The sequence below is a fragment of the Rhamphochromis longiceps genome, linkage group LG15 (genome assembly GCF_057381845.1).
Source record: "Rhamphochromis longiceps isolate RC_006_pf linkage group LG15, R_longiceps_female_GT1.1, whole genome shotgun sequence".
NCBI lineage: Eukaryota > Metazoa > Chordata > Actinopteri > Cichliformes > Cichlidae > Rhamphochromis > Rhamphochromis longiceps.
The window spans coordinates 32,984,492-33,128,670 of record NC_140571.1 but is presented as its reverse complement, the minus strand read 5'-3'; the positions used below and the strand labels follow the sequence as shown (position 1 = coordinate 33,128,670).

General features: G+C 40.6%; 4 protein-coding genes across 9 annotated transcripts; 3 read left to right on the top strand and 1 right to left on the bottom strand.

Annotated features, from left to right (window-relative positions):
• Positions 1-60,405: 60,405 nt before the first annotated feature.
• Positions 60,406-93,332, top strand: lama4 (laminin, alpha 4). Of its 2 annotated transcripts, none has more exons than XM_085381762.1 (40): positions 60,406-60,949; positions 66,602-66,703; positions 66,781-66,908; positions 66,989-67,069; positions 68,133-68,347; positions 68,825-68,925; positions 69,800-69,980; positions 70,988-71,032; positions 71,136-71,287; positions 71,897-72,007; positions 72,259-72,370; positions 72,503-72,667; positions 73,229-73,422; positions 76,720-76,836; positions 77,455-77,603; positions 78,030-78,171; positions 78,264-78,357; positions 78,460-78,576; positions 79,625-79,810; positions 79,974-80,113; positions 81,990-82,154; positions 82,732-82,877; positions 83,712-83,874; positions 83,965-84,098; positions 84,367-84,538; positions 84,741-84,872; positions 84,968-85,110; positions 85,511-85,640; positions 85,809-85,946; positions 86,074-86,207; positions 87,163-87,327; positions 88,821-88,968; positions 89,075-89,268; positions 89,370-89,559; positions 89,653-89,808; positions 91,212-91,371; positions 91,812-91,939; positions 92,047-92,140; positions 92,606-92,725; positions 92,805-93,332. In XM_085381762.1, exons 1-40 carry the CDS (start codon positions 60,857-60,859, stop codon positions 92,948-92,950), a joined length of 5,583 nt encoding a protein of 1,860 aa, XP_085237888.1. In that variant the 5' UTR covers positions 60,406-60,856; the 3' UTR covers positions 92,951-93,332. The 2 variants fall into 2 exon arrangements, with proteins under 2 accessions (XP_085237888.1, XP_085237887.1); XM_085381761.1 differs by having other exon boundaries at positions 70,949-71,032.
• A 1,025-nt stretch (positions 93,333-94,357) lies between these two features.
• On the top strand, positions 94,358-108,801 carry tube1 (tubulin, epsilon 1). Of its 3 annotated transcripts, XM_085381961.1 has the most exons (13): positions 94,407-94,523; positions 94,696-94,769; positions 95,803-95,961; positions 99,552-99,604; positions 99,721-99,778; positions 100,454-100,569; positions 102,015-102,136; positions 103,457-103,644; positions 103,762-103,934; positions 104,452-104,592; positions 106,874-107,014; positions 107,680-107,854; positions 108,272-108,801. In XM_085381961.1, the coding sequence occupies exons 3-13, from the start codon at positions 95,830-95,832 to the stop codon at positions 108,428-108,430; spliced, it is 1,458 nt and encodes a 485-aa protein (XP_085238087.1). In that variant the 5' UTR covers positions 94,407-94,523; positions 94,696-94,769; positions 95,803-95,829; the 3' UTR covers positions 108,431-108,801. The 3 variants fall into 3 exon arrangements, with proteins under 3 accessions (XP_085238088.1, XP_085238089.1, XP_085238087.1); XM_085381962.1 differs by lacking the exon at positions 95,803-95,961 and having other exon boundaries at positions 94,358-94,523; XM_085381963.1 differs by lacking the exons at positions 94,696-94,769; positions 95,803-95,961 and having other exon boundaries at positions 94,372-94,523.
• On the bottom strand, positions 108,791-115,474 carry ccn6 (cellular communication network factor 6). Its single transcript, XM_085381964.1, has 5 exons — positions 115,337-115,474; positions 113,101-113,380; positions 111,163-111,399; positions 109,255-109,448; positions 108,791-109,141 (listed from the first exon to the last, which is right to left on the bottom strand). The coding sequence occupies exons 1-5, from the start codon at positions 115,382-115,384 to the stop codon at positions 108,860-108,862; spliced, it is 1,041 nt and encodes a 346-aa protein (XP_085238090.1). The 5' UTR covers positions 115,385-115,474; the 3' UTR covers positions 108,791-108,859.
• Positions 115,475-120,247: 4,773 nt separating this feature from the next.
• LOC146652966 (solute carrier family 22 member 6) lies at positions 120,248-142,313 on the top strand. 3 transcript variants are annotated; one of them, XM_085382001.1, is made up of 10 exons: positions 120,248-120,897; positions 122,378-122,481; positions 122,622-122,776; positions 123,443-123,611; positions 124,006-124,129; positions 127,704-127,810; positions 130,995-131,206; positions 131,322-131,430; positions 135,657-135,869; positions 139,981-142,313. In XM_085382001.1, exons 1-10 carry the CDS (start codon positions 120,544-120,546, stop codon positions 140,060-140,062), a joined length of 1,629 nt encoding a protein of 542 aa, XP_085238127.1. In that variant the 5' UTR covers positions 120,248-120,543; the 3' UTR covers positions 140,063-142,313. The 3 variants fall into 3 exon arrangements, with proteins under 3 accessions (XP_085238127.1, XP_085238126.1, XP_085238128.1); XM_085382000.1 differs by having other exon boundaries at positions 127,701-127,810; XM_085382002.1 differs by having other exon boundaries at positions 127,701-127,810; positions 139,875-140,011.
• Positions 142,314-144,179: the final 1,866 nt, after the last annotated feature.

Genomic DNA, 144,179 nt, shown 5'->3' with positions numbered 1-144,179 from the left:
GTATGTTTACATTCATGTATTTTTTTTTTTTACATTTATGTTCATTAACATGCACTGTCCTAAATAAATAAATAAATAAATGTCACCAGATAAAATGCTTTGAGCTGAAAAAAAAATTAAAGCAGAATGGGAATGAGCATGTGAGGACTCATAGTTGTAGTGAAAGGAGGGTCACCTACCTCCTTGGAAGAAATTAGGTAAAGTATTCAGTGGCTACTAAAAACAACCACAGTCCCAGAGTCTCTTTAAAAATGTATTTTTAAGTCTTGTATATTATACAATAAATATTTAATCAGCAGCTCCAGTGCACTTGCTCTCTGCTGCTTTTAAGTTTCTGACTTTTTGCCTGCTACTGTTGTAAAATTGGTACTGATGCTGTGTGAGAGAGCTACCCTCAGCTTTTTAGCTAAGACATTTTAAATGGTATTAATTTCAATATTTGTGGTTTTACAATAGTATCATATATTCAGGATGTCTTTAACATGTGTGGTTTCACAAATGACAGTACTGAGAAAGCTTCACCAACTTGGCAGAGGTTAATCTTAATATTTACTAAACTGAGACTGACTGGAGCAGGTTGCACCATGGAAACAATTCTTTTGGGTAAATTAACTGTTATGGTGCTAAATTATATCAACCAAGTTGCTTCCTGAGTCCCACAAGCTAACCAAGCCCAAACCTGTGCAGCCACCTCAATAATGGAGGTGTTCTGCTCTGGGAGGGATTTAAAGAGGTCTACTAAACAGGGCCTCTGCTAGATCCTCCACAGCATAGCTTTACTATATATTTGGGTATGCTAGTCCTGTCAAGCACCACCTGATCCAACCAATGGATGAGTTGAGAGCTCAGCTCCTTCCTTCACCTGCATGTCCAGAGTGTACTGCCACACATCTAATGATGCAAATACAAACTCTATCATCACTGAGTAGTGATCTAAGGTGTCCTGGTGCCATGTGCACTTATGAACACCTTTATGGTCATTATGAACCAACCATCCAAAAATAGAACCCCACTCGTTTTCAGATCAGGCAGGTCATTCTTCCCAATCACATTACTCCAGGTATCACTTTCATTGCCTAGGTCAGTGCTGAATTCTCAGGTAGGGCATTCTCCAGCACCACATCCAGCAACTCAAAGACACCTGGGTATTTTGAACTGTCATTCAGTGCTTAAGCACAAATGATAGTAAGGACCCATTTCCCAGCCCAAAGGCAAAGGGAATAGGTCCTAGGAAATACTCCAATCTACACATAACAAACCAACGGGATACAAGATTACCTACCTCTCTCTCACCTAGGGCAATTCCAGATTGGGACAGTCCAGTATAAACTTCAGCTAAAAAACTGAGTTGATGCTTGTCATTGCAGACTTTTGCAACAATAGTAAAGGTACAAGTTCCTTTTAAAATATTCATACAGATGGTCAGGAGCAATTAAGAAGCAGACCACTGTATTGTAGTACAGCTGTCACAAAAAACTAAACTAAACAGGAAAACACACAGAAGAATAAGCTCAACAGAGGAAACAACACAGGAGGTAGAAACAGAAAACACCCACAGATCAAAATAACTCTTAATATGAACAAGGACTGAACTAATAACTAAAGACTCAAAAATATAAAAGACTATACATTATGATGAAAATGTAACAAATAAACCAATTAAAATCCAAATGACAAATATCAAATAAACAATCACATATATGTCCAAACCTCAAAACTCTAGATCCAAGATCCAGGACCATACAGCACACTTTTTAGCTATTTCTGCAGAATATGGCAAATAGGAAAGAAAATACTTGGTGTGCTATATTATCTTCATTAAATATTGATAGAAAAGAAAATACATTCTGTATTCATCCACACCCTCAAAGTCTCTACCATCTTCCAAGGCATGAGCTTCTGAAAGCCTGTGAGATGGTATTCACTGCCAGCCATCTGTATAGGGAAAGAAGTGGGTTATATTTAGATCTGGCTTGGATTCATGTGTAGATGCCCACCGAGGCAATCACAGTTACTATCAATAAACATCCTGTCTGTTTCATTTGCAGGCTGAGTTACAGGCGGCTTCCTTGGGGAGCTAATAATACAAAAAGCCAAGGGGTGAGTTAGTCTTCCAAAGCTATATCAGAGAAACATATTGCAATTTATCTTACTAGTTTACATTTTGAAAGATCATAGCTTTAAAGGTGCATGATTGTCGTGCGTGCCTTCAATGTTTATACATTGTTTTAAGGATTTTAAATTTTACAAACCTGTGGTTGTATAATGATAAAAAGTTAAACTTCTTAAATTTGTCCAGTCCTAGGCCCACTGCTTAAGAACATTGTTGAATCAAAGGAGCTTGCAAAGAAAAGCGTCTGGACTTCTTTAAGTTACTTGAAGACGTTTCACCTCTCATCCGAGAAGCTTCTTCAGTTCTAAGGTCAAATGGTGGAGAGTCCCAGATATAAACCTAGTGGGAGTATCCCCCCACAGAGGGACAAAAGGACCCCCTGATGATCCTCTAATAATCGCCTGAGCCAAGGTGTGAAACTGGGTGTGGGTCCCAATCAGCCAGAGTTTCGGGTGAGTTCATTGTGAAACCTGGCCCCACCTTATCATGCGAATTCCTGAGATCAGATGGCCCAGGATGTGAGTGGGCGTTAAGGCGTCTGGGAAGGGATCTCAAAACTGGATTATAGATGGCAGAGAGTTGGTGTCGTAATATATATATATATATATATATATATACGCTGGATAGCGTAGTGGTTAGACTACACGCCTTTGGAACAGAGGATCGCAAGTTCGATTCCTGCCTGGGGCGTCTGTATCCAGTAAGGGTCCTAAGGCTAGACCCCCTATGCTAAGCAAGCCTACCGCAGACATGAGCGAGACAGATAAATATGAAGGCATGCCGGCTCGGACGTCGCCCGGATCAACAAGGTCCGCGTCAGGTGTTGAGGAACCAGGGCACCCTGACGAAAAGTGGGCTACTGGAACAAGAAGGCATCGGTGGGCAAGAGACGAAAACAGGGCGTTGTTGGAATGCTACTATGCAAGTAACCCCGGCGGAAGGGGCTACATGAATAGGATGAGGGACCTATGGATTCTTCGATACCCAACATCCACAATGACGGCGAAACAACTAGTAGCTCAGTGTTCCAACATTCGAAAGAAGGGACTGCTCTCACAGCTAGAGATTGACGAGGTACAACACAAATGCTACGGCAAGGAGGAGTCAGGACGCCAGGTCAGGGGGGAGATATCATCACCCCCACCCGAGATTGGGTACATAGCCCCAAGTGCGATAGGAGAAGGATCGTTGAATGCGAGAGGAACTGACCTGAAAAATAGGATCATGGCCAAGCTTGAAACCTGGATCCCGCGTAGCCGGTTACCAAGATTACGTGAAGTTCCCTCAGAAGGTCTGCTAGATGATGTTAATGCAGCACTACGGACAATACCTACAACCACGATTACCGACACTAACAAGCTGATCTACAATACGGCAACAGTGATCAGTGAGATGCTTGGCTACAAGTTGAACAGCGACAAGGGGCAGTACCCTCCATGGAGAAGGAGGCTAGAGGGCAAGATCAAAGTAGCACGGAGGGAGGTTAGCCAACTAACGGAGTTGCAGAAAGGTGCGACAAATAAGGTGCCTAAGAAATACAGCAAGCTGTCCATACCTGAGGCCTTGGAAACTGCCAAGCAAAGACTCACAGCCTTGGCCAGCCGCTTGAGGAGGTACACCAGAGAGATAGAAGGCAGGAGAATAAACCAGCTGTTCTCCACAGAACCAGCAAAGGTGTACTCTCAGTGGCAAGGGAACAATAAGAGAACAGCACCACCAAGGCTGGAGACGGAGCAATACTGGAAGAGCATATGGGAGAAGGATGCAACCCATAACGACAATGCTCAGTGGCTAGAGGATCTGAGGGCTGACCACAGCGACCTCCCTGAACAGGGTCCAGTAACCATCACAGTGGCAGATATCCAAGAAAGGGTCTCCAGTATGAAGAGTTGGACAGCACCAGGGCCCGACATGGTTCACGCCTACTGGCTGAAGAAGCTGACTGCACTCCACGAGCGTCTGGCAGCACAAATGAACCAGCTGCTAGTTAACGAGAGACACCCGGAATGGCTAACTGAAGGCCGGACGGTCCTGATCCCCAAGGACCCCAAGAAGGGACCGGTCCCCTCCAACTACCGACCAATAACCTGCCTCAGTACTACATGGAAGCTCCTGTCAGGCATCATATCGGCTAAGATGAACAGGCACATGGGTCAATACATGAGCGGGACACAGAAAGGAATTGGCAAGAATACCAGAGGCGCAAAACACCAGCTACTGGTAGACAGAACAATCAGCCGAGACTGCAAGACCAGACTGACCAACCTGTGCACTGCCTGGATTGATTACAAGAAGGCCTATGACTCAATGCCCCACAGCTGGATACTGGAATGCCTAGAATTGTACAAGATCAATGGGACCCTAAGAGCCTTCATCAGGAACTCAATGGGGATGTGGCGTACAACACTAGAGGCCAACTCCAAGCCCATAGCACAAGTCACCATCAAGTGCGGGATCTACCAAGGAGATGCTCTGTCCCCACTGCTGTTCTGCATAGGCCTGAACCCCCTCAGTGAGATCATTAACAAGACTGGCTACGGATACCGACTACAGAACGGAGCAGTTGTCAGCCACCTCCTGTACATGGATGACATCAAGCTGTATGCCAAGAGTGAACGAGACATCGATTCACTGATCCACACTACCAGGCTATACAGCAATGACATTGGAATGTCGTTCGGACTGGAGAAGTGTAGTCGGATGGTAACAAAGAGAGGGAAGGTAGTCAGAACTGAGGGGATTGAACTACCAGAAGGCAACATTGCAGACATAGAGGACAGTTACAAGTACTTGGGGATCCCACAGGCGAATGGGAACCATGAAGAGGCCGCTAGAAAAGCTGCAACCACCAAGTACCTGCAGAGGGTCAGGCAAGTCCTGAGGAGTCAGCTGAATGGTAAGAACAAGATCCGGGCCATCAACACGTACGCCCTGCCCGTGATCAGGTACCCTGCTGGGGTAATAGGCTGGCCAAAGGAGGAGATAGAAGCCACTGACATAAAGACAAGAAAGCTCCTTACCATGCATGGAGGGTTTCACCCCAAATCCAGCACCCTGAGGCTGTACGCTAAGCGGAAGGAAGGGGGCCGGGGACTGGTGAGTGTCAGCACCACAGTCCAGGATGAGACAACGAACATCCAAGAATACATTAGGAAGATGGCCCCAACTGACCGAGTGCTCAGTGAATACCTCAGGCAGCAGAAACCCAAGAAAGAGGAGGGAGACGAGGAACCATCATGGAAGGACAGGCCCCTGCACGGTATGTACCACCGGCAGATAGAGGAGGTGGCTGATATCCAGAAATCCTACCAGTGGCTGGACAAAGCTGGACTGAAAGACAGCACAGAGGCACTAATCATGGCAGCACAAGAACAAGCTCTGAGCACAAGATCCATAGAGGCTGGGGTCTATCACACCAGGCAAGACCCCAGGTGCAGGCTGTGTAAAGATGCCCCAGAGACAATCCAGCACATAACAGCAGGGTGCAAGATGCTAGCAGGCAAGGCATACATGGAACGCCATAACCAAGTGGCCGGCATAGTGTACAGGAACATCTGTGCCGAGTATAACCTGGAAGTCCCGAGGTCAAAATGGGAGATGCCCCCAAGGGTGGTGGAGAATGACCGAGCTAAGATCCTGTGGGACTTCCAGATACAGACGGACAAAATGGTGGTGGCTAACCAACCGGACATAGTGGTGGTAGACAAACAGAAGAAGATGGCCGTAGTGATCGATGTAGCGGTTCCGAATGACAGCAATATCAGGAAGAAGGAACACGAGAAGCTGGAGAAATACCAAGGGCTCAGAGAAGAGCTCGAGAGGATGTGGAGGGTGAAGGTAACGGTGGTCCCCGTGGTAATCGGAGCACTAGGTGCGGTGACTCCCAAGCTAGGCGAGTGGCTCCAGCAGATCCCAGGAACAACATCGGAGATCTCTGTCCAGAAGAGCGCAGTCCTGGGAACAGCTAAGATACTGCGCAGGACCCTCAAGCTCCCAGGCCTCTGGTAGAGGACCCGAGCTTGAAGGATAAACCGCCCGCAGGGGCGTGCTGGGTGTTTTTTTTTTTTTTTTGTGTGTGTAATAGATAGATAGATAGATAGATAGATAGATAGATAGATAGATAGATAGATAGATAGATAGATAGTAGGGGTGCAACGATATTCGTATCGATATTGAACCGTTCGATACAGTGCTTTCGGTTCGGTACGCATATGTATCGAACAATACAACATTTGTAATTTATTTTATCAATTTTCCTTCTGACGATGCTGTCTGTGTTGAGCGCTCAGTGAATCTGCGTTCGACTACTCCGCCTAGGCTGCACTGTCCAGCGCAGATCCACTGAGCGCTCAACACAGACAGCATCGTCAGAAGGAAGAGGGCAGGGCACCTCCCCCACCCTCATTCAGATCTGGCGTTTGGAATTATTTTGGTTTTCATGTGACGTATGACCCTGAAGGTAAGCGAGTCATGGACTAAAGTAAAACAGTATGTTGGATGTGCCACGCAATGCTCAATTACATGGGTGGGAGCTAGTGTGTTAGCGCAGTTAGCTCGTTAACGTGTTGGCCGTCTAGCCCCATGCACGGAGCTATCGGCGGTAGCTCGTTAACGGAGATTTGCCGTGTTGTGGCGTTAAGGTCATTTCAACGAGATTAACCTGAAAGCACTAGTGGGAACACAACGAATATGACTGCACATTTACGCCGACATCATCCTAGTACAAAGACAAAAACAACAAGCATGCTACTAACTTTAGCCGAGTCATTTAGACAGCTGTTAGCACATGATTCTCCTTATGCTGCTGAGAATATAGCCCAGAAGAAGCGGATAGTATAGCTTTTATTTTGGAAAGAGCCATTTCTCTGTAATAAACTCTCTTTTCCAAAGATGAGTGATTCCTCAATCAGATACAGGGCTTGCAATATCGCTAGCCCGACGTCCCGGAGCTAGCGATTTTTTCAGTCGGGCTACCAAAATCTATCTCTTCCCTGCCTGTCGGGCTATTGTAGGAAAAATATATGTCAATGCTTTTGCATTCTTTGAGAAATGTAGCTGGGTAATTATGTCTTTGGCATCGGTGAGCCACTGTCAATATGTGACATATTGAAGTCGCGTTTGAATTTGCGCTTGTTTTTTTGCTTTCACTTTGCAATCGTGCGAACTGTGTATAGAGAGCGACAGCACTGATCTGTGAGTGATGATAATTTGTGCACCAATTCCTCTGACATCGTCTTATTAATCGTTAGCTTACTATGCAAACATGACAAGTGAAATCTCCCGCAGCTTACACATGTGAGAGGTTGATCGCGCAGAGAATCGCTGAGCTTATGTGAGTGCGTGTGTAAAAGCATTTCAGTTCTGCTGAGCCAAATAAGACAGGTCAGGGTGAAGAAGTGACAGCCAAAGAAAAGCTTACCACAAAACGGAGAAGTTATAACAAATCAGACTATAAGGCAAAAAGAAAGTGCAGCTTTATGGTTTCATGGACAAAAGAATTTCTGTGGCTGCAATATGATGAGCTAAATAACCAGGGCTGCACATAAGTGGTCCGCAGGTGCGCATTCGCTGTCAAAATAAAAAACACGCACAAGGGTTAGGGTTAAATTTAAAAACTGTACTTTTGAGTTAAAATATATATTTATAATTTTAATAAATGACAAATTAAAAATGCATGAACATTTTTTGTATCGAAAAAATATCGAACCGTGACACCAAAGTATCGAACCGAACCGAACCGTGAATTTTGTGTATCGTTGCACCCCTAATAGATAGATATGTCAAGATGTTTCTGTATTTGTAGTTCATGGACATCAGGACTCAAATCTGTCAAATGAACCACTGGTACATTCTTTAACTATGACCATTATGTTGTAAGGCAATGAATTGCTTTTTACCAGGTGTATCAATGCTGTTGAGCATCAGCATTTTGACAGATATACAATGCACAGGAAGCTTCCATGTTACTCAAATCATATTCTTGTATTGGACTGTTCACTTTTATGTAACCCTGTAGTTACATAAGTAGTGCTTGTCACAGTAATGGCTTTCCAACCAAGCATTTCAAGTTCTGACACTTATGTTTGATCTGTAATATGTTTCTGTATAGTTTGCTGCTCATTTTGGGTTTTGTATTCTAGCATAGTCTCCTGGTTTGATTGCAATTATACCATTCTCAAACTTTCCCTGTCTCAGTGTTTTGATTAGTTTCAGCTGTGTATCCTGGTGTTTCATTTCTTTGAATTGAATTGAATTGAATTGAATGAATGCTTTATTGGCCATATGCAGGTTGCCCCGCAGAGGAATACATGTGATTACATTGTGTGGAAGCAGCCTGTGTCTCCCCTCAGTTCTGTTGTTATGTACTGTGTGCTTGTTGGTTTCCTGTGGGTTTCCAGGTAGCAAATTTCCATTTATTTAATATTTTTTTAATAATTTTTAATAATTTTTTAATAATTTTTTCACCCTCCATTAAGTTAGTTTTTTACAATGCTGGAAGTCCTTCAACAGTGATGACCAGATGAAGCCTCATGAAGCCTTGAAGCTTTCCATCCAGTTGGTTCAGAGAAGGTTTCATTTGTCTAGACTTCATGTGCACGCAAACCCCCTGCTGGTCAAAACCTGTATTTCCATTTCAACTATTTGTCATTCCTCTTGCTGTCTAACAACAGTGTCAGCATGGGAAACACTACCAAGAAAAACAATAAAAAACACCTTCATCTGATTTTTGTTGCTGTTGTTGTTTGTGTTGAATTAGTGTTAAATTAATGTGTTCGTATTGGGAATAGAAGTCAATATAAAAAAACATGATTTCAGTCAGTCTTTCAATAAATCCAACAGTCTGGTACAAAATGTAGCTAAACAGCCAAAACACTCTAGAAATATTAAATCACTGAAATCCTAAACCTGACCAAGTAGCCAGTGAAATGTAACTAAAGATAATCTAAAATCAACGATCTTGGTATTCCAAGATGGGTGTCGTTTACTGCCATGTGAACAGTGCTTCAAGGACATGATGTGCAGCCGCTGTTAATCATGGACCACAGCTAAACTCTTGGTTGAACTACAGGACAGGTGGACTTTTAAAGTGTCTCTAACTGATTCTCCAGGGTCCAGAATACACTGCTTAAACTCTACACTAGTGCATGCTCAAGCTGCATTGATTTTCTTTTTTGCCCTGTATAAATACAATACCAGAATGAAACATTTATCAAAGTGCTTGTCTTGTAAAACCAAATCAGGAGACCGAATCTGAGTAATGATTTGCAGCTCCTCTCTTTCCAAATTTATTTGTGTAATTTTTCAGATGGATAAACAGTTGTTTAAAGCAGTCTCATTTTGTTATTTGGATTTGTGCTAAACCTACTTGGCAGAATACTGACATGTGTCCCCAGTTCATGAACATCCCCTCTTTTAGTCTATAAGAATTTACGTAGCGGAACATAATAAAACTGAATATTTATTAGGTCTTATAATTAGGTAAATAATCATGCAGTGTACTTAGTTTTTCACAAATCTTTCACACATATTTTATCATTTTTATAATTTTAAAACCAAGTGTTATAAACATTATGTCTAGACATGTCTGGTCAATTTAGATCTGGAAGACAGTCCATTTTTTTACCCCCACCCAGACAGGTCGCCAGTCTGTCACAGCGCTAACACAGACAATCATTCGAATTCACATTCACACCCATGGGCAATTTAGAGTTACGAATGACCTAACCTAACTACAGTTGGACTGTGGGAGGAAGCCAAATACCCAGAGAGAACTCACGCAGACACTGGGAGAACATACAAACTCCACAGACAAAGGCCCCAGCCAGGTGGTGAAATGTAATTCAGGCCAGAACGGTGGGACTGTGGTTTGCACTGTTGCCTCACAGCAAGAAGGTCCTATTTGTATAAATTTGTCAAAATTTCAGTCTGCACCAAGTTGTTTTAAATCCTCATGTACATGTCACACAGTGGAAATTTGTATTTGTCTTTTATAATCGATTTTATTCTGAGTGGTTTTGTGAGTGTAGATGTTATTTGCATGATTTTATTCTGATGCTTGTAGACTGAAGGTGATTATTTGGTGCTTTGGTGGGACTTGAGTTGGAAGTTGCTCCAGAGAATAATAAATTAATCAGAGCTCCTCATTACTGGTTCCTGAGGAGCAGCTGGTAATATCATCAAAACAGGGCTCAGAGGGGCTCACAATGTTTCTACCTGATCATCAGGAGGGAGAAAATGGAGAGAAAACTGACAAATTGTAACAGCCTTTACTAATGGATGGTTCTGTGAACACCCCACCCCAAATTACTCCTCAGAGGAGTTCATGTGCAATTTGTGAGCATTTTTTAAAAATCCTGCTTAGTGGAGCACTGGTTTCTGCTTGTAATTCGTGTTTGGTCTGAGCATAGACCCACTGATGGGATGGAAACTAATCTTCTGTCAGATATAGCATCTGAGTAGAAATGATGTTTTAATGCCTATATCACTTATAGGAAGATATTACAGAGGCGTCCGAGGGCTGCAGTCTAATAGCAATAAAAATGGGTGTAATTAGAAAAGTAACATATAATGTCCTGTTAGTGTCTCCACAGCTATGACTAGTGTAAACAGAGTAAGGCATATTGTAAACCAATAAAAAGGCTTTTGTTAAATTACATATTCTGATTAAAGTTACTCTAGCTTCTTGCATACTTCTTCTGACACACATTTGGTGATATAAACATTCCATCCTAAGCGCAGAAACACGCATGTTATCTGAACACCAGAATAAACCAAGGTTTATAGCACATCTTGCCAGTTCACATCCTCCATTCTTGGCAGTTAGAATTAAAGAAAGACAAAACTGCATTTTAAACGCACAAAAAATCTCAAAGCATAGGATAAATTATCCTCAGTAATTAGAGATACCGAGTGTATACTCATTTCACTCTGCTCATTATTTATCAGCATCAAATATTGATGTGTGAATCTACTGCCTCCCCATTAGCAACCGTGTGGGATTTGACAGCAGGAGTTTTCCAGTGAGGCTTAAGGAAACAAATACAGCTGATTGATTAGTCTGTGTAACATGTTTATCTTTGCTCCAGGGTAACAATTTAATACTACATGTAATGCTGCCAGCATAATTTACCTTAATCTCCATTTGAACCATTTGTCATAGAGAACAAGATCAGTCAATCATGTGACAGCAGAGCAGTAGTTAAACTCTTGCAAATATCTGTCAAAAGCTTCAGTAAATGTTCAGGCAACATCAGGATGGAAAAAAACATCCCTACTATTGTGGTGATTTAAAAAAAAAAAAAAAAGCTTGATATTTCCATCTGCAGTAATTTATTATTGGCTCTGTTCTGGAATTTCCGCACACTTCGAAGTGCATATGTGGAATACATACTTCGATGAAATGGAAAGCTAGAGGCATCAGCAGCAATACCTTACCAAAGAAAAGAGCAGGATAGAGTGACAACACGGTGTGACTGTCAAGTGCAGACTATGTAGAAAAAATTAATAAACAACAGACAAACCTTCAGTCAGCTGGAGCAGCAGTTTAAATGGCAGCTGAAAACAAAGACCATGGGAATACAAACAGAAGCAGAAGAAATACAGAAGTAAAGCCAGACAGTAATACAGTACAATGAAATGAGAAACAAACAGACTGAGGCATTGAATAGATTGGTAGTCAAAGGAGACGGGAAACACCAGTGTAAAAGAGACCACTAAAACAAATCCATGATGTCAAGACAGGAAATCAAACTAAATACTGGACAAAAAAGACACAAACTAAAACAGTTCTTTAATCAGAAATGTGATAGTGGCATTGATTAAGACCATGAATGATTGATCCTGCCCATCATAAATATCTGCGGTCCAAGCTGCTGGGGGTATAATGTTATAATGCTTCGTCATTGTTCACCATGTCTAGCTCTTTAAGATCACAGCTTACCATCCCCTTATAGTAAAATAACAGAAAATGAGTCCAATAGATTTCATTCACAAATTCCAATGTGTGAGTCAGTGACTGACATAATGAATGTGCACTTGACAAATTTGCTGAAATTATGTGACATAATCATGTGGATATGCAGTATAGTCTCTGTTGAATGTTTCAAATTGTGTGTGAAATCACGAATACAACAAATGACGACTAACTGAGAGACAAGGGAGGCTTGTTCCAGTACTAGTGGCAGCAGCATATGTTAGTGTGCATTTACACCTAGAAGCATTAGCAATAAACACTCTAAAACTGTAATGCCCACTTGTGTCACCAAAATGGTTTTTGGTGCATCAGTGCACCTACATGGAACTCCTCAGGACATTCAGTGGTGTTTGGAACCAAGATGTGATTTACACTCATCCTGGCACATCGGTTGCTCAGTCAGAAAGGTCGTGGTACTTTGGAAGTGTTGTTAAAGACTTAGGCTCTTTGTCGCATTCCTTGAGCTATTGAAAAAGGCCACTGCTCTTTAAGTGCGATGTATCATGTGTCGAAGTAACATCCGTATAAATGCCAGCACACACGATTTTTCCAGCAGAATATTTTTAGTTAATTGATGCTAGCCATTTCACCTGTTGCTTTTAAAATATAAAAAAAATCAAAATTTAGAAGCATGTGGTCGCCAAGTGGTGGGAGGCTTTTACCTTTGCAGCATCAGAATCTTATCTCTGTTTTTTGCAGATGACATGATTTTGTTGGCTTGGTTAGGCTTACACTGGAGCGGTTGTGAACCAAGAGTCTGAGGCCATGGTTCTCAGCTGGTAAAGCATGTAGTGCAAAATCCTGGTCCAAATGGAAGACTTTAAGTATGTCAGGGTCTTGTTCACAAGTGAGGCAAATTGGATTGGTTCAGCATCTAGCAGTGATGTACTGGTCTGGTGTGATGAAGAGAGAGCTGAACGTTAAACCAAAACTGTGAGTTTACCAGTTGATCTATGTCTCTACCCCCTTCTATGGTCATGAGTTCTGGGTAATAGCAACAAGAATGAGGCCACGAATACAAATGGTTGAAATTAGCGTTCCCTAAAATGTGGTTGGGTTCACCCTTAGAGATAGGGTGAAGTTCCGTTAATCGAGAGGGACTTCATAAGGAGCCAGTTGAGGTGAATCGGGCATTTGATCGGGATGTCTCCTAGGGTCTTCACAGGATCGTAGGTTATATCATACCAGATGTTGTTGTTGATGTGAGTACGGCTGGCAGCGGGATTCACTACAGTCCTAAACTGTGTATATTAAACAAATATATCAGACTGCTTTTTCCATTTTTTTTTTCAAAATCTCTCAAATTAGAAAAGCTGGTTTATGGATTTATTACTTCTGGGTGGCAGAGCCTTCAGTTTTCAGGACCCTTTTCTGTGGAACCAGCTTCCAGTTTGAATTCGAGAGACAGATACCCTGTCTATGTTTAATATTAGGCTTAAAACTTTACTTTTTGACAAAGTATAATGTTAAGGCTGGATCAGGTGACCCTGAATCCTTCTTTGGTTATGTTGCAATAGGTCAAGACTGATGGGGTCTCATCACGATGAGTGCTTTTTCATTCACATTTTTTCACTCAGTATGTGTTCACACACCACTTTGCATTTAAACATCAGTTAATATTAATCTCTGTCTCTCTTCCATAATATGTCTTTTGTTCTGTCTTCCTCCCCTCACCCGACCTCAAACGGCCAGTCAGGGACAACCAATCGTGTTCACATCCAGTCCTCGGGTCTCATTTGTTTCTGTGGAGCCATTAGAGACTCCCCTGAGAGTCTCTCAGGACCATATGGCAGATGACATTAGACCTCTGGGAGTACGTAGTACACAGCCCTTCTCATTATCTGAAGCCTTGATAAGAATACTTTAATATTCTCCTCCCATACTGGAGATCACGCAGTGCTGAAGCAGAGAATGTGGCTAGGGAATAGTTGTGGTGGAGAATGGGGAAGGAGAGGGTTACCAAGGCAACTGGTTACTCAGCGACAAGCTCACCATAGAAATACGCTCAATGTTACATCAGTTTTATTACTTGATCACTCCCCTCCCCCATCATATCAAACTGAGAGCTATTTTAGAGAGACAGAAAAAAGGTCACTGAATAAAACCGTCAACAAGTCATGACTCCACCATTAAACTTAAAGGATTCCCCTTGTATCCAACCTTTAAATTAGCTGGCAGAATTACGCACACAAAATCATCGAATTCTGATCAGCCCTTGCTCGAGCAAGCGGCATTCTTTGCTTTAAAGAAAAGGCACCTACAAGGACTCTTTTTCTTGCAAGTGCTGAATAGTATTTAGGTTACCATGGAAACATCAGGAGCAAAACTAAAATAAAGGCAGTGAGTGCAGTGGGCCTTTCCTGGGTGACAAGGGAGTGATAGTCTCTTTGTAGTGGAGAGGAATGTGAAAGGCACCCTCATCTGTATGCTGGTGCATGAACCAAGCCAAAGATATCATATGCATAATGGCTGTCACCGAAGGCTACTTCCTTTCCTTCTGATCCATTTAAGATTTCAGAGATGTTATTTTTCCAATAGTGCTTCCTGGACAATTAGCAGATAGATTAACAGCAGCACTCGTGAACCTGAAACTTATCACAGTGAAAAACAGCTTCTCCAGACATCCTGGATTCAAGCTAGTGAGTGGGATAATGAACTGTCTCCGTCCCTGTGCGGCATCTTCTCTACAAAATGTAGTTACCTCTCTGAACTGTGCTAAATGGCACCGGAGTGGCTAATTTGAACAATTTTTGGGCCAGTGCCATTCTAAGTTGGACCTGAGCCACTTTCGTTGGAAGGCTATAGAAACCTGAATCCCTACACAAGTGATCCAATTGGATAATGAATTGGATGACTTGGATTCCACTGTTGGATGATTTGTACAACACTCAAGTGTCAAAACATTTGCCATGCCAAGAAGCCCTGCTTGTGGATGTAATTAACACCACAGCAACAGCAAAAAAAAAAAAAACAGTGCAGAATATGCAGATGGAAAACAGTAATACTTTTCAGAAGTTTTAATTATTTTAGCAGTATAATAATAAATAATACTCAGTGCATTATAGGTTTTTCTTTTTGTTTATTTGCTTCGTATTACCTAAAAATGCTGTTTCAGAGAAAAAGAAAGTTATTTCACTTACGTCTTATAATTTTGAGTCATCTGTGTGGTTTCTGCTTTTATGAACCTACAATCGATGTGAATGGAATACCACCTATGGTTCAACAGGGCAAGTGGTACTTGTTGGCTGAGGGTTGGTTAACAGGTAATCACGAGGAGTTATTGGCACATGGGAGGGATTCACTGAAAGGCAGGAGAACTGGATTAATCCACTTGTTCTGTATTGGTGAATATGGACGATGTTTTTTGAAGAACGGGAAAGGTTGAATGTCTTTTATGTGGCATCTTTCACCACAGACTGAATAAAAACAATGAACGTAGCCAAAAGGACATTTATGGAAAAAGCCCGATGCTAAAATTTAAGTGTGCTTCAACTTTAGCATTGGACTGTTTCTAAGTTTGCGTTTTTTGGAGCCAGAAGTGACATTTGGATGAGAGGTAGAAGTGCTATTTATTTTTAAGTAACAGAGAAAATATTACAATTTAATTGATCAAAGCTGGAGAAAAGACATCATGGATGGGCTGTTAGTACAATTAACCACACACATTAGTGTGATTCTCTTATGGTATGAGTTATGAACCTGAAATTTTCATTTTCTTTCATTGTATTGGCATTGAAAGCTTAAAAACCAACACTGAAAGCAGTTTATAATGCTAGGTAAATAGACACAGAAAACTTCAACATTTTAATATATCTCAAAAGACAAAAGCATGACAGTATTTTTCTTTCAACAGCTCCTTACAGGTAGAAACACACATCTGTGTTATTTCTGGACCAAGCGTCAGTGAACCAAAAACATGACAAACATGAGTCAATTGTCCGCAGTCTACTGTAGTCATACTGCTGATCTTAACTGATGCTTCTGTGGAAGCTGTTCATTATCATATTTCATTCCTGCACTTATGTCACTTGTCAAACATGAACAAAGTAGGGCATTAACCTTTCTCTGCACATTTGTTAGCTAGTAATAAGCCAAAGTACATGGGCAAGAGCTGGAGCCAGCATGTGTCCAGATGACGAGGTGAGTCATGTGAACTCTGCCTGGCATTTAAGTTGCATGTTGCTGAAAATTCACCAGTGTATAAGGCCTTGAGTTTGCCTTGAATGTTTTATTTTTTTTAAAAAAAACAAACCAGCCATAGGGGGCCGCAAGCCAGTGTCAATCCCACACACTGAAAAATTGTAAAGGTTGTGTGAAAAAGGGGTCCGGCATATGTAGAAAACCAGGTGGAAGGGAATCATGACCAATAGCGCAGGGGGTAGATTCAAGCTATTCTACCATGCTTTAGATTAGAAGAGAAATAGAGTAGGGATAATGTAGAAGGAAGAGCATGTGAACAGTGTTGTGGAGGTGAAGACACTGTCAGGCAGGCTCATGAGTTTGAAGCTGGAAAGTGAAGTTATGTTCCCCTGTCATCCTGCCAGAATCCCATCCCCAAAGACTGTCTGTTCCCAGACCACTAAAAGAAAAACCAGCAAAAAACAAGGATTTTCAGGATATTTTGGCTGAAGGTTAACATTATACTTTTATTAACATCCAACAGGTCACTAGTGAATCAGTTAGTGGTAGGGTTGGGATTCACTTTAAGTACATGCTGAACATGGACAATTTTGAGAACTACAAGATATTAACTTTTAAATCTAGATTTTTGCGTGCTTTTAGTTTTATGTTCTTGTGGTGTAAAGTATAGTTGCAAATTCTGTGTAAAGGTAAAGAAAAGAATAAAAAGCAAGAGGTTAAGAGGCTGTTACGAGGTTTAAATCTAGTAGAAACTGTGCACATATGTAACTTTTATTCATTGGAAACATATGTATCTATTTGGTTCTTGCAAAAGTGATACAAAAAATTATATGGAAACGCAATGCGTGTGCATTCCCCAAGTGCATGCAATGCGACAAGCCCAGGCAGTACCTAAAAAGAGATCTATTTTAACTACCTCAACCTACAGGTTTTTGCAAAGCATGCCATTCCTACTAAAGGGGGAAACAAAAATTTGTTTTGCCACTTACAAAAGAGACACCATTAAGTGCAAACAGGTTAGGAAGGACAGAAAGATAGTGCTAATGTTTGATTTGTGCTGCGTCACTGGATAAAATGCTGTGTCACTAATGTGAGCGCTTTGTGATTGCCTGTCTGCGAAAAGCGCTTAATAAATAAAGTTTACTTACTTACTTACTTATACTGTAGTTCACCTGGCACCTTGTTTCAGTAGCTTCAGCATTCAGCAGATGGGGTGTACTTCAATTCCAAATATTTTGAGTTCTCTACTTTAAATGACTCCACTGACATCAGGGCCACACACAGAAACACTTCTGTACAGATAAATGCCGCATCAGTACAAAGAGCCTCTTCCTCACCACTCTTTCACTTTCCCGTCAGTCCCAGCTCGTGGTTCAACTACAGGGGGTGAACGGGCGACCCTTCCTCTTTCTCAGGTCACAATAGCCTTTGATAGCCAATGGTGGGAAAGACAGCAAAAGGGTCCACATTGCACATTCAGCTGAATCTGGGCAGTTGTGGCCAGAGCAGCCACAGCACTTAAATAGATGCAGCCATTGACGGTTAAATCAATTTGGGATGGTGACGGCGTAGCAAGGCTCCAGACTTTAACAATTGCAGATTACAAGAGTACTACACCCCTCCCCCAACATACCCCACTCCGCCAATCCAATCTCACACTTGCTTCTTGGATAAAGTGTGGGGACTTCAGAAGGGTTTAGAACGGGTGGGGTTTGAGGGTGAAGGGGGACTTAAGAGAGGCGGGGAGGGTTTAGGGTGACAAAAGAGAAAGATCTCCGATGAAAGAGAAAAGGGCGAGAAGAGAAGGCACATTCAGTACAGCTAAATACACAATACTGTTTCACTTGCTTCTGAAAGAGAAAATAAAAAGACAGAGCTAAACAGAGCTGCTTCACTCAGCTGCTCCTCCGTCAGTCTTTCATTCTTCTTCTTGCTGCTAAATATGCATGCATATGAACAGACACACATACAGATAGATAGATAGATAGATAGATAGATAGATAGATAGATAGATAGATAGATAGATAGATAGATAGATAGATAGATAGATAGATAGATAGATAGATAGATAGATAGATAGATAGATAGATACTGCTGAATAGTTTGACACAGTGACACAGCAAGTTTGCATGGATTGTCATAAAAATTTTTAGAATTTTGTTATCTTGCTTTTGGGGTTCTTTTGTTTGTGTGTGTGTGTGTGTGTGTGTGTGTGTGTGTGTGTGTGTGTGTGTGTGTGTGTGTGTGTGTGTGTGTGTGTGTGTGTGTGTGTGTGTGTGTGTGGTAAGAAAACAGGGCTGCCTGAGAAAAGGATCAAGGGTGCCCTCTTCAGATAGAAACTGTAAAAAAAAAAACAAAAAAACCAAAAACCAAAGGGCAGTTTTGCTTTGCCGTCTCAGCATTCTTGCCTCCACTCTGCTACATGTGCAGGGAATGGCGTCAGAATGGTGGAGTAAAACTCAAAATGCAAGATATGATAATTTTATTGGCGTGTCAATTTGTATTCTTATTAAACATCTCGCATTTCGGTTCATGTTATGAAGGAGCAAGACAGTAGCATGTTTGTGTGTTGGTGGAGGGGAGGAGTGGGGTACTAGCTGACAGATGCACTAGAAGCCAGAGGTGGTCCATGGTCACCATGGCAACGGTGTGGGCTGAAGGAGCTGTGAGCATATTGAGTTTGCAAAAAAAACTGACCCCAGAGATCTCTGAGTGGATTTAAGATGGCTGTCAGAGGGAGATCTGACTGGATTTTCATTTGCTTTGATGGCAGCGTAAGAAGGCACACTACAGAAGAATAATCAATCACTTCATTTAGGCTTCTAGTGCATTCTTTAAACAATGGGCAATAGATGAAGCGCAGTTTCCTTTTTAGAAAAAGATCTATTGATGACTTCAGTCTGAACACGACTTCCTTTAGTCTAGATCCAACTGTTATTTCAGTGCCTCTCAGCTTATGCAGAGCTGAACTCCTGTTGAACGCTGCCTTTGCACAGACCCCTGTTGCCATGGTCACAGCAACTACATGACAAAGCAAAGGAAATGGCTGATGCCTTTTCCAGATGTTGTCTTTCCAGATGTAGTCTTTTTTCTTAACAGGCAGGAAAGAAAAAGAAAATGTGCCAACTTCAAAATATAGCAAAGAAATGTCATAACTCTATAGTTGTGATTCAGAGCTTACAGTTACAAAAACGGGCTGCAAACTCTGACTATTTTTATTGCATGTAATTTAGAAAGAAGCATTTAGCAAAAAGAGCCAATGTAAAATTCTAAAGGATCATTAAAAAAATAAATGTTAGCGGAGAACCCAGATAATCAGAAACAAAAATAGAGATATGTATGCTAAAACTGAAGTGAATGTGAATTTAATCTGCTTGCCTAATACAAAGTTCTCCAATTCCACCACTTTAAAACCTGCTAAGGTATCTCCAGAGATTAGTCAAAATGGACATAATCCAAAGATAACTGCAAAAACAAAATCATTGCTAACACCTGCTAATGCTAAGTCAAGCGCTATCAGCATGCTGATGCTTGTTTTAACACGTAGCTTGTGCTTGCAAGCTAGTATTGACCAGAGCAGTGAGACATATACTGTCATGCTTTTTCATCACACATATCAGATCACACACTGAGATAGGTTTTAAGTGATCTGCAACATTTTATTAAAAGTAAGTCAATTTCATGAGGTGAGAGTGGAAAAAAGAGATAGATAATACACTACAAAATTAATGAAACCCATCTGGCCCAGTCTGGCTCTATGGATGAGAATCTTAGCATCTAAAGTACTTGAAAGTAATTGTGTGGTTCTGTATATAATTAAATTAATAAGCAAAATTACAAACATCACTGTTTTTATTGGGGGGGTTTATGTATCACTGATGATTGAGCAGATAAGCATATCTGTTTAGGGGACACAAAGAGCTTTTAAACATTACTGACAATAGATGTAAAAGAAAAATAATAAACAGAAAAAAGTTAAATGAGTTGCAACATGAAAAGGAAGATGTCTGACTATAGTCAAACTATAACATAAAGCCTATATGTGAGCGTGCTTCTCTAACAGCAGCAGCAGCAGCAGCTGCCACAGAAACACCTCCAGCATTCCACCAACCTCTGTGTGGGCAAAGGCCACCTATTACAGTGGCACATCAAACAGCGTCGTCTCCCATTCATCTCACTCCATACTGTTATACTTATGGATTCATTAAGCCTCCTTATAGACTTCCACATGACTTCACATGCTATCCAGAACTGTTTCCATCAGATGCAACCAATAAATGCATGTGTTTGTGTGGGGGTGTGTTCTTTCAGACTGAACAGATGTAGTTTAGATGGATACGTGTGCCAAATAGCACTGATGAATCAACACTGGAGTCCTGCTTTTTTTTTTTTTCTTTGAAAATCTCAGCGGTTGAAATCACGCCTGTTAGGCTTTAGCATGTCATAAACAAGGTCCCTTGTGGCAGTAATGTAAGTCTGGAGCAGAGTTGGAGTCTAGCGCAGTGCTGCTGTCTGACAACAGTGTGCCACCTTCCTGGTGCTGTCCCTTCTTTTATTTTGTTTCAAACACTTGAAACCACGTGAGAAAATATTCCTAATTGAGAAGGGAACATCAAATTCTGCAAGCTCTGCTTGGAGCTTGCTTTCACTTGGGCAGAACTTCTGAGACTTTTAAGCAACTGCAATTAATTTATGAACGTTTCCACTCTTTGTAGCACAAGTCCAGAACACCTAGTTACTCCCTTACATTGTATGCCAACAGAAGCCACCTGGACTTACCTCCCCTGAGTTCCAGTCTACTGCAAGTGGCTACTTTTATTGCTCACAAGGCTCATGAAAAGAACCTTTGATCTGGAGGACCTGTCTTGAACATGAAAAAGTTGCATTCACACTTCTGTACATTGCTGAAACAGCTGTGAAGTTATGCCTTTGTGAGGAGCCTCTTTTTATCGTCTCAAAGCTCCTGGACACAAAACCACATTTCCCTTTTATGGCAGAAAGGAACTTGTTGAGCTGAATCCCTTTCTTCCTCCTGTTTGTTCGTCCTGTGTTCCTGCTTATAGAATACGCTTTAGAAAATAGCTTAAAAGCTTTATGGAAACAGAACATTATCATTCCAGTGTAGGTTCTCGCATTCTTCATCTTTCAATGGACCTTTTGGTGGTTAAATGAGAGATTGCTCCCACTCATGTGTTTTTTCCTCCAGAACAAAGACCCTGCTTCCACTCTTTATCCTAAATGAAGTTAACCCCTGGTTTCCATTCAACTCACCATGGGTTGGAACCACAGGGCATAGCTAACATCACCAAAGTTCTTTTTAAAGATGTATGCATTACATTTACGAAGGCAGTGTTCATGGATTGTATGTCACAGTAAGTGCCATGGGCAATGTCTGACTTCAGTTCAAGTATTGCAATTCAATCTGCCAGATGATGGACACACATCAGCTACACAAACACTAAATCTTTTGTATATCAAGTGACAAAAATATGAAAAAAAGATCTATTGAAAACCGTGTGTTTGAGTTCCAAAGTCTAGGATTGCAAAAGGTACAGTATAAGGTGAAGATGAACATAAATGGACTGGAATGGTTTTCTACTCTGAGTGCACAAAGACTTTTGTAACTGTCACACATGCTGTACTTCACAAAACTGACCAGAAGGGAAAATACTGAGATATTAGCATTACTTTGTGTGTTCAGGTGAGTGCAAAAATATTAAATAAAATAAAGTTATCTGCTATTGACTCAACTCAACATTCTCTAGGATGACAGTCTTTTCAACCTGTCATTAATGGCCACTCAAGGCGGGCCCCAAAAGCAGCAAAGTTAATCCTCATAGTTAAAATGAGCCATGGCAGTGACATGTTCGTAATCTTTACAAAACACTTTTTGTCCATCTTGGTTATTTACATTTTTTTTTTAATAAATTATACATTTGAATAGTGTTAGGGGTTGAAGTTTGGAGGTTGGCCAAAACAGGCCTTTCAAAATTAGTTCAATTTCCACTGATTTAAATGAATAAACTGGAGGAATGCTATAATAAATGTCAGACTGTAGTTTTCTCTGGTCCCTTCCCCAATCAGACCAGGAGTGACATGTTTAGCTGCATGTTCTCCTTAAATTGCTGGCTGTCTGAGTGGTGTCCCAGAAACGATGTGGGCTTCATAGATAATTGGCAAACTTTCTGGAGGAAACCTGGTCTTGTTAGGAGAGACGGCATGCATCCCACTTTGGATGGAGCAGCTCTCATTTCTAGAAATATGGACAAATTTATTAAACCCCCCAAAATATGACTATCCAGAGTTGGGACCAGGAAGCAGCTCTGCTTCCTGGTCCCAACTCCGGATCCCGCCCCCCGCCCCCAAATCTCCATTGAGACTGTGTCAGCTCTCAAACAGACAAAAAAACAAACTAAAAACCAGCAACAAACAACTTAAACATAAAAAAAAATCACAAAGAAAGAACAATACAGTATCCACATTTGAACCAAAGAGTAAAACAGTGAAATGTGCATTATTAAATATTAGGTCTCTCTCCTCCAAGTCTCTGTTAGTACATGACTTAATAATTGATCAACAAATTGATTTACTCTGCCTTACAGAAACCTGGTTGCAGCAGGATGATTCTGTTAGTTTAAATGAATCAACACCCCCGAGTCATTCTAACTACCAGAAACCTCAAAGCACAGCTGTGTGGCTGTGTGGCAGCAATTTTTCACACCAGCCTATTAATCAATGAAAGACGAAGACAGACTTTTAATTCATTTGAAAGCCTGATGCTTAGCCTCGTCCACCCCAGCTGTGAAACTCAGAAACCAGTCTTACCTGCTACCATCTATCGTCCACCTGGGCCTTACACAGAGTTTCTGTCTGATTTCTCAGACTTTTTATCTGATGTAGTGCTCAGCTCAGATAAAATAATTATTGTGGGTGATTTTAACATTCATGTAGATGCTAAAAATGACAGCCTATAGAAACTGAACATTTAACAGTGTTTCCTGAAAACCCTCTCCTGTCTAATCATTTCCTGATTCCCATTTACATTTACAATAATTGATTACACAGTAGTGGGGAGCGGACTTCATCACAATAGATGTCTTTCTGAAAGTGCTGCAACTAAGTTTGAGAATATGATCCACCCACTGTTATCATCTTCAATGTCCTGTACCAACACAGAGCAGAGCAGCTACCTGAACGCTACTCAACACTTCAATTTGTTAATAATTTCACCTCCTCACTACGTACAACTCTGGATACTGTAGCTCCTGTGAAAACTAAGGCCTCAAATCAGAAGTACTTGACTCCGTGGTATAATTCTCAAACACGTAGCCTAAAACAGATGACTCATAAGCTGGAGAGGAAATGGCGTGTCACAAATTTAGAAGATCATCATTTAGCCTGGAGAAATAGTTTGTTGCTTTATAAGAAAGCCAGAACATCTTACTACTCATCACTGATTGAAGAATATAAGAACAACCCTAGGTTTCTCTTCAGCACTGTTTGTTTTCCATCTGAAAATATCTCCATGATGAAGAGTATAGAAAGTCACAACGGTCAATCTTCTACACACATTTGCTGATATACAGAAGTAAAGAGCAGTGATAGAAACTACTGTAGTTCAATTTGTTGTGGAAACACTGGTTTGTACGCTGAATGCTGCCCAAATAGTCTCAATTTCTTTGGTATATTAGGCTGAAGAAGACACTGTGATAGATGGAAATTATTATACATATATTACATATATTACATATATATATATATATGTATAATAATTGTCATTGTTCATTACGTCTAAGTAATGTGAAAATGTGTGAATACTTACAGAAGAAACCATCTAATTCTGTTTTCACCCTGACAAAGAAGCATTTCAATTTAATTTTTCACAAAAGTTAGTGGATCTAAGTCCCACTAACAGTTACATGAGGCATTCCCAAATATTCAAGCTGTAAGGTTGGCCAGGATTTAATTAAGCAAAGAAACAGCTCTCTCCTCTGCATTTGGCAGTACTTGATAGTTCACCGATTCAGCTCATTAGCAAAGAAATCTCCATGACAGCAGAGAAAAATGTGCTTTCAAAGGCCAAAGGGCAACGTTCCTTTTGACTGCTCTCACACAGGCAGTTCCTCTGTCAACCCTTTTCAGTTCCTTGCTGCAGACAGCACGAATGGTCATGACAAATATCGCATCTGCATGTCCAAGGTTCCTGGTTGCTGCTTTCATTGTGTGTAAATGAAAATGGTTGCTGGTCCATGACATTTGCAAAATGCACTTTTCCTTAGTAATCAAACCCAAATCCAAGTCTTGGATATTTAGCATTAAAATAAAAATATACCTCAAATAAGTTTATTAAATCAACCAAGAAGAAGAGAAGAGAAAATAATATATATATTTTTTCTTTCGGCACGGTGGTTTGCATTGTTGCTGCACAGCAAGAAGGTCTGGAGTTCAATTCCACCATCAGGCCCGGGTCTTTCTGTGTGGAGTTTGCATGTTCTCCCCATGTTTGCGTGGGTTCTCCCTGGGTACTCCGCCTCCTCCCACAGTCCAAAGACATGCAGTTAGTGGGGATAGCTAACTGGTCAATCTAAATTGCCCATAGGTGTGAATGTGAGTGCTAATGGTTGTCTGTCTCTATATGTTAGCCCTGCGACAGACTGGAGACCTGTCCAGGGTGTACCCCGCCTCTCACCCTATGGGATAGGCTACAGCACCCCACGTGACCCTGAAAAGGAGAAGTGGAAGCAGATGGATGGATGAATATTTTCTTTCAAAAACAGGAATCTGAGGAAGAACTCCAAACTGGCAGAAATGGTCCAGTCCAATCAAAGAGATCAGAGACCCACTACAGTGACATTTGTAGTAGCTACAATGATCTGAAGTGTGGAAAACTGAACTATTCCTTAAATACACAGGAGCTTGAGGGAATGATAAGCAAATGCGTCCAGGTGGAGTGGCCAACAGCTGACTGGAAAGCCCTTACCTGTCAAAAGACAGATTGAGAGAGAGCAAGAAACAAAGGAGGTGGAAGGCGGGCTGTGCCAGGCCATATCAGTGACATAATACTGATATGCACATGTGTCAGTCTATGACTCTCACCAAGCATTAGACATTTGGAGCAGGTTAGTGTACATTTGTTTCATAGAGCAACATCAAACATGTGCCTTGCCTTCTTCAGACATTACATGTATTTATCAAATATTCAAATATGTTGGTCACACCAGAGCCACGCTAGGGAAGATACACCAATTCTTATGAATCTCATTGTACAGAAAAGTGCTGCAATTCAAGCAGGCACACTCCTCAAGGAATGCAGATAAATGACCAAAGTAAATATTTTGTTCTCTTCCTGGCGGATGTTAATTTAAATAATGCTGAATATCTGAAACTTTCAAGATTAATGAACTATAATTAAAGATGATGCTGTTATACAATTAAAGTAACATTAAGGTTTAGCGGGGAGACGTTCTTTTTGTCAAGAAACTCTACAACAAAGATTTCACAGATGTCTTTTTATTTCTCAGACAGAAAGGAAATGAGTGTTTACAATCTCCTTAAAGACTTCTCCAAACATGGTAGAGACACAAATGGTGACCAAGGAACACAGGTCATTGACTTCCTCTTCCCCCACAGCTGTAGCTGAGCTTCTGTAGGCTAGTCAGTCTCAGGGCCTCCCTGCTTCCTGACCCTGGAAGCCAGGGAACTCTGGGCTTCCTTGTCTAAAAGAAAGTAGTCATGAACTGTGAAATATCTGCAAGGTATTAGTATTGCTCAGCCACAATGGCAGAGCCCAGCACACAATGCATGGAAGTTCTGCACAGTAGTGCAGGATGACATATCCGGTGTGGGCCAAAAAGAACACATCATCCTATTGTATACTATCATTGTGTGGATGGGTGGGCGCTCTCATTGGAAGAGAGGCAATGTGTGCTCTTTGGCTTTTTCTCCAACTGTCTTAATCCCTACGTTTTCATAGGGGCACTCTGGTTCAGACTTGGCCCATAGAACAGTTACAAAAAAAAAAACATCTGACAAAAGCTGGCAAGAAACTTCCTCCCACTCGAGTCAGGCCATCATGGCAGCAACTTTTATGTATTTGTGTTTTGACAGTGAGCTCACCTGAATTTCATCTTATCTGCTCTTCTTCAAATATACCGTAAAGCAGATTCTTCCTATCTCTAGAGGAATGCTCTAATACAATTTCTTTTCCTTGGCACTGTGACAGTTTGGCCTTGGGTCAGGTGAAGATTCTCCTTAAGCAAATGCATAAGTAAACATTATTATACCACTAATTATTGTACTCTAAAGCTATCATAGCGCATGTTGGTCTGCAAGTCAGGGCCAATAGACAGGAAGCACAAAATTAAGTTATTAATGCTCTCTTTATACCATAAAGCTGTACTCGGGACAAAGGTTTGTAAACAGCTTGGATCTCGTTCAACAGGTACACTGATGTGTCAAATGAAAAGTGTGGGAAAGTCACACAAATGGTTTTCATGAAATGTTAGACATGCAATAACCTGCATGTGTAAACATGCACGCTGGTGTTGTTTTGAGCTTCCTGGATGGTTTTGTTTATGTTGTAATCTCCTTAGTGGAACTGGAAGTACATTATAAACTTCTCTTTCTAACAACACAGTAGCTGTCGCCCACATGAAATCAACAACCTTGAGCAAGATGTTAAACAAGCTCAGGCTTGACTGAGGGGTCACTGGAGTTTGTTTTAAGCCAAATCCTGGCAAGAAGAAAAATACACAGTATTGCTTAGTGTGGCCTTTGCAGAATGCCTTCTACCATAATAAATGAGGAAATGCTTGTATTTGAAAGGCACAATGCTACTATTACAGTACTAATGTATGTAGCAGCATTAAAATGTGTTAGAATGAAACTGCAACATAGATATATAGATATATAGATATAGATGTTATTGGCCATAGTTCTGACCTTTGTTTTCTGACCTGAGGGGTGGCAGGCTTGTGTTCACAGGGTCAGAACACTGTGCTGCTCCTCTAGTCAGTGTGGACAGACTGAGTGGGAGCCAAGCCAGAAGAGCAGCCGTGGTAGCCGGGACCTAAGCCAAACAACGTGGGCACGTATTTCAGCCGGATGCAGCAGGAAGCTCATTCACACCTTTTGACTCACATCTAAAGTGGGCAAAGTTCCCTTGTTACCTGACAAGTAGTCTGTTCAAAGTCATTGTAATGACACAGATGAATAGTTTTGTTGTCCATAGACAAGCAGTAATACTGTAACCAAAGACTGGACAGAGAGGTTTGATGAGCTGATGAGATTTCACATTTCATTTACTTTTATTTTTCAAAAACATCATTTTATCACTGCTTTAATGAGGTTAAATCTAATAAAGCTTAAGGGGTGCAGTAAGTGTTTTGAAAATAACCTTATTAGTCTTTCTAACAAGATGAAAGTTTATGCAGTTTTACAGGTTTCATCCATACTTACTGTTCATTCTTGACTTTGGAAAAAAGCAAAACCTTTGTCAGCATATTCAATTACTTCTTACAGTCTTTGAGTTTCTGCCTTTATATTCTTCCAACATGTGTAATGAATCTTGGCAATTCATCAATAACAGTATATTGATTTTTTGGCTCATTTTGATCTCACCTGAAGTTCTCTTTCAGGTGGCCTGTGACTGACAGGGACCGGCAAGCCCTGGACCAGCTGTACTAACAGGAGGGATATTGATCCTCTCCCATCCCATGTTTTCCTTCCACTAAGACAATCTTCAAACAATGACCTCACTACTGTGGCAACACAAAAACAATCAAGAAGAGAGTCCAGGCTGAGGTAGGGACAGTGTAAGCTGAAGTCAAGGGCATCACAGAGCAAAGGGAGACTGCCATCACACGGGAAGCAATCATCAAACATTTATTGAAATATTTCAAGAGTTTTATGAAAACAAACTCTGGTTTGTGCTTTGCAAGGAGAGAAGAATCATGAAGCAGCCTCTGGTGACTGCACAATATTAAACAACTGTTTGTCTGTCTTGAAATGTGGCAGCTCATGAAGTGAATTTGAGTTGTGCCACTTCTCACTTTGCCAGATTGACCCCCTGAAAAACTGAGAAGTGAAAGTGCCCTGCTTCTTGTCTTTAACACTTTGGGCACTGTTAGCAGTTCTGATTTTTGTTCTGTTTTTTGGGGTTGTTTTTTAGGTTCTGCTGTTTGCATTTGTGGTCAGTCTTTGGCTTCGAATTGTACTATACTTACTACATATTTAGTCTTTTTCTCTTTTGTTTTGTTTTTTGTGTTTTTAATGCATAACCAAGCAGCTTATTGTAATACACTTTGGTAGGTTCACAGGTACAGCTATTATCATCCACAACATCATCATTATCGCTCACTTCTCTTTCTAGTGTGTTGCTGATGGATAACAGCTGTTGTTGAGATGTATTAATCATTAAAAGCTCACATTCTTTTGACTGAATGATTTATTGGAGTTGTTATCACCAACACAAGGACATAAAACCATGGAAATTGGGGAAGTTTGTGGAAGGGTAGACAGCAACTGAACATCCATATCTAGCCACTAAAGACATACTGTCAAAAAAACCAAAATCAGTTTCTGCCACCTCCAGCGTGATATATTATAAAACATATTTTCCCTCCCTTCCCTCTCCAGCTGTGAAAATATTTTCCCTGTCAAACATCTGTTGGAGGAATGTGAGGACAGAAAGGGGGCCCACTTCCTGTCAGTAAAGCTACAGAGTGGTAGACTCTCCTAGCCCCCCAGTGCATACACAGTTGCTGCCAACAGCTTCTCACAGTAGTTTCACGACCATCCAACCCCACAGGTGTCCTATCATCCTTATACTCATTTACAAACATAGTTTTCTGTGTGTAATAATACTGTACTGAACAGCAGTTTAAACCAGCTGGACCACAGTATAAGCGATGAAAATGAAGAACTCTTTGACCTGTAGGAGAAGAAGAAAAGTTTCCTAGTTCAGTGAGTTCGATTTTAACTTCTGTCAAAGTTGAACCGATGAACTGTTTTGTGAAAAAAGGTTCCCATAAAAAGTGAGGCAACCCAACTCTTCCCTTTCGTTCTATGGAGCTTGATAGACTTTTTTTAATTAACTGTTTTGATTTCCACAAACTCCTAGATCAATCTTATTTCAAGCTGCAGCTGTTTCGTGGAAGAAAAACGACTCAATGCCAAACTCTGCTCTTTCAGATAGGATGATGATATTTATGATACTTAATGTAAATTCCTGAGTTAAAAATAGTTTACAACTTTCCACAATTAACAAATGCTTTCAACAGTTTGGAGTATTCATTTTTCTTGCATTACATTTCATCGGCGAGTCTGTGGCTCAGGAGGTACAGCAGGTCATGCAGTAATCAGAAGGTTGGTTGTAAATGGCCTGTATTTGTATAGCGCTTTACCTGGTCCATATGTACCCTAAAGCACTTTACACTACATTCAGTCAGCCACCCACAAGTTACATTGTAGCCACAGCTGCCCTGGGGCACACTGACAGAGGCGAGGCTGCTGGACACTGGCACCACTGGGCCCTCTGACCCCACCAGTAGGCAACAGGTGAAGTGTCTTGCCCAAGGACACAACGACCGAGACTGTCCGAGCCGGGGCTCGAACCAGCAACCTTCCGATTACAAGACGAACGGCCAACTTTTGAGCCACGATCACCTACGGTTGCTTGAGTCTGCATGCCAAAGTATCCTTGGGCAAGATATTTAACACTGAGTTGCTTCATGTGTTTACTCGAGTCTGAATGGTAGATAGAAATAGATGTTAGATGAGGTGAAGTGCTTCCTTTCTTCTATATCAATTCTGTATATTGTTGTTGTTATCAGTGATATGGCCTTGTTTTCCAGCTTATACGTATTTAGTTTGCTCCATGCACGTTTTGCATTTATTTTGCCTTTATCTGAGTGCAGTTCAGATAAGGCTCTGCAGAAGTCCATCATTCACTCAGAAGTCTTGCACTCAAGGCTTTTTGACCTTCCATCCGTTGTCTGGGTAACCTCCAAGGTCAGACAGGCCAGGAAGCAGATGGGCAGCAGACTGAGATATCACCACGGGCTGTGGTTAGTTGTGATTGGCCACGTTCCTGTGTGGCTGGGATGATGAGATCGTGTTAGGAGGACAGAGAGTGAGGGGCCTGCTGTTTGGTTTTGGCTACACCGGGGCCTGACTGGAGCAGCTGGGCTGCTGCACAGCGTTCCCATTATTCATGTGAGGACCTGACTCGCAATCCTACATGGAACTGCCCTGTGTGTGCTGCACCAACTGCTTCTTACTGTTGCCTGTCAAGGGTACAGCAATGAAGAGGGTATGCAGAGTGGATAGGCAGGTTTCATGCTGGGAATCCTGAAAGACAACAGCAACACAGTGTGTATCTCTGAGTGTAGATCTGACACAACAGATACTTTTCATGTCAGGGCATTCAGTATGGAAACTGGCTGTAAAATTTTGTAGCTATGTGCAGGAGCTTCATCAATTACGACATCAGCACCTTAACAATTTCATCCAACGCAAGAAATGTCATTGACTAAGTGTCCAGAGCAACCCTGGCCCTAGCTGTGGATGTTGTTTGATAATCCTGTAACACCTATATTTTTCATCTTTTGTGAATTTGAAGGTTTTTGTCTTTATCAGAGGATCAGCTCTTTTATATTTTCAGACTTTTAAAGTTTTCTATTGTCGTGAGCTATATTAATGAAAAGCATGAAATTAGATCCATGTCCCAAGTATAAATACCAGCGCAGCTATTCACTGCATTTCAGACAATGTAAGTCCTTGCCCTAACCCAGGACATAAAGCAATTACCACGGATTTTAGTTTCTCCTTGGCAGTCACTTCAGTGCATACATACTCTCACAGTTACTTTCTACTTAATTTTGTCAATGAACAATCAAAAGAGCAATGAACTCCTTGACTTACGGCATCAAGTAGCTGTTTTACTGATTTACACTTTGGCAGGGACATACATGTCTATAACCTATTTGTTTCTAGGTATAATTCCATTGATTTGTAAAGTAAGGTATATTTCTGTATTGCCCCTGATACACAACAGTGCAGATCACAAAGCACAGACCCAGCTGCATCATTATATATTCCACAGACACTGATTACAGTTTTTGCCTCCTACACTTCCTTTCTGTGGAGCACCAGGACACTTAAGCCTCATTTGGTTGAAAAGCTTGTCCTGTCTTTGCCTTTCTTTTAATGAGAAAGTACCATTCAAATGTGGACAGTGAGCATATGGCATTAGATCTGGGCTAGTCATCACTGTCTGTTTCCTCTGCCCTCCTCTCAGGGTAATAACCTCCTTCCTTGCACGAGTTATGTGGGGGTGCAGTTTACCAGAGTACAGTTCTAAAATATTGTTATTACAAGACCACTCACTACAAGAACCGCTGGACCAAAAGGCTCGAATCTAATCTTAAGTGCAGTGTGATGATGATCTTCTGCGTTTCATCCATAGACTGCTATCATATTTGGAGGAGAGGAGTTCTAAATGATCAACTATAGCTCACAACTTTGAATGGCAACCTGCATCCGTAAACGTGTAGACACAAATTTAAATTCGATTCACAACAACAGTCGCCTCAAGGCACTTTATATTGTAAGGTAGACTCTACAATAATACATACAGAGAAAAACCCAACAATTATATGACCCCCTATGAGCACTTTGGTCACAGTGGGAAAGAAAAACTCCCTTTTAACAGGAAGAAACCTCCAGCATAACCAGGTTGGGGTGCTACAAACTTTGATCTAATCCAAAGTTTGTAGCACAAACTTCTTTGACAGTATGTAAGATGAAGCAAGTCGTGTTATTCGTCAGAGAATTCTATTAAATGCTTGAAAAGTCCCTACAATTGTCTGAGAGGTTGATTTCACAACTCAAATTAGCAGAAGTAAGTTCTGCCAGAGAACTACCAGCAATAGTGCCATTGTCAACATGCCTGATTTGGCATCCTTAACAAACTCAGGTAGAGGAACCAGCTTAAAGTGGTCAAAAGAAGAACCTCATTTTTTCACCCCAACGTTTGAACATGATGTCTAGTACCTCAAAGATACAGTGGTGTGAATATGTGTTGTCCTCTTCCTGATTTTCTTTATTTTTTGTCTGCTTGTCACACTTAAATGTTTTAGATCATGAAACGACTTTAAATGTTAGACAAAGATAACACAAGTAAAGACAAAGTGCAGTTTCTGATCTCTCAGTCTGAAAGGTTATAAAGCAATTTCTAAAGCTGAGGGACTCCAACGAACCACAGTGAGAGCCATTATCCACAAATGGCAAAAACGCAGAACAGTGGTGAAGCTTCCCAGGAGTGGCTGGCCGACCAAAATTACCCCAAGGGCGCAGCGGCAACTCATTCAAGAGGTCACAAAAACAAAACCCAGAAAAACATTGAAAGAACGGCAGGTCTCACTTGTCTCACTAAAGTCATTTTCATAAGTCCACCATAAGAAAGAAATTGGACAAAAATATCTTGCATGAGCAAGTTTCTAGACGAAAACTACTGCTGAGCAAATGGAACATAAAGGCTCATCTCAGTTTCCTAGAAAACATCTTGATGATCTCCAAGACTTTTGGCAAAATTCTCTGTGAACTGAAGAGATAAAACTCTAACTTTTTGGAAGCATTTCAGAAAACATCATACCAACATTAAAATATGGTGTTGGCAGTGTGATGGTCCGGGGTTGCTTTGCTGCCTCAGCACCTGGAAGACTTGCTGTGGTAAATTTGAATTCTGCTGTCTACCAAGATATCCTGAAGGAGAATGTCTGGCCATCTGTTCATGACCTCAAGCTGAAGCCGACTTGGGTTCTGCAGCAAGACAATGAGCCAGTCCACTTCTGATTTGCTTAAGAAGAACAAAATGAAGACTTTGGAGTCGTCCTGACCTGAATCCAATTTAGATGCTGTGGCATGACCTTAAAAAGATAGTTCATGTTCAAAAACCCTCCACTGTGGCTAAATTACTATCCATCCATCCATCCATCCATCCATCTTCATCCGCTTTATCCAAGGCCGGGTCGCGGGGCAGCAGCCTAAGGCCCAGACCTCCCTCTCCCCAGCCACCTCATCCAGCTTATCCGGGGGAATACCAAGGCGTTCCCAGGCCAGCCGAGAGATATAATCTCTCCAGCGTGTCCTGGGTCTGCCCCGGGACCTCCTCCCGGTGGGACATGCCCGGAACACCTCACCCAGGAGGTTTCCAGGAGGCATGCTTGTCAGATGCCCGAACCACCTCAGCTGGCTCCTTTCGATGTGGAGCAGCAGTGGCTCTACTCTGAGCCCCTCTCGGATGGCCGAACTTCTCACCCTATCTCTAAGGGAGAGGCCAGCCACCCTTCGGAGGAAGCTCATTTCTGCTGCTTGTATCCGCGATCTCATTCTTTCGGTCACTACCCACAACTCGTGGCCATAGGTGAGGGTAGGGACGTAGATCGACCGGTAAATTGAGAGCTTTGCTTTTATACTCAGCTCCCTCTTCACCACGACAGACCGGTGCAGCGTCCGCATTACTGCAGCTGCAGCCCCAATCCGTCTGTCGATCTCCGGCTCCCTTCTTCCATCACTCGTGAACAAGACCCCAAGATACTTGAACTCCACTTGGGGCAGGAACTCATCCCCGACCCAGAGTGAGCACTCCACCCTTTTTCGGCTGAGAACCATAGCCTCAGATTTGGAGGTGCTGATCCTCATTCCCGCTGCTTCACACTCGGCTGCGAACCGTTCCAGTGCGAGCTGGAGGCCCTCACCCGATGAAGCCAACAGGACCACATCATCCATGAAAAGCAGAGATGAGATTCTGAGGCCACCGAAGTGAAAGCCCTCCGCCACTTGGCTGCACCTAGAAATCCTGTCCATAAAAATTATGAACAGAACCGGAGACAAAGGGCAGCCCTGGCGGAGCCCATCACCCACCGGGAACAAGTCCGACTTATTGCCGGCAATGCGAACCAAGCTCTTGCAACGGTTGTATAGGGATTGAATGGCCCGTAGCAATGGGCCAGACACCCCATACTCCCACAACACCTCCCACAGGACACCCCGAGGGACACGGTCGAGTCCACAAAACACATGTAGACTGGTTGGGCAAACTCCCATGCACCCTCAAGTGTCCTTGAGAGGATAAAGAGCTGGTCCAGTGTTCCGCGACCAGGACAAAAACCGCATTGTTCCTCCTGTATCCGAGGTTCGACTAGCGGACGAACTCTCCTTTCCAGCACCCTGGCATAGACTTTCCCAGGGAGGCTGAGGAGTGTGATCCCCCTGTAGTTGGAACACACCCTCCGGTCTCCCTTCTTAAAGATGGGGACCACCACCCTGGTCTGCCAGTCCACAGGTACTGCCCCTGATCTCCACGCAACATTGCAGAGGCGTGTCAACCAGGACAGCCCTACAACGTCCAGAGCCTTCAGGAACTCGGGACGGACCTCATCAACACCAGGGGCTCTGCCACCAAGGAGTTGTTTAACTGCCTCAGTGACCTCGCCCCTGGAAATTGGCGGGTCATTCCCCTCATCCCCAGACTCTGCTTCCTCCTCGGAAGACGTGTCAGTGGGATTAAGGAGGTCCTCGAAGTATTCCTTCCACCGCCTGACAATTTTCTCAGTCGACGTCAGCAAAAGACTTTCAGACTGCCTCGAAGAGATTCTGGCAAACCGTCAGGCTAAATTACTACAATTCTGCAAAGATGAGTAGACCAGAATTCTTCCACGGAGCTGTGAGAGACGCATTGCCAGTTGTTGAAAACATTCGATTGCACTTGTTGCTGCTAAGGGTGGTCCAACCAGTTATTAGGTTTAAGGGGCAATCGTGTTTTCACAAAGCACCATGTAGGTTTGGATTTTTTACTTTTTTCTTTTTTTTTACCTTGAAGATGTTTAATAAACACGTTCATTTAAAAACTGCATTTTGTGTTTACTTGTGTTATCTTTGTCTAATATTTTAATTTGTTTGATAATCTGAAACTTTTAAGTGTGACAAACATACTAAAAAATATAGGAAGTCAGGAAGGGGGCAAACACTTTTTCACACCACTGTAGGTTAATATTCTTGTGCTTCAAAATAACAGAATAGCCTGGGATGGAGTTCATTTCTAGGCCAGAATTAATCTTTCAGTCAATCCATGAAGGGAGAACTTTTCTTTTAACATTAAATAATGATGCAATGTGCTATCAATAGATGTGGTCACTTAAGGATTTAGTTCAGCAGCGACCTCAGCTGAACTAAAAACTTGTTAGTGTGTGAATGCAGGTGGTAGTGTTTTCAAAGCAAGGGTGCCTTACTTTGGAATGAAACTCTTTGTTTCCTTAGTATGAGTCACATTACAATGCAGATTTAATATTTGTTCAGAGACTGAGGGGTTATAACCAGAAACACCTGTGTATATGCTGATCATGTCCCAGTGGATAGAAAACAGCCTGTACATCAGCTACTTTTACAGCACATTGTTTTCCAAAGTGTACAAAGAGAAACATTGGGAAGCTACCAAAAATGTCTTGGATGAATCACATCATTAATAATAGCAAATAAACCCCTTTTTTGTTCCTTAAAGATCTGCTCCATGATCAAACCTTTTACTTTTGAGTTTGCTGGACTGTTTCACTGTTGAGGCTCTTTCTTAACTTCATTTTTTAACATTGAAAAAAATGCAGGAGTACAAAATGTACCCGGTTCACTTAATCATTAAAATGTTAACCCACATTGGAATTTATCACACATGACCTTTTCTGTCAAATGGCTTATTACATGAATATGAATTAAATATATGATGGAGGGATTGATGTGTATGGATTTTCCAATTGGACCAGCAGAAAATGGAAAAATATGTCCAGTTTATGTTGAATTATAGTGTTATTGCAGTACTATTGTTGTACTCTGGTTCAAAATCAGCATTACATAGTTTGTCTAATCCAGCAAGCTTGTTTTTAATACTTCATCGAATAATAATTCCATAAATCCCTTTTCTGTGGGAAATTCTGAAAAGCATGTTACAGCATGTTTCCTCTTGATATCAGCACAGTGAAGTAAACTGTTTTATTCAGTTAGTATGAGTAGTGAAATTTTTTCCTAATTTAATATATGGCAGATATGTAATTTTGTTGCAGGTACTGTAGGCACCCACTGCAACTGCTGTAATTTTGTTAAATACAAATACAGCAAATACATGGATTGGACTCTGTTTTCTTTGTTAACTGCCATGATTTAACCACAGACAAGTGAAGTGATTGTTATCTAACGACAATGGTACATTTCAGCAGTATTTAAGTTGCCGTGTTGAAAGCAGGTAGCATAACAACCAAAGCTCCTTTGCGAAAGGATATGTTTTGATGTATCATAAGCAGATGCCTTCATTGCTGACACCCTGCCCTAACCAAACATCTGAATTACCTCACACCAACTGTACATATGCCACACTGAATTCCACTTAGTTGTATAAGCACAGTTAGAACATATTGCTAAACACAAAAGCAAAGTTTGTTATGTCACAGTTTAATCTAATAGTGTGTTCAAACTTAATGAGCTGTAAATGTTCCATTTGCTAGTATTATTACTAGCACTGATTCAAGTACTCAAAGAAGCTCAACACAGTATAGTAATATCTAGCTTTCAGGGAATGCCAAGCACTGAAAAAGTTGTCGATAAAGTGGAACTTTTCTTTCAGCTGGATTTTATTTGTGCAAAAAAAAAATCAGTGAGACAATATGGAACCTTTTATTTGGAGATTTGTTTAGTAGACACGAAACACTGCCTGTATTAAGGATAACTTACACAATAAAGCCCTGCTTTGAAAAAAACTGTCACAGATTTAACTCTGACAACTGTGAAGCTGGATTTAAAAGATAACAGCTTGTAGTGCAGGTCTTTAGAGCATGTTCAGTGCCATCTTGCACAAGTGCAGAATGTGACATCACTGGGTTGGTTAGTTGGTTAGTGCTACTAGACTTACATTAGTTGATCCTAGCTAACTACTGAAAGAAGCGATAACTCATTGGAAAACAAGAAACCTAATACTGAAAAGCAATCTAAAGGGTCACTTTTGTATTGTCCCTGACTGTAGAAATGAGTTTTATGTTTAAAAAAAAACTGAGGCTATACTGTGCATTTTCACTCTCTTTTTCTTTAGCAGTAAGTGGTTCTTCAATGTTAGCTAACTGTGTGTAAGAAAATTCACTTGTTAGCTGAAATGTTAGGGTCTGTAGCACTTTATAAATGAAGACTGTGTGGAGGAGACCCTTTTTGAGTCAGGTGGTTCACCGGACCAACATGCGCTAGGCGAGTGGCTCCAGCAGATCCCAGGAACAACATCGGAGATCTCTCTCCAGAAGAGTGCAGTCCTGGGAACAGCTAAGATACTGCGCAGGACCCTCAAGCTCCCAGGCCTCTGGTAGAGGACCCGAGCTTGAAGGATAAAACCGCCCGCAGGGGCGTGCTGGGTGTATACACACACACACACACACACACACACACACACACACACACACACACACACATATATATATATATATATATATATATATATATATATATATATATATATATATATATATATATATATATATATATATATATATATATATATATATATGGCATAGTGGCAGTATGACAGTTATTATTTTACCTCCAGAGAGTAAAGCTGTTTCTCTGGTAGTTATTATAGCAAATATTGAAATATGGTGCTGCTTCAGGCGTAGTTTCAGGGCCTGTGTTTTGCAGTTTTTACACAAATTTGTAATATGTTTTTTAAACTCTGAATGTGGAGAATGAGAGCTGGATAGCTATTATTCATTTTGTATTCTGATCTAGGAATGCGTGTAACAATCAGCCCTCCTCTCCCATGTGAAATGCAGGAAACATAAACATCAGCAGTTTATCAGTTTGTTGCTTTTTGCGCACATAGTCTTTATTTTGCATGACTTATTCACATGTGTGCAGTTATATTGACGCATCTTTAGTTGCAAAGCTGGGGCTCATCATCATGATGTTTTTGAGTCTTTTAAACATCACTCTGTGATGACCTCCAGGCACAAGGTGTCTCTGTTTTGGATTTGGTGTGGTGGTTTGTAATGTGCTTTGTTCTTCAGGAGCTGATTGTGGTAATGGGCTGCATGAGCTTCACCTTGGCGCAGTGAGCCTGGCTATAAAATGTCCCTCTTTTCTGCAGTGGGCCTCTGGCTTCTCTCCGGTTCTCTAATTTGCTCTCCATCCTGATTTGGACACCAGTTTCCCAGACTACACCAACTCAGCTATAATATGTGCTTTTGAGCCATTCTGCTTTCTAACAACTTTGCCACACACCCATGCATGCTTTGCACTATTGATTTGCTGACAAACATTCACTTTAATTATATCCTGCAAAATAAATCATTCTTTACTCGTTACTACCTCATCCAGTCTCCCTCTGTTTTGTTGCAGCCTATGAGCTGTGTTGTAACACCTCTTTCAGGCAATCCAGATTAGGTTGATCAAAGCTGAGCTTGTGCACTGGTAGCACACTCCCACAGATCTGTTCTCTTTATACAGAGCTACCTGCTGCCTTTATGCTATTAGAGCTGGCCCTTCTTTGCATTTCACCTGTGGTGCCAAGTGCAGTAACAGTCTCTGCAGCAGCACCTTGCCTTCCAGCCTTCTCTGTAGCAGTCACTGACTAGTTCTTGGTACCTCTCCCTATTCTGCTCAAAGGTCTTCTCCATTCACTCTTCCCACAGCACAGTGAAAACATTCTTTGTTGCCTCTAACACCGTCATCATGTCAAGTGTGAGGGTGGTCTTGATGGCATGCTAGGGAGACTTGGGAATTGTCTGCCAAGGTCCACTGACAGCTGGCAGTCCTGTGCAGTGTTGAGAAACCCCAAAGGTGCCTGAGATGTTATTATTGGCTTCTCTCCTTCTCTGATGAAGCTGGTGGCTTTCTTTTTGTGTTTGACCTTTGGCAGTTGGTTATCATATTACAGATGCTCTCGGTGATGGTCTTAAACCACTGATAGCAGCCTTCTCCCAGGGCAACAGCTCAGAATATGCTTGAGGGTCCCTGTCTTCTGGCAAAGGGACAATGTAAGCCAAGCCTCAGCAGTGCTGGTAAGATGGCCCAGAAAGAGCATCATAGAGAATCTGAACCAAGACCCTGATGCAGTGTGGGTCTGTCTGCCATCAGGACTCCATGGCACAGTAATGCTGTCTCTGCTCTCTGATTCCTGCTGGTCATGACTGGCACTCCTGCCCTAGAAACTTTAGGGTTCAAATGCTTTTACCAGCATATACAGCCAAAGAAAACGGGATGACTAATATAGTGGTACCTGGCATGATTTCGACCTCCAATTTGTGTTGCTCTGATGTTATTGACCCTGCTGAAAGTCTCAATCTGAACTGACTGTAAAAAAAAAAGATGGCTCTTACTGTGTCTGGAACATGGTGCCTCTAACATCAGCTTGTGAGATATGCATTACTTTGCTAAGGTCCTGACCTATTTTGATTCTACAAGCAGTGCATTTGAATACAGATTAGGCAGGAGTGGCATTGAGGGATGTAGTTGTCATTAATCTCAGACAAGAGCTTGACAGGAGCTGAACACTGCAAATGGAAATGTCCATCTCTCTGAGTGAGCACTCCGTTTAAGACAAGCAGGTTAAATCATTCGCTCAGAACTTTGAAATGGACACTTTCTCCTGTGTGGGTTCAGTTTAAGTGGGTGGATATTAATTTACAACACAAGGAATGTTGGAATGCACTGTGATGAATCACATACAGAATTGTACTTGAAGATTGTCCATCTGGTTTCAACAGTCTAAATTTGTATTAAATGGATCCATGATTCTTTTTATACTCTGTCAATATCCAAGCAAGTAAGGATGAAGCAAGCTACTGCCAAAGTTGCAGTTCCCACTTGAGACTGGATCCAAAAGCAACTCTTCCCTATGTTAAAATGCCAAAGTTTACAGCAAAAATGGTATGAAAACTGTCACTGTGGACAATTTCATTCTTCTTGACAGCTGTAGAGGAATAAAAAAGGCACATGATATGTTTGCCAGCACAGTTGGCTACACCTCCTCCATTGTGATTGTGGTGTTGTTGCCATTTTAATTGCTTTTAATACAATTATCTGAAACACCATATGGCCTGCTGTCAGATGCAGACTGTCTTGGACACAAATAATTTTAGTTTGAATAGACTTTTATTCAGCACTCTAATTACTCTAATATACAGTCACGACAAACAGTTTAAGACCACTTGAGAAATGGCAAAAAATCATATTTTGCATGGTTGGAACTTAACAAGTTACCAAGTAGAGCTTCCACATGCAACAAGAAGAAATGAGCATGAAATTTATTGAAAACAATGCTTAAACTGAAACAGGCTGTTTTAAAGCTGATCAAAAGTTTAGCATCATGTGCCTTTAAAAGGCCAAATCTATGCAAAAATGTGGATTCATTGTCATTTTCTGTCAGGTAGTCACACTAACATTGACCTTCTGATGGCCAAGGAAAAAAAACTTTCCCTTTTTTGCATAAGCAGGGTGTCACGCAATGCGCCATCGCTGCTGAGGTGGGACGCAGTAAGACGGTCATTTGGAATTTCTTAAATGATCCTGAGGATTATGGAACAAAAAAGTCAAGTGGAAGACCAAAAAAAATTTCAAAAAAATTTCACCATCCAATTGGCTGTCCGTCAAGACACTGGATGATCCTTCAATCAAATTAAGACCGTTACTGGTGCCGACTGCAGCATCAGACGGCATCAAAGACTGAAAGGCTTCAAAAACAAAAAATGTCTGCAAAGCTCTTGTCTCCTTGAACGGCACAGAACTGACCATTTGGACTTTGCAAGAGAGCACCAAACATGGGACATTGAAAGTTTTAAGAAAGTTTTGTTCTCTGATGAGAAAAAACTGATTCTTGATGGTCCTGATGGTTTCCAATGTTACTGGTATTTCATGATACTAGACAGAGCACCCAGATATATTAATATACATTATCACAGATAGAAAAAAGGAGATTAATATCTGGATCAATCTGCTTACATATTTTCAAGGATTAAGAAAAATTCCCTTGTGATTTGATCACATGGGAATTTTTGTATTGTTGAATCATCCAAAATCTCATCTAAACACTGATAATTTCTCTTTCTCTGTAGCACACCATCTTTCCAACCTTTCCCCTTTTCTTGAATTGTAAAGAACCCTCCTCCACATATCCAGAGTCGAAGGCCCAGATGAAAGTGTGGAGGAATACATTTGTTGTGAACCGACATAGATAAGGTTATCCATCTTTGTGCTTTAACAAAATCAGGTATCTTGTAGGGATCAGACATTTGAAAGCAAATACAATACATAGTTCATCACTTTCAGCTGACACTTTTCCTTCTTTTGAGGAAGGTTTTCTTTTTTGTCTAAGGATCTATTTACCCTGTTCGAAACCCTGGGGGAAAATACAGTGCTTCTCTATTGACTGGCCTGGGCCATAATTGCTGTATAGCTACCGCTATAACACTCAATAAGGGAGCTTGGCCAGTACTACTGATTTGTGATCTGCCAGCTCTGCCACACAGGTCTTTCTTCTGTCTTAATTTTTTCAAGGGGAGGTTGGCAGGAGTCCTATCCGAGAGCAACTGGGAAACAAAAGAGGAAGACAGCCTCCTTCCTACATTCCAGGAGCACCCTGAGGACACGCAGCAGCTGGTTCCTGTGCTAAAATCTGAGAGCAACACTGCCCTCTAGAGTGTCTGTTGCTGAACCGGCAGCTTAACAGAAAAGTTCGGGAGACACAGTGGTAAACAAGGGGCCCGCTCTGTGTTGTGAGTTTGGTGATAGTGTTGGGCGATGAGAGCAGTGGGCCTGATGACAAATTAGACTGTTTATCTCAACCAGGGTCTGAGTCAGTGCTTTGTTTTCCCATCCCATCATCCCATTTCCCATGCTGTCAACCAACTGCATCTTTGTGTCTCTCTGTGGGCATAGAGGGCATGTGTATGTGTTTGCATGTCTGGCCAAAATCATTAGCATAGATCTTAGTGCTCTGAGGTTAATGATGACACCCAGGGAAATCATTTCAAACACAGTTCAGGGTTTCAAGCTCAGCTCTTTAGCTGATTATCTCAGACTGGGTGAAACCCAGTCTTCTTCCTGCTCTACATGTGTATTCTTGCTTCATCTTGTTTATCCCAGCTGTCGTAGGGTAGGAGGCAGGGTATACCCTGGACAAGTTCCCAGCCTTTTACATGGCTAACACAGAGAGATACACATAACCTTTCATAACCTATGTAAAATATAGAATCACCAATTAACCTAACTCCACCACCTGCAAGAGTACCACCGCACCGCGATGCTGCCCATGTTCTTGCCATATGACATTTAAGGTTTTATGTCTGGTTCTTGAGTAATGGGTTGCTGTTTTCAGAGCAGAAAGATGACTCTCAGAGCACTCTTGTTTTCTGGTTTTGACATGGACCTAGAGCACCGAGGTATTTTTCCACAGATGTAAGAAAAAAGAAATAAGAAAGCCATGTTGACCAGTCAGAACCAACATTCTGAATAAGACACAGGTTTTGTTTTCAGTGACCAAAAGCTGCATTTTCATGTGGACAAAGACCAATATCCAGTATGTATATACTAAATCCTATTATAGTTAGTGTCCATGCTGATAGCAGTAGATTCAACTCAGAAGTAGCTGTATATGATGCAAAGGGGAAAAAACATCTCAGAAATCATTCTGACTTGTGCAGGCATATGTTTGATCAGAGCATCAGTTGTCTTCCATTAGAAAAACAGACTTAACAATTTGAGTTTAAACAGATGTTTATGAAACAGAGTATATGTTTATTTTGAACACACATTACTTTATAAAAGTTACTGTGGTGAACCTGCTAGCAAATAGTTGACAGGTTGCACAACAAGCTAGTACAGAGTTCAGTTGAAGTTTAGCTTCAGCTCTCCTGATGAGTAAAGCTTTTTCAGCATTTCTAACTTACTGCAAATGCTTTACTTTTTTGAAGTCTGGTGTGACCAGGATTACTTGGTGAATATGAATATGAAACAAAGTCGCACTTCAGTCTCACATGTTAGCATTTTTTCAAAAACAGAGCTGGCCCACCATACATGCTTTATTGTTCTTTTCAACTCTAATTGAGACCACTAAATACCTTTCATATTCTATTCAATAAGAGTTGAAACCATTAATAGATCTCATAAACTAATGAGGACACTGTTTACTGAGGGAATGGATCAAGACAGCCAAGGGTTACTTTCCTATAGATGTCATGTATCCAGACTTCTGCTGCCATTTCTACACTGGCTTAATGTCCATCTTTTCTATACACTATATCAGTGGTACTGGTATCAGGTACATTGCGCCTGCGAGCACGTGGTAGCCCAACAAGATATCTTCTAAAAATACCACTAGTCACCATGGCGATCCCTCTAAAAATTGTAACTGTGTACAACAGCCATACATCACAGCTGACACTGTTTATCCAGGTAGCGTTTTGATGATTTTGTCCACAAAATAAAAGCTCCTGACACTACTGCCCATGTATACAACAATGAAGGGAGTTGAAATCTATCACATGGTAAAGAAGTTCTTTGTGGAGAAAAAGTGGGTGGGGCTGCTCGAGGATACTGAAATCAAATCACTTCATGCAAGTGGACATGAGAGCGTTGGTGAGAGTGCAACATTCAATTTGCATGCTGGACAGATTAAAATCCTAATGTTGCAAAATGACCTCCACCTCAAAGCCCATCACGGTGTACCACACTTTTGTTGCCTTATGGACACAGAATGAACAAAGGTGTATGCACAGCGGCTATGAATGTTGTCTACGTGTTTTGGTTCAACCTACCTCTGTGTATCATCCTTTTCTGACATAAATTTGATCAAGAGCAAACACAGGATATGCTTGTGAGTTAAAATGAAACCAGCATCTTTCTTTAACCCTACATGTAACCTATCGTGCCATTCAATTGTTTGTCCTACAAATGTAATAAAGTACAAAAGTGACATGAATTTAAGATTTAATAATGTTCTAAGAAATGTTACAGCAGTCATTTCTACAACATTATAATAGGTGTGATATCAAGCACAAGGCTACAAATCAATAACAGAGAGAAAAACACTGAAAAAGATAAAACTACAAAGGTTGAAAGCAATTGGTGTACTTTTTTTAGAACAACACTAAACAGAGAGAAGAAACAACTTGGTAACATGAACAATGACATAACATGGATAACAAATAGAGGGAAACAGGACAGAAGACAGGACAAAGCAAGATTCAGGAAACAGGATATAAGTGGAAATAAAACAACAGAAAAAGTAAAAGGTAAAAAAGTGTAAATAAAAATAATAACAATAAAATCACAATAACAATAAACAAACAAATTACAAAAAGTAAAAACTAGCAGAGACTAACCTTTTTTAAAAACCGGGGAAACTTATGGAATTATGGATTAGACAAAGAGGAAACAGCACACACGGGAGAAATAATTAGACATGAAAACAAAAAACAAGAACAACATGAAAAAAGAAGAAAAGAAGAAAACTTCCGTGACACCACGAATAGAGGTCAAAAGACAAAAAGTAAAGCATAAAACAAACAAAAACTAAAGAGGCAGGATACATACAGAGACAAACCATAATGACCTGGGTAAAAAGATGAGGAAACACGAACTAGACAATGGGAAAACAAAAAAAAAGTGACTGCTTCAGTCTCAGCTGACTACAGGTTTCCCCAGTCTTAGAAATAGTACATTTGCATAATGACTAAAACTAGCTATTAGTACTATTAGCTGGTACTATTAGTACCATTCACAGAGTTGGGGAATGGCTGCTATCACAGGATTGTAAGATGGCGAAAGATGTACCCTTAGGCTCCCTTCCCAATTCAGAGATGTTCTTTCTCTTTTCACATAAAAAGCCTCTTTGACTCCCCACTCAAACCAGCGTTCCTCCCTGTTCAGGATGTGTACATCCTCATCATTGAAAGAGTGTCCACTGGCCTGTAGGTGTAAATAGACTCTAGAGTCCTGGCCTGACAAGGTAGATCTTCAGTGTTGTGCCATCTGCTTAGAGGTTCTTTGGTTTTCCCGATGTATAAATCATGGCAATCCTCCCGGCACATAACGGTGTACGCTATATTACTCTGTTTGTGCCAGGGACCCGATCCTTGTTCACAAAGTGACGACCAACCCATTGTTCATTCACTGGACTAGTTTCAGTCATTGTGCAAATGTACTGTTTCTAAGGTTGGAGAAACCTGCAGTCAGCTGAGACTGAAGAAGTCACTTGGATGAGTGACGAAACGTTTCTCCCACTGAAAACACTAAGTCCAGATGAACAGAATCAACTTTTTGGGATTTGCTGAACTGGATAATTGAGCATGCATCAAGACATATAAAATCACTTGAAAATGTATAGTTATCATTTTCATTTGAAAAAGTTTGAAATATTTAAAGCACTGTCAGATTTTTAAGTTGTGTTAAGAAAAGCACAATAAACAGACAAAGTGTACAAATGTGTTTGCAGTTGATGAAAAGCAGCTGACTCACCTGTGTTTCTTTCAGAAGCTCCAGGATGAAGGATGTTTATCGTCTCATACACCAGGTTCTTTGGAAACTTGTTAAGTGCAGCAGTTTGAGAAAAACTATATAGCAAATATTCAGAAGCTGTCTCAGTGTCACAGATGAGTGTGTAAGTGAAGTGTTTGATGATTCTGCTGTGTTCTGCAAACGTGGAACAGGCTCGACAAACCAAAGCAGCTGAAATCTGAACAGAGTCTGAGAGCGAATGAAACGGGAAAGGTTAAAAAGTTTCATGCGATGGAGTCTATATTTGTTCCCATGGAATAGAGTTTATGTGACACATCGCTTCTGTGCTTCCTTTCCAAGCTGTTAGACTACAATTACCTGGATGATTGAGAACCTACGGGGAAAAAATGAAGAAAAATAAACATGACGTAGATAAAAACATGAGGAAACAGGGTGTGCACAAGGATATTTGGCATGAGGACTGGACTTGGGGATCAAACAACCAACCTTGGTAGATGACCTGCTCTACCTGCTGAGCTACACCCATCCCCAAGAAGAAAAGTGCATATAAAAACCACTCCATTTTACCTTCCACACCTACTATAACTACAGTAGTTTGTAGTATTATGACAAAGATTACACTGATACGCTTCTTTGGACTGCTACAGAACAGGTAGGTTTTTGTGTTAGGTTACATTAATGGTTAAATCCAGCTAAATCGTTGGCTAAATTCTGGCTGATCGGAGCTGGCTTGGCCCTGACTTATCGAAGAATTAAGAAAGCGGAACTGGCTGTTCAAACGCCCACAAGGCTGCCTGCTGGGATTGAAACGATGGAAAGAGGCGTGAGTTTCTCAAAATGGGCTCATTGAGTCAGCACGGATAAGATCTTGGAAAGGTTTACGGCTGCCGTGAATACGAATAAGATCTCTGAGTGCAGACTTGATTACATCTCGGAATGGCTCGCTCGGAATAACATCTCTGGGTGCAAATTGGATGGCATCTCGGGGAGGCACACTGTCGTGAGTTCTCAGAATCGGCTCTTTGAGCACAAGAATGACAACATCACAGAACGCAAGTATGGCGAAGCTCGCGGCTCTCCAACGGGAGATTGAGAGACCAGTGTTGGACTGTAGAACTGCTTTGAAATTCATATGAGCTGTTCGCACTAAAGTAAAAAGCACCATCACTTCATGCGGATACCCTTTCGGCGCCAGCTGCGGTCGCAAGGCTGGAGCCGAACAAAAACACCCTGATAACGACTGTGTTTAGTCTGTTCCTTCTCATTCCATGCAAGGCCACCTGGGTTGGCTGGAAGACTGTTTACTTAGCCTAGCAGGGCGAAGGACACTGTCTCAGCTGAACGCTGGACACGCACACACATACTTATACACTGATATGCACACACTCATCCCCCCTCCCTTTCCAAACGCCTTCGATGCTTGTTCCCTCCTGGGAACACAGCGGGTCTGAGCCCGCGCTGGAATGGTAGCGCTGGGCAGGATGGCTGTTGTGTTTGCTTCGGATTACTCCTCACCCCCCACCCGACCCTGTGGGTTGTCACGTGTTCCACAATGTTGTACTGTGGACATTTATGTGCTTTTTTGTGCAGAGTTTATTTGTTTCCTGTTCTCATGCTGTCCTCCCAGGAGCCCAGCATGAGTAGAGGTCTTTTTTTTCCCTCTTATACTTTCCCATTGTAGTGTATATTTCAGTTTTTTTGGGGGGAGTTTTCTGTAGCGCTACCGATCTCCAACCTGTATCCCCATGTGATGTCTGTGTTGTGTGTGTAAGGTCGGGGGGGTATTATTTCACTGCAGGGCACCCTGCACGTGGCGAATAAAGCCTTGATTGATTGATTGATTGATTGATTGATTGATTGATTGATTGATTGATTGATTGATTAAATCCACAAACACCAATGAATACAGGAATTATGTGCCTTTTTTCTAAGTGTTTTCCCCATGCTATACTCCTACATCTGATCGCAGGGCTTCCCCACCTGACAATTCTTACATTAATTCATGAGTATACTGTATATACAGTGGGGCAAAAAAGTATTTAGTCAGCCACCGATTGTGCAAGTTCCCCCACCTAAAATGATGACAGAGGTCAGTAATTTGCACCAGAGGTACACTTCAACTGTGAGAGACAGAATGTGAAAAAAAAATCCATGAATCCACATGGTAGGATTTGTAAAGAATTTATTCGTAAATCAGGGTGGAAAATAAGTATTTGGTCAATAACAAAAATACAACTCAATACTTTGTAACATAACCTTTGTTGGCAATAACAGAGGTCAAACGTTTACTATAGGTCTTTACCAGGTTTGCACACACAGTAGCTGGTATTTTGGCCCAGTCCTCCATGCAGATCTTCTCGAGAGCAGTGATGTTTTGGGGCTGTCGCCGAGCAACACGGACTTTCAACTCCCGCCACAGATTTTCTATGGGGTTGAGGTCTGGAGACTGGCTAGGCCACTCCAGGACTTTCAAATGCTTCTTACGGAGCCACTCCTTTGTTGCCCGGGCGGTGTGTTTTGGATCATTGTCATGTTGGAAGACCCAGCCTCGTTTCATCTTCAAAGTTCTCACTGATGGAAGGAGGTTTTGGCTCAAAATCTCACGATACATGGCCCCATTCATTCTGTCCTTAACACGGATCAGTCGTCCTGTCCCCTTGGCAGAAAAACAGCCCCATAGCATGATGTTTCCACCCCCATGCTTCACAGTAGGTATGGTGTTCTTGGGATGCAACTCAGTATTCTTCTTCCTCCAAACACGACGAGTTGAGTTTATACCAAAAAGTTCTACTTTGGTTTCATCTGACCACATGACATTCTCCCAATCCTCTGCTGTATCATCCATGTGCTCTCTGGCAAACTTCAGACGGGCCTGGACATGCACTGGCTTCAGCAGCGGAACACGTCTGGCACTGCGGGATTTGATTCCCTGCCGTTGTAGTGTGTTACTGATGGTGACCTTTGTTACTTTGGTCCCAGCTCTCTGCAGGTCATTCACCAGGTCCCCCCCGTGTGGTTCTGGGATCTTTGCTCACCGTTCTCATGATCATTGTGACCCCACGGGATGAGATCTTGCGTGGAGCCCCAGATCGAGGGAGATTATCAGTGGTCTTGTATGTCTTCCATTTTCTGATGATTGCTCCCACAGTTGATTTTTTCACACCAAGCTGCTTGCCTATTGTAGATTCACTCTTCCCAGTCTGGTGCAGGTCTACAATACTTTTCCTGGTGTCCTTCGAAAGCTCTTTGGTCTTGGCCATGGCGGAGTTTGGAGTCTGACTGTTTGAGGCTGTGGACAGGTGTCTTTTATACAGATGATGAGTTCAAACAGGTGCCATTCATACAGGTAACAAGTGGGGGACAGAAAAGCTTCTTACAGAAGACGTTACAGGTCTGTGAGAGCCAGAGATTTTCCTTGTTTGAGGTGACCAAATACTTATTTTCCACCCTAATTTACGTATAAATTCTTTACAAATCCTACCATGTGAATTCATGGATTTTTTTTTCACATTCTGTCTCTCACAGTTGAAGTGTACCTCTGGTGCAAATTACTGACCTCTGTCATCATTTTAAGTGGGGGAACTTGCACAATCGGTGGCTGACTAAATACTTTTTTGCCCCACTGTATTATGGAAAGCAACGGAAAACATAAGTTCCAAGGTAAAGGTAAGACATAAATTCAGGAAGGATTTAATTCAGGAAGTTTGTATCAAAATAGGAGCCCACCTTATTACTCAGTACCCTTAAAGTTGCTCTCAGTTTGTAAAATGTTGGTGACCCCGGCACTAAAGGTTTAGTTATTGTAATTAATGTATTGATTTGGTGATGCTCATGTGATTTGACTGAAGGTGAGAGATGTTAGTCAGGTGAGAATCAGCTGAGAGTCAACATCTCTGTGCTATGTTAAGGAAAGTCTAAGGCACCTCAAAGCAGGCTGTGCAAACATGCATAACACTTGAATGCTTGACTGATCGAATAAGTCTTCTTTACAACATCGGCCACTTTCTTTTTTACTTGACCATATCCAGAGCAGAGGTACAAAGAGAACAACCAACAAGCCTTGGGTCTGTTATTTATGAATGTTAAAACATATAGTGTATTATTTAGTATTGTTATTGGGCTTACTGTATTCTTGGTTATAACTCTTACACGCATTTCAGACAACTAAAATCAGCTTAAGTGAAGTCTGACTGTGTCAAACAGTAATGAAGATGTCAGAGAGACTCAGCTCAGACTGCAGGTGTTTTCACTTGGCAGATCGAGCGGCCGGCTGGACTCACTGTGAGGCTCCCTTCTAAAGATAAATGAAAAGCAATTTGTTACTCCTGCCAGACTAGACACTGACAGCATCTGGTCAGTGTGTGAAACCATTTAGATAAAAATGAATTTGGTGACCCAGAATTTCTGCAGGCCTGGTTTTCCATGACGGGAGAGATGGATTAAGTTTGTGGTGCAGATACGGAGCAGGAAGGTGGAAATAAAATGAAGTCAATTTGAGTTTGTGCAGTGGCAGACAGGTTGATGGAGAGCTCGGTCTGTCTTAGGTGGAGATTGGTTTGTCTTTTAGGGCAATGTGTGATGCTGGACCCACTCAGAGACTGTGTTGTGTTCACAGCAGTAGAGCAGTGGACAGTACGTAGATAGACTGAAGTGGAGTCTGCAGCTCTTTGATGTGTGGGGTCAGAGAGGTTAAGATAAAGAGGTTAGTGGAACCAGCTGTGAATGGGTTTTTTGGCCAGTCTTGTCTGAATGCATATAGAGTAAGCCAAACACATTCTACTATGTGATGGAAAAATCAGTATGCACAGGTCATTAGAAAAATATTAAAGAGCAAATCAATTGTCAATTTGTTGAGCAGTAAAAAAAATTTCAGTACAAATTTCAAAGTCACCTGATTGTTAGCTGGACGCACAGTTTTTAAAGAAAATAATGAAATGTGGCCCTTCCATCCATCCATCCATCTTCATCCGCTTTATCCGAGGCCGGGTCGCGGGGCAGCAGCCTAAGCAAAGAGGCCCAGACCTCCCTCTCCCCAGCCACCTCCTCCAGCTTATCCGGGGGAATACCAAGGCGTTCCCAGGCCAGCCGAGAGATATAATCTCTCCAGCCCGGGGCCTCCTCCCAGTGGGACATGCCTGGAACACCTCACCCAGGAGGCGCCCAGGGGGCATCCTTGTCAGATGCCCGAACCACCTCAGCTGGCTTTCGATGTGGAGCAGCAGCTGATGGCCGAACTTCTCACCCTATCTCTAAGGGAGAGGCCAGCCACCCTTCGGAGGAAGCTCATTTCTGCCGCTTGTATCCGCGATCTCATTCTTTCGGTCACTACCCACAGCTCGTGGCCATAGGTGAGGGTAGGGACGTAGATCGACCGGTAAATTGAGAGCTTCGCTTTTACACTCAGCTCCCTCTTCACCACGACGGACCGGTGCAGCGTCCGCATTACTGCAGCTGCAGCCCCAATCCGTCTGTCGATCTCCGGCTCCCTTCTCCCATCACTTCGCGAGCAAGACCCCGAGATACTTGAACTCCTCCACTTGGGGCAGGAAATGTGGCCCTGTGCAATTCAAACTTTTATTTCCCTGCTGTGTTTTACACGTTTTATTTATCTGAGTTTATTTGACCAGGTGGCTGTTTTTAGAATAAGTAGACCTGAGCATCTTTGGGCTTGAAACTAAGGGGCTTAAAACTCTTCTTTAAAAGTCCTGTGTTTAAAAAAAGATCAGATTTGTGGTTAAAACAAACAACTATAGTTTTCATAGCTTTAATAATTAATTTGTCAGTTAAAATGATTAAAATGTAATGGCTCAAAGAAACAGTACTTCTGGTAGTCTGATGATAATGTCCTTTGCCATCTCATCAGGTTGTGTGTTTGGTGGTGTTTGGATGTGTGCATTGTTAAGTGAGGATGTATGATTCCTGCTTCTGGGTCTAAACTACTCTGAGTTTATTAAGGCTGTTGTGTTTTTAACATGTTTTGTATCTTGTTCTATTTAATCTGAACAAGCCCCTGTCTCGGTTTTTATTATCACTATTCATTTTAAAGCTCGGTTTTTAAAACCTTAAGATGTAACTACAGCCCACCACGTGTAGCAGTATATTGATGACTAACCTCAAATTGTGGATGGATGATCTTAGTTGTTCTCTTGACTGAAGTTTGGTCCATTTACAGCATTGTGCCATGCGATTGCATTTGTCCCTAACTTTTGGGAACCCTCACATTAACTTTTATTGAGTGGAAAAAAGTTAGCGTTCATCCTCTAGCTTCACTGTTTTTATATTATGCTAACCATAGCTGTGTAACTCTGTTAAACTTCATAAATTCTGTTTTCATGGATGCCTGCATGTTAAACTTTATTGTTACACGTGTAGAGCAGCCACACTGATCATTTTATTAAAGATGAAAGAATTTAGACAGTTTGTAACTCTCGGTGATGCCGCAGTATTCGTTTGACTTTGACTTTTGGGACCAAAGGCGGAGTTTGGCCAGTTGCTTAAAGACTTGAAAAGTTTTGAATGAATTCTCATAAAACTTCATAGGGGTGGAGAGTGCGGACATGTTAGAAATTTACTTACATCCACTAAGGTCTCCAAGGTTAACTTAATGATTTATCAGTTGAAAATTGACAGAAAGCTATATTCAGTTAAATTCAGTTCAATTGTATTTTTATATAGCACCGAATCACAATAACAGTTGCCTCAAGGCACTTTATATTATAAGGTAAAGACTCTACTGTATAAATATTCAAAATATGACACATTTTATTTTTAACATATATCCTAATTTCATGTAGAGCTTTTTGATACTATGTTTCCTACTGCCATTGTTAGTACTGACAACATATAAGCATATAGGAAGTGGTAAATAGGGATTCTAAATATATATATAGATATTGTAACTTTATGACTGTTATGTACATTAGAGCAACAGATTATAATTGTTTAAATATATAACTATTTTAATAGATGTACAATTTTTCTGATTTTTTTGTAAACAAAAGAAAAACCCTTCTGATCATAAAACTAACATTTAAATAAATTTACTAAACAGTAAAATGAATGCTTCACATGTACCATTTCCACATAAATACAAAATAATTGTGTTCAAAATTATGTCAAATTATGTACTTAATTAGTTGCCCAAGTGTATTTGTATAAAATAAAGACTTTTGTTCAGTCATGGATAAAAGATTTTAAAGGATAACAAGCACTAATATTACATTCATGATTTCCAAAAAGAATTTCTAATTTGGATTGGTGAGTCCACAGTTTTCCACTTCACAAAAGCGTCTTCGGGATAGTGGAGGCACCTGTGGTTCTGGTTTAGGTATCTTTTAACTTGCAGTGGCATTTTACATGCTAAGAGTTAAGATTTAACTAAGAGTTAAGATAATATATTATACTGGCCTGAGCTTCACTCAGCAAATCACTATGGCACTGCCAGTATTTTCACATGTGGTTTGCAGCAATCTTATCTGTCGGGTAGTTTCAGTTTTACATGAGTGAAGATTAAATCATTCAGTTTTCCCATTAAGTCAGACCTCTGCTCTACATTTTGGAAATCACTCTCTCACACCCCCTCCTCCTTCCATCTGTTTCTAATCAACGCTCTCTGCCAAAACTAAGATACACTTCCCTGAAGAGGCAACTCACACACAGGAAAGTCATGAAAGCAGTCTGCAAGCTAGACCTTGACTGCAGGATCCCACAGGAGTATTCTTTATCATAGTATATCAACACCTAGGTCCAGAATTTCAGAGAAATTAACATCTGTGGTTGTGTTCCAACTGAGTGTTCAAGGGAATCATGTCAGGCTGTTTGGCACTGACAAATACGTAACTAAAGATTTCAGTCATTGGTTGTACACTCAACAAAAATATAAACGCACCACCTTTGTTACTGCTCCCATTCCCCATGGGATGGACGTAGAGACCTAAAATTCATTCCAGATACACAATATAACCATCCCTCCCAAACAGTGGTCACAAATCAGTCCAAATGTGTAGTAGTGGGCACATCTGCTATATTGAGATAATCCATCCCACCTCACAGGTGTGCCACATCAGGATGCTGATCTGACATCATGAGTAGTGCACAGGTGTACCTCAGACTGCCCACAACAAAAGGCCACCCTGGAATGTGCAGTTTTGTCTCACAGCAATGAGGGAGCGTGCATTGGCATGCTGACAGCAGGAATGTCAACCAGATCTGTCGCCCGTGCATTGAATGTTCATTTCTCAACCATAAGCCGTCTCCACAGGCGTTTCAGAGAATATGGCAGCACATCCAACCGGCCTCACAACCGCAGACCTCGTGTAACCACACCAGCCCAGGACCTTCACATCCAGCAGGTTCACCTCCAAGATCGTCTGAGACCAGCCACCCAGACAGCTGCTGGAACAATTGGTTTGCACAACCAAACAATTTCTGCACAAACTGTCAGAAACCGTCTCAGGGACGCTCAACTGCATGCCCGTCGTCCTCATCGGGATCTTGACCTGACTCCAGCTCGTCGCCGTAACAGACTTGTGTGGGAAAATGCTCACATTCGATGGCGTCTGGCATGTTGGAGAGGTGTGCGCTTCACAGATGAATCATGGTTCACATTGTTCAGGGCAGATGGCAGCTGGGAATGTCCCAGTTCTTGCATGGCCAGCATACTCACCGGACATGTCACCCATTGAGCATGTTCGGGATGTGCTTGACCGGCGTATACGACAGCGTGTACCAGTTCCCACAAATATCCAACAACCTCGCACAGCCATTGAAGTGGAGTGGACCAACATTCCACAGGCCACAATTGACAATCTGATAGACTCCATGCGACGATGTGTTGCACTGCATGAGGCAAATGGTGGTCACACCAGATACTGACCGGTTCTGGGTCCCCAGACCCCCAATAGCGCAAAAAAATGCACATTCCAGGGTGGCCTTTTGTTGTGGGCAGTCTGAGGTACACCTGTGCACTACTCATGATGTCAGATCAGCATCCTGATGTGGCACACCTGTGAGGTGGGATGGATTATCTCAATATAGCAGATGTGCCCACTACCACACATTTGGACTGATTTGTGACCACTGTTTGGGAGGGATGGTTATATTGTGTATCTGGAATGAATTTTAGGTCTCTACGTCCATCCCATGGGGAATGGGAGCAGTAACAAAAGTGTTGCGTTTATATTTTTGTTGAGTGTAGTTGTGCTTCCATTGAAATGTGTCCAGTTTGATCAAGGACAGTAATATTAAGTACAATTAGGTAGAAAATTCGTTGGGCGGAGACACATCTATGGCTACGTTCACACTGCAGGTCTTAATGCTCAATTCCGATTTTTTTGATCAAATCCGATTTTTTTGTCTGCTTGTTCACACTACAAATAAAATGTGACAGCAAACGCGCTCTAGTGAACGCTCAAAGCGGCCCGCATGCGCAAAAGAAGATGTCACACATAACGCGCTCTGTTTAGACTCAGAGCAAACAATATTGTTTGACTGATGGCCCTTAATGTAAAGACTTCGGACTTTACGTTTCCCAATTTTTGCTTTAAGTTATTTTGTTATTTACATAATAATGTAAATAACCTAATAATTATCCTTATTGCTGTTTTAGAGGAGCGGTGCTTTAAAGGATTTGCAGATTTCTTTCAGATTGGCAGATTATACAGTACAAATAAAATGTTCACGCTTCTCCAACGTTTCTTCCCAACAGTTTCACTAACATCTACACGGGATGGCCAGGAAGCGTCCCAATGTCTTCTCCGGCGCTTCTCCGGCGCTGATAATTGGCGTCTGTCTTGTGTCAGTGACATAAAAGACGGATTTAATGCGACATGACCGTTCAAACAGCAGTCGCTTTCTAAAATGTATCGGATTCAGTACCACATACGAAAGTGACCCAGATCGGATTTGAAAATATCGGATTTGTGCCGTTCACACTGTCATACCATGATCGGATATGGGTCGCAGGGTCAAAAAAATCGGATTTGATGCGCTTTCGCCTGCAGTGTGAACGTAACCTATAGGTTTTCCTCTGTATACCGCCATGTTGCTTTTTGTACAAACTTGCAGCTTTGATTCAGATTTCACACATGCATAGAAGCCCATTTTCAGATACTCAAAATTACCTGGGAAAAACATAACATAACATAATTTTAAATACAAGGATTGTTTTTAATACTTGGATGAAAACCCCAATGACTGCCTGAAGTCTTGAACTCTTGAGATGCACTGCCAGGCCTTTACTGCAGCCAAATGCAGTTAGTCCTAGCTGGTTGGTCTGTTTGCATGTATTTTGTATTTAATAAAGACAAGATTGGGGTGAACGCAGGTGACCAACTTGGCCATTAAAGAACATCTTCTTTGAGAAACTCTTGATTTGCTTCTGGAGTATTTTTGGGTCGTTTGCACTGTGATGATCAATCCAGTCAGTTTTGAATCTGTGCAGAGTTAGCCATGTGCACTTCAGACTTCATCCTTTTTCTGCTATCAGCAGTTACATCATTCAAGCATAATTCCAGTTTAGTTGAATCAATTCAGCAAAATGCTCACAACACTGAGTCTTTCTCACACCGTTTGAATTCCTGGTGTGTAAAATAATGTACTTTTGTCAAAGCCACCAGTGCTTCTCAGTTACACTCGAGGGGTCAGCTGGCAGAGGTGTGCGACATGCCTGGTCATGACCTTAGTAAAATGGAGCTGTCCCTCCCAGCACATGATTTTTGAATGTCTAGAGTTGCTGTTACACAGTCTTGCCTAAACATAAAGGGAGTGCAGAATTATTAGGCAAGTTGTATTTTTGAGGAATAATTTTATTATTGAACAACAACCATGTTCTCAATGAACCCAAAAAACTCATTAATATCAAAGCTGAATGTTTTTGGAAGTAGTTTTTAGTTTGTTTTTAGTTTTAGCTATTTTAGGGGGATATCTGTGTGTGCAGGTGACTATTACTGTGCATAATTATTAGACAACTTAACAAAAAACAAATATATACCCATTTCAATTATTTATTTTTACCAGTGAAACCAATATAACATCTCCACATTCACAAATATACATTTCTGACATTCAAAAACAAAACAAAAACAAATCAGGGACCAATATAGCCACCTTTCTTTGCAAGGACACTCAACAGCCTGCCATCCATGGATTCTGTCAGTGTTTTGATCTGTTCACCATCAACATTGCGTGCAGCAGCAACCACAGCCTCCCAGACACTGTTCAGAGAGGTGTACTGTTTTCCCTCCTTGTAAATCTCACATTTGATGATGGACCACAGGTTCTCAATGGGGTTCAGATCAGGTGAACAAGGTGGCCATGTCATTAGTTTTTCTTCTTTTATACCCTTTCTTGCCAGCCACGCTGTGGAGTACTTGGACGCGTGTGATGGAGCATTGTCCTGCATGAAAATCATGTTTTTCTTGAAGGATGCAGACTTCTTCCTGTACCACTGCTTGAAGAAGGTGTCTTCCAGAAACTGGCAGTAGGACTGGGAGTTGAGCTTGACTCCATCCTCAACCCGAAAAGGCCCCACAAGCTCATCTTTGATGATACCAGCCCAAACCAGTACTCCACCTCCACCTTGCTGGCGTCTGAGTCGGACTGGAGCTCTAAGCCCTTTACCAATCCAGCCACGGGCCCATCCATCTGGCCCATCAAGACTCACTCTCATTTCATCAGTCCATAAAACCTTAGAAAAATCAGTCTTGAGATATTTCTTGGCCCAGTCTTGACGTTTCAGCTTGTGTGTCTTGTTCAGTGGTGGTCGTCTTTCAGCCTTTCTTACCTTGGCCATAGTCTCTGAGTATTGCACACCTTGTGCTTTTGGGCACTCCAGTGATGTTGCAGCTCTGAAATATGGCCAAACTGGTGGCAAGTGGCATCTTGGCAGCTGCACGCTTGACTTTTCTCAGTTCATGGGCAGTTATTTTGCAACCCTGTTGACTATTTTGAATGAAACGCTTGATTGGTCGATGATCACGCTTCAGAAGCTTTGCAATTTTGAGACTGCTGCATCCCTCTGCAAGATATCTCACTATTTTTGACTTTTCTGAGCCTGTCAAGTCCTTCTTTTGACCCATTTTGCCAAAGGAAAGAACGTTGCCTAATAATTATGCACACCTGATATAGGGTGTTGATGTCATTAGACCACACCCCTTCTCATTACAGAGATGCACATCACCTAATATGCTTAATTGGTAGTAGGCTTTCGAGCCTATACAGCTTGGAGTAAGACAACATGCATAAAGAGGATGATGTGGACAAAATACTCATTTGCCTAATAATTCTGCACTCCCTGTAGTCAATTAGTTTTAGTACCTAAACCTAATCAGTGGGTAGAAGTCAAAGTACTTACCCAGTGAAAATCAGTAACAGGTTTTTCACTCCAGTGTAACTGCAGCGCTCCCACCATCTTATTCACAGGATCATACTGAGTCTTCAACACTCTGTTAAGCATGGTGTGTTTTTGTATTACAACTGAGATCGGAGGTCTTTGCTCTGATAGAGGTTACAGTTTTCTCTGTGTTCAGAGAGTAAGGAAACACCACAGGCAGGAGGCGCAGGTCTGACCCCTTGGACTTTTTGGCCTCTTAGGTGTCTGAAACTAAAAGCAGTGTGGAGAAGCATGTAGCAGGCTGCTTTCAGAGTCACTGCGAATTAATAATTCATTCTTTGTCTTTCTTTTTTGGGAGGGGAAAGAAGTTACTCAAATGTAACTTTGCAGGAAGTCAGTTAGAGAAATTGTGATGAATGCTCAAACTGCTCAAACATAAGGGTTTGTTTGTAAACCATTTGCAATGGTTTTATGTACAGCCAAAATAGTTCACAAGATCTCATTTGTAATTATTAGAATTGCTGTACTGCAGGACAGACATCAGAAATACATGTGTTTGCTGTCAGTAACTCCCTGTGGTTGTGGCAAAGCTTTACCGATTATATTAAGTCAAAGCAGTGCAGATGGATTTCTCCCTGTTGGTTTTGGCTCAGAGAGCGGTGTTACTCTGTGTTATACACTGTTCCACGCACACTGTATCCCTTGGCTGCCAGACCCAGCAGTGGCCTTTGATTACATGAATAGCCTTAGCTGAATAGGTTGGCAGAGAAGACCACCCAAAGGGACAACCTCGTTGCTTTGTGGAGAAGTTAAGAATGCAGTGCTGCTGCTGTGAAAACCTCCCCTATCACTGCCTATGACCCTGGCCCATGAGTGATCGTTGGTGTTTATACTGTGGCTGTGCTGAGAATACCAATGTGAAGCCGACCAAACATGGAGAGAGAGCCTCCACCCTCTTAGTGAGCTGGTGAAATAAACAGAATGTGGATGAAGTAACATTAACTTCAGCCTCCTGGTTGTTAGTGCAGTTCAAGGCTATTTACTTTTCATAGAAGTTTTATGAAGGCTGAAATTGCATTCAGAAAGTCCTCACTTAAGTACACATTTATTCTTAAGGCAGCAATTAACTCTGATATGGCATCACTGCTTTTTCAGGCAGGTAACACAATGCTAGGCAAAAAAAAGTGATTCAGAACTTCAGCTTTATTGCTGAACTACACAACCCTAGAACAAGATTCAACAATGCAACACAAAACCAAGGCATGACTAGAACTAAGAACTAGACCACACAGCGAGAGGGAAGACATGACAACATGACAAAGAATAGCAAAAGACTCAGTCAACATATACACAAGAGGTAATCAGAGCAGATGACACATCCAGGGAATATGGATAATCTAACTGATGGAACATGACGCATGGGAGACAAGGGAATGTCAAAATAAAGGGAAAACACACAGAGGGATGAATGTGGGAACAGGAAGGAAACAACACATGGACCAGGACTACAAATGTATCATCTAGACAAGACAGGGAAAGCACACAGACACTAAGGAGAGACGCTGAAGACAGAACACAGAGACAAGACAAAGACAGACTGGATATGGATCATGTGAAATAACTGTAATACTTAAAATACTGTAGGAGTGAAAAGAATTCAGATTTTATGTCAATTTTCTGTTCAAAGGGGTAAACCTAGCCTGGCCTAACAAGCCTCTTAATGCTGTTGTTTTAATGCATCACTGCCAAACATAACTAGTGTTTATTGGTTACTTGAGACATGGTGCATAATGGGACATATTTGGAACTGCCTACAACACGATCTTTGTGGTGTTAAAAAAAAAAGTCTGTCTTGGGACCAGTGTGACTCGCAGAGTCATGAGTTATACCTACCCATCGGTTTGAATCTGAATCTAAAAATACCTTCCTCAGACTCTGACAATGCCTTCTTTGTGCTGGAAGTGTCATGCTAAGTCTCTTCCTGTTAACAGACTCACACTGTGTCTGCAAACTTTGCAGCTTTTGATGATCGAACCTTGCAAAACATAGAGAAGGCTCATGTCTGGGACTGTGAAGAGAAGATGGGCCAGAAAATCAGAGCAGCTTTTTCTTTTCGGCCTGCTGAGCGCAGAGTGAGTGTTGAAGCTTTAGACCCTCTGCCCACCCTGGCTGACCAGAGGGGAAGGGGAAGGGGAGGGGGAAACAACAGAAGGAGGGATCCCGTGTTGAAGGTGAAAAGGGTGCCAAAGTCCTGCAAATGGAGACAAGGGTTTAACACTCAGTCTGACTCTGACAGTTGAGTTGGGGGTTGAACAGTTTGGATGGCCTAGCGTGCTCAGCAGACACAAACCCTCTGTGGCTCATTTCCCGCTCCCTCTGCTGTTCTGTCTCTCTCACTGTTTGTCTCGGTTTCCAGTCTTCCCATCTGTATGTGATTTAGGCACAGGCTCAGGGGAGAGGCAGGTCCACTAGGGGAGAGGAATCGGGGCAGGGAGGGAGAGAGAGAGAGAGAGAGAGAGAGAGAGAGAGAGAGAGAGAGAGAGAGAGAGAGAGAGAGAGGAAGGGAAGCAGTCAACACAAGTTTGTTTTACAGGACTCAGCTAGGGCCGGGATAAGGGGCAGTGGTGGATCTGGACATCGCAAGCTGTGGAAAAGCGAAGCCAGAGGGTGCAGCCGATCATAAGGAGCTGCCCATGGACTTCCCTACAGCCAGTGGACACTGATTGAGACTTAAACGGAGGATCAGTGGGCAAATACAAATATGGCAGCAAAATCTCTGCCCTTCTGCTTTCTCTGCATCTTCTTATCGATTGCAAGAATAACTTCTGGGGAACAACAGCAGTCAGTTCTCAAAGTAAGACACATTTGGTTTTCCTTCTTTTTGGCTTGTATACTGTGAGTGTTATCAGTTTCTGACTTTCTATGAGTTATGATTGAGTACACAGGCTTTTGGGAAGCTGGAAATGATGTCTTGGGAGTTTGGGTTCTTTGCAAAGCTCTCTGAGGATACAGAAACTTCACAGTGGTCTTGCAGTGGGTTCGCATGTGTGTTTATACCATCAGAGGTACCCCAAGACAACAACTCTGATAGGCTTTGAGTTACTGTATGTGATTCAGGCACAGCCTGCTCCTCCTGCCCCTCCCTGACAGTTCTCTAATGGAAAGCAGCTACAAAATGTTGAGCAACAGCACGGGGAGGGGGCACAATATGCAGTAAGGGCATGGAAGCCATTAATGACTACTGGCACACACTCTACAGTTCCATTGGCAATAGCTTTAATACTTGTAAGCTCACACGCTTAACCTAAAAGTATTGAATTTACGATCATAATAAACTTAGACCGTGGGGAAAGATGCATGGAGATAAATAATGTGATAATGTGAAAGTCTGAGGTTGTTGCATGTGCATTTTCACATAATATAAAAACCCTGGCATGATCATACGGCACAACACTGGTCTTCTTTCTTCTTCTTTATGTTATAATACGACTCAGGCCGGTGTTTGTTTGTGAGTGCAGACAACAGCTGGTCTTCTAGCAAAGCAGTCAAAGATGTGTTTCTTTCCTTCAGTGTTCAAAGAATAACTTGCTATTAGATCCCGAAATCAAAGTTTGCTCCGAACCCACAAGTACTCAAATCTTTGACGGACTTCTAAAAGTCCATTTATGTATCTTCATTATAGGCTGGTCTGTTTATGATGACCCAGTGCCTGATGTAAGTACAATGACTGCATTGTCTTGTGCAGCTACTAGACCTCGAAAGTGGTTATGGTTAAGGGCAGTGTTTACGGACCTTGCTGAGCTTTGCTTTTCTTGTCTAAACAACAGAAAAAAATATAGCAAAGGTCTGACACAGGACAGTAGAGAGGAAACTGGACTTTGCTGGAGTCTCATCAGAGATGGTCTCAGTGAAAGAGTACTTGTCGTGAAGTCATTCTTCAGGAATAGAAACAGGGAGAAAAAGGCTTAAATATGCCAGTGAGAAAAGGCAGTGACAGGTTTTATCTAGTGGTGAATCCAAATGTAAAATTTTATGCTCATATCATCATCAGTATGTACAAAAGATGTGTGTCTTCAGCCATCTTTAAAACACGTTCAAGGCCCTATCATAGTTTGGGGCTGTATTTCAGCCAGTGGTGTTGGAAGACTTGTCAAAATTGATGGAATTATGAAATCAGAAAAGACTGGTAAAAGAAATTACAAGGAAACCTGTCAAAGAGGGTTCAGACTTTATTTAAGAAAAAAGCTGATTATACCAAATACTGATTTTCAAGCTCGTTGGAATTGGACAAACACTGTTTTTACATTCTGTACTGTAATTCCAAAAAATATATGCATGTTTTAAAACATCACAAGTATAAAAAAGTGATCGGTGGGTGGTTCAAGACTATTGTATAATACTGCAAATCACTGCAAAAATTAAGTTTTTGTGGTGCCTTGGTAGTGCTTGCAACACATTCTTAACATAATATAAATTTATAGTTAGAGATAAATCTAGCACTTTAAGCAAATAGGGATATTTATTAACTATAACTTAACATTGTGATAATAAATATGAGATCTGTATGAGCAAAGTCACTTATAGTCGGGATGAGATTCTCATGACCCAGGGTATATCCGGATGTTCAGAAGAGTTACAATGACTAAATCCACCGTCTGACCATCCCTTCAAGGTCAGTCTAAGTACAGCAGATAACTCCATTTGGGAGGCAAAGCGGAAATGACATTCAACCCTCAAGCATTAACATTTAATCCACTTATAGTGCCCTTGTGCTAGGAAAATCTCAAAAAGCAGGCAGAAGTACATATATTATAAGCAACACATCCACAATAAGAGCTCCGTGTACACACATGGCTGTACAAATTTCAACCTATATTATGGGACAGGGTGTTGATTTTAGGTGAGCTAATCTGTGGAGCCATAAATTGTTTTTTGCGTGTGATACCTGCCTTATGGTCCATCCTCAGAGCCTAGGTCAACACACAGATACTGATAAATACCTAAATGTCAGAGAGAGTGAATCATTGGAAAAGTTATCTTCAGTTAAAAAACAAATCGAGGTTATATAATATGCTGAATGTAAGCTTTGTCCTGCCCTCCCAGTGTAGGAGGGCCACAGAGATTGTTCACATTACTAAGCGTGCTCACAGCTGGCAGAGAGCTTCAGATGTTTGTGAATGTTATTAATGCTTTCAGGTTTAAGGGGTGTTTTTTTTCAGGTTTAAGTTTCTATCAAGGCTATCAAATCTATTTCTATTTGGCATAATCAAAGGGAAATCTAATAACACAAACACTGTGAGGCCGCAGACTTTATTTGAAAGATGTAGTTTCTGAAATTATGCTTGTTTTAAATGTGGCTCATTTACCCTCTTTCATTTTTTTTTTTTTTTTTAAAGAAGTGGCTGAGAGGCTATAGATTTCTTTTTAAGTTTGTTTGAGCAACATAAGCTTTCTTACAAATCAAAGTATGTTGAAACTGTAGTCAAAAGCAATATTCACCTAAAATACACCCAAATATTTTGCTGAGAGTAAAGTTGTAAGATTGATCTAAACTGTTTGTCACCAATTCTGTTCGTAATTGTTATGGTCCGAATTTCTGCACTTAACCAAGTGGCAGAAATCCCAAAAAGTTTATTCTGTTCATCTGGACGTAGCGTTTTTTAAAGGGAGAAACGTTTCATCCCTCAGTGGCTTCATCTTGGCTTTATGCAGATGATGTTCTTCTATTAGCTTCATCAGGTGGTGCTGAGTGTGAAGCAGCAGGACGGAAAACGGTGGAGGGCCCACCCTGGTCAGGGAGAAGTGGCTATTCAAAGAGTGCCTTGCAGTCTTATTCAGGAACAAGGGGAGATTTGGCCATGTCAGCAGTGATGCAGATGCTGCACAAGTCAGTAATAGTGAAAAGAGAGCTGAGCTGTAAAAGCAAAGCTGTCGATTTACCGGTTGATTTACTTCCCCACCATAACCTATGGTCACAAGCTTTGGGTAGTGACTGGAAGAATAAGGTTGCAGACACAATAGAAATTAGCTTTCTCTGAAGCTTGGCTGGTCTCTGCCTTAGAAATTGGCTGAGTTTGGTGATTCTCAAGATAGACTGACAAGAGTCAGATGAGGTGGTTCAGGCATCAGATTAGGATGCCTCCTGAGTGAGGTATTCCAGGCATGTCCTACCAAAAGGAAGAGCAGACCCATGGCATGCTGGAGAGATCACGTCTATCAGCTACCCTGGGTGTGCTTCAGCATTTCCCCAGACAAGCTGCATGAGGTTGTGCGGAGAGGGAAGTTTGGTTATCAGTTTAATCTACTTCAGTCTTTATGCTGACCTAAGCTATCTGGTTACCACTGTTTTGTACTTCTTGGGGAAATGTCAGATTATCATGGCGAAGAAATTGAACTGACAAAAATCACTTGATATTGATGATTTGTATTCATATCAACTGTAAGAAATCTGTTTTAAGTATGAATGTGATTTGCATTTCTCTTCTGTCTTTCTGTTTATGGCCAGATAAACATAATGTATAATGTAACTGTTTGTTCTTCTGTTTAAAAAGACATAGTCCCTAACATTCAAGTCTAAAGATGTCCAAGTCCTAGCAGTATACCATCTGCTCTTCGGCCCTCAGCCCCCTTCCTCTATTCCCCTGTGTATATGAACTGCAGCTGTTTGACCCATCACAGACTGTCACACAGTTAATAGGTCTGAACTATTTCAGAAGACTTTAATGTGCTTTTACAAATGATAGATAATTGGGATCTTTGTGGTTTTCCCATAAACTTTAGGCTCATTAGTTCTAATAGCTTAAACTAACATTTGGGGCTATTTTTTTTTTTCCTTTGAGCACTGATCCCATTGCCACATTTAATAGGAGTATGTGTATACATGGAAGGTTTACACATAAGTGTTTACGTGATAATAATAGATGTCTCTGTGGATGCTTTTCCTGTAGACTCAGGGAAGCCTACAGGAAATGGATCAGCAAGAATAATAAGAGCTCCTGTTTGCAGGATGTTTCACATCAGCTTGCAACATAATAACGTCTTTGTGTCGCAGCCCATCTGTGAATAAATCAAAGGAGAGTATGAATCACATGTGGGTATACACTACTGTATGTCTTTGGAATGTTCCATCGCCTGGTTATTCTGAATGCAAAGCATCAATGTCCAGCAGAGTGAGTGGAACAAGGAGATCAAACTATGGTGGTCTTGCAGACTACTGCAAACAAAGTGCTACTGTACACCTCACTGAATGGTGCTGCTTCAGAAAATCAAAGATAGTCAGAGGGCCGAGCGTGTGCGTGACGCCTCTGAACTCTTGCATCACATTGTCGTCAGAAAGTCTGGTGAACAAACATCAGACAGGATGTAGTGTTTGGACTGATGTTCTGTAAAATGTCAGGATGCTGTACTTTTATCGTGTTGTGTGTTGAAACTGCTAAATTATCAACCATCGATTCAAATGCCCAGAAAGTGAGAGCCATGACTGAGAACCCTGGGTCAATAGCATTCTTATATGTTGATAGATAGCACAGGATATGTTAGCGATATTTATCTGTATTTGGTTCTATAATATTTTAATGGAACTGAACATCAAGCAGCTTCTTGGTGATTAAAGTTAAGCTGCATTTTAGCCACATGCTAAAGCAGCATAGTTTAAGAAACTGAGAGATGTTACATTTCAAATCAAGTCTCTTATTGTGGTCTATTTGTAAACTTAACTCTAACCCTAATCAGCTTTGTGCAGTCATCATTAGCGATGACATCAGTCCTAGCCCCAACGCTAAATGCTAAGGTCAGAGCTCAGTCCCTGAAGAAAATGCACCCGAACATTCTCCCTCTATCACTACTATCAGTCAACATTTTGCATTTAATGAATGAATATTGCACGTGGCACATGACATATACATCAGTTTACCATATAACTGAGTCCCGGTATAAAACTTAGTTATGTGGCAGATTCACTTGTATTAAGTTTTGCTTTACCCTGACAATAGACTAACAGATGGACTTAACCGCTGATGTTTCACACACTGTTTTTACACTTGGCTTCAATGTTAGTATTTTATTTTCTGTCATGTTATATTTTCGTTTGTTTTTTTGGAGCTGGAGGCGACTATATATATATATTCAAATTTTATTCATCAAAACTGAAGCACAAACTTCCTGTAGCTGCTGTACCACAAACTGTTTGTCAGATAATTCCATTATAAATGCTCCAAGTACAGTGACTCAAGGAGAAGCCTAAAGGGCAGCTCCCAGCCACATTTGCCTTTGCCAAGATCCACCAGTCAAAGTCTTAAACTTCCAGTAAAGGAACCACAGTTTTAGCATTGTTATTCCACTTTTCATGGCCTGAGGATGTTGTTTAAACACAAGTTTAAACAACCAATCAACTTAACTTTGAGAGTTCCTCAGCTCTTACCTGCAGTTAGTGTGTCTACTTAACCCAACTAGAGTTTTCTACAAATTTTTACTTTACAGAAAACTGACATTTCTGTTCCCACTGCAGGTGTGTGGCAGGGGATTTTTCCTCAGTGAGCAAAGCGAATGCCTGCCATGTAACTGCAAGGGGCATGCTGACTACTGTGAAGACATCACTGGCATCTGTATAGTAAGTTGACTGCCTTTCACTCAGTAAGGTGCCCGGGTACACAAATGTTGTCGTAAACATAATATTTCCTCTCGCAGAACTGCAAATACCACAGCATGGGTGATTTCTGTGAAATGTGTGAAGATGGATACATTTTGACTCCTGGCCTGGGTGGACGCCACACCTGCCAACCATGTGCCTGCCCCCTCCCCATCCCATCCAATAAGTAAGCTGCTCTGCTGTTGCTTGTGTTGCCACAAGACTGACAGACATCTCAAAAATATTTTCTTCTGTGTGTCCGCCCAGCTTTGCAGTGCACTGTGACAAAGGAGGTGCCACTCCACGGTGCAAGTGCCAAGAGGGCTACTCTGGAAATTACTGTGAGAGGTCTGTGCTGAGAAGGCCTTGAACAAGCAATCAGTAAATTATGTAAATCAATTATAACATAACTGCATTACCTGCACATTCAATAAAAAGGTACACGTTACAGACTGAGCAGAGTTTCATGTCAATGAAACACATAAAATATATTTAGGTTCACAACATTCACACTTATTTTATCTTACTTACTTAATATTGGAATGGCCACAATATCTATACAGCATCTAACTCCAACTGCCATATATAGTACAAAACTTTTAAACACCACAACATTTATGAAAACATGAGATCTCTGTAAAGTGCAACATCACATACACTGTCATTTATATGCATAGGACTTATGCTCACACCCAAGATGAATAGATTTTGCTAGTAATTTGCTAAAGCTTACGGATCACTTCTAACTGGTTCATGAGAGCAGCCTTAGCTTTGTTTGTTTTGTTTTTTTTAAACAACGAGGAAGAAAGTCATGAGCTTTTGGATGATCTGATATCCTCGTGTTGGTGTTGTTCCCAGACCATCATGAAAATGTTGTTCCAGGTTCAACATTGCAAGTGACCAATCACATTGTTGTGACGTTATTCCTTTGCGCACCAAGCCATTCGTGCATTTATGAAATTCCAATGTTGCAAGGACAATATCAATTCTGCTTACTGTTTATTAAAGGGTTACTGTTAGTGTTAGGGTTAGGGTCAGGATCCGTTGATCGGCGGACAGAGGCGGTTTCTCGCAGCTTAAGTACAGTTTTTTGTTTTACGCCGGTTTTTCCCGAAGTTGCAAAAGTATGACGTCACAACATTCTGATTGGTCACTTGCAATGTTGATCCTGGAACAACATTTAGTATGATGATCTGGGAACAACACCAACACGAGGATATCAGATCGTGCTGAGCTTTTAGTTATGTGTTAACATTTAAAACTGAATAATGCCCAATTTAGGCATAAAGCTACAACAATCATTAGCTTTGCTTGTCTTGTAACAAAGGTCAAAAAGATTTTCCAAAAGTAGATTTTACTTTACTGTGTTAGACAGTGAGGCTCTCAGTCATCTGCAGTTTCTTCCATCCAGGTGTGCTCCCGGTTACTATGGCAGCCCAATGACGACTGGTAGTTCCTGTAAGAGGTGCGACTGCAATGGTAACACTGACCCCAACCTGATTTTCAACGAGTGTCACAATGTGACGGGCCACTGCCAGCACTGCTGGGGAAACACTGCCGGTGCCAACTGTGAGAGGTGCACCCCAGGGTTCTATGGCGATGCCATCAGTGCCAAGGACTGCAGAGGTGGGGATAATGGGTGAATACCCATACTTTGGGGGGTATTTCCTATGGGATAGCTAATGTTTGATGCATGAAAGCATTGTTCCTCAATGTTTTATGGCAGTTCTCACACTCAGTGACAGTAGTCAGGCATTCCAGCAGCTCATTGCAGACTGCACACACTGACCTGCACTATTGTGTCACACTGTCCTGAAGTCGCCATAGAGTACTTCACAGGAGGACTATTTTTTACAACTTATTTACTCAGTTTAACCTTAGCTGCTTAAAAGAGATGACAAAAGGTGACAAAAGTGCAGTTTTTAGCCCCACACAACCTTGAAGTTGCTCTGTTGCAAAGACACATGGTCTCAATTCCATATCAAGGATTATCGTATGCCTTTAGAGGCCCTGCAAGTCCAAAAATAACCCTTTCCACCATACTCGTGACATAATTTGACCTCTGGTGTTCTCATCACTCCATACATCCCATGTCTTTTCTAGAGTGCGAGTGTGACAAATGTGGCACCTCTTCATGCGATGACAGGACAGGAGTGTGTCACTGCAAGCCGGGAGTCACTGGACGGCTGTGCGACCAGTGTGAGGTGAGACACAGCACGTGAGCTTCTTTATTGCAACTCTTATTTCTTCTTTATTAATAAAAAATATGTCCCTTTGTGTACAATTAGGCACTGACAACTAGGCTTAGGCAAGTTCCTCGGTTAGGTAAGAATAATAATAAAAGATCGTGGTTTGGCTTGGCTACCATTGTAACACCTTCCAACTTTCTCTGACATCAAACAAACTTTCTGTCAAAATAGACAAGTTATAAATTGATCCTCCCAGACAAACAGAAAGCCTTTTTCCGACTATTCCATATTCTGTTATGAGACTGGGATGGAGTGGCTACAGGGCAGGACCAGCCTTACATCACTCAGCCACTGCCCAGGATAAAACTTCATAGAACATACGAGGAGCAGACTCAAGAAGGCAGTTCAAACATATAATAAATAAGCTAAGATTCTTTAGAAGAAAAAGGCAATATAAAAGCCAAAATAGGTCTAGTTTATTTTTTGTGAATTTATGTATGCGTGTGTCGATGAAAAGATGAAGTCGATGCATGAGTTCAAGCAAAAACACAAAAAGCTGCAGTTACGAAATGTCTGCAAGGGTCATTGTGAGGTTAAGGGAAAAGTACTGAAAACAGGGCAACTGTTACATGAAGCATGAAAGCTGCAGATGAAAGCAGCTGAACTCTCAAGTGAGAACATAAAAAAGATGGAAGCAGTTACAGCTGAATGATTTGCCTACATTTTTTTTCTAAGATCTACAGTAGTTACTGCGAACTGTATTTTGACCCTTACAATGACATCAGAGCACAGCATTTATCTCTTATATTATGCACAGAGCCTGCTTCAAAATGAACTGGAAGAGCCCAATAACTGGAGTCCAACACTGTTTTTCACTCTTGTAATCTAGGAAGGCTACTCGGGTTTCTCCAGCTGTCAGGGCTGCCGGAGGTGCGACTGTGGGCCAGCTTCCCTCCGGTCCACCTGCCATCCTCTCACCCACAGCTGTCCATGTCGCCCGGGGGCTGGAGGACGTTACTGCGAGCGCTGTCTCCCAGGATACTGGAATTATAGCCCCTCTGGCTGCCAGAGTAAGTTATCTGCCTGTACACAGTAGGGCAGATAACTTGACATAATCAGCATTTGTTAAAAACATTCAGTGTAGATTCCCAGAGGAAAAGACTGCACTGAACGCTCATGTTCCCACACCCACTGTTGTTTTAATGTTCATTGGATGTGGTAAAAGTACAAATTCTTCGCTTAAGTAGAAATAAAAATTGTTTTTAAAAACACTCTGGTAAAAATTTGAAATATAATAATATTTTTAAAAAATACCAATTTAACTGAATATAAACTTTTCACATTTTTTGATATTGCTGAGCTGTTAAGAGTGTTGCGTTTTTCAGTTTTACTTTTCAACAGCCACCTCGACGCTCAAGGAAAAACTCCCTTTTAACAAAAAACCTTCGGTAGAACCAGACCCAACTGCTGTGGCCGGTTTCAATTTTAAAAGGCTAATTAAAAGTCTACACTGGGACCTGATCCCATGTGAGAGGGGACTGACATCATTAATTAGATGTGTTTTTTCTGCCTTTTTAATCTGTTGTGTAGGTGCTGGACATAATAATAGAAATGTCTTTTATGTATTCCCCTCAAATGTCTTAAACCTAATAGTAATTAGGCTTTTCGGAAAAAGTAAGGAATCCAAAGTAAAGTAAAGCACAGACGTCCGAGATTCAATGCAGAGACAGTAACAGTAAGTGTTTTACTTTCTTACTTTTGACCTCGGGTGTTAATGATGTCAGAGGAACATCTGCTGGAAGCTTTGATAGTCTCTGTGGCCAGTGACTATCACTGTGAGAGTTGGATGACATCAACGCCCAATTCCAAATCTATATACATACACAGCTGCTTAAATAAGGAGTCACACACTAAAGAAACCGCAAGACAGATGTGCAGGCCTCAAGCCAAGTGAACATCTGCAGATTTTAATGTCTTGTTTCCAGCTGGTGAAAATTTTAAACTGAATGAAGTGTCTGTTTTTGTTGGGGTTTAATAGAGTGTGACTGTGAGAGTGGCTTCTGTGATATGCATACAGGAGGATGCCTGGCAGAGTCTTCAACGGTCAACCTGTGCAACATCAGTAAGTGCAACAAACAACAGCGGCAGAAATTCACTAACTAAAGGAAAATTATGTGAACAGCTCTGATCCAAGTTGGGTTTTTCGTTCTTTTTCCTGACTTTAGCTTGTGATCAGTGTATCTGGCATCTGATTAAAGACATGGAGCACTCCAATAAGACACTGGACCAGCTAAAAGTTGGAGTGTTGAACATTACCACAGGTGCTGCTGCTAACGATAGAGTGAAATACTACAACTATACTGCTCATCAACTGCAGGTACATGCACATTTATATGTATTACTGCTATAAAGGTAAAATGAAACTGCACTAGTAAAACCTTTTTATACATATAATGTTCAAAAGTTTATGTGTGCTGGGAGGTACATTGCTCATACTGATGAATCTAAGAATTGTCATGTAGCTTGACAGTTGCCGCACAAATGTATGAAGCATTTTAGCTTCAGTAGCATCACTGTTTAAGCTCATTGTTTTGGTTTTTGACCTCACAACTTTGATTTGACTTTTCAATATCAATTTCATTTATATATCGCCACATCACAACAATATTGTAAGGTAAAGACCCTACAATAATACAATTTGCATAGCACCAAATTAGCAAGAATTAGCAACTACACCCACAACATTCAGTTTCTGTTCATAGTTTACCTTCCAATTAATTCTTATAGTTCGGCTTTATTTTTGCACAAACATATTACAATGTTAGCTCTATGATAGTTGTAGCTTCCTTTACATTTTTAGCTTTAAATGTGTGGAATGTAAGACATTTCTACAGAGACAGACAGAAATGCTGCTATTTAAATTCTGATGCATGAATTCCTGCAGTGAGTTTTCATTATTTCTACTTCACTCCTGTCTTCCTTTCAGAGTGGGTATCGAGTTTGGAGAAACAAGTCGTCTGTAATGCAGGCCCAGACTGAGGAGCTGAAAGAGGCCACAGATGTTGTGGTACTGGACATCAGAGAGCTAGGGAAATCGGTGAGCACCATCAAACCTTTAGATGTTTAAAGCTAGTGTTTGTGTGTCTGCAGTCTAGCTATTTTTTCACTTACAATAATGTAGAAATTATATTACTCAATATCAACTTGCAGGTCATACTTTCCCGACGCATATTTTTATGCTTTTATAAATAATAACCTGTCACAGCATTTAAGATGCTACATTTATTTACATTTATTAAAATGTTTGATTTTAGGCTTTGACTTATCTCTTTATTTGTGGCTTTTCAGGAAAGTGTGGTGAACATTCTGTGGAACATGTTGGATAATGACACACTGGAGACCTTCACACTCGCTGAACAGCTCAGCATAAATCTGACTGATCTAAACATACGCATTGAAGGTATCAAACAACTCTCAAACGCAAAAGCCTGTTTTGTTGCTGTGTCCGGTGAATTAAATAGTGAAACTGTGTGCTATGTCTAAATGTATTTTACCTAGCTTAACTGGGTTTTGATGTTACACGTTCATACAGAGATGATCCACGATTGGGAGGTGTACAGTATCCAGCAGGAAGTGGATCCTGAGGTGGTGAGAAAGAGCTCAGCGGACGCTGAGGAAATAGTGGCTTTGATGAGGAAAATAGACCTTTCTCCAGGAGAACCAATCGCCACTGGCGAGTCCACAGAGGCCCATGACTGTAAGACACACAACAGTTACACAGCAAACACCTGCGCATGATTACATCACTATATCCCTATTACACTGTAGTGAGCAAGGGTTGGAGATGCAACATTATATGAACATTATTTTGATATTCAAAGCCTGCACATTTTTTGTAAACATGCACATGTGCAAAACAGGCTGGTAGCATCAAGTTGAATGGTGGCAACCTTTTAAGGTATCGGGTTGGGTTCATACCTACCCCCTATAGCCCAATGGAATCATACCACAGCAGAACTGTAAGGCCAAACATGCATGTAAAAGACTGGTTCAGTGGTTCAGTCATGACCTGGTAGATGTTAAAAGGTTAAAAGAATACATTTTCTGCATCAGATAATGCATACAAATGTATGTAGCAGGTCGCTTTGAGTGCTCAGAGTAAAAATGAGCTAGATAAGAATCAGTCCATTTACCATTTATAATATAACTGCTGTGGATGAAAAGACTCACAAGTTCTACAAAAACAGCACCCTGAGTCACTCCAATGTGTTAGCAGTGGTGATAAAATTTCAGCTAATGTTTCTGGTCATGTTTGCAGTGCTGGGCCGCATTCGGCAGTTGGAAAAGAAGCTGATGATCACAAACAGCCGCCTCCCGTCTGTCCGAGAGGTCTTGTCCCGCTTTTCCGGCAGACTGTCAGAAGCTCAAGGCTTTCTTGCAAAAGCAGACAGCAATGTGCACGAGGCGGAGAATAAGAACCGAGCTAGTGTCCTCAAATTCCAGAGGCATGAGGTAATTTCCCGTGACCCCCCTCAGCTCTTACAGCGCCCTACTTCCCTCTCCCATCTACACTATGTTTGATTCTCTGTTAGTTTTTACTTCTATAGAATGGCTTATTTCTTCCTTTTTTCAACTCAGAATACTTCAAACAGTGTTGAGTTGTGATTTTTCACACTAGTACCTGGCATTTAAAGACAGAAGTACAGCGTGTTCTTAGTCCGAAATGCACAGTTGCAAAAGAGCAGAGAGAGAAGGAGATCTGGTTGTACTTTGCCGGTCATGTCAGAGAACTCTATTACTGTGGTATTTAGGTGATGAGAACAGAAACTTAAAACCATCTGTGGGAGTTACATTAGAAGGGGGCCTGCACAGGGGAAAAAGCAACATTGCAATGCAAGTGTTTTTCCCACGATAATATTCACAGCCTACCCACACAAACATGACTGACTTTCTCATGATGCACCCAGCCAAGTCTTATCCCAAGAGGGGGAAAAAACAAAACACTTCTCTGCAAAAACACTAAGATGCACATAATGTACATGTTGAATAGACCGAGAGCAGGGGTGTTTTTTTTAAACATCTGGGAAGTTCCTTTTAACTCCCTTTTAACAGGAAGAAACCTCCAGCAGGCTCAGGGAAGGCCAGCCATCTGCCCTGAGAGGTTGGATAGTAGGAGAGGAAAAGGTCATAAAAATAAAAAATATGTACATAATTAACAAAACTATGTTATAGTTATAGTTAAAATACCATTTGGAAATTCCAGAATTTTGTTCCATTCGGATTACACTATCTAGAGATATTTCCACAATACAACTTGTTGTGTTTGTTCAATCCAGCATGAAAGTTGATTTAAAATATAATTTCCTTCCTTTTTGTGACTAAGAATTTCATGTTAAAAAAATATTAAAAGTTTTCTTTTGCATTTTTATGAAATATAACCATATGTATTCAGACATTGTCACTAGTTGCCTTTTGCAATGTGAAGTTAGTTAGCAAGTGTATGCTCAAATTTTTTTTTTAACTAGTGAATACTCCATAAAACTTCTAGGCAATTTAGAGACGGTTGAGCAGAAAATGTAAAGATTTGCTGACTTGAGATGGAATGGCCCAATATCTCTCCTCTTCAGACCAGATACTGAGGGATTTCTATGAGTCCTAAAATTAATTTTAAAGCTTAATTGGTCAGAACAAAGGACATAACCTTTAAACATTTTTTTATCTAGCTATAGCACAGTTTTTGTTTTTATAATAGAGTCAAAATTTTAATTAGTCGACATAAAAACATCTGGTCATAATCGAAATCCAGGGATGCAGCAGAGCAGCTCCTGTTGGACTCTGCATTTGGTTACTTGTGAGCATGCGTGTTATCAGGAGTGGGGATCTCCATGATCAGGGTGTCTGCCATGAATAGCTTCCTAGCCAAACACAGAGCCTCTCCTAATCCAGGGCTCTACCTAGCCTCAGCAGACTGGTCGACACCAGTATGTGGCTGTATGCTGCTGGCTGACCACAGCCAATCAGATGATCTCATCCCTGTACAATACTCAGTCATGCAGTCAAATTAAAAGTGGGGTGTGGATGCTGAATCTATTATCTGTAACATACATGCCTAACATACTGCTTGAATGGAACAGCATAAATATTATGATTCCACTAAATAAGACTATTTATTAAATAGTATAGCTATTAACTATGTGACATTTAAAATTACTTGCAACAAAAATATACGCAAACACAAATACTTCTACGCTGCATATGAAAGATTAACATTGCTTCCAAAGTAAAGCCAGTGATGAAGTGTTTTAGCCCTTTAGTCTTTTTAAAGCAGTTATTTCAAAAATGCATCAGACTCAAAACTTGACGTAAAGTCTTTGGGAATATCATTGATTTTTGACCTCTATAACCACTTTAACATTTGTTTAGTCTTTAAACAGGACTAAACAGGAAAATCTTTAGAATCCTATTCAATGATAATCACATATTGGCACTTATTAGCAGTGTTTTCTTCAGAATCTGCAGGAAAGCCTAGAACACGGGTCAGCAACCTTTAAGACACAAAGAGCCATTTGGACCCGGTTTCCACGCAAAAGAAAACACTGGGAGCCGCAAATCCTTTTTGACATCTAAAATGAAGATAACACTGTATATATTGTTTTTTACCTTGATGCTTTGTGTGAACAACTAAGGTGTGTTGCTTATGAAATCCATGAAGTGCTACAGAGAAAATTACATTTTATTTATGTAATTAACACATTTTGAACTCTTAAAGAAACATAACAAAAGGACAGACACCAACCTGAACTAAAATGATCCATGTAGCAAACAGAAACTGTTGTGAGCCGCCACCCTTATATCGCCTTTGGGCTTTTGAAGCCTTGATCTGTCTTTTAAAGAAATAATTGGAAAAAAATGCACTATGCTGCTAAAAAATGAAAAATAGATCTTTGCAAAATTCTGCCTAAATATGTATTTTACCAGGTTAATGTGTGTGGCGGGGCGTGGTCTGCAGCACTGCTGCAGGGGAGGCAGACGCACCTGAGCGGCACCCGTAATCACGCCTCGCCACATTAACGTCTGTGCTATCTATGCTGTTGTTGGTATGTGTCGGGCTGTGAGCTGAAAAGCTACAGCCGGCTGTATACGTACAGCAATCGTGTGTGAAAAGCATGTTCATGGAAACATCGTCGGGTCTGCCGTGATATGTTTACAATGGGACTTCTGCTCCTAAGCCTCTGCGCACAGCGTCTGCAACTCGGGGCTGTACGAAGTCACTTTCATCTTTACGCAGGACTGTAAGCTGTCATCTGTGAGGCGCGAGCGGTGTTTGTTTTTAACATAGTTCACGGTGGAGAATAGCTGCTGACATAATGTGGATCCGAAGATCCATAACTGGCCTACCTGGGGTTGAAAGTCTCTATAAATGCATGTCGTTTCAGTGGGTACACCGACTTCTGCGAGTGTGACGCTTATTTTGATCAATGAAAAAATAATAAAATATAATTTTATTTTTATATTTCAATGTCACAATAATCTTCCAATTTAGAACTACAAGTTAAAAAAAATAACTAACATAAATAAAATACACTTCAGCTAAATGCTTCTAATTTATTTTCCCAAACCGCACGGAGCCGCACTATAAGGACTAAAGAGCCGCATGCGGCTCCGGAGCCGCAGGTTGCCGACCCCTGGCCTAGAATTTTGACATGTTAAGAATATCTAACAAACAAACCCCCCAAGAAGTACTGGACTCTGGTAAAAAAAAAATAAAAATAAAAAAAATGGTGCTCTCTTTCTTTCCCTGCATCCTAGGTGAAGTTGCAGAGGCTAATGGAGAACCATGACACTGTCAACGACACTTTGGAAGCAGCCAGAGACTTTATCGCCCAATCAGAGAGAACTGTGGCTGAGGTGGACACTTTGGGAAAGGTGAGGCAAATTACGGTCTGATGAGACTAAAAATATCTCAGGCCCTACTTTTATAATGATGGTCAGGTTTCTTCATGGCCTACTGAACAAAGGCTATGTATCATACCAAGGTAGCATAATCTAATTATGGGGTTGTAATATCCCAATATCCCAAGGATTAAATTGAATTCATTCCAGAAATGATTGCTAAGACTTGACCTGGTCTGTGTTACATTGCACTGCTGGGCAATTTGATTTGGAAGCAATTTATGGATTGCTGGAAAGAAAATTGAATAAGCAGCATTCTCAAAGTGCTTTCCTGTTTTAGTCAAGTAGCTCTGTATTAAGTTACTCTGGAGGGAATTACAATAATCTGAAAGTAACAATGTTAGCAAGTGTGTGTGTGTGTGTGTGCGTGTGTGTGTGTGTGTGTGTGTGCGCATATTGTAGCTTTTTGGACTTGAAATAAATAATCTCAAGCTAAAAAATCTTTTCTGATATTGTTACCTACAGTAGTTACAAGCTAAACAGAGATTACTGAATGTTACAGGCTGGAACATGAAAGCACGTCTCGAGGTAATTGAGGTGTGTGTGTGTGTGTGTGTGTGTGTGTGTGTGTGTGCGCGCATCTGTGTGCAGAACGTGACTGAGTACCATGCAGCAATCGATGGTGCCAGCCAAAAGCTGACAGAGAAGACGGAGCGCCTCTCACTGGTTGACAGAGATCTGGTTCAGAAGGCTGACAGACATGCTGAGGGGCTGGAGAGACAAGCCAATGAGCTGGAAGAGTGAGACATCCATCTGAAATAAACCTGTGTAGCACACAGTTGCACATAGTAGCTTTTAGTAGACTTTTGCCCGGATAGGAACCATTTATTAAACTTATTAAACATTTCATGCTTCATATAGTATTTATTTGTGACCTATGAAGTTTTTCCTAATTTCTATCATATATAAAATGTTAGAATAATACAGTTTCTTTGCATGTTTTTGGTAACAATGATAAACATATGGAATACACACTTAGTTGTTAAGTGATGTCATATATGCATTGTGGAGGAGGAATCAGCTGGCTCTCCAGAGAGTGGACAGATTCTGATGCTGCTGTCTTGCAGTGCAACTAGTGACAGCAGTCCGTGTTCTGCTCTGCAGTTTCACTGAGCTTGAGGTCGCAGATTATGAACACTTGAGTTGAATCACACTGTCTCCCCCAGGGACCTGAGAAAGAGTGACGCCAATGGCTTTGTACAGAGGGCTATAACTGCTGCCAACGTCTACAACAACATAGTGAAATACGTTGACGATGCCAACATCACCTCACTCACCACCTTCAACTTATCCGAAAGAGCTGAAGATGTATGTCAGATCATGCAGTTTTAAGGCATTCGTTTACTGCATTCAACTTTCTATCAGTCCTTGTTATTTTTCTTCATACATCTGTCTTTTAGGCCACCAGTGGGATCAATGCACAGCTTGAATACCTCATAACACAGAGTGACAATGTTTTCAAGGAATCTGTCACACTGCATTCAGAGCAAATTGGTATGGAGCTCAACAGAATTATATATTGCGGACATATTAGTCATATTTCAGCTGTATACTGTTCATAGTATTTTTGTTGTCTAATACATTTTTCTGTAACAGAGCTAAAACATGAGGTGACTGACAAGCTAAAATACATTGAGGAGACCAAAGAGACCATGGAAAACAACGTGAAAAAACTCTCAGAAATTGTGCAGGACATCAGTGAACTCCAAACAGGTAAGAATATACTTTTCTTATACGTTTCAGAAGGAGGCCCGTGGCGTGTTTAAACTATAGTTTATCGCACAGACTGGAACAGTTGGAATAGCTAACAGGGCAGACCTTGCTAGGTTTTCCAATTGAATGTGTGATTAAAAAAAGAAAGAAAGAAAGAAAGAAAGAAAGAAATAACACACACACAAAAAAATTTTTTTTGTTCTTTTACTTGAGTGGTTTGGTCCTAAAGTCAGCCAATGTATAAAGTCAGCCGATGTATAAAGTCAGCCGATGAATAAATCCCCCAGGGGTTTTATATAGTTAAAATTTAAAAAGTAGCTTTCTTTGAAAATCAGAGATGTAGGCCTTACAGAACTACAGGAGCAATAGAGGATATTCACAGTTAGCTTGATCTGCTGAAATTCAGCTAAAATGGTCAGACCTTTTATTCTAAAATCCAGTCTGACTTGAATAAAGTTGCCACTTTGATGAAACTGTGAAATGGTGAAACTCAAGCTTGCATATACACACGGGTGCGGGCTTGACCGATACACTCTGCTACTTAAACAAATAGCACTATACCACTTTCAGGAATGCATACTAGGAACAATATGTGCAGATTTTGATATTAAACTACTTTAACTACAGCCTTCTCAAATAAACTATGACAACATCGTGATCTGTTGTCCGCTAGCATAAAAACCTAGCATATGGCCCACTTTGTCCAAAGGATAATCTTCTCTTCTTCCATCCAAAAATTCTGCATTTAGGTTTGTGCAGTTTCCTAGTCTGTGTGCATGGTTTAGTAACTCATTTACTCAACAATTTCTGTTCCCCTATTTTAAAAATACGTACGGACAGCCTCACTTCACAGATATGTCTTCTCTGTTTTGGCCATAGCAATTTTTTTCCCATAGTTTGGCAATACGGACCCAAATTAGTTCTTTACCTTAAAGTTTCTGCATTATCAGGACTAAGGAGGACATTGGCAGAAATCTCCATCAACTGAATGCTTTAGTTGCTAAACATGCGAATTTGCAGTTTGTTATAAATGTGCACTAATTTTCAGACAGAACACCACAACGTCTGGAGTTTACCTCAGAAGTGGCTTCAGAGACTCTGAATCGCTCAGTGGAAGTTTTTCAATCTATCACCCCCATTAGCAGCAAAGTAGAGGAGTGGAACAACAACATGAAAAATAACGAATACTCCACAGCTGCCTATGAACAGGCTGTTGCCTCTGCAGGGGCAGCAGGTATATATCAAAATTACTACATTTTATGAGATTTGTATTTAATGAGTAGAACACACTATACTGGTTTTCATGTTAGCTATTGTTATTCCTATCGGCTTTTTTGACTTACAGTTCCTTCGCAACCACATTTAAAGTTGATTTTTCTTCATTATTTTTTTGGCAGTGGAGAACCTGAATTTGCTTGTTCCTACCCTGCTGGACAAGCTGAAGGTTGTTGAGGATAAGAAGCCTGTCAACAACGTGACCACCAACATCATGAGGATCAGAGAGCTCATAGCCCAGGCCCGGAGTGTGGCCAAGAAAGTTCGTTCAGTCCTTTTGACACACTTAGTAATGATATCCCAATTTAGTCATTACCACTAGAGCAAAGGATGACTGACTTCCATGTGCAATCATTTTATATTTGATGACATGGCTCTGTTGTTGCACCCCTCCTACCCTTTCATTTTGAGCCATAGAAGAAAAGACAAAAGAGGGAGAACAGCAACATCACACTGATTCAGTTAGGTAAATTATATAAGGATCAGCTGGACTGGAAGTGGATTTCAAAGTGGCTTGCAGCAGCTGTGGCTAGTATAAAGTTGCTTAAAATCATGCCATATGGTGCAGTCAATTGTAAAAAGCTATCTGACAAAATTTTAAACACTTTCAATTAAAAAAATTGTTTTGCTGGACTAAAAGAAGGGGGGGAGTGAAGTTATTAAATAAAAATGGTAAAATAGTAAATATAGCAATACAACACAAAAGCAGAAAGCAGAACCACAAACTGTACCTACGGACTAAATAAAGCTAACAAAATATTAATAAGAGAATATAAAAGATGATGATATATGATCATGATAATTAAAGAGCATTGAGGTTAGCTTTAGCTAGCCTGTAACTAAGGCCCAATCAAACAAAATGTTGTTATACCACAATATTTAGAGGAATTGATATTAGTTAATAAGAACAACCCAAGTTCCTTGCACCTTAAACATTTGTGTGTGCATAAATTAAAACATTGACAAAACTGGCAAATATTTGACTCTGTAGACTTCCCATGAGAAATTATTTGGGCTTGTTGTACAGCCAGAGGAGCAAGGTACCTTAGTCATCGAGCTGACCATGAGTTGACCACGAGTTGACATCCAGTTGACCATGAACTTTTCTGTATGCCACTGTATTCTGGAGTCAGATGTGAGGCTGCCTGTCCAATAGCTAAAACTTGGCAGAGACTCGGTCATGAAACAGGACAATGATTGCATCACACAACAAATCTACAACAGCTAAAAAAGAAAAGAATCAGTGTTGCAATGACTCAAAGTCCAGACCTCAACCCAATTGAAATGCTGTGGTCAGACCTTAAGTGAACTGTGTATAGATGCAAACGTCGGTCAACTGAGGGAACATTGTAAAAAGAAAAAAAAGAGTGGGCTTAAATTCTATACGATAATAATCTATTGAATCATTAGGTATACATAGTTTTCACACATGGCCTGCCTGCATTTGTATAGCGCTTTTCTAGTCCATAGGACCCCAAAGCGCTTTACACTACATTCAGTCATTCACCAATTCACACACACATTCACACACTGGCGATGGCAAGCTACATTGTAGCCACAGCTGCCCTGGGGCGCACTGACAGAGGCGAGGCTGCCGGACACAGGCGCCACCGGGCCCTCTGACCACCACCAGTAGGCAAACATGGGGTTAGTATCTTGCCCAAGGATATTTGACATGCAGCCCGGAGGCAGCCTGGGATCGAACCACCGACCTTCTGATTAGTGGCTGACCTGCTCTGCCACCTGAGCTACAGCCACCCATGGTTTCTGTATTTCTGCTTATTTTTTTGTTTTTCTTTAAAATTTTAGAAATGAAATTTCTTCTTACCATGTCTACACAGGTGACCCCTACAAAAAGAAAAGAAAAGTAAAAACTGTCCACACACCCGACGTGTTAGCTTTGTTCTCATTTTAAATTCTGAAGTAGTATTTCAGCATCCCCTCTTGACTATCAAAATTCTTCCCTATAATTTTTCTACTTAATAAAACCCTTCTACTCCATTCCACTACTCCAGTTAAAATTTTCACACCAGTCATTATGAAGCTGTAAACCTTTTTAAATTCACGTTCTGCTATCAGATATCAAGATGATAATTGCTAAACAAAGAAAACTCAGTTTCCTTTATTTTCTGCCCCAGGTCCAGGTCTCCATGAAATTTAACGGACAGTCCTCAGTGGAGGTTCATCCTCACAGCAATTTGGAAGAACTGAAGACAATGACATCCATCAGTTTATTCATGAGGGTGGACCCTGACAAGGATCCCATAGAGGACCGAATCATCCTATACTTGGGAGACAGAAATGTGAGGAATCCAGGCAGAATAAATTTTGTTCCTTTCTCTTTCTGGGTCATCAGTTGTGATAAAATAAATGCCAACTTTCAAAGATGAAAAGGAGCTTGTGTGCATGAATAGCATGTTGTGATCATGAGAACAGAAATGACTTTGAATGGCTTTGAAAGCACCCATTTGCCCCCTTCAAAAGATGTCCAAGAGACGCCTGAGACAATGGTGCATCTGTGTGCCTTCAAAGTTCATTTACATAAATACTGTTTTCCCCTGCCTGCCAGGGTATAGAAACAGTACAGCATACCCAATGTGGGGCCTCTTTGTTCTCTTTAACAGCGCTTCACCTTGGTGATTTTACCATCACTGTAATCTATGCAGTGATGTTTTTCACTGTGGAATAATAGGCCCAGCAGTAGTTGGTCACAAATGATGCATAGTTAAGCTTTTGAAACCACTCTACACTGAAATAAAGTAACACCACACAGTTGGAAACTCGTACCACCATTATAACATGCTGAAGTGTTTTAAAATGACACAGTGAAAGCCTTGGTAGTAAAATGAACACTCTGTTTTCTGCTGCTCCTGCTTTCAGGGTGTAAAAGACTACATGGGCTTGGCCACCAAGAATGACATCCTGGTGTTTGTCTATAAACTTGGAGGTGAAGACATTGAGATCCCATTGAGTTCAAAGCCTGTCAGCCAATGGCCGGCAGTCTTCAACTACGTCAAAATAGAGAGGTAAATGAGCTTTAACCTCTTAACATCCATATGATCAGTGGCAGCATATCTATAGTTAAGGTTGGGGTAGGCTGGGTTTTGGGTTATCATTTGCCCCCCCTTTTTTTTTTTAGAATTTTTATGTCTTTGAAACACTCAAATTTATGTGGCTAAAAGAAAAAAGCAACCCTAATCTTTAACCAAAAGTGATTGCCATTTTAATTGTGCTAGGCATTATTTGAAAATCATACATACAGATTTTTTGTAACACACAAAAGTGACTGAAAACTCTAAAGCCTAAATCGTCATCAGAGGTGACCCTAACCCCAGTACTAGCCCTGATTATAATCCTAGGCAACTGAAGTATGTAATAAAATATAGGGTTAGGATCCAGTTTGGGCTAGATTCAACACCTGAAAGGCCTAACTAAAATTTATATACATATATCACATGAAGTTTCTGAACAGTAGCAGCACTATGGGGCCATTTATATCCAAATATTTAAAGTCCAGGAAAAATGTCCCATATGCTAGAGCACCTTCTGGCTTCACACTCACTCAAGAAGGTGAGCATGATAGAGTCATAGAATGATACATATTGTTGGGCTATATTTAAAATCTTTGCTATATAAGTTACTAATACGCTGATCTTGACAAGGAACTGAAAATTTGTTCTTGGTCTCAGTGGTTTCCTTTCTCCTCAAAACACAAGGGAAATCCTGCTAACACACATGACAGTTAGTGTGGTTAACTTTTCTTGTGCATTAGCAAATTTTGAGAAAGCTAAGCAAGTAGCATTCATGAAGTTCAAGCTAGGAGGAGGTCACAGTGGTAACTTGCAGATCTTTGCTTGCAGACTGGGCAGGCATGGAAAAGTCTTCCTAACAGTCCCAAGTCAGAGCTCCACTGATGAACAGAAGTTCATCCAGAAAGGTGAAGCTCCAGGCACTGAATCCCTGTTTGACATTGACCCCCAAGATCTAGTGTTTTTTGTTGGGGGTGTCCCTCCAGATGTCAAGGTAATGTAAATTACAACATTTCTTCAATATAAAGAAATCTTTCTTTCTTTTAGAAATCTGACATGTGACTGTTTCTTTGTTACAAACCAGCTTCCACCTCCTTTGATCCTTGCACCTTTCGTGGGATGTATTGAATTGTCATCGATGAACAACGATGTCATCAGTCTTTACAATTTCAAACAGACTCACAAAATAAATGTAACCACATCTCCACCGTGTCCCAGGTAAACTTTTGCATGGCTAAATGTATGTGTCAAAGGGTCTCAATGGCAAAAAAATACAAATTCAACAAGCATTGACCACCCACTGTATAATTTAAACACAACTTACCTGAACATTGCTACAGAAATCTGACATTTTTTTTGACATCTCAAACATTAAGTTCATATTTAGCCTGTCTGATTTTCAAGGGATGTATCTTAACTTAATTTGTCACATAGATGGTTTGAAATTGTCAAAGGTACCAAATCATGTTTCCAACTCTGCTCTCAGGTACAAGTTGGCATTTTCACAGAGTCGCATTGCAAGCTACCTATTTGATGGAAAAGGCTACGCACTCATCAGTAATATTGAGAGGAGGGGGACGTTTAATGCTGTCACAAGATTTGATATTTCAGTACGAACTATTGCAAGTGATGGTGTACTTTTCCTCATGGTCAATGAGGTAAGTCATCTGGAAAACTTACAAGAGTCTCACATCTCGAAAGCTTTTAGTTTTTCTTACCCATGTGCTACCAGTCTGTAAAGCAGGTCAACTGCCAGCATTTCTATTCTCATAAAAAAACCCTGTAATAATGATCATCAGTAACTGGTTTATGACAACTGTATAAGGCCAATATAAATATGTTTCATTTCTGTTTTTTCAGGATAAATTCTTTCTTTTGGAATTAAAGAATGGCATCCTGCGTCTAATGTATGACTTTGGCTTCAGCAATGGGCCAAAGCTTTTAGAGAACAACTTAGCAAAGCTGCAAATAAATGATGCAAAATACCACGAGGTAGCTTTTTGTGTCTTTATTAAAACTCTTAAATAATCCCAAGTTAAAAATGCGAATGTCTTACAATAACTGTCTGTGGTGGGACATTTCCTCAGGTGTCAGTGATCTACCATCAGTCAAAAAAGGTTATACTGTTGGTGGATAAGAGTCATGTTAAGTCCATGGAGAACCCAAAAACCACCCTGCCCTTCGCAGATATTTACATAGGTGGAGCTCCCTCCAGCATCCTGAAATCCAGGTGAGCTAAACATACATGCAAACAAACAATAATAGTATTTATCATTTAAGTCCCAAGATATAGCCATCCAGCTAACTATAAATTACTCCAAATGGAAATAGCTCTATTCTTTATAATCTATATTCTTATTGTTAACAACTTTTTGTAGAATATGTAAAGTTAATACATCATTTAAAATTTGAGTTATTTCATCACATGGCCAGAAAGTTGCTTTCCGTCTCCAACAATAACTGCATAATATGTCATTTTAAATAAGTGGTTAGTTTTTCTCAGTTGCTTCTGGAGACTGCACCTTCCTCTCTAACAGCAGAACTTTTGGAGTACGGTAGATAGTTTTCTTTTTTAACTTCCTGACTTTGTTTCTTGCAGCTTTAAATTTGAAATATATGTGTTCCCACAGGCCAGAGCTGTCCTCTGTGGTTGGCCTGAAGGGCTGTGTGAAAGGATTCCAGTTCCAGAGAAAAGACTTCAACCTGCTGGAAGAACCTGGCACCATTGGTATTAGCAGCGGCTGCCCAGAGGAGTCCTTTGTAAGTTGTGCATCTACCACGTCACATCTTAAGTGATAATGCAATGTGTCCCTCTGAAACCAATACCAAATATAGTAAACATCTGCACAGACAAGAGACAGTGTAGTCCAGCAGCTTTAGCCCATATTGCCACTGCTAGGTCACTGAAATGTGTTTTCGTCTTGACAGATGTCGCGCAAAGCTTATTTCTCTGGAAAGAGTTACCTCGGTTCCACAGCAAAGATTTCACCGTTTGACAACTTTGAGGGCGGACTCAACTTCAGAACACTGCAGCCCAGCGGACTCTTGTTCTACCACAATGAAGGGGTAAACACACCTACATGTACATACATGTTTACTGCGTGTTAGGACATGCATTTTCAAATGCAAAACGAATGCTTTTGCAATGTTAAAGCAACGTTGTCTTGCTTAAAAATTTTTTATTTTGCTTCAGTCTGACGAGTTCAGTATCTCCCTGGAGAATGGCGCAGTGGTCCTAAACAACAGAGGCGTAAAGGTCAAATCACACAAGAAACAATACAATGATGGAAGGTCGCACTTCTTACTGGCTTCAGTGAACAATCAGAAGTAAGTATTTAACTTCACTGTTGGCAGCTGCTTCTGGTGCACATCTGTGTTAGTCTTTGAGGCTCCACATCCTGTTTCCTCTCGATTATATACATTTAAATAAAGTCTCAAAAGAAGAATGAATGCACTGGTTGAACCTTCATATAGGAACTTAACCACGTTAATGGTGGGTTTTGTTTGTTTGTTTTTCTACTCAGTAATATTACACAATTACATTTAGATCATAGTTTTTGTCATACAAAAATTATTTTTATCTCAATATTTTAAATTGCTAGGTTCTGAAAGACGTCAGAATGCTTTGGTATCAGATCCATTATGTATGCTTTACAGCATCACTGAGAAATATCTTAGTCACAGCTTGTTGCAGTTTAATCCAAACCACATTTTTTTCCAAACAAATAGCAAATGTGAATGCAAAAACACAACTAACCAGTAAAAGAATGACACCACAGCCACTACATCCACCAGCTAATATGTGCTTTACAATAAGTATTCTAAACATGATCAATGGACATCATCTGGATTACTGTAAAGTTGCAAATGCATTTGTCATTTAGTAAACATTATTAATTATCACATTATATCAATTTACTTGTTTATTGATAGTAGTTAGTCAAAAATGTTAAATATGAGGATATTAGAGCTAAAAAGACCGAAAGCACACATATGTAACATTTCAGCAGACATTATATATCTTCAACAATTACAGCATGTGGTACACTGCATGTGGCATAGACAATATCTTGCAGGAAAATAACAACTTTGGGCAATGCAACAACAAATAAGAACAGCAGCACGAGAATAAGACAACACGTTAGTGCAGTGCATGATGCCTGCATCTCTGATAAGATCTGGTGATCCTTTTATAAACATGGGTCACATACGCCCCTGCACCCAAAGGGGCGCATCAACAACTAAAGAAAATCTTCTGAGGGGCTTCAACTCCTTACTTCAGGTACTCATTGCTGGTGGATGACGAAGACAAGCAGTTCAAGAAGCGGCCGACATCAGCCGCGGGATCGTCATACGATTCTGAGGAGAAGACTTTCTACTATGGAGGATCTCCAAGCAGCACTTCCAAGAATTTCACGGGCTGCATCAGCTATGCCTACATCAACAGGTAAGTCACCCCCTCTCTCCAGTAAAAGAGGGGGTATTATGTTATTTCAAGTTAAACTGTGAGGAGATGGAGATTGCTGCTAAAAAGATGAAAAATTTAGCAAATATAAAAATGCCAAGAAAAATGCATGTTACAATATTTAGCAGCATTAAAAAACATGTTTACAGTTTGGTTAAACCGTATAGCGGGCCCTGTAGGTAATTCTACCATAGTGAAAGCAGTAGTGTTGCAGAGTGTTCATTTAGCTCACTCGGTTGAGTAAGTGACAAATATATTGTGAGGTTAATGCAGACACCTGGTTTGAATCTGCCCTGAGACCAGTCATTGTGTGTCTTCCACTGTCCTAGTGAAGTAAATGTTAAAAAGTCATTTCATAGCTAGATAGATAAATCAGTGTTTCCCAACCTTTTGGAGCCACAACACGTATTTCACATTAGAAAAATCACACGACACACCACCAAACAAAAATGTCACAAAAAGCATAATGATAGTTTTTCCCCACGCACCAGGCATAGCAGAATCGGCTCAGTTTGTCACCAGTATACCTTTTTTTGATTTTCGAACGCTGTGTACCACATAAAATCGTTTCGAGGTCAGTAAACACAACCAGAATTCATACAAAAGGCACACGGGATTATAAAGGGCACTGTCGATTTTCAGAAAACTCAAAGGATTGATTTTAAGTGCACTGTATTTTCCAAAAACACACGGTAATGACAACGGCCTGCTAGCATGCTCTACCAAAAATAGTGCTTTGTTGTGGATCTGACGAACGAAAGCTAAACCAGTTCCACACCACTGAAGTTGCAGCATTTTTACAAACCACTTCTGGTTCATCCGTTTCATTCAACGATCTGCTTTCGCCCTTCTCATTCTCCGTCGCCGCCGCCATTCTTTTTCCGCCATGTGCGTATGAAAACAAAGGCACTGCGCATGCGCGTTTTACCCAAATTCTATCGCAATATTTCACTTTCTTATCGTTGCCCAACATTATACCGGTATAACCGTGAACGGTATGATATGGCCCAGCAAAACATCAATCATATGACCCCATATGTGCAAGCACTTTAGCGACAGTGGGAAGGAAAAAATCTCTTTTAACAGGGAGAAACCTCCAACAGAAACAGGCTCAGGGAGGGGCGGCCATCTGCCGCAGCCAGTTGAGGTGAGAGAAGGAAGACAGGATAAAGACATGAGTGAAAACTGATGTTTCATTTGTTACGTGGCACTAATTGGAAGGTATGTGTATTGGAGAATTGATAGCATTAGCTGGCAACTTAGTAATTCCTCCTGTCATCCATATAAATTATATTCACTTCTGGCTATTCCAAATAATAACAAAAAACCCCAAAAACAACTCACAATATTTTGGGAGCCAAAACACTTGCTGAAACCAAAGGTGACATTATGGTTAGTGCTTTCATCTTTTATATACAGTCTATTCAATGAATAATGTGTTGAGAGTGTTTGACACTTCTGCCGTGTCACTGTAGACTAGACCGGGACATTGAGCCTGAAGACTTTAAGAGATACCCAGAGAAGGTCCAGATTTCCCTGGAGGGCTGTCCTGCACAGCGACCCCCGGCTGCACTGCTGTTAAGGCACAGGGCTAACACTTCTGGAACCAAACAGTCACAAAAGGTGAAGTGAAAATAGCACATACAGCAGACCTTAGTTAAATATGAATGTGTTCTACAAACATTTTTGGGCTGACTGATAACCTGATATTTAATAAATGTTCTCATAGGTCACCAGAGATAAATCTAGCCTCCCCCCAGTGCTGACTGAGCTAGGAAGTGATGACCAGGAATCAGCAGAGCCAAACATCAAGTCCTGCTTTCTTTCCTCAAGTCCCAAATCGATTCACCACGCCTTCCGGTTCAGCAGCATTGCCAACAGCAGGCAGCACTACACAGACTTCCCAGACTCCCTTTCTCAGAGGTAGATCAAGACAAGAACTTTAACCTCAGTGTCATGTCTGCTTAAAGCTGCACATATTCTTGTGTCTCCATGTGTGATTAAATTCATCTTTGTTCTTCCAGGTCCCACTTCTCCTTGTCAATGAAGACCCACTCATCTTTTGGCCTCATCTTTTATGTATCTGATGCCCAAGAGGACAATTTCATGGCACTCTTTCTGGCCCATGGGAAACTTGTGTACACTTTTAGTGTAGGAGACCAAACAGTTAAAATCAAAAGTGAAGACAAATACAATGATGGTGCCTGGCACAGTGTAAGTTCATGAATTTGTTCCATAACTGAATTTTATATTTATGCCAGCATGAGTGTTTGTTTATGTAAGAGACAACCTTTTCTCATCCCAAAGGTTATTTTTATCCGTGATGGAAATGTGGGGCGGTTAATAGTTGATGGGCTCACAATGCTGGAAGACAGCGTTCAGGGAAACAACGTCTCCTGGCACATCAGCAGCCCCCTCTATGTCGGAGGAGTTCCTGCAGGGAGAGCCCAGAAGAATATTCAGGTACAAGTCAAAATCTGCCATGTGAAAAACATTAAACAGCAGAAAAAAATGGGACAACTGGAATCTTATAGAGGACTTTATTTATAGCCCTATGTTTGTCCGGAAAATGTGTGGACATCCAGCCCTGTCTGTTCCCACAGACAAGAGGAAACCACTATTGTGACCCTAAGAAAGAAGGTTTCCTCTCAGTTTTGAGTATTGGAGCTGATATAGCGGAGCCCTTCTCCTTCCTATTAATCCCACTGTTCAAAAATTGGCTGCTTTTCAGATGTGGGCGGAGCACAAGGCACTCAGAGATCGCTCCTGATGAATAAGAATGACTTTAGCTAACAGTTTAAAATAATAATTGCTGCATTCTTCTGATGTACTAGCTCCATTTCACTGTAAGCTGATAAAATGTAAAAGTGTGAGATGATAATTCTCTATGGGGTGTGACCCTAAAAGCAATGTCTTGTACATTACATGCACTGGGGGCCGGGATAGCTCGGTAGGTAGAGTGGTGGCCCCATGATCAGAAGGTTGGGGGTTCGATTCCCCTGAACAGCTACCCTGAGGTACCCCTGAGCAAGGCATCGTCCCTACACACTGCTCCCCGGGCGCCCAATGACTGCCCACTGCTTCTCTGAGTGAATGGGTTAAATGCAGAGAGGAGTTTCCCCACGGAGATCAATAAAATACACTTTCTTCTTTCTTGCATAAAGTCACCAAATGACTCAGTCTTACTATGAAAACATTGCTTAATGCGGCCTTAAAGACAGCTTATATGACAACTACTATGGTCAAATGTGGGGATTACTGTTGAATGCTGAAATTACATAAGATAAGCTTATAAGGGAAGAGTCATAAAGTTATCAAACAGACCACTAAGATTTCACAGCTACATTCACTTAAACTTTGCTTAGCATTAGCCGTCATTAGCCATACAGAGCCACTAGTCATACCAGACCAAATAGGGCTATAGCTGCAGGGTCCTCAAATATTCTGTAGTGATCAGGAGTTTGTTGTGTTGCTTGTAAGTAGAGCTCTACTCTACCATTATAGGTTGTCTACTGAAAGGTCAGTGGCTCGGTCCCCAGCTCCTCCACCCTACATGTTGAAGTATTCCTGAGCAAGACAGAAGAAACTGAACCCAATGCATTCATTGGGGTGTGAAAGTGTGCATGAATGTTAGACAGAGCACTTAGAGTAAAAGTACTGTGTTTATGTGTATGTGACTGAGGCTTGTAGTAGAAAGCACTTTCAGTACTTAGTACATTAGAGTAAAAATCAGTATATGAGAACTACTGTGGATAAGTGAATGTGTTATTTAGTAGTTCTTTAAAATATTCTGTGATGCCTTTTTAGGTTTGTTTCTGTGTGGATTATCGTAATTAATCATTCTTTTTGTTATCTTTCATCTTCAGAGAAACTCTGCATACAGCTTTACTGGCTGTATAAAGAACCTTCAGCTTGATAGAAAGCAGCTCTCCTCTGTGGCAGACACATTTGGGGTCACTCCATGCTTTGATGGAGTCTCTGAGGGAGGAACATACTTCTCAGAAGAAGGAGGATACATTGTCCTGGGTGTGTTTCTAGCAATTTAATATCTGTGTTATTTTTCTGTAACCTAGAAATATGTTGTATGCAGAGTTTTGTGCAATCTTTCTCACAGTGAGTAACACCACATATATTTTTCCACTATCTGCAACTGTTTGCAAACTGAGCATCTGTTAACTTACACAGTTCATTAGCCTCACAAGGCCCACAGTCTCTTTCGTGTTCATGAGGAGAGTGTGGCTGGCTGAGGGAACTCGATAGCCTAAGTGCAGCTGTGGTAAAAATGTGTGAGTGTTAAAGAAGCACGAAAGAGGAAAAGGCAAAGCTGAAAGCCCTAAGAAACTCAGGACTCAAATGATTTCACACTCGCACCCACCTCAGAATAACTGATGAACGTAGCTAAAGGGTTATGGGGCCATAATAAATAAGAATAACTCAGACCTCACGTCATCTTCCTCCTAATTCAGACGATTCTTTCAACCTGGGACCGAGGTTTGAGCTGGTGATGGAGGTGCGCCCTCGTGTGGCATCAGGGGTGCTACTACATGTGCACTCAGCAGATGACTATTTCACTGTGTACATTCATCAAGGAGCGGTACGTTTTTACACAAAATACACACATTCATGTTGGTTCAAATGAAGTTTTTTCATTCAAAAGAACTGCCGTCTTCTAGACAGATTATAGCATTAGTGTTTTTGCAGGTGGTGGTTCTTGTAAATGATGGGACTCGTGAGTTCTTCACAAAGGTGTCACCAAAACAGGAAGTGTGTTCGGGGAGTTGGCACAAAATTACCGGTAAGAATTCCTTTGTGATCACACTGTAGGTTTATTATTCAGAATTGATGTGTTCTGTGGCAGCACTGTTAATGTCACACTAACATCACTCTCTGAAAAATAATCTGACATTGTATATTGTATGTGCAATGTTACGTCTTCCACGTCTGAAAAAGGAATAAACACACAAATGCCTTAATCCAGCATTCTATTTAAAGACCACCAGGGGGCGAGGCCTGTGGTTTCAAAAAGACTGACTGAAAATAGCTTTCTGTGTCAAGGAATGAGTTAATGGGCTCAGTCACTCTTTTTGTGTCCATCCATCCATTCGCGTCCGCTTATCCTTTTCAGGGTTGTGGGGGGTGAGAGGCAAAACCGCCTTTTTGTGTCATAATAAAAAAAAAGTTTTTTTATTTTTTTTATTTTTTTACAGTAGCTAGTCAAGTTTAATGTTTAATGAAAGCGTTCTGTAATGTTTGGTTTCAGTGATACGGGATGCCAACGTTGTCCAGCTGGATGTGGATTCTGAGATCAACCATGTGGTGGGACCTCTGAGCCCCAGCTCCACAGATAGCAGAAAGCCTGTATTTATTGGTGGCACTCCAGGTGAGCTGGTGACAATTGCTCCTCCTGATTTTGTCCTGTCGGTATAAAGCTGTTAATAATGCCTTCTACCTCCTCTCAGATGGTTTCCTTCCAGAAAGTGCTGCTACCAGGAAGGCCTTTGTGGGCTGCATGAGAAACCTGACAATCAACAACAGCCAAGTAAACTTCAGCAAAGCGGTCCTGGTCAGTGGAGCTGTCAGTGTTGGAACCTGTCCAGCAACATAAGATTTCTGTGATCTCTAGCTCAGCAAAGCAATGACCAAATGCATGGTAGAAACCCCATATCATCAGTCTTTTTCCTTTCTGACACGTTTGTGTGCTTTTTGTGTAGAAGTTGTCGGTTTTTGTTTTTCACTCCCACCAAGAGTATGACCAAAACGTCCATTCAATCAAAGCAAACACCCGTTATAAATAAACAAATCAGATTGATTCCTCCAGTCCACAGTGTGAAGCACACAGGCACACTAACATTACTGTGTTACTGTATGTTCCTTTACTCCACTTCATAATCTTGATGGCACATGTTTTTTGTATAAGTTCATTTTCAAAGCTTTCCTTTTGTACTGTTTTATTTCTGATAATAAATAACATTTTACCTCCACTGAAACTTTTTTACATGTGTGTTCTCCTATAGTGCACTTGTTCATTTCACCAAAATCAGCTGAGACTGACTTAACAACCTCGTATATGCATGCAATATTGCACAGATATACTCAGTAAATTAAAAATGGTCAGAACACAGGAGTGTTTTCTTTTGGTTTTTCCCACAGTCCAGTGACATGTACATCCAAAGTGTCCACCCAATGACTCAGATGAAAATTAAACAACTGTCACAATCTTGTTAAAGGTAGTTAACTTGTTTGCAGTCAGTTTAATCAGCCACTAGATGGCGACACACACACATACACAACAATCCAAGCGGATCAGCAGTCTAATGGCTGTTTAGTTAGCAGTTGGATGGTGTACCTATCAAAGCGGCCAATAAGTATATGTCCTATGTGGGCGTGGAAATTAGAGCATGCTCGTGATGTAAGATGAAAAGTCATAATAAGTGTTCAGTAACTGTTTTTTGTTTGTTTTTTTCTTTAAAAATGTTTTTATTATGTTTTTACTCAGAAGCACACCATTTTCAGGGGGTAAAATATTTCACGACAGTTAAGACAGAAGGTGAAATAACTGGGAAGCCTAATCACAGACAAGCAATAAATACCAAGGCAAAACACTGGAAAACTGGTTGAAAACTCTTCGTTTTCTAATTGTTTTAATTTTGGAAAAACATATACCTACCTTAATTTGGCACCCACGCTGAGACACAAAATTCAACCATAATGTAACATCACTGACAAAATATAGTTTACAGTCTTAAATGCTTTTATTCTGCTTTTAAAAACCAGTATCTCATACCATCCTTTATTTTAACTTTATTAATGGGAGTTAAACTACAGAAGAGATTTTAATCATTTAATGTGTGGTTTCTACAAAACTGCTATATTATATTACTACAAACCTCCTGTTTTTTCTTTTTAAAAATGTCTTTATTGTTTGTTTTTGTTCGTCACACACACTTTTTTGGGGAGTGGGGGGTCAGTGGCTGAAACGTACGTTCCGTTTCCATGGAAATGACGTCATCAATGCTCGACCAAACATAGCTAAGGCGCGAGGAAGAAGAGGTGTTCAAAAGTCTTGTGAAGATCTTATTGATGGATAACATAAACGGAACAGTCATTATGGATTAGCTTCGCACTTTTACAACGTGTATGGGGTGTTGTTGACATGACACAGTCCGTTGTGGTCCAAGGTGAGTGAAACTCAGCGCGGTAAATGACAGGTAGGAGGCTAGCTTAGCCCCCAGGTCGGTGTTTATGTCAAGTAGTTCCGTTTTATGTGACGTAGCTACATACCTTTAACAAATGAAATCTGTATTACTACTAATTGTGTTTTTTAAGTTAAACTGAAATTCCGTTCTGCAGTTGGACAGTGCGGCAACCAGGTTGGCTGCAGGTTTTGGGATCTTGCTTTGCGAGAGCATGCCCATGTCAATAAAGTAAGTGCAATTACATACACAGCACAGCACAGCACAACGAAGGTATCCGACGAATAATAATGAAGTCTGACTTGTTACGACAGGAAAAGCACATGTTTGTCTTTCTAATGTTCTGGTGACCCAGACTATACAACCAAAAACCCGTAGACACAGCATCTCTGGGTGAAACACAGCCGCTTTTAACGTTTTTATAATTACACCTGTGCTTTTGAGCTGGATAAGACAATACGTTACAGAGCTCAGATCATCTCAAGCTGGTTTCTTGAACACGAAAGGGGGTTACTGTACTCAAATGGCTACCAGAGCCACCATCCCTCAATCCAGTAGAGCACCTTTGGGATCATGTCAAGGCATTGTAGTAAAAGTACAAAATAGCAAAATGTAATTCAAGTACAAGTAACTTTAGTTAGTGTAGGAAAACCTTTAAAGTTGAGCATATTTAATCAACTCAGAGGAGAAACTCATTCAAAAAGCTGGGAGCAACAAACACCTTCAACTGTTAGCATTTCTTAAACTGCAGCAAAAGTGTCATTAACCTCTGGCACATGCACCTCCAACAACCAAGGTGGGAAAACTGTCTGCTTTCCTCAGTCTGTGATGTTTGTCCATGTGTTAAGGGGGGGCTTGGAGGCTTTCCTTAATTTAATAAGGATTTGAGAGGTTGAAAAGGGCCAAATTGTGATGGCTAGACAACTGGTTGAGGTGTGGGTGCATGTGCATCACCTAGTGGGGGAACACATAACACCAGGATGCACTATGAGAAGGTGAGCTGGTGGAGGCGGTGGGATGCTTTGTGCAATCTTCTGCTTGGGAACCTTGAGTCCTGCCATACATATGGATGTTACTTTAACATGTAGCACCTACCCAAGCATTGTTGCAGACCATGTACACCCTTTCATGGAAACAGTACTCCATGATGGTTGTGGCCTCTGTCAGCAGGATAATGCACCCTGTCACAAAGCAAAACTTCAAGAATGGTTTGAGGAGCACAACAATGACTTTGAGGCATTTTTTACCCCTCCAAATTCTCCAGATATCAATCTAGTCGATCATCTGTGGGATGTGCTGGACAAATAAGTCCAATCCACTGGAGGCCCCACCTCTTACAGGACTTAAAGGATCTGTTGCTAACATCTTGGTGCCGATACCACAGCAAACCTTCAGGGGGCTAGTGGAGTCAATGCCTCGATGGGTAAGGTTTGTTTTGGAAGCAAAAATGGGACTGAGACAATATTAGGCAGGTGGTCATAATGTTATGTCTGACTATTATCAGCAAATGTACATTTCTATTAGCATTATTCTAATTATTTTACACTGTATAAATTGGGACTCACCAGCTGTTAGTAGTGAACAGACCCAAACCAACTGTCTCCTCCCTGTCTCGCCACCATTTTCTGTTATACTTGTCATTGCAGAGTGAAAGATTTTGTGTTTGCTTATCTTTAGTTGGTAACTTATAGGGGTGGGGGGGGGGAATCGATACTATGTAGTATCGTGATATTTTGTTTGCTAATAATGTATCGATACAGGGACAGCAGAAATCGATATTTTGTTACCAAAAAAGTTTGTGGACTGGAACTCTGACTTCAGAGCATGTTGATCCTTTTTCTGAGCAAGAATCCTGACATTCCTTCACTGTCCAAATGTGTTTAACTTGTTTTTTGGCAGCAATAAACATGACAGTTTACTTATTTTAATTTAAGACATGTTTTATTTTAATTAAGTTTAAAACTTTTTTATTTAATGTAAAATGTTTTGTTTTAATTTACTTTCAAGTTCTTCAGTTGCTGAATGGGCTGCATAGTTTTCATAAATTGCATAGTTCAGAATAGCTATAATTGTACCAGATGGTTGCATTCAGTTAAGTTGGACTAGACTGTAATACAAACCGTTCAGTTTGTCAACAATAAAACTGACTGAAATGAGAGAAAGACTGAGTGTGAGACTTTGATATTAGATAAAATGAATATTGATAAAGTTTACCTTTATGTACAGAATCTGAATATCGCAAAATATTTTAAAAAATTGCAATAATATCGTATCGTGCGTTAAGTATTTTGATAAGATCGTATCGTGGGATGTATGGTGATTCCCACCTCTAGTAACTTAGTCCACAGTAAGTGTTGATTATGTGCTTGAATCAGAATCAGAAAGGGGTTTATTGCCAAATGTTGAGCAGGTTTACAACATTAGGAAATTGCTGCGGTGCTTCAGTGCAAACATAGTGTCATAAATAGCACTTAAGTAGTGTCATAAATAGCACTTAAATAGACATGAAAAAATAAAAGTAGGGATAAGAATTAAAAGTGCTACGTAGAAAGATATGTGCATGAGCTATACATGAGATATATACATGAGAATAAGAATTAAGAGTGCTACGTAGAAAGATATATACATGAGTGCAGGTGGTGATCAGTGCCAAACATGGAATGATGCAGTGACACAGCGTAGGGTCATGTGTTAGTGGTGGGAACAGTCATATGGTTATTGTTCATGTGTCCAACAGCAGAGGGGAAGAAACTGTTCTTATGGCGAGAGGTTCTGGTGCGAATGGACCGGAGCCTCCTGCCTGAGGGGAGCAGGTCAAACAGACTGTGTCCAGGGTGAGAAGGGTCAGCTGAGATCCGAGCTGCACGCCGCAATGTCCTGGAGGTGTACAGGTCCTGCAGAGATGGGAGTCTGCAGCCAATCACCTTCTCAGCAGAGCGCACAACACGCTGCAGTCTCTGTTTGTCCCTGATAGTGGCTCCAGCGTACCACACGGTGATGGAGGAGGTGAGGATGGACTCGATGATTGCAGTGTAGAACTGCATCATCGTCCGTGTTGGCAGGTTGAATTTCTTCAGCTGCCTCAGGAAGTACATCCTCTGCTGGGCTTTCTTTATGACGGAGGTGATGGTGGGCTCCCACTTCAGGTCCTGGGTGATGGTGGTACCCAGGAAGCGGAATGAGTCCACAGAGGTGATGGGGGTGTCAGTCAGGATGATGGGGGGGAGTGGGGCTGTGTGCTTCCTGAAGTCCACAATAATCTCCACTGTCTTCTGGGCATTCAGCACCAGGTTGTTGTGGCTGCACCAGGACACCAGACGTTCAACCTCCCTCCTGTAGGCAGACTCATCCCCGTCCGAGATGAGCCCAATAACGGTGGTGTCATCTGCAAACTTGATTAGCTTGACAGACTGGTGGGTGGAGGTGCAGCAGTTGGTGTACAGGGAGAAGAGCAGAGGAGAAAGAACACAGCCCTGAGGGGAACCGGTGCTGATGGTCCGGGAGTCCGAGACATTCTTTCCCAGCCTCACATGCTGCTTCCTGTCCGTCAGGAAGTCAGTGATCCACCGGCAGATGGGATCAGGCACATTCATCTGGGAAAGCTTGTCTCGGAGATGGTCTGGAAGGATGGTGTTGAAGGCAGAGCTGAAGTCCACAAACAGGATCCTGGCGTAGGTTCCTGGGGAGTCCAGATGCTGCAGGATGAAGTGTAGGGCCATGTTGATGGCGTCGTCTACAGACCTGTTGGCTCTATATGCAAACTGCAGGGGGTCCAGGAGGGGGGCCGTGAGGGTCCTGAGATGGGAGAGAACTAGGCGCTCAAAAGACTTCATGACCACAGATGTCAGAGCCACGGGTCTGTAGTCATTTAGTCCAGTGATCCTAGGTTTCTTGGGGACAGGGATTATGGTGGAGGACTTGAAGCAGGCAGGCACATGACATGCCTGCAGTGAGGAGTTGAAAATGCCAGAAAACACTGGGGCCAGCTCGAATGTATCTATGTTGAGGAATTATAATGTATAGTGGGGTATTTTGCTTTAATAATCAGTGTGGGTGTTATTTGTTTCTCATCTTGGTGTAAATTTATAATTACCAGACTTTCCAGCCACATTGTCATGTCATTTTTAAATTGCATTCCAAACTGACTGTGACAGAAAAACAGCAGATAAGTGTCAAACACTATTGTATAATACACATTGTAATTTTCTTCTCTGACTTGTGTTGTTGCGTTAAATCAATTCCAGCTCTGTTTGTCTGCTTTGTGCAGTCTGTTTGAGATGATGTGAGAGCTGTCAGTTGACGCCTCAGCAGACACGCCCTAAGTGATTCAGAGAATGCTTCTCTTTTTTTTTTTTTAATGATTAGAAAACCTCATTTTTCAGCGCTGTATTTCAGCTGGGTAGTTAATAACTCATTTCTTTAGTGTGACAGAGAGATATTTACCTCAGCTTTATCCAAGTTGTAATCATTTTGGTTTCCAGTTTAAATGTTAGCTGCCTTCTGTAGTTCATAAGCTTTAGGGATGTTGGTTTTAAGCACTAGAAACAATTTAATTTAATTTCCAAAAATGAAATCCTGATTTCACATGAATTTTATCATGGTAAAACTGAAAGTGTTCCAGTGATATGTGCAGTAATTCTTAGGGTTTAGGTAAAATGCATCAACTATGTAGAAACTACTGATTCACCATTTCACCAGATACCCAGGTCTAGTCTACTATAATCTTATGTTTAAGTGAATGAAAAATGTAGATGCAGCTGGTATAAACAAAAACAAAGCAAAATCAGGAAGAGTTCAAATACTTGTTCACAGCACTGTAGATTTAAGTGACCAAGAAAAACTTTCAGTAAATTTTTTAACATCTTATCTATGATAATCAGGGAAGTCATTATGTTTTCTCACTAAACCTTTGTTCTAAGGGATGTCTGTTTTCTGTGTGCCCTGTTTTGTCCTGTAAGAAACAGACATGACTCTCACAGCTCCTAAATCTTTTTTTTTTTCCTTCATCCTCAGAGGGGATTGTACGATGAAGCCCTCAATAGCTTTTTCCGAAATGTGGATTCCAGGTATGTTTAACTTGCTTTCCTCCAGTTGTTCATTGACGTATAAGTTTTCCAAATGTATTGCTTTTTTTTTTTTTTTTTTACCCTTTTTTTTTAAATCACTGACTGTCCTTTTCCAGGAAAAGTGACGGGGCTGCATTTGCTGTTGGTGGGAGAATCCAACACCTGAAGGCCAGGGTAAGTTCTAGAAGGACTCTCGAGTCCCTAATTTTTAGTTATTGTGTCAAAACTGGATAAAAAATTAAGCAAATAAGAAGTTAGAACTTCAGAAATTTCAGAGTTGGTAATAATAAAAATAGATGTTAGCCTATGCGTGCAAACATTTTAACCTATGAAACATTCACAATAGCAGTGCAGGCATAGTCAAGTGTCTTTTACATGCAAAGCATAAGGCTTTGAATGTTGCTAGTATGGACTGATACTGAAGGTAAATTCTTTGTGAACATCTCTTGGTCAACTGTATCAAATGCAAATTAATTCCATATCTGATTCTCTCAGTCATTGAGTTTGGCTGTAGCTTTTGCTGTGCCAGAGGTGCCACGTCTTTCTGTTTCCATTAAATAAGCCTTCTACTAGAAATGAGAAAAGGGCTGCCACATCTCAAATTTCACCCTTTGGGGTTAACTTTGGCCCAAAGAAAAATGATAAACGGCTTTAACATGGATAATAATAAGCTTAAGACTGATTGATGATGCGTATTCTTTTCACATTTTATTTTGGAGTCGAGCTTACTGAAAGGTTCAGCATTCATTGGGTGAATTATGAAATGACTGCGGTAAAAGGAATGTGCTCAGTATATGATAGCATTGAAATGTATGAGCGGGCCTCATTTTCACATATTTGAATCCACAGGCGGTCCTGGTGGACATGGAAGAGGGTGTGGTCAACCAGATCCTGCAGGGCCCGTTAAGAGAAGTGTTTGATAGCACGCAACTACTCACAGACGTGTCAGGTTCAGGCAACAACTGGTAAGAGACAGACAAGCCCCAGGATGCCACCGAGCTCACGTGGACTTTACCAACTGTTGCACACCATAATTTAAATCCTGCTGGAGTTGTGTTACAGCTCACGTGCTGTTACACTATATGCAGTTCTAGTGGTATTCAGGGAATAGTCTTTGAAGAGATTGCAAAGAAAGTATTTTTTGGTAATTGTCTGAAAGAATTAAACATGTTTTCTTAATAATCCACTATATGTTGAATTTTGTATAATCTGAAAGAGGAACACGGGTGGCTTAACTGTTGTTTTTTCAGTTTTCACATTCTCAATTGTGCAGAGTATAATTTAGGGAAAAGATCAGCCTGATGTGAGTAGTTTCTCTGTATGGTTTCCCTGGTCTACCTACCTGAAATTGTAGGTAGACCAGGTCTCCATGCATTATTGTGAAATACAACTATGTACTATCTTTTTATCTAGTGTGTGCTCCAATGTGGGACTTTACAGGACCTCTTACAATTTTTTTTTTCATATGTTAATGAGCCAATAGTCTATATTTTTCAAAAAAGTATATATCTCTTGTAAAGTATTTAATATATGACTCTAAGATTTCACAGATTCACAGATTGGAAATGGTCAAGCAGAAGGCCCACAGTGATATCAGATGCTATGGAATGTTATGGGATGTTAACAGGAAGTCTACTTGACACAGAGTTATATTAGCACACGCTTTTAATTTCTTCAAATAATCTTTATCTTCTGTAAATTTTTCTCAGCTGCCGGTGGCTTATTTTCTGTCTGCACAAAAAAGTGCAACTTGTTTACAGTGTAGCATTGCCTGTGAATGAACCACCAATGGATTATGTAGTCAATCCATGACGCCTGTGGTAAATCCTGTACTTGGCATGCCACAACAATTTGAGACTGTCAGTCTGATTCCCACAGTTTGTTGCTTAGAGGCGAGAAAGCCTTTACACTGCACGGCAATCTTTTTATTGGCCCACATAATTATACCCTATGTTTAAAATTCCAATATTGTTTTTACCATGAATGACTTTTGCACTAAACTCTTTTATATGTCCTACAACACGTATAACGTAGGGAGAGTTGAACTTTGACTCTTTTATCTTGCATAGTTTGTCGTAATGAAAAAAACACAAGAGCAACATGGGATGCTCCAGGACATCCTGACAGCCCCTTCAGTTGCTTTTGTCTGTTACCTTTCCTTTCCATGAACACACTAGCTACTGACAACTTCCTAACACATCATGCATGCTTTGGGAGCAACGGGCAGTCTGTCATGTTGATCACTCAATATAATTGCTTAATCTGACATAGTGATCATCATAAAAGATGAAAGTAATATGAAATCTGTCCTGAGCATTAAAAATTATACTTATCATTAATGTTCAATTTTTGGCATTATCTTATGATTAGGGGGGAAAAACCAAGGTATCGTTTTGTGCTTGTCATTCAGGGCAGTTGGAAACATGACGTACGGCTCGGCCTACAGGGAGAAGATAGTGGATAAGCTCAGGAAGGCAGCAGAGCAATGTGACTGTCTGCAGTGCTTCTTTCTCATTCACTCTATGGGAGGAGGTAAGGCTCTGATTCAAGGGCATCCTTTCATTCATGCTTCACAGTCCAGTACTCCAAGCTTTACTTCAATTAATTCATGTTAGATTTGTAGTGACAAAAAAAATGAATAAAGCCAATAAGAATACATTTGTGCATGATTTCATTTCACTTACTTAATTTTTGTATCTTTGTTGTCACGCACGTCACTTCTTTACTTTTAGACCTGTGTGAAGGCTGTAAGAGTAGTTAGCTGAAATAAAATAGAAACTAGAATTTAGAGAAAAAACTTATTGAAATAATATATTCAAATATTCATCCATCCATTTTATTTGTCTTATCTGTGACTGGGTTATGGGGGCAGCAGACAAACCCAGACCTCCCACTCTGCAGCCACGTACTCCAGCTTATTCAGACCAGCCAACAGATATAATCTCTCTAGTGTCTCCTGGGTCTACCCCAGGGGCCTCGTCCACATTTCTAAGCTGGAGGCCATTCCCTGATGAAGCAACAGGACCATTTTGCAAAATGCAGAGATCAAATTCTGAGGCCGTTTGCTCAAAACCTAGACCCTCCTGGGGAGGCTGAGGAGTGCAATCCCCCTATAGTTGGAGCACACCTTCTGCTCCCCCTTCTTGAATATGGGAAACACCACTGCAGACTGCCAGTCCAGTTGCATTACCTCAATCTCCATGCAGAGGTGTGTTAAGTAGATATCCCCGCAACATGATGATTATGACATTCCTGAGCCTTCAGGAATTTTATCAACATCATCTAGTCCAAGGACTCTGCCACCGATAGTTGTTTAACTACCTCAGTGACCTTGTCCCCAGACTTGCCTCCTCTATAGAAGGCATGCCAGTGGGGTTAAGTGGGTCTTTAAAGTATTCCTTCCACTGCCTGACTATATACTCAGTTGAAGTCCGCAGTACTACACCCGCAGAGTAGAGCACTGCTTTCCTGACGATTTTCCAGAAACACTTCGAGGCAGACCGAAAGTCTTTGTCCAAGGCTTCACTGGACTCCTCCCACAACCTAAGCTTTTGCTTCACCCACCGCCCAAGCTATATTCTGCTTGGCCTGCCAGTACCAATCAGCTGCCTCTGAGGTCCCACAGGCTAACCAAACCCGATAGGTCTCCTCCAGCTTGATCGGTCCCTTCATCTTCAGTGTCCACGATCTGACTCAGGGATTACCAGGGATTGCAGCTCTACTGTTATACGTCAAAGTGTTACCTTAATTTTTCAAGCAGTGTAGAAATAAGATTTCAATTGTCATGTCAGTAAATTAAGGATTTTTCTGTAGACAGCTGATAATTAATTAGTTACTGACTATGGATTTAAGGTACTGGCTCTGGCCTGGGAACCAGAGTGCTCAGCTTGCTGGAGGAGGAGTTCCCTGAGGTGTGTCGCGTTGTCACTTCCATCTATCCATCTGGGGAAGATGACGTAATCACCTCACCATACAACAGTGTCCTTGCCATGAACAAGCTCACAGAGCACGCTGATTGTGTCCTGCTAGTGGAAAACCAGGTTTGTGGATTCAGAAATGCCTCCCCTCTCTCCCTGCAAATGTCTGTACAACGCACATAAATGAAAACTGTCAAACTGAATGTGATTTCTTCTTTTCCCTCATTTCTCCCCTTCCAGTCATTGGTTGACATTGTGAACAAGATTAAAGTTATGTCCCATGGTACAAAGCCTGGTTTAAATATCAAGAGAAACAGCGCAGTCACCTCTGGACAGGAAGGCCTCAGTGGGGCAGAAAAACCCTTTGATGCTATGAATAACATTGTGGCTAACCTGTTGCTCAATATTACCAGGTATAGTATTACTGTTTGCTCATATACAGTAGAAGCCCGTGTGCTAAGGAAAAACATTAACACCCTTTTGACCATTTTTTCTAGTCCATAAGATTGCCATAATAAATGCATTAGTATCCATTCTCTTCATAATAACAGTCAGTAAAGCCAGTTTGGGCTTTCATCTGCAGTCTCCTGTCTGTTTTAATTTTGGCCCTTTGAGTCAGCCAAAGTTGGCGCATAAGACACTAACCAGAGATGTCAAAGCATTTCAGGTGTTTATCGCGTGATGCTATCTTATCATTAAAAGCTTCTATGAGAGTCCTGCAAGGGCTTGAGAGTCAACCTGGAGATTTGGTACTGTCACACAAGTCAACTTAGGAAGTTATTTATGAATAAAAGTATTTTGATCTTTTGCACAGTGCTATGTATCAAGAAGATATTCTAGATTTGCTTCTTTTAGTTATCCCTAATTAGTGGAACTTAACGTTATTATGCAGTCAAATTGAGCATGTCATTATAACTTTTTTATTTGCAGCTCAGCCCGGTTTGAGGGCTCCCTCAACATGGATCTGAATGAGATTGCGATGAACCTGGTGCCCTTTCCTCGTTTACACTACCTGGTGCCCAGTCTCACACCCCTCTACACATTAGCAGATATTAATGTGCCCACAAGGAGGTAAGCCTTGTGCCCATCGGTGCAGTTATTTTTACCTGACAGTTGTTGTGTGTCCTGCAGAGCTCCTCCTCACATGAACCCCTCCATTGATGACTTGACCATTTAGAAGTGGTTTCGGTTGGTTTACACCGTAACTTAAACTGTCATTTGTAACATGATGATGAAACAGCACCAGTCAAGCAGGACTGACTCACGATTTCCTACAGATGGGGTGGCTGATATGGTTAGTGGCATAATTTAGATTCAAATATTTTCCTGATATGAATCATGTGAAAGAGTATAGGCTGAAGCTTGCAGCTTACATAACTCCTGTCCCTGACACTATTCTAGACATAAGGAACACAACCACATCCTTAACATCTGGTTTAAACACAAAATCACTATGAAAACAGAGAGAAATGATTGACCGTTTGCCCCAAATTCAGATGAACACTAAACATGACATTTTTAAATGGTTTCAGTGTGCTGCACATTTCAGTTTTGTCAGGACAATAGTTCCAAACTCCTGTAAGAAATACACAATAACATCATTGGTTTTGTGTTCATCCTTCATTCATATCCACACCTTGTGCATATTCGGTGGTAATTGCCTATTATATTCTTTGTACTTAATTGAAATTATGTTATGCTACTAAATTTTTGAATTCAGGGTATTTAATTGAATAAATAATGGATTTTTTTGTTGTTATTTTTTTTATTCATAGAGTTTGCAATATTATGCAAAGTCAAAAAATAGAATATATTTCAACATTTTGGTTTTCATAATTTCTATGCAATTTCCATTTCAGTGGTTTTATCCAAATAAGCCATACTTGGTTAGTCTTTTTTTTTTGTAATTGTACTGTCATGACCTTTAACATTTACCAGGTAACAGAGGCCTGTAGAATCTCAGTTGTAGCTCTTGGGTCTTTTGGATTTCCTCTGAGCATTGCATGGTGTGACCTTGGGAAGAATTGTGGTGTTCTTTACACACTCCTAAATGCTTCAGTTTACCAATGAGTGGCAAACTGCCCAAATGTCTGCTTTTACAGTGGTAGAGTGAAAAAAGTGAAACTTGCTCATGATCAATTAATTATCTCCTATAAAAGCTTTCTTTTTAAAATGATTCTATGAATGACCTGGTTAGTCTATGATTTTCAACCCAAAGTACAAACACCCCACAGGTTAGTGTCCAAGTGACAGATTAGCTTGTCTGGTCACAAAAAAATTGGAAAAGTAAAGAACCGAATGCCTCAAGTTTGAGCAGAAAAGTTATCAGTTAGGTAAAAGTAATAGATCAGATGTAGAATTAAACTGCCAAATAATAAACATATATTGTCTAATATTTACATTTGTTTGATGGATATTTAATTGTGACAAACATACAAGAAATACAAAATCAGGAAGGAGGCAAACACCTTTTAACACTTCTGTTAATATAAGCAGTGATGCAGAAGTGGGGAAACAGCTGGAAAATAGAGGCGTAGCTAAGAGTTGTGAATGGTTTAAATAATAATCCAGTACTTAATGATTAATAGTTGAGAAATTCTGCTGATCATTACTGAAAAATAGTATTAAAGTAAGATCCAGTTCAAATAGGTTTAACACTTTACATTCGACCTTGAGTTTGTATTAAATATAAAGCTTTTTTTTTTTAATGAACTCACCTGATCTGAATAACCAAGTTACTAAAAACTCAGAATAACACTTTTCTTCCTAGTTAAACAGAAGCGTAAGAGTTTAAAACACCACAAAGCCCCAGCTTTCTTTTTATTATGTGAAAAAGCGGCAAGTTCAATTTTAGCTTTCCAGACGTAGGATTTAAAAAAAAAAAAAAAAAAAAAAAAAAACACCAATCTGCCTACCTCCTCCCAGCAACAGCTGCCACAAAAGTGGCCTTGTGTGGGCCACAGAGACCTTCTCTCCTCCTATGAAGATGCTTATTGGTCAAAAAGAGTGGTGGTTTTACTGGATAACTCCCAGCAGTAAATAAATGTGACTGTATGAATGCAGGGCATGGTGTTGCTTAAAAATATCTCGCCTGCTCTTTGGGACTTCCCTACATAAATAAAGGTGCAAACATTCTTCTATGCCAAACACTGCCGTCTTGGTTCCCAGTCTTTTTGAACTTCTGATAAAAATCTTCAAGGCATGTTCAGTTAAAATCGGGTTCATTGAGGCTGGAAGAAAAAGCTATAAAAGGAATATTTAACATGATTTGATGCACATTCATTTCTTGTAAAGTTGATCAACTGATACAAGCATTTCTTTTCTTCTCCTGTCTTCCAACCGTGCGCTCTAGACTGGATCAGATGTTCAGCGATGCCTTCAGTAAAGACCACCAGCTAATACAAGCTGACCCAAAGCACAGCCTGTACCTGGCTTGTGCCCTCATGGTCAGGGGTAACGTGCAGGTTTCTGATGTCCGCAGGAACATCGAGAGGTCAGAGGAAAATCCTTTATTTCTGTATATAATTCTACACCAAAAGATGTAACGATTTCATGCAACCATTCCAACGTACCCAGTGATCCACACACTCACCTTTTCCCATAGTATACCCATTGAGCACTAGCAGTAAGTCATGATTACTGCATTCAGCCACAAGCTCTTACTATATTCTCCTCTAACCACTGCTCTCACAGAACTCCTTTTCAGTTGGCACACACATTTTGTACTGTGACTGTTGTGTTAAAATTGTTGGCAAAAGAGGTAGGAGGAGGAAGGAAGTACAAATATAGATATATATATATATACTTAATGTACAAACAGGACTAAGTATCTTAACTATAAGGATACTTGTAGATGTTGGTAGTCCTCTAATCTGCAGACAAGTGAAGTTTTTTTTTTTTGTTTGTTTTGTTTTTTTGTTTTTTACTGTTTCATTTCCAGTTGTTTGATTGTTGTTAAAGCTAGTGAAGTAAATGTGCTTGGTTTCTGGATTTAAAGTCATAGCTCCTAGCTAGGGAACTGTTCACATATTGATTTCAGGATAAAGTACAGTTTAAAGTACAGTAAACTGAGACTAAACAAAGTCTTTTGGTTGTCATGTGAAGCTCACATGTTAAACATTACATATACAGTTATTTTCCCCTCTCTCCTGGCTTTAGACTGAGACCATCACTGCCCTTTGTCTCATGGAACCAGGAAGGCTGGAAGACGAGTCTGTGTTCAGTGCCTCCCGTGGGACACTCCCATTCCCTGTTAGCTCTGGCCAACAACACCTGCGTGAAGCCCACGTTCATGGAGCTCAGGGAACGCTTTACCAAGCTCTACAGGAAGAAGGTGCGTCTCAAGCTGTCTTTGTGAGGACATTCTTTGATAGTAATGCATTCCCAGATCTAATAACTTAAATTTTACTATTACAAACCTATAGTCTACTCTTAGCCTAAACCTAATTCTAGCTTAAACCCTAAACCTTTTAACCCATCTGTAAAATGTAGCTACAAAAGATAACTTGGCATATAGTCTACCTGCACTGGTTTAAGTTTAGAGGCATACATGGATTTCAAAATGTGTATTTTCTTTTATTTAATTCAATATGTGGTGCAGGTACAGCCACAGAAAACAAAGCAGTTTGTCTTCAGGTGAAATGATATCTCAGGTTTATTCTTCAAGCTTATTGGCAAATGCATATCAGCCTCTAAATCTGACAAACACATCAGTCAGACTCAGTTTAATGTTTTGTTTTTTTCATTTTAGGCTCACTTACACCACTACCTGCATGTAGAAGGGATGGAACAGAGCTTCTTCTCAGAGGCCATTGCCTCTCTCAACTCACTGATTGAAGAATATCATCATCTGGATGCCACCAAGGCCAGACTCACGCCTGATGCACCCAGACTCTCCATCGCCAGATGAAGGTCTGCTGTGCTGTGAATCTGGGAATCAAACTCACAGAACTGAAGCTTTTACATATCAACGTTATCTAATGTATGGCATGGTCAAAGTGTTCCAAACAGCACTTAAAGAGAACATCAGTTTAATCTACTCTAAAGCTTCTATTTGCTTTTCCAAGCTCCCTGATTGTTCTGTTATGAGGTAATGTTAAAGCTAGTACACTGGCCATATTCCTTGTTGTTAGTGCACATACCTGTCCTGAAGAGTGCTCTATAAAACTTTTTGTTTTTTTAATGATCTGTTGTTCTTCTTTCTCAAAATTAGTTTTGTTTTTGTCCTTTTGGAGGTGCAAAACTGTTACTAAGGGAGAATTAAAGTGTATGTGTGTTTCAGTCCTTAGTTTCTCACAGCGGGGCTTGCACCACTCTGCGTCTCTGACGTTTGGGGTCCTTAGAGTAAACGCAGGTCAGAAAACATGTCGCCCGGATCGTTGCACTTCCTCTGACACACACAGGACGTTATCCACTGCATCTTCCACTGTGTGTTGGAGCCGCCTTTGCAGGTGAAGTTGACCTTGATCATGCGTGACTTGTTGGGGACACAGCAGCGCTTGTCTGTACACACACCGCAGTATGTGGGCTTAAACTTCTTGTTGCTGGTACAGCCAGAGAGAGTCAACTTCTCTGCTTTCTTTGCCTGGAATTTGGGTCGGCACGTCTTTCCCTTTGGCACCTAGAAGTGGGAATAGCAATTGGTGTCTTTCTTTTTAAGAGTTTGAGAAAAAAAACTTTAAAAATTAAATGAAAATATTAAAGATTCAGACAGATTAAAGCTAAAGATGCCACCTTGACACTCCTGAGCACGCTTTTCTCACACGGTTGCAGCAAGCACAGGCGGCGGTCTTTCCTCATCTCACACTTGCTGTTATCGTTGTTGACACGTACAGAGATGCCCAGGCCACAGGTCTTGGAGCAGGGACTCCAGTGGGTGGTCTGGATTAGGCAGTTCCTCTTCCAGGCTAAAGGAGGGTCCCTGTAACCTTTCAGTGTTACAGTTAAAGGGTACTGTGTCAAGCAAAGCACAGATCAGAATCATTCCAACAAGCTGCTGTGTCTCCATCAGAGATGGGCAGTAATCTATTAAAAGTAATGCATTTCTGTAATCTGATTACTTTTCAAGTAACAAGTAAAGTAAGGGATTACTGTTACTATACCATAAGCATGCTGCGTTACTGATTTTGTTTGTTAATGTCTCATGACAATAGTGGATAATATCGAGATATTATCCACTGTTGATCTGCGGCAGAGAGTACATCCATGCAGTGTTTAAGGCTTGGAATTACTGACATTACTTCTAGTTTGATTCTGTAAAAAGTGACATAAACATTAGCGTCCGCCGTGCACTCTACGTGGGAAGAAAACTTCTTTCTACAGTGAAAAATTAAACTTCAAATTATTTATTTCTTGCTGTGTTTTTCTTGCATCTATTTGAAAGAGTGAGAGTAAACGCAAAAATTATTTTATTTTAAATGCTGGAATATGCAGAACATAGGTTTAAATGTTAAACAAATTTCTTCAACTCAGAGAATGTTGCATATAATTTAATTTTTGCTTAATGCAATGTGTATAAAGTTAAAAGATTAAAACTAATAAAACAAGTTTGAAAAAGAGACTTTTTGATTTGATTCAATTTTATATGATGGATTATGCAGGAAAAAAAATTTGAATTGGCTGAAAGGTCTATTGCATTATTACATATGTATCATGTTTTTAAAAAGTAAATAATAAAGTAACTAATTACTTTTGAAAATAAGTAATCCGTAAAGTAACAGGATTACTTTGTGGAGAAGTAATCAGTAATTAGTAACAAATTACTATTTTCAAGTAACTTGACTAATACTGGTTGTGACTAGGTGCTATAGAGCCTTATGGGAGCAGTCCCATTAATCAATTTTGAATTCATTATGATATGAAATTGCTACTACATAGAAAAGGACAAAAAAATTAAAAGATCTGCATAGAAATGTAACACAAAAGAATCTGAAACACTGTAAACATACCAGCTCACTACACAAACTCAGGCATTCTTTTACATGTAGCTATCTTTACATATTATTATTATTATTATTATTATTATTATTATTATTATTATTATTACCGGAGCCGTCCACTAGCACCAACACTTCTCGAACCACAACCAGATCAGACCCACAAACACCAAAATAAAAGCTTCTTTTGTTATTAGATCACCCTCAGAACTTTCCCATCTCGTTAGTGCATTTTTGTGACTATAGCATCATGCTCGTTTGCACCACTTAGTAAGCTTGTCGTGTCTTTTCTTGACATTTTTAATCAAAATTAAAATGTTTCAACCAAATCTCAACGACAGGGACGATGAGTTTTTGCTGGGTGGGAAAGTGCTTTGTTTTTTCACAGTGGCAAATCACTGTATGTGACTCAGATAGATCATGTGATAGATCTGGTTCAGCTACATGCCACGCCAATTAAATAAGCTTTGCCGTACATCAAAGTGACATTTTTATGGCTTTTAATAAAAACCAACTTGTTTCTCTTCCTTTTCCTCCTCTAACTGGAATCATATGTGTCAGACAGTTTAACCACAGGCAGTCACACCTCACACTGACAGTACTGAGTAATGAGGCTCCCCCTTCCCTTCCAGCTACCTAACAGCAATTAGCATTCCAGGCAAGACAGTCTGGCTCTTCTCCATGAATTCATTCTCTAAACACACACCTGACATGTAGGTAGTGTCCTGCTGGTGCTTGTTTGGGCTCTGGCCACTGCGAAGGCCAGCTGGCGTGTTGCTGATCAGTGGTGCAGAGCCTAAGAGACCAGCAGGCTTCTGGATGAAAGCAGGGGTACAGCCGATGGCTCCAGCGATGCATGTACACTTGTAGAGGGGGCTGGACTGGAAGGATTCTCCATTCTCATAGTGGACCCCATTCAGGTCACAGCCTACCGCCATCATGTCTGAAGGAATGAGAAGAAACATGCTGGTGCAAATCTCAAACTCTGATTATGGTGGATCTTAAGACTGTAATGCAAATTAATATCTTTTTTGTTTGTTTGGGGGTTTTTTGTAAACCAAGAATTTTACTGTGTCTTTTTCCCCACAAGCATACAAAATATGAGATTTGAGTGCAAATTAGCTTTTTTAAAATGGCATATTCTTTTATGCTGGCATTGATTCCCAGCCTAGCACGCAATTTGCACATTTCGAATGATGACATTGAATGTAAAAACATGTTTTTGCCAGTGGTTTTTGACTCACGTAGGTGGAATTGTTGATTGGAGTTTAAGTTTCCCACTGAGGTTTGTAAAAGCCCCTTCAGGCTTCTTCACACTTGCATATTTTTTTTAAAATGCTTTCCCGTTGAACCGGTTTAGAGCGGCCTCCTCTGAAGCCACTGTGTGGCTTTATGCAAACACTAAAAAAACTAATTTAAACATACAACTTTTATGGTCTTTCCAAATGTTGTTTGGCTCATGGTAGAGTAATTGTGATTTGCACTGCTTTAAAATATGCCATTCACAATATATCCATAATTCTGTTACTGTTGCAACACACGTAACCCTGCGACAGCAGCCCCCTGGGGCTGAATCCTCAAATATCCTCTTGACGCTGAATCCAAAAGTGAGGCGAGCCCCATAGACTACTGTTTAAAACCAAAAAAATAACAAAAACATGTTTATAAGTTGGTACAGAAAGGTGTTTTGGTCTCAGTAGCTAATATTTCCCTTCATAAATTTTCAATAACTAAACTTTTGAGCTGTATTAAAGCTTAAAGTGAGAGGTGAGGTTAGTTTGATCATGATTATTATAGGCTGTTGTGTGCTACAGACCATTCTCTCAGGAAGTCTTTAGTTTTTGGATAATAAAATTCAAATATTTTGTTGGTTTGTCAGCATTAATTAGCAGCTACGGTGCAGCTATATTTATCAGCTGCATTAGTTAAAAATAATCCAGTCTGCACTTGTGCGGTTATGGATGCAGCTTAGCATTAGCTTATAACTTAACCTGTGGTCTAAAAGTATATCCATCCATTACAGTTGCTCTGCAAAGAATGAAGATGGCCATGTCTATGAAGCTAAAGTCAAGGCTTCAAAATACTAAAACGCAAACCAGTGGGTGATGTTACTATAGCCATGTCCAACTTTTACAATGTTTGACCACCTGCCAACAGCCAGCATCACACTGCCATAGTTGTAGGAAGTAAAGCAGCATGTACCCCTGTAATCAGAGCTGGACTGGTAATCTGGCACAATGGCCCTATTCCCGGTGGGCCGAAGCGCCGATCTGAAAGGCTGCTGCACACTGGTCATACAAGCACTGACAGCAGCCCATTCATTCATATTTATTACAAATCTTTTTACGAGCTTGTAAAGGTTTATAATAATAATGGATTGCATTGCTGGGCTCGAACCAGCAACCTTCCGATTATAAGACGAACTACCAACTCTTGAGCCACGATCACCCCACGAGGAAGATGAAACAAACGTGGTAAGATGGAGGGACATAATAACGAAGGATCCGAGTAAAATGAGTGGCTGCTTTGACCATGAGTCACTGCTGCAGTGCAACTAAGGAAGCCTGATTAAAACCTGTGTTGGGCCCCTTGACTCTTTATTGCAACCCTGCCTGCAATCAAGTAAAAGACCAGGTCCACTCACATGCACACACTCCAACCTCGTATCTTGGCTTGTCTGCGGAGAAGTCACAGTACATGCCCTTGTGTGGGTCGCACACGTCCCTCTCGTTGCACGGCTCTCCAATTTGTCGGGCGCAGCTCTTACAGCAGCCGCACCCATCCAGGACAGAGCTGACACCAGGGGCACAGTAAGGTCTCTGCCGACACTTGCAGGGCCACTGGCAGAATTGGCGTCTCTCTGTCGTAGCCCGTCCACCCTGAGGAGCTTGCAGCTGCCCATTGTTCTGCGCCCTGCTGAAGCACTGAGGGGAAAACAGCCAGAAAGAGTCAAATTTTTGAATTGGCAGTACTATTTTTATTTTATTATTATGATGGAGATGATAGGGGAAATGTACAGTAAAAAACGCTGCTCCTCGAACCAGTAGCTTTTTTTAAATAAATTGACAGTTCAAATAATAAAATGTTTACATGTACCAGTAACGTCTATCTGCTTCCTGTCTACATTCACACCCATCTTTCTGGACCCTCCTTGTCCAACCAGGTTTAGTTACTCTGGAAAATGTTAAAGTAGAACTCTTTACTGTTCAGTGCAGACACTCTAATGGGAGACTAAAGGAACAAGATGCCTTTGCATTTTACTGTAGTGCTTTTTACCAGCCAAGGTCAATATTTTGTGTCAGATATCTTTTAGCCCAGCTTGAGGGAGATGAAAGTGAGGAGACAGATGATGCCTCAAAGGTGCTTTTAGTTTTTCCCCTGGACTGGAAAAATGATCTCATTGCCACAGGAGTAGTAACTCCATGATAGGCCCTGGGGCGTTTTTTTTCCTGGGGTCCCTTACTGCCACGTTGTACTAGAGCAGACATAAAATCTCACTCTGTCTTTCGTTCTCTCTCTTATACACACACACCACAGCAGGCCGGTCCACATGTTTGATTTGGCAGTTTTACGCTGGATAATAGTTATTTGAGTTATTTGAATATACTTGTTCTAAAAAGTACATGTTTTCTAAATTTCTCTAAAGCTGCTAACAGGATATGACTTTATGGTGCAGTGAGTGCATGTACCCCTTATTTAGAGTGGTGCACATGTCTTTTGGTCAGTGCCACCATCTCCAAACCATATATCATAGCAGGTCTCCCTGCTGTCTTGTAACCCTTGCCTTTCCCTCTCACTGCTATCTTTAAGTATTAAGTGTGTAACAAATCACACTTAACACCCGTCTCCACCCACCCCACTCCACCCTGCCGGTTTCTCTTCTTCATCTCTCTTGTGTCCATTGCTTTGGATGGTTGACTTCAGGTATTTAAACCTATCTATCTTTACTGTCTGTGTCTAAAAACCACGAGTAAAATCCTAACTGCAGTGGCTTTACTCAGATCCATGTGTTAGCTTTAGCTAAAACACATTTAGCCACTTAATTTCTGATCATCTTTAATAATTATCAGAAAAGATTGAAATTTGTTCTCTCTCTCACACACACACACTTTCAGGTTTGAGGCTTAGACATGTCTAATACCCATCATACTTCTAGTTTAGCATTGTCATTGTAACTGTGCAGGGACAGTCTGGTTAAGGGGAACTCGGCTCCTCCCAGTCTTTCTTGCTTTGTATTTTTCACTGCTAAGTGCAAAACAAAACAAAAATTCAAAATAGAAACAAAAATCTATAAGAAACCTTTCAACAAAGCATGACAGCCAAAAAATTCAACATCTAACATAGTGACACACTGCACAGAGCTCAGAGCAGTGAGAGGCCAAAATGTCTTAGATATTTCAATATATTCCAGTCCTTGAATGTCCATGTTTACCTGATGGTATTTGCTGTGATGAAATCCAGCCATGGCACCACTTGTGCTCCAAATACCCCTGGTCTCTCAGAGCTTCCAAGGGTTACTGAGGGTTATGGCAAAAATCTGAAGCCTGTCTGCCAGGTTTGCTGAATGAGCTCATTTCATGGTGTGAAAATGAGTCCACGGGAGCTTGAACTGCAAAGGCTTCCCAATTTTGTCATCTTTTCTTACTTCACGCTTCTAAAATAAGCCCTACACTAAAGCCAGTAAACTACTAAAGCCTACATACAAATAATACTATCAAACAGTCAATTCTGAACGGGGTGTTTTGGTATTCACTTGCAGTCAGGTATCCCAGCTGACTGCTTTCCTCTGGATTTATATATAGCAGTTTCTGAGTGGCATCGAGTGTTGTCTTATCTGCAGTCTGAGGGAAAAAAAGGTGAAAGGGTAGTGCTCTTCTTACCTGTTGAGCAAAGATGAGCAGGAGGGAATGGCAGAGAAGCAGTAGCATCTCTCAAGTGGTCAAGGTTTGTGTGAGATCCAGGAGAGAGATGGGGTGACGAGGGAGCAGGAAGGTGGGATTGAGGGAGGGAGACTGGGTGCTGGAAGAGGGAGAGGATTGGAATGGGGTGGGGTAGGGAGAGATTGCGAGAGCTGACCTGACTGGGGAAGGCCACAAAGCACCCTTCTGTCCCTCCTCAAACACACCTTTCCCCCCATTTCACTGATCCAGAGGGGAAGTATTTGATGCTGGGTCGCTCCACAGCCTTCAGAACCTGCCTACTTCCATAGTCTTAGCCTTAGCCTTACTCACACCTGAATGAAAATACGGGTTAAATCTTTAAACCGTGTGTGTTATAAGCTACTATTGTACATAACATCTTAACAAACCTACTTTCATGTTTAAAAGTCTTCTCAGTTGACACATTCACTTTGTGCCGTTTATTTAATACGGTGCTGAAGCTGCGTGCTTCACCTAATGTGGACTGACATCTATTTGAGTTCACATTCCATTATTATTTACACTGAGTATAAAGGCTCCTCTCATAGCTAGCTCTCCACCTACATTCTCTTAAAACCAGCAGTCCTTTGAGATTTCATATGGAAACACTGATAATACTCGTATTGCTGCTACTGCGTGCTGTACTACCAGTACTGCCAACAATGAGAGGCCAGAATGTCATCAGATCGTTATCAACTTTAAAAACTAGTCGCAATGTAACTATATATATTCTATAACTACAAGTAATCAACGTGTTGCTATAAAATCTTGTAGAGATATTAATGGTCTCTTTTACTGATACCGCGGGGGAAATCATTCCTGAATCCTCTGTTGGATTGTCTGAAAGCAATTTATAACTTTTATGTCATTTTCTCTGGATATTCTGTCTCTCTTAATTTAAATGAAACTGCCATAACAATTGGAGACTGCTCATTTCTTTGTAGGTAAATAAACATCAGTTTGGAGGAGGTCTGGACCCAGCAGTGAGATTTTAATCCCCCCCCCCCCCAATAGCACCTTTACACTCAGTTGTGCACTGTGCACTCAAAGTAATGTTCCGGTCAAAAGTTTTTGAACAGCCCAATTTTTCCAGTGTTTTATTGAAAATGATGGAGTTTGATGTCTAATTGCAGTCTGAAATGACATTAAATAAGCAATTTGAGTAAAGAATAAAAATCGTGAAATTATAGACCAAAATGTATTCTAAACTTGTGACTCATCAAAGTAGCCACCTTTGGCGGGTATGACAGCTGATCACACATGGCATTCTTTCTAGCATTTTTTCAACATGCTAGTTGATGCCACACACTGTGGAACCATCCTTTCGCCTACTTGAAAGCGTACAAAGATCCTGCCTGCAAAGATCATTAAAAATCGAAGATTTCCAATTTTGATTCACCAGTCCATAATACCTTCTTCCAGTATTCAGTAGCCCAATGATGGTGTTTCATGCAGTACAATACTGTTCAACCGATTCTAACGAGATTATGGTACCACAATGTCTTCCAACAATGCTTTTATGCAGACAGAGGGGGTTGTAACCAATCCAGGAAAGTTGAAACACCTGTAGGAATTAGTAGAACCAGCTTTCAAGGCTTCATCAACCTCCATTGCTGCAGAACAGCTTTAAATTGGATTTTGTAGTAGTCTGAAGTGAATGAATCTTAATAGTGATGGTGATTCGCTAGTGTTTATGTGTAGCACCATAGTGGGACTGGCATTACTAGGGTTACTGACCAAAACCATGGCTAGAGCCTTTATTCAACTGCATACTTCCATATGCTAATGTTTAGTACATAAGCCTCTTTACAATATCATGCACTCTGTGAGTATCTGGCTATTGTACTTGCAATCATGGGAGGATTATCACGACTACACACTTTGGATACAAACGTTCTACACACCTACGCATTCAAAGTTTTGTAGCACATTACTTTGAGATTATACTTCTTCTGCTATTCTTTTACATTCTGTGCAAGCTTTAAAATCACCTACCTAAAGCAAAGTTCATTCTGGTATTCTTTAAAGCAAAGTCATTAACAGGAGGCCTTAAATTGTCTTAATATTCCTCAACCCTGGACCACAGGTGACATCAGAGGGTTCAGCAAGTGTCTCTCTCTCTGCTGGCTAAGCCACCATCCTGCCTTGAACTTGGACCCACTAATACAATTCAATTTGCCAACCGGCCAAATGTAATCTATGCTGTCTGTGCTTTCCATATGTTGTTAGCCAGATACATGTGATTATATAACCCGGGTCAGTATTAAGTGTAATTTAACTTTGAAAATAAATAAATAAATGAAAATATGAAGGGTAACAGCCCCTACTGGTTCCAAGGGATGTGCCCCCATGGCCTAGTAATTCACCCATGTTCATAACACTCAAAAGGAGTAGAGGAATATGTACAAAACAAGAAAGGCACACACTGGAGAACAAAGTGCTAGGAAGCAGTGAAAAAGGACTTGTCTGGGTATAGAGAGTATAGAGTGCCACTCATGCCACTGTGTGAGTGGCATGAGTGGCAATAGCTTCCAGGGTTGGCAAAGGTCAGCCAATGAGTTTTTGGTATTATGATGTTGAAAACTGAGTGTAATCCTCTGATATCTTAAAATATAATTTTAGAGGATCTTAAATTTAGTTGGGGTATTTGGGTCTGGTGGATTTATTTTTGTTGTTGTGGTGTTAATGTGTTGGATCAGCATTGCCGTTCATTCACATTTCTTTAGTTTAGACATGTTCAAGTTGTCATTATCTACCACAGTAATGTAGTTACATTCTTATCAACAGCAAAGGAACACCTTCTCACAGTGGAAAAGTGTGAAAAGCTTTTTGATCCGGCAACGTTTTTTATACACCATAAGAGCACTAAAACATGTTAGTTTCCATCATGATTCAATGATGAATAGTTAACCCTACAGTAATTAGAACATACATATGCATAGATAAAAAAAAATATTTAGTCATAACATTTGTTTTTCTTTTGGGGGTTTTTTTGGTTGTGTTTTTCCCTCCTCATCACAAATGATCTGTCTTTGATTAGTGTTGAGTTTTATTTAAGCCACATGGTAAACAGGCTGATTTTCAAAACCTAAGCATTTCAGTTCTGTCACAGTTTGGCATTACAGTTTTTCCTTTCAGGAGCTTTCCAATTTGGCTTCAAATAAACAGATATTCTATGAAAAAGCTGTAAATTAATTTTAAGTGGGTTGCTACTTGCGTGTTGACCTTTAAAATGTGAAATTATATTTTCATTGGCAATCAACATACTTCAACAACACATCATCCATACACACAAAAAACTGCTTTATACAAAATATACAAATATCCTTTGGCTTCTTTGTGGGGTGCATGGTAGGAGTTACACATGGGTTTAAACTGGGGGTGGGATTACACTCGGGATCAGCTCTGAACTGCTTCTTGTTAAAGATGTTGTTATAGATGTTAAATAATTAGCATCAATGCTTTCTGATTTTACATACATTTTACATAGAAAACAATGAGAAAATGAGAAAAAGGGGAATGCGGATGGAGGAAAGATAGAGAATCAAGACGCCCAGAGGATTAGTAAGAAGGACGTGGGGGCAGCTATGAAAAGGGTGATGAATGAAAAAGGCAGTTAGTCCAGATATACCTGTTGAGATATGGAGACTGGCTAACACAACATTGGAAAATGAGAGGATATCTCAGGAATGGAGAAGACATGTACTGATACATGGAGGTATGCTCTGGCGAGAAGAGGAATGAAACTGTTGAGGGCATGATAGATGTTTAAGAATGAGAGCGAGACAGATGAAAAGGTGAATACTGAAATTGGTAGAGTTTAAATATTTGGGGTCGACCATTCAAAGCAGAAACATTTAATTAGACACACTGTCCACACTGACTACAGAAAAGCTCCAGTATTGAAAATATATTGATTCTTTGCAGCTTTGTACAGTTCCATTTGTTTCCATGTAACCACAAGATGGTGCTGCAATGTGGAATGAGTGGCAGTGCAGGTGGCACAGAAATGAACACTGTTAGAAGCTCTTGAAAAATTAAAGTTGTTTACGCTACTTTTTCCTTCTGTGAAAGTGACGAGTAGCATTTATGTAATAGTGCCGGAGTTGTATTTCCTGCTTAGAATTCAGTAGCAGGGCTTGTACTGAGTTGCCTCTGGTCTTTTTCGATCATTATGTGTAACTACTCCTCTATTCTTCCTGAAGTAATTTCTTGTCCTTCCCACTGACAGTGTCGGGAGCCCCACGCCTAATCAAAGAATGCCAGTCTTCTCAGATTACCCCTGGGAGCTCTGTTCCAGTTTGCATATAAGTTACTATGCATGAGGATTCCTCGGAGAAATAATCGAGGTTCTTTAAACTATATTATCAGCAGCACAAACCAAGAGATGACTGGATGTGTTTGGGAAGTGGTGAGCTAGTGATGGAGTAGCATAAAAAAGCAGCTCTAATTCCTCCTCAATAGTGCTCTGAAATGGGTAATGCTTCTTTGCCTCACCACCAAAGACACCCTCCCCCCCAGTTTCAGTCACACTGACAACAAGTTGAACTAGTCTGACAACTGAAATACAGGAAACTGAGGAGCCATGTGATGCCTTTGGGTTTTCTCATAAACAAACAGAACTTTTTTTGATCCGCATTTATTGCTGCAAGAAATGCTGGGCAAATAATTCAGCTGAATCAAGTTGTTTGTCAACTGGGAGAGACAGCCACAAATTCTTGGTAAAAAGTCAAAACGGGTTACCTAATTTATTCTTATGAAACTTTTTGAGGAGGGGCGGAGAGTCAAAAGGCAAGCAGCCCACTACACAGCAGCTCCTCCCACAGTGAGGAACCTCCTCCCTCCTGTTTTGGTTCACTCCCATCACTCGGAGGTTAGATCACCCTCAGAGAGCTGCACACTTTCCTACAGATAGCCACAGGTTGCTGTTTAGAGTGCGGCGCAGCACAGGTGTGACTGCATATGAATGAGAGTGACTCTGCCTGTTAATCATCAGCCTGGCACAGGCATAAATTCCAGCCTTTTTTTCTTAGACATTTGACTGAAGCTTTGTCTGCTTGTGCATGTATTCCAGCTTCATTTTAGGAGCTCTTTTGGACTTTCTGAATTAGATCCGATTAGTTATAATAAGGCAGATTTTAACTGTGCATTCACCAACAGTCAGCACAATGAATTTTGATGAAATCCTCTCTGTTATCGGAGGCTTTGGGAAGTTCCAGAAGATCTTATATGTGTGGATCTGTCTACCTCAGATCTTTCTGGCATTCCACATGCTGGTTTCAGTCTTCACCGGGGCAGTCCCTCCTCATTTATGCCGCTTTCCCGGGCTCTCAGCGGGGACTCCAGCCTCTTCAAACTTCAGCCTTCTAACCACCCGTGATGGACAACTTGACCTGTCCTGCACCGTCCCTTTAAACCACAGCAGTGCTGAATCTCTTGGCAATGGACATCCTACCCGGAGGAGCTGCCCAGACGGCTGGGAGTACAGCACAGAGACATTTCAAAACACTATAGTAACTGAGGTGAGTGTAAATCCAGCAGCCTCTTGGATAAACCCAGATGTGTTCAGCATGGAGATACGGAATGTGGAGAGACTTAACACTTTTATTACAATGGCCTCTGGTGACATTTGAGACAGGGGTGAATGGGGTTACAGTTGAGAGCTGGACTCATGCAGGGCAGGGCCCTCTAGGCATCCCTACATACTTGGATAATGTTTTTGAAACATACACGTGAGGGGCGGGGAGCAGCAGCAGTTACATGACCAAAATGATGTAACTGGACAGGGCACTGTCACATGTAAGACACAATTCATCTCCAGTAAATACAGTAACTAAGGAGAAAATTATGAGTTAAGTGCAGTTGATTTAGGACAATCGACTCATCATTCGATTAGAAGATGTATGTCGGCCTGGAGCATTTTAGCTTTTTATGCTATAAAGGACCTCACTGATCTGTAATGTTAGTTCTAAAACCAAAGAGCACTTTGCTAGAGCGTCCTACAAACGCTCTAGCACCTTTTGTCGAGACAAAGTTAATGAAGTTTATGAAAGGCTGCAGAGTTCTCTCTACCACAGATATCCAGTTGGAGACACTGAACAAGAGAGACACAGAACTTAAAGAATCCACCCATCCATTTTTTCCTGTTACCCAACTCAGAATCACGGTCGGCCTGGAGCCTATCCTACCTGCCATAGAGGGAGCGGAGGGGTACACCCTTGACATATTAACTGCTCGTCGCAGGGCTAACACAGAGAAACAAACAACCACTCACACTTACGTTCACACCTACTGCCAATTTACAATCACGAATTAAGCTAACCCCACTAGCTGCATGTCTTTGGACTCTGTGTGGACAAAACATGCAAACGCGAGGGCGACATCCATACTTCACACTGAAACACTTCAACCAGATGTCAGATTTGAACCTAGGGCTTCTTGCTGTGACCTTTCTGCATCACTGTGCTGCCCAACTTAAAGATTCCTGAATTCAAATTTACGGGAGAGTGCCACAACACCAAAGATAGTGATTCTCTACATGAACTGTTTCTCTCTGGGTGACCACTGAAATTATAGTCAGGTGACACAAGGCTTTAACAAAGTGCAGTTTTCCTTACATATCCCTATGTGATCAAGCTCTCTCAAGGTCCAAGAGTAAAAAATAATGTTTTAAATGACTCCCGAGTTCTTAAAAAAATGTGAAAAATTCATGTTAGTGCCAACACTATCATTAGACCTTATTCTGTGAGGGACATAAACGTCTCCTGCTATCTCGCCAAATTTCATGATGATCACATCCAATCTTTCTGAGATATCATGTCCTTGAGTAAAGGGTTTGTCTAGGGTGACTGTGGGGATCAATTTGTATTCTAGCTGTTTAAAATCACAGAATTGTCTCCAATCCCTTTCAAAGTAAAGCATTTGTACCAATGTGCCACTCACTGCGCCTGTTTTCCACTGTTTAAGAGTTTTCATGAAACATCTTGCTTTTCTTCCTCCTAGTGGGACCTGGTGTGCGATAATGCCAGCCTGAACAATGTGGGCTCATCTATCTACATGTTTGGCCTTCTTGTTGGAGCGGTTGTGTTTGGACACTTGGCTGATAAGTAAGTTAAACATAGCATACCCATTTCAGAGCTCTATTGATCTGAATACAAAGTACTTTACTCTTTTAGGAGTTTGTAGTGGTAGAATTTTTTGAGTGTCATTTACTGGAATGACTAACTTCTGAAATCTTTTGTCGCAGATACGGTCGCAGGATAATTATCCTTGTCAACCTAGCTAGCCAGGCTATCTTTGGAGTCGCTGCTGCTTTCGCACCTAATTTCTACATCTACACTGCCCTTCGCTTTATGGTTGGAACATCCATCTCTGGTGTTATCATGAATGCCTTTGTCCTTGGTCAGTGTCCTGCAGTGGTTACACGAAAACAGAAGTTAAACAAGATGCTAAATGTCTTCACTGTTGAAGTGTCAATAGTGCAGATAAAAATTCTGATCAGCACGATATGTGTATTATCCTTTGACCAAGATCATCAACTTATATGAATTGTTGTTGTTCAAAGGAATTAAAAGGAAGTAATTCAAAGAAAAGTTTTCTCACATTACAAAAACATGTTACGTTACCTATACTGGCTAGACTGGTGTGGTTTTACGTACAGTTTTTGCTTCTCCTTCTTTACTTTGAAGATAAATGAATGTGGTGCACAGTGCTTACAAGATTACAAAGCATGGCATTATAAACCTAAACTAAAACCTGCATTTATACTTACCATTAGATGTTATGAAGGGAGAAAATAGTTTCTTCTCTCATAATTTAACAAGAATGAACACTTGGGCTCAACCACAGTTTTAATGGTGGCACTCCACCATTTTGGCACATGCAGGTTAAATTTGTAAAAAAAAAAAAAAGTACTAGAGTACGTGTACAGTGACATTTCTAAAATAGAAAGTAGTTTTAATCAAAGACTTGACTGATGTTTTTACTTATTTATTTTTGGTATATCTTTCATATAGTATTTTGTATTGTGTGTCAAGCTTTGTGTATTAATATGTTCTTACTGCACAGGCACAGAATGGACCGGATCAAAACAGAGGATGTTGGCGGGTATAATCACAGACTACTTCTTTGGCTTTGGCTACATTTTTCTGGCCGGTGTGGCGTATCTCATAAGAGACTGGCGTAAACTGCAGTTGGCTATATCCGCACCTGGCTTCCTCTTTATTTTCTACATCTGGTGAGTGTGGAGCAGCCCAGCCTAGAATTTTGACTAGTTTCCAATAATGATTTGGTAAAAGTATCAGAAAGCAAAGAAAGAAGGGAACTAATCAACAACAGACTGAGTTTTTGAACACTGTGGTTCAGAAAATAAAACTACAGCCAATGCTCACTGTTGTGATTTATATGAAATTCCTCACAAGCCAGTGTGGTCTTACAGAAAAACACGCTGACCTACTTTTGAATTCTTCTTGTTTGTCCCTTACTTTAATACTTTAATACTACAGTCAATAATAGCTGAATTCTACTAAGATGTTTGAGAATTAGGTGATGCGACAAGTCATAGCTTCCAATTAAGGCATCGAGAGTCAAGTATGTGTGTAAAGAACAACTATCTGTAATATATTTTTTAGGGTTTTGCCAAAGTCTGCTCGCTGGTTAATGGCCAATGACAGGACAGAAGAAGCATGGAAACTGATCCAGAAGGCAGCGCAGATAAACGGGAAGCCCCTCATTAAAGACCTGGAGATGTGTCAGGTACAGGTTAATTCTGTCTCTTACACATGAGCTTTTTTTTCTACAGCTGTCATTGTAGAATACAGCAAACACTCGAAACTGACATTGAGTGTTGTGCTGACAGATGTCTGATGGTGGGCCACTAAGCCTACTAATACTAGTCTACTGCTACTACTCATGGTCTTACTGCACACTAAGGTCTCTATGTCAACTCACTGAAAAATTTAAGAGACCATAAAAATTTAGTTTGTTCATCAAAGATCTAAAAAGCTTTTTTTTCCTATCACCAAATTTTAGGATTAGCCTATGTGACATAGATCTCAGAAGATTTCAAGATTTAAAAAAACAAAACAAAAAACAGTTTGTCACATTCTAAATATTTAGATACGTCTAAAGCTGAGATTATTCTGTTACTGGACTCTTGGTTCTTCATATTGGTTAGACACTGCATTTGTCTTTTTGGTCTCCCTAACATGCACAGTACTGCAAATAAACTGATGATGTCTGGAATCCTATCAAATTTAACAGTACCATCAGGGAGGCATCACTAAAACCTTGAAAGTTCGAAAATGTTGAAAAAACGAATACATAGCAAATTTAGGAACCACCGAAAGGAAGTGAGAAAACATGTTTTTTTCATTTTGGTGATAGACTCTTAAAAAAATAAGTTTCTCTTCCTGTCGTGAGCTGAAATTATGGAACTTGCCATTTCATGTTGCTGACTAAGCAGTTCTTAGTATCCTTAGTAACACATGTAGCACTGGCCTGATTAACAGTCCCATCAAATTAAGTAGCTTCATTAAGTAGCTGTCCTACATGAGTGCTTAGATGATCATTATAGATTTCCAGATATTCATTTCAGCTTTAAGTAAACACCTAACACAAAAATTGCCAAATTCAGTGAGCAACAGCTGCAAAACTGTTTTGCCAAAGCGAACAGTCTTGGGCCTTACAGATGAGAGACACGTGAAAAAATTTCCAAATGCAATTAAATCTGTCTCTCTCTCACTATTCTGGAGTGAGCTTTGGCAAACTACAGCAAATGTTATTTTTTTATATGAGCCTTATGACAACAAAGAAAATGGTATTATTAACTGTCACAGTGTGCGGATGCAGACTGTGTGGAGTGAAGAGGAGGGCCCAAATGCAGACACGCAAAAACAAAACTTGATTCTAACAGAAAACATGCCGTTTATTATGGCATTATTGAGCAGTACAAAAAATAAAAGGGCAAAAATAATTTGAAGCTAAGCAATAACCTAAAACTGGGGAAAACTTGAACGAAAACATGAAGCATCCTAAACATGAAAAAACCTGGCGAGGACAAAATAAACATGCAAAAAACCTTAAACCTGACAACTTGGCATGAATCCACAAAGACCTGGAAATATGGCATAATGCGGCAGGACAGCAGACGATCGGACAACGAATGAATGAAGACTCAAAGATCAAATGAATGAATGAAATGACCTGGGATCATGGCATTAACTTAGTTTTAAAAAACACTTCCCTGGTGGAAGAGATAAAGTCTTTGTGGTTGGTTGTTAGCCGATGTTCAGTTGCTGTTTGCCCCTGTAATGTATTTACTACTCTGTCATTTGTAAGTCACCAGTATCCTGCAAGGAGCCACTGCTGAAAAAGGTTATCTCGCCTACCTGCCCAATTCGCATCAATAAGTGGTTATTTTCCCATCTTCACCGGAAGTTGCTGAAACTCATTGACTCTGTGTGATCTCGTTACTCCCTGTGTGAACAAGACTTAAATGGTGCTCCTCTGATGCTGATAAAAGAGGACGAAGGTGCCAAGTTGTCCCCACTAACTTGTCACTGAACGTGGATGTAGCCACTTTAAAATCACCCACTGCTTTTTGCACTTTGTTTTTTGAAGCCTGAATAATACTGTTTTGGAGGATTAATTGACAAGGGGGTAAAGTGCTCAGCTATCAGTTTGGTTAAACTCTACAGCATTATTTAGTGCTAGGAAGCTTAATAATACTTCCAAGTCTAGAAAAAAAAAAGAGGGTTTTTTTGGTTCTGCATAGTACACTGCACAGACATGATGCCCTTAAGGTTCTTTATTAAAGTTGCAGTAGGCTCTTGAAAGTGTACATTTTCCTGGAGTCAGATTAGAAAAAAAAATAAAACTACAGATTTTGAAGGTGTTTTGTTTTCATCTTTTTTCCTTAATGGTAGTCTAAAAACTAGCCAGTTTGGCTAGTAAATGTGCTCTTTGGCCCTGAGATTAATGGGGTGTCTATAATGCAGGGCATTTCAAGAGCTTTTAAATTCCCCATTTTGCATGTGTTTGATCAAACGAATATGGAAGCCCGTTTCCGCCACCAAAAAAAACCCTAAAAACAGGTATCCATAACTCGAAATTTCGAGTTATTTTCTTGAAATTTCGACTTACTAATTCGAAATTTTAACTTGTTAACTCTAAATTTCGAGAAAATAACTCGAAATTTCGAGTTATGGATCCTTTGTTTGTTTGTTTTTTGTGGCAGAAATGGGCTTCCATAAACGTATATACACTAATATGAACTTTAGAAATATCTGGCTTGTAGAGAGAAGTCTGCCTCTGAAGTTACCCAGTTTAACATCTATGCATCTTGTGGCGCTTTTCTTCATCTTTTGTTAGAACTGAATTTGTCCTATAGAATATGCAAAATATAGTCATTACTTACACCTCACAGGTTTTAAAAGAAAACTTGCAAACAGAATCTCTTTTTTGTTTGCTCACTCTCATCTGCGGTTTCAGCAAAAAACATATGGAAAACTACAAAAACCACAGGCGTCTGGTCCATGAAATATCTCTGACTTTATTGAATGTGCAGTAAATCCTTGTGTCCCGATGGCAGTCTAAGGTTTATGTGAACCAGCTGCTTGGATGGTCATATAACCGCACATTTCCCATTTTTTTCATGTTACAATGCAAGAAATCACTGACTAAAATTTCAAGCCCTGCTCATGGTCTCAGACACTCACAGGTTTTGTCAAAAGTCTGTGTGAATCAATTTCAGACAAGCACACATACAGCGTCATCTGTCAGCAGGAGCCAGCCGTCTTTCACCATTACTGGAAAAGTGCACAGGCTCAGTAAAAATAAAACACAAATCAACTACTGGATTTGCACAGAAGCTCATCTCAATGTATTTTTACACCTTGTGCATTTCTTTTTTTATTCAGTGCTACTAAATATAACTGTTTCCACACACACAGCTCTGCTAACGTGCTGCTCATGCTACGCTCTTTATACAGACGTGGCTTTCCACTCAGCTGTAGTGTTGTAGGTAGGAAGGTAATTAAACACAGCTTAGAGCAGATATCATTAAAGCACTAGAAGCAAAGATAAATAATGTTTCATTACAAATGAATGTCAAGGATAGTTTTTATTAGCAGTGAGAATATTCCCTCTATGACACTGCTATTCTATTTTTATCCTCCTCTGTTATTCAGGAGCCACTACTTATTTTCATGTGTTTTTTGATAAGTGGGTATCATTTAAACATGCAAACTATTCAAACAGAACTACTGAACATATTTTGCACCCTCAACCACAGACACTGATACCTATTGTCTTGCTTGTTTCACAGCAGGTCTGTAAAACCGAAGAGAAAACTGTAGCGAAGAACAAACACTCGTTCCTTGACCTTGTTCGAACACCAAGAATGAGGAAGCACTCTCTGATTGTCTTTTATCTGTGGTGAGTATAAGCACATGTTTTTTTCAGTCAGAGTCAGACTGAGCACAAGACTGCTCCTGAGGGTTCACGCTTATCATCCACATCCCCACCTCTGCATGTCGGCCTTCAGTCCTGTCTAAGGGAACCTTTTAAACTCTCAACAGGGGCTGAAGAGTCTGTCTGAAACATGGATTTGGGAATGCAATAAGGACAAATTAGTGCTATAAGCTCAATCAAATTTCAAACAACAGAAAAAATGACCATGGGAAAAACAAATGAGTAAGCTTGTCTTGCTTCTAAATACTTGAGTCTTATTTATCCAGGAAAAATGTAACATCTGAACAAAATCTCCATGTAAGACCTATTTGAATTTGAACCCAAAACAAACAAATAAATCAAACTTATTTGATATACTTGATAACATGGCTGAATATTAGCACTTAGCTCATGCTAATGCCAGCTAGCTAATTTAGGTAAATCTATTTCTGGGACATAAAATGAAATTTTGGCTAGCAAAAAAATTCTGGGCTTAAAATAGACTTACAGTAGAAAGAGAACAGCTGAAGTAGCAGTCAGGCACCTAAATATTTAAGGTTGAACTGTGAGCTTATCAGCTAACAGTAGTGTTGGCTTGCTAATCTATATGTAATGCACTTTGATAGCATCTCTGGCACATCTTTGCTAACTGATGTCACACAGGTTGCGAAAAACAGCAAGCCACAACTAGCTGGGATGTGCAGGCCATGAACCAAGTCACAGAGGGCTTATCTATAATCAGTGAAACACTCATTAGCTCACTGGGTTAAAACAACATTAAAGCTGGAAAAACCCCTCGAGTAATAAAGCCACACCACACTGTGTGCACAGTTTTACTTTTGGCCCTAAAAAGATATAGGAAGCAGTTTGGAGTTTTGTGCCTCTTCAACATTCCCTGCAGTCTAGAATTTTGCTTTTTGACAGTTTGTTTTTCTGCCTCTAATCTGATTATGAAAAGCTACAGTGGAAGCCTGCGGAACTAGTTTGATTCTACTTACAGTTGAGGTGAAGCATTAAGACTTATATCGTTCCTAAGGGCTAAATATCCTGTTAAAAATATAAAGGATGTCCTGTCATATCACATTTTTCATGGCTAAGGATGAGTGCCTTTGGTTTTTGCACCACGGAATTCTCAAATGTGAATCCATCAGTGCAATAAGGGGTTTATTCACTGCAGCCCTGCTAAAATATCCATGTTTACAGATAGTTCTTACTGACAGTCAGATGAGAAACAGTTAACCCTGTGTTTTTTTATACATATTGCCCTATCGCACAAGCATCACAGTCATCAAATAGCTTTTATTGATGCATTTCCTATTAATTGAAATGCGGATGTTGCTTTAGTCCCTGTTCCTGTCGAAACACGAGATAGTCATCTGTGCCAGAGCAATAAAGTCTTTGTTTTTGTCACTTCAAGCTTTTTCCATTTGCTGTTTTGATGCTATAATCAGGATCAGCTGACCTTACTCTGCATTTCTTTCATACTGGCCACATATCTGGCGTGGATGGTGATTGCTTAATTGTACCAAACAGTGAATTGTACCAAAGTGGATTTGCAGTGTTACTCCAACTATCCTTAAATCTACTGTGAATCAGTGTGTTGTAAAAATAGTCCAGCAGGCTGATTTTTATAGCCAGTAAATGTAAAAACGATGCGGAAACTACAATGTGCAGAAGATGGACTACAAAATGCGCATCTTAATTCACCACAACTTGTTCTACCCCCATTGTTTTATGTGGGGCATTTAAATAAGAACCACGGCTCAAAGTTATGTCAAACCTCTCTGTCTAAAAACTCTTCACTTAGTCCTCCTGCTCAGTGTTTAGAGGCGAACCCCACTTAGTGCTCCTCAGTAACACAGTAAAAATGAACTGAACCGTCACTTATCCCTTGTGATTATCCTAAAGGCTGCAATACAGCAAAGTGCATTACTAATTTAAACCAAATTATACGGAACCTTAAACAGACTTTGATCAGTTAACAGAGTTCATAATCTTTAAAGAGCAATTCTACATTCTTCATGCAGCAACAACCTAATGAGACGTGGTTTTCCTTCCAGTGTTGTGATGTTCAGAGATCAGTCTTGCAGGTTATAAGCAGGTTATGAGAAGGAAAATGCTGTTTACAGTTCCATGAGTTGTTCCACTTTGTTTATGCTTTAGATTCTTTTTCTCGAGTTTTCGAATGGTCAGTAAAGATAAAGCGGTTTAGTTGGCTGTGCTAGGAATTTAGCTGAAGAACTTACATGCTTGCAAGAGAAAAAAACGGGGGTTGAATCAGAATAATACAAAGCGACCAGTGACCTGTCGCCGGTGTCACAAATGACATTTCAGTTTGCTGCCTCTTTCTATTGTCAGATTGTGAGAGGGGAAAAAAGAGAATTCTGGGACTGCATGGCACTTCTTTCCTTAGTATTTAGTAATAATAATAATAATAATAATAATGGATTGGATTTATATAGCGCTTTTCTAGGCACCCAAAGCGCTTTACAATACCACTATTCATTCACTCTCACATTCATACACTGGTGGAGGCATGCTACAGTTGTAGCCACAGCTGCCCTGGGGCAGACTGACAGGAGAGAGGCTGCCATATCGCGCCAGTGAGTTGGATCAGTCACTTCTTGGTCGCTTATCTCACTTAGGAGTCTTCCTAAGCAAAACAGACTACTGGAACACACCCAAAGACTGTGTGCACTCCAGGGAGATGAATCATATGGCATACGTGAACTTGATCAGAGAACAAGAGTGAGAAACAAAGGCGCAAATTGAAAAGTCAAAAATCTCCATAAAGATGTAACTGCAAAATAAAAACTAAAATAAGAAGTAACTGAAGGGGCAAACAACAGCTTAGACAAAAAGGAAAAACAGGAACGCACACTAAGGGGAAAAACACTAATGAACAGAACAAGCTAAACTCTCTGTGAGGCTTTGCTGCTCATTACTTAGAAAACCAAGTGAACCAGCTTTGATTTGGGTTTGTTTTACACTATGTAACTTATTTTGGCATCATCCTGTAGGAACTTCAAAGACTAACAGCAGTGGGAATTATCTAATTTTTCCATGAACAACAAATAATACATTCAAAGGTATCAAAGGAATGACATTTGCCATGACATTTCCCTTCAAGCAGAAGCGTTTCTTTCTTTCTTTGCTCCTACATTCTCAGGTTTGTCAATGTCCTCGTGTACTATGGCCTGTCCCTCAACATTTCTGACTTTGGAATGAATATATACCTGACTCAGATGATTTTTGGTCTGGTTGAGATGCCTGCGCGCACAATCACCCTGTTCACCCTGAACCGCTCCCGTAAGATCTCCCAGCTAGCTTTCTTAGCAGTTGGAGGCACTGCCTGTCTGCTCACCATCTTCATCCCCGATGGTATGAACACACGCTCAGGGCAGCTTAGCTGGACTGTGCATGATTAACTCTTTGCCCTACTTGTTCTAAAAATGTAGTTTACAGCTTTTCTCGCCATCCTTTTATCTTCTTTTAGATTTGTCTGTCGTCAGAACGGTCTTGGCCATGATTGGAAAGTTTGGAATCACAGCCTCTCTGTCTATTATTTATGTGTATTCTGCTGAGGTGTTCCCCACTGTTATAAGGTGAGTGTTACCCTCCAAATACCCGGGAGTCTTACAACACAAAGAGTTCCTTCACTATCTAAAGCTAAACATGTTCTGGCTAGCAATTTCACTTAAACAGGCTGTGTTATTATCAGAACTGTGGAGTCTTCTAAAGGCAGCTGCTAATGGTGCCACAAAAGCAGTTTGACGAGGCAGTCAGTGATTGTTACCTAATAGTATTTTTATGGAAACACAAAACATTTTGGCAAGTTGTTTCTGGAATAATTTTCCAATATATATATTGGAATATATATATATATATATATATATATATATATATATATATATATATATATATATATATATATATATATATTCAAAGAAATCGGAACATGACTTTTGGTGTTTCTTTGTTAGCTCATCCAAAAATCCAGTTATTCGGCCCATGAAGAGTTCTTTCATTAACTACATCACTATATCAAAGCCTGGGCAAAAGGCTTATCAGGCTTATAGAAAAGCTTCATTAGCCCAAATACTTACCAACAGGTTTTAGATGTATGGCACACCGGATTACTGGTCGAACTGTCTGCAGAGCAGTTTTGAGACTTGTCCCATTATGATTAATGTTGAAATTGTTTACATTTATTTTTTTCGGAAGTGCTAGATTAAATTTAATACAGCAAGGTTTAGGAAAACTTAAAAAAAATAACTCATGATACTTAAAGTGTCTCACTCATCTGACTAACTAGTGTTAGTGTTAGAGTTGGTTTTGCTAACGAAGTTTAGAATGTGGTTAAAACGCTGCAACTTTCCTGTTAAAGGCTTTCCTTTACATCAGGCGTATCAAACATAAGCCCCGGACAGACTTCTATTTGGCTGACAGGATGCTGGAAGAGGAGGATGACAGGAAAAATGTGAAGGAGGACATAGATTATGGACTGCATTTGGGTTATGTTTGATAGCTTTTTTATTTGTGCTAACATATTTCTTTCAGCTATTATATCAGCATTTCTTTATAATGTAGAAAAACTGAGACATACTATTATTAAATAGGATTTAATGTATAGTTGAACATATTTACACTGGCAGGAAGAGACTTTAAGGCCAATAAAGAGTTTAACATCCCTACTTTAGATATATGAAAATCCCACAGGACTGAACCTTATTATAACTAGGGCTGCTCAATTAATCGAATTTTAATCACGATTACGATCTGGGCTTTCAACGATCATTAAAAATGACTGAGCCGATTATTAGCCCCTCCCTCATGCTTTACTCTCGCGCTGCTCCGTGTGGCAAATCGAGCGCACCTCTCTGCATTTCGAACACGTGTCACAACAATTAAGATCAGCGGTCTCCAACCTTTTTTGCGCCACGGACCGGTTTATGCCCGACAATATTTTCATGGACCGGCCTTTAAGGTGTCGCGGATAAATACAACAAAATAAAACTAGTACCGGTACCGAAAAAAAGATTTATTCATAACACACGTGAAAAGACCCAGGAAAACCGAGTAAATGATAAAAACGATAACAAAATAACGCTAAAAACCCTGAAAACCATACATTTCACACCTGAGCCTCAACTCTTGCGGCCCCGGTACCAAACGACTCACGGACCGGTCCGAGGCCCGGGGGTTGGGGACCGCTGATTAGGGATGGGTATCGTTTTATCCGATACCGGTGCCAAACCGGAACTTTTGAAACGGTCCCGGTGCTTAAACGGTGCTCAAACCGGTGCTTAAAGAATGGAGAACACAAAATTGGTCCAAAAACCTCTCATGTTCAGCTGTTTTTTTTGTAAAAAGATAACAATGTTAGCCTTTTCTGCAGCTATAGGGCATATATGATATCACTCTTGGCTGGAAGCAGTGCTTAAACAATGGAAAAAACACAAACTTTGTCCAAAAACCTCTCATGTTTAGCTGTTTCCCTCTTTTTCTTTGGTCCTTTTAGCCTTTTTGGCCAGGGTGAAGGGAGTATCTGCCATCAAACAAGAAGACAGCCGCATGTAGCTAAGATGATGTTTGCTAGTTCACCTTACATGCATGAATGTAATAACGTGGTTAGCCTACTCAACGTAAATTACACACGAACAACATTAAGCTACTCGCGCAGAGAAGAACGGCTGCTGCTGCATCATCATCCTCATCATTTCTGCTACACTGGCAAGGCTAGTGGCCAGGACTCTCCTCTTCGGGTTTTTGGGGGATGTTGCTAACTCCGGGTCCGATAACAGGCACCACACCCGCAGTAGATGTGCACGGTGTGAGGTCTCGCAGCAAGCTATCAAATACGGCGCATTTCTCGGCTTTTAAAAAAAACACTATGCGTCGCCAGGTGTTTCATCAGATTTGAGGTGTTACCTCCTTTGACAGTATCACAGTATCAGCTTAAAGCACTTGTTGCAGGCTGCTGAGTTTGCATATTTTGCTGTGAAGTACAGCCAGACTTTGACCGCTTCGCCTTGGGCATTTTTAATCTGTAGCTCTGCTCTAAAAGAACGTACGTACCTGGACCCACCTACTATCCTCGGAAACGTAAAATGATTGGCTAGAATCTAAAGTGTAGCACAGCTCAGGGAAAAAAAAGCACCGAAATAAAGCACCGAAATGTGCGCTGCTTTTCGGTCTGGTTACTACCGTTTATGTCAGAACCGGTGCCATAATTGCACCGGATACCGGTACCCATCCCTACCGCTGATTAAGAGGACCCGAGGGAAGCTCGGAAAGCTAAACAGAAGTTATTTGGAGAGGAGAGTGACTGCCGTTGGTTGAAAAGAGAGGTAAAAAAACTTCAGTGGTGTGGAATCATTATGGGTTCGCAGAGTCGAGACGTGGATCAAGTAGACACAGTGTGTAAACTTTGCTACGGTGTCGTAGCTGCACCACAGAGCAACACTGCAAAGTTCACTAAACATAGATGTTTACATTTTTCATTTATTTCTTATATTGCAAACATTTAAACTGTTATCAGTATTTGCACACTATTTTATATTATTTTTTGACAATCTTTAAAGTCATTATTCAACACATTGTTATTGTTAAATAAATATCGTCAAATAATCGAGATCTCAATTTCAGTGAAAATAATCGTGATTATCATTTTTGCCATAATCGAGCAGCCCTAATTATAACCCAAAACCGACCTCCCTAACCCTATATAGGTGTCTGGTGATCTGGTGAATTTAAGCACTTATAGATTTACCTTGTTGCCATAAATACCAACTGGAATTATTGAGATATCATTAAAATAATGTCTTTATGATTATTGCTGGCTGTATCTTAATCCTGAGAATGCTGTTGCCGTGTATTACAAACATGTGTTCATTCTAATGCATAAGCAAATCACTATATCTACATTAAATTGCAAGAATCCAGCTTTGTTCCATTTACTAAGATGGATTCATGCATGATTTACATTACATGTTTGTTATTAAGAGTGTTCACAGATAAGAAAGGTGGAATAGTGTAAGTGAAAATATAAGGTATACATTACTATCTATAAATACAGAGTGAAAGTGAGAGCAAGAAAGCAATAGCTGTAATGGAAATTAAGTGCAGAAACAACCCCCCCACAGAAAAGACAAATGCCATAAAGACATTGTCTGATAAGAAATCATTAACCAACAATGGCACTCAGAGAGTGCAAACCTCTGTCAAGGCAGCTCTCTCTTGGTACAGTACTTACTTTTAAGGGAAATTATTTCTGGATGCAAACTATAATGTGATATTTAGAATCCCCACACACTAGTATTTGTTTCCTAAATGTTACCAATACAAAAAAGGCAGGAGAATTTACATTTTTAAAGATAAAAGATATTTCATCAAAGTTTGACCTAATTTGACCTTGGAGAAGAGGTCAGAGGTCCAAAGTAATGCAATATTTAGTATATATCATCCCTTTATGCTTAACTGTTGTCAGTGCAAACAATGGTGGTAAGAAGCATAGTTTTAAATAGCACTATTATCACTTTGAATTTCAGGTCACTCTATTGACCTTGAAGGATATGCTGACAATACATACATACATACATAGTTTCTAAGGTATGAGTCCTTTTTTCTCTCCAATAAATCATCATGTTGACCTTGAAGACGTCAGTGGATGTAAACCACATCTTGATGGATTATTCACATGACCCAACTCCACACACCCAATAGATTCCATCAGAATTTATTCAAAACTTTATGGCATGTAGACAGAGATCACATTGATATCCATAATAAGCACCTGTAACCGGGCCCTTTTATTCATTGTATTTTTCAGACAAAATGGGATTGGTATAGGCTCTATGTGTGCTCGCACTGGTGGCGTCCTGGCTCCCATGATGTACCTTCTGAGGGGGGTCAGTCCTCACGCTCCCATGGTTCTGTGTGGCCTCTGCCCCCTGCTGGGTTCAGCCCTCACAATGCTACTTCCTGAGACGGCCAACAGGCCGCTGCCTGATAGCATTGAAGACGTTGAGGGATCCAATCACAGGTTTGACTTAACTGTTGACTTAACCTGAGCAAGATCATCATAGGTGCTGATCCTAACCCTATATTTTGAAGAGAGGCAAAATGTTCATTTTTAAATAATGAAAATTGTTGCTGATCTGTGTCACTTTGATTGCCAAAGCTTAGGGGAAGAGTTTGATGAGAAAATGTATATTCACATAGCCTAGGAGTAAGGTTAGGATCATCTCTGAAGCCAGTAACACAAGCAAAATAAAAGAGAACTGAGAATTGGTTGGTCTCAGACAATTTCATCTTGCTTTTGGTTAGAGATGCAAAATAAGAGTGCAATGTAAGTAAATGTAATCAAATACTTGCTGCACCAAGGAGGCCACAGTGTTGCCTGGAGGCACATCAAGAAGCAGCACTTGCATCTTTTTTGTGAGCAATGAAATCATGGGGAAGAAAAAGAGAACTAAATATGATGGTATAGATCTTTCTTTGATCAATAAATGTGCGTAAATGTACATACCAGTACGTACATTTGCTCGGCCACCAGAACTTTTACTTCCAGGAAGTTAGAAAAGAAAAGTGGCTTTATATATATATATATATATATATATATATATATATATTAGGGGTGCAACGATACACAAAATTCACGGTTCGGTTCGGTTCAATTCTTTGGTGTCACGGTTCGATATTTTTTCGATACAAAAAAAATGTTCATGCCTTTTTAATTTGTCATTTATTAAAATTATAAATATATATTTTAACTCAAAAGTACAGTTTTTAAATTTAATGTTGCTGAAACAAAAGTAATTAAAAAATATATATATATCTCAGGGCTCTCAAAATTTCAAAATCCCTGGTAGCCCTTCGGGCAGGGACTCTTCAGTTTTTGGTAGCCCAAAATAAATGTAAGTAGCCCGAATAAAAAAGAGAGCAATTTTTTGATTGATGTTTTGTTTCCTTTACAATATTATACATTAAAGTATAATATTGTAAAGGAAACAAAACATTAATCAAAAAATAGTTGAAACACAAATTACAACATTGTATAAAAATGACAATCATCAACTCAAACACTTGGTTCTAATTGAACAGAAATTTCTATGAACTTGTAAGAACTGTGTAGAACATGAATCAGTCTGTGTCAGATCCTGAATTTGAAATTTCCACTGAAGTCACAGGTAAGAGACAAGTGGAACCAAGATCTAGGCCATTTGCTTTTTGAAGTTTGCAAAGACTGCTAAATTTTGCCAGTGGTAGTTCACTCTTTGCAACATAGTACGCTGTTCTAAACAGATTTTTCAGGTTTATTTTTAGTATGTTATTTGCAATTGGTGTTTGTTCTGGGAAAGATATTGCAGACTGAGCAATAATGCATTTCTTGCATTTCTCATGGCTTCTAATGGGGGCCTTTTTTAAAATGACTGGTCCCAGTAACAAAGGCGCTTGTCGACTCAGAAATCGAGAGAAAACCAACAAGACACCCGGCAGAACATTATGTTATTTACACTGGTGCACATAAGTGGTCCGCAGGTGCGCATTCGCTGTCAAAATAAAAGACGCGCACCAGATAAGAAGTTGCAACGCGCGTTTGCGTCCATATAAAAAGCACTGTTTTTGTCCGCTAGAGTGGGATTTTCACAGCACATTCCGCACCACATCTCTGTGCGTTCATCATTTGTTTGAAGCCAGCTCACCTCCTGCAACCACTTTTCCGAGAATACGCGCTTCTTTTGTGGTTCGGACTTCTTCTGACATTTCTTTGGAGGTAGAGGAACACCAAAGTAATTGCTTAAAGGAGCTTCTTCGACATCTTTAAGAGTTTTAAAAAAATGTCTGTCCTCCTCCAGAAAATCTTATGTATGCAAACACGCGTTGCAACTTCATATCTTGTGCGCGTTTATTTATTTTTTTTTTTTTCTTTGACAGCGAATGCGCACCTGCAGACCACTTATGTGCAGCCCTGGTTATTTAGCTCGTCATATTGCAGCCACAGAGATTCTTTTGTCCATGAAACCATAAAGCTGCACTTTCTTTTTGCCTTATAGTCTGATTTGTCATAACTTTTCCGTTTTGTGGTAAGCTTTTCTTTGGCTGTCACTTCTTCACCCTGACCTGTCTTATTTGGCTCAGCAGAACTAAAATATATATCCTGCTGCTTTTACACACACACACATAACCGTCAGCGATTCTCTGCGTGATCAACCTCTCATATGTTTAAGCTTGCTGCGGGAAATTTTACTTGTCATGTTTGCATAGTAAGCTAACGATTGATAAGACGATGTCAGAGGAATTGGTGCGCAAATTATCATCACTCAGTGCTGTCGCTCTCTATACACAGTTCGCGCGATTGCAAAGTGAAAGCAAAAAACAAGCGCAAATTCAAACACGATTTCAATATGTCACATATTGACAGTGGCTCACCGATGCCAATGACATAATTACCCAGCTACATTTCCGAAAGAATGCAAAAGCATTGACATATATTTTTCCTTCCTACAATAGGCCGACGGGCAGGGCAGAGATAGATTTTGGTAGCCCGACTGGAAAAATCGCTAGCCCCCGGGACGTCGGGCTAGCTTATTTTGCAAGCCCTGTATCTGATTGAGGAATCACTCATCTTTGGAAAAGAGAGTTTATTACAGAGAAATGGCTCTTTCCAAAATAAAAGCTATACTATACGCTTCTTCTGGGCTATATTTTCAGCAGCATATTGTAGCGGTCAGGGCTGTTCGGGGTTCTGTTTGTACAGTTATGTTTTGTTTATGTTGCCATAGTGACGGGTGATGCCCTCTCGCTGCCACGGTGTGTCCTTCCGGGGTCAGAGGGCGCCTTGTGTGTTGTTGTTGCTGTGCGGTTGCTGCGCTGAGCAGTTAGCTAGCGGCAGTGTTCTTCTGCAGATGTCAATAAACGGCTGTGCTCCCTGGCTAGCTCACGGGAAGCAAGACCAAACGACACCTCAGTCTCCTCCTTGTCTGAGCTCGCCACAATATTAAACATATCAGGTCCCCATAAGGAGAATCATGTGCTAACGGCTGTCTAAATGACTCGGCTAAAGTTAGTAGCATGCTTGTTGTTTTTGTCTGCTTCCACTTGTCTTTGCACTAGGATGATGTCGGCGTAAATGTGCAGTCATATTTGTTGTGTTCCCACTAGTGCTGTCAGCGTTAATCTCGTTGAAATGACGTTAACGCCACAACACGGCAAATATCCGTTAACGAGCTACCCCTGCGTGGGGCTAGACGGCCAACACATTAACGAGCTAACTGCACTAACACACTAGTTCCCACCCATGTAATTGAGCATTGCGTGGCACATCCAACATACTGTTTTACTTTAGTCCATGACACGCTTACCTTCAGGGTCATACGTCACATGAAAACCAAAATAATTCCAAACGCCAGATTTGAATGAGGGTGGGGGAGGTTCAATTTGCCATGTTGCAAGGAGAGCTTAACTTCTGTCTCGCTAGCTTGCCCTGCGCTCTTCCTTCTGACTATGCTGTCTGTGTTGAATGGATCTGCGCTGGACAGTGCAGCCTAGGCGGAGTAGTCGAACGCAGATTCACTGAGCGCTCAACACAGACAGCATCGTCAGAAGGAAAGTTGATAAAATAAATTACAAATTTTGTATTGTTCATACATATGCGTACCGAACCGAAAGCACTGTATCGAACGGTTCAATATCGATACCAGTATCGTTGCACCCCTAATATATATATTATCCTATCCAAGCTCAGGTCTTCTACCAGAGCCCTGGGAGCTTGTGCCTTTAGATGTTGAAGGAAACTGTACTCAATGACACGTTGACTTTCTTTGTGATTTCTCTGTAGGAAAGTTGGAACGCCTGTAGGAATTAGTAGAATCAATCTCCATTGCTTCAGAACAGTTTTAAATTATTAACCCATGTTGTTTTACCAGAAAACACCCTTTTTGTTTAATTCTGAAATGTCAGGTAATTCTATTAAAATTGTTTTTTTTTAAAAAGCAGCAATACCACCAGCACTATCAAGGAGTCCATTACTTTCTTCCTCTTGCAGGGTCCATATGTGCCTGTAGATCTGAGGGCATCTTCTCCACAATTCCATGAAAACCAGCGATTTTTTTTATGACCTTCTAAAAAGTGCCCTCTTTTTCCTTTATTAGTGAGGAGGACAGCTGTCTTAAGCCAGCCATCTTCAATACTTCTATGAAGAACATCAACATCTGCAACACCAGTATGGACTGAAACACAACCACAGACCACAGACATTCTATGTGTTTTCTATGACTGGTCTAGTCTATGCTTCCAGTGGAAGTCATGATGAGACTTAGGTCCTGTAAGTCACCCTAACTCTGAAGATTTATATCACAATTTTTATTTCATTTGTTTTCAAATACATTTCTAGGTCAGTGTGTTATATTCGATTTTTTTTTTTGTTGTTTTGATTTGGTCTCATCAAGTGTTATACATTGTAAAGGTTTATTCTGAAATCCATTTGGAGTCCTTAACAAGACACTGGTGCCATGGCAGATGCACACAATGAAAGATTTGAACAGTCACAGCACCTGTTTGCTACATTAAAGCATACCTGAATATTTCTGCTAAGGTTTTTTGAACATACTTTCATATTACATGAGTGTGACTGTGACCACATACTGCTTGGAACATGCTATTGAGAGATATATGGCTTTGGACTTACAGTCTAGAAACTATTTACACTGCTTCACTTGTTCCACATTTTGTCATGTCACATCCTTATTCCAAAATGGATTAAATTAATTAATCACAAAAGCAAAGGGACAAATTGAAGTTTGCTTCAAATTCTTGCAAATTTATTAAAAGTAAAAAAATAAATAAATAAAACATGTCAATAGGTATCCAGCTTGGTACTTTATTGAAGCACCTTTGGCAGCAGTTACATCCTCAAGTCTTTTTGAGTATGATGCTACAAGCTTGGCGCAGCTTTTTTGAGCAGTTTCTCCAATTCTTCTATGCAGAACCTCCATCTAGTAAACTGGGGAGTTTCTCTGCACAATGTTTTCCTCCGGACATAATGTTTGGCTTTTAGTTCAATCCTTGTTTCAGCAGACCAGAGAATTTTGTTTCCAGTGGTCTGATTTAGCAAACTCAAAGTAGGCTGTCATTTGCATTTTGCTAAGGAGTGGCACAGGTCTTTCAGGTCTCCATAGGTTTAACTTTGTCATTACAGGGTATTGTGTGTAGAAGTCTGAGGTGAAAAACGAGTTTGATCCATTTTGGAATAAAACTTTAAAATTACAAATGTGGAACAAGAGGAGCACAGGAGAACAGGATGCACAGGATGCACAGTAAAACTGCATTAATGTATTATGGTTTTTTGTTTGGTTACGTTGTGGCAGCTCAGCAAGGTGTGAATGCAACGCTAACATGGCATTACCTCCAAAACTGTTAGCAAACAGTTGCTAGTTTATGCTGATATAATGTAATATTGGCATTGTTAGCACATTAACATAAGCAATTAATTACATCGGCTTGATGAATGCCCAATATCCATAAAGAGACTTAAAGACACTGTAGAGCAGGGGTGTCAAACTCAAATACACAGTGGGCCAAAATTCAAAACTGGAACAAAGTTGCGGGCTAACATTAATATTTATTGGAAAAAAAAATCTTCCTCCAGATATAAGAATGAATCTTTTCTTATGGACTCAAACAAGTTTTGATGAAAAACTGAATATGGAACAAGCAAAGCTTAATACTAAACAATATATATATTAGCTGTATAATACCAGTAGGCTAGCTCTGATAGTAATTTGGTATGGCTTCACGGGCCAAATGTAATTAGGGCCAGAGTTTGACACCTATGCTGTAGAGCATGGATGGGCTATGAAATACAATGAATTCATGGGTTTATCTCTATAAGTGGTCTGTTTCTGGTCTGGTGTTTGGTCTGCAGTTTTAATTATTGCTGCGTACATACACAGGCACGTACGTAAGCTTACTTTAACATTGTTTTGTCTTAGTGAAGTGAATGCTACAGTATGTGGTGAATTTTTTGAACAGTGTTCTAACAGTCTTTTATAAGCAGTTTGCACAAAGCCAGTTTCATTTAAAAACAAAAATCCTCATTTGCTAAGGAAGAAGTAGTGCTAGTCTATGGTCAGTGTCTTCATAGAATAATGGTGTGGGAAATGTGGGAATGGGTGATGTTAAACTGCACTCATGTTTACAGTAAGAAGCAGCAGCAGCTGTGTTTGAGGAAACGCTGACACTTACTGGTGAACAGTGAGTGTCACATTGGTTCTGACAGCTTAGTGACAAATACTTGAAACACAATATTCAAACATTGAAATCTTTTGTAAGGCTCTTACATGCATTTATATACAGCTGCATTGTTTTTGTGTATTTTTGTATTGTTTCGACTTTGCAGAAGAGAAGTCTGAATGAAGCTGTTATGTTTTTTACTGTCTTTCTTTGTACAATAAATGTTTGTTTGGGGAATTTATTCTGTGAAAACTCATCAGTCATTAGTAAGAAGTGGAACAAATCATGTAGGAGAACTAGCAGAAAAGGTTAGAAATGAACCCTTGGCTAATGGTTTGACACATAAGACTTTCAGAGTGTTGCTGGAAGCTGCCATCAAAGAATGATTAAGATTGAAAACAACAGCAACAACAACAATTTTTGCCAAAAAATATGCTCACGTAGAAACCTGTCAAACAGATTCAGTGACTACTCTTGAATGAGAAACAATAAACCAGTAATCAATATTTACATAATATACATTTTCATTCATTGCCAAAGACTACTTATCCTTCTTAGGGTTAAGTTTTGAGTGAGCATGGTGGTTTATAAAGGCAGGAACATAAGAAGAGCCGCAGACACTTAATATCCTAGTTAATTACTAGCACTAATGTACTAATGACTCTAGTTAATTGCATTGCACTGCATTTATTTTGAAGGTAAGGGATAATAAGGGCAGCACGGTGGCACGGTGGTTAGCACTGTTGCCGCACAGCAAGAAGGTCCTGAGTTCAATTCCACCATCAGGCCGGGGTCTTTCTGTGTGGAGTTTGCATGTTCTCCCCGTGTTTGCGTGGGTTCCCTCTGGGTACTCCGGCTTCCTTCCACCGTCCAAAGACATGCAACTTGTGGGGATAGGTTAATTGGATAATCCAAATTGCCACTATGAGTGAAAGTGAGAGTGAATGGTTGTCTGTCTCTGTGTGTTGGCCCTGCGACAGACTGGCGACCTGTCCAGGGTGTACCCCGCCTCTCGCCCCATGACAGCTGGGATAGGCTCCAGCGCCCCCCGCGACCCTGAAAAGGATAAGCGGAAGCGAATGGATGGATGGATGGATGGATAATAAGGGAGACTAAGACTTTAAAATCTATCAATATTTTCTTCTGCTTCTTTCTTGCTATTACTTGGAGGAACATGGGGTTCATTCATGCAACATGTGTATTTTATACAATTTCAAATATCTGCTGTGAAAACCATCTATGAAGTAGATATAAATAGAGATCTATAAAGAACATCCAGAAAATAAGAGTGTTTTTAGGCCTTTTTTTATCACTGGGAGAAAGATTTGACTTCTTGTTTAAAGAGGCCTGCTTTTCCATTGGAAATTAGGAAAAATGACTAAAATAAAAATAAAAACTAGATCAAAAATAAAGGTGCAGCTGTGTGGCTGGTAGGATAGGCTAGAGTCATTAAGAGGCCAGATAACATAAGTATATATCATTGTATTAATATTATATTAATTTTTAAAAAGAAATAAGTGAAAATCTAGAAATAAGAAAAATAATCAACTAAACCCAAATCAAAACCTAATAGCTGGGGTTTAGACCATGGCCATAACTAGCTGAGAAGTCAAATAAGTAATTAAGAAGTAAAATAAAACCAGTTGACAGTAGAAGCCTTGTAGCTTACCTACCACCAGAGGGCGCAGTGATGCAGTCAATTAAGCTGGTGTTTCTTTTACATTACATACATCAATATTAAAGGAGAATATTGATTGAAACCAATAAATATTTTTTTAAATAATTACTTAAGGCTTTTTGTGTGTGTGAGAAGCCCAGACCTCCCTCTCCCCAGCCACCTCCTCCAGCTTGTCTGGGGGAACTCCAAGGCGTTCCCATTCTAGCCAAGAGATATAATCTCTCCAGCGTGTCCTGGACCAACCCTCTGATTAGCAGCTTACCTGCTCTACCTTCTAAGATACAGCTACAGGTTCAATTAACCTGTTAACATGAAAGAAAACACATATTGTTATATGTTGCAGTGTACAGCATCATTGTATGAGGTGTGAAGGATTAACTGTATCTATCCTTGTAGGAGCAGAATTAAATGAGTATGTTACATAAAGTGTTCCACAAACGG

Coding starts and splice junctions, on each gene's coding strand:
- ccn6 (XM_085381964.1), bottom strand. CDS start 115,384: ATGCTACTGCTTCTCTGCCATTCCCTCCTGCTCATCTTTGCTCAACAG. Junction 113,381..115,336: donor TGCTCATCTTTGCTCAACAG/GTAAGAAGAGCA, acceptor TTTTCCCCTCAG/TGCTTCAGCAGGGCGCAGAA. Junction 109,142..109,254: donor GCGTGCTCAGGAGTGTCAAG/GTGGCATCTTTA, acceptor TCCCACTTCTAG/GTGCCAAAGGGAAAGACGTG.
- LOC146652966 (XM_085382000.1), top strand. CDS start 120,544: ATGAATTTTGATGAAATCCTCTCTGTTATCGGAGGCTTTGGGAAGTTC. Junction 122,777..123,442: donor CATGAATGCCTTTGTCCTTG/GTCAGTGTCCTG, acceptor CTTACTGCACAG/GCACAGAATGGACCGGATCA. Junction 123,612..124,005: donor CTCTTTATTTTCTACATCTG/GTGAGTGTGGAG, acceptor TATATTTTTTAG/GGTTTTGCCAAAGTCTGCTC.
- tube1 (XM_085381961.1), top strand. CDS start 95,830: ATGTGCTGGACAAATAAGTCCAATCCACTGGAGGCCCCACCTCTTACA. Junction 99,605..99,720: donor TTCCGAAATGTGGATTCCAG/GTATGTTTAACT, acceptor GTCCTTTTCCAG/GAAAAGTGACGGGGCTGCAT. Junction 100,570..102,014: donor TCAGGTTCAGGCAACAACTG/GTAAGAGACAGA, acceptor CTTGTCATTCAG/GGCAGTTGGAAACATGACGT.
- lama4 (XM_085381761.1), top strand. CDS start 60,857: ATGGCAGCAAAATCTCTGCCCTTCTGCTTTCTCTGCATCTTCTTATCG. Junction 72,668..73,228: donor GTCCACAGAGGCCCATGACT/GTAAGACACACA, acceptor TCATGTTTGCAG/TGCTGGGCCGCATTCGGCAG. Junction 91,372..91,811: donor AGGAGGATACATTGTCCTGG/GTGTGTTTCTAG, acceptor CTCCTAATTCAG/ACGATTCTTTCAACCTGGGA.